The 144179-nt window shown below is 43.9% G+C and overlaps 1 protein-coding gene across 1 annotated transcript; it reads left to right on the top strand.

Moving 5' to 3' along the window:
* The first annotated feature begins 41049 nt into the window (after positions 1 to 41049).
* LOC121464676 (coiled-coil domain-containing protein 91-like) lies at positions 41050 to 115873 on the top strand. The gene is made up of 8 exons (XM_041677698.1): positions 41050 to 41079; positions 44145 to 44223; positions 74317 to 74477; positions 75203 to 75406; positions 77081 to 77185; positions 104049 to 104125; positions 115509 to 115617; positions 115820 to 115873. Exons 1-8 carry the CDS (start codon positions 41050 to 41052, stop codon positions 115871 to 115873), a joined length of 819 nt encoding a protein of 272 aa, XP_041533632.1.
* Positions 115874 to 144179: the final 28306 nt, after the last annotated feature.

Below are 144179 nucleotides of genomic sequence, written 5' to 3'. Positions count from 1 at the left end.
ACCACCAGAAGCCAGTGACCCCACAACAGGAGGACATGAACACCTTAATCAAGAAGAAGTAGAAAAAACTGACTTCATGAAAGTGATTGACACCCTTAAACAGCATATAAAAAACGCCCTTATGGAAATGGATGAGAAGTATAATAGAAAGTTCGAGGAATTGAGGAAATCAGTGAATGATACCCTAGGAAACCAAGGAAAAACAATCAAGCAGATAAAGGAAACAGTTCATGACTTGAAAACTGAAATGGAGGCAAAGAAGAAAACACAAACAGAGGGCTGGCTGGACATGGAAAATCTAGGTAAACGAATAGAGACTACAGAATCAAGTATAACCAGCAGAATACAAGAGATAGAAGAAAGAATCTCAGATTCTGAGGATAACATAGAGAAAATAAACACTCTGATCAAAGAAAACAGCAAGTCCAACTCTCATCACAAAACATTCAGGAAATATGGGACACAATAAAAAGACCAAACCTAAGAATAATTGGAGTATAAGAAGGAGAAGAAGTGCAGCTCAACGGTACAGAAAATATACTTAATAAAATTATAGAAGAAAACTTTCCCAACCTGAAGACAGATGTACCTATGAAGGTTCAAGAAGCATACACAACAGCAAATAGGCTGGATCAAAAGAAAACATTCCCTTGCCATATAATAATCAAAACACAAAATATACAGAATAAAGAAAGAATATTAAGAGCCGCAAAGGAAAAAGGCCAAGTTACTTATAAAGGTAAACCTATCAGACTTACACCTGACTTCTCTATGGAAACCATGAAAGCCAGAAGGTCCTGGATAGATGTTATCCAAAAACTAAGAAACTACGGATGCAAGCCCAGACTACTATATCCAGCCAAGCTTTCATTCACTATAAATGGAGAAAACAAAATTTTCCAGGATAAAAACAAATTTAAACAATACGTAGCCACAAATCCAGCCTTACAGAAAATAATAGAAGGAAAATCACTAACTAAGGAGTCCAACAATGACCACAATAACTCAGACATCTAGAGACTCATCACCAGCACAAATCAAAGAAGGAAAACACACAAACCCTACTACTAAAAAAGTGACCGGAGTTAACAACCACTGGTCATTAATATCACTTAATATCAATGGGCTCAACTCACCTATAAAAAGGCACAGGCTAAGAGATTGGATAAGAAAACAGGATCCAACATTCTGCTGTCTACAAGAAACACACCTCAACCACAAAGACAGGCACCTACTCAGAGTAAAGGGCTGGGAAAAGGCTTATCAAGCAAATGGACATAAGAAACAAGCAGGTGTGGCCATACTAATTTCTAACAAAGTTGACTTCAAACTTAAATCAATCAGAAGAGATGGAGAGGGACATTTTATACTCATAACAGGAACAATTCATCAGGAAGAAGTCTCAATCCTGAATATCTATGCCCCTAATATAAAAGCACCCACGTACGTAAAAGAAACATTACTAAAACTCAAGGCAGACATCAAACCGCACACACTAATAGTAGGAGACTTCAACACTCCTCTCTCACCAATGGACAGGTCAATCAGACAGAAACCTAACAGAGAAATTAGAGAATTAATGGAGGTAATGAAGCAAATGGACTTAACAGACATCTATAGATTATTCCACCCAAAGAGGAAAGAATATACCTTCTTCTCTGCAGCTCATGGAACCTTCTCGAAAATTGACCATATACTTGGTAACAAAGCTAACTTATACAGTTACAAAAAAATATTAGTAACCACCTGTGTCTTATCAGATCACCATGGATTAAAGTTAGAGTTCAACAACAATGCTACCCCCAGAAAGCCTACAAACTCATGGAAACTGAACAGTCAACTACTGAACCATACCTGGATTAAGGAAGAAATAAAGAAAGAAATAAAAGTCTTCCTTGAATTCAATGAAAATAAAGAAACAACATACTCGAACTTATGGGACACTATGAAAGCAGTCCTGAGAGGAAAGTTCATAGCACTAAGTGCCCACCTAAAGAAAACAGAGAAAGCACATACTGGAGACTTAACAGCCCACTTGAAAGCTCTAGAAAAAAAAGAAGCAGACTCACCTAGGAGGAGTAGAAGACTGGAAATAATCAAATTGAGGGCTGAAATCAACAAAATAGAAACACAGAAAACAATCCAAAGAATCAATGAAACAAAAAGCTGGTTCCTGGAGAAAATCAACAAGATTGATAAACCCCTATCCAAACTAATCAAACGACATAGAGAGAATTTGCAAATTAATAAGATCAGAAATGAAAAGGCGGACATAACCACAGACACAGAGGAAATTCAGAGAGTCATTAGATCTTACTACAAAAGCCTGTATGCCACAAAACTGGAAAATGAAAATAAATGGACGCTTTTTTAGATAAATACCATCTACCAAAACGAAACCAGGACCAGGTGAACAATCTAAACAGACCTGTAAGTCGCGAAGAATTAGAAGCTGTTATCAAAAACCTCCCTACCAAAAAAAGCCCAGGACCAGATGGTTTCAATGCAGAATTCTACCAGAACTTCCAAGAAGACCTAATACCTATACTCCTTAATGTATTCCACAATATAGAAACAGAAGGGTCATTACCAAATTCCTTTTATGAAGCCACAATTACTCTGATACCAAAACCACTCAAAGACTCAACCAGGAAAGAGAACTACAGGCCAATCTCACTCATGAATATCGACGCAAAAATCCTCAACAAAATACTGGCAAATCGAATCCAAGAACACATCCGAAAAATTATCCATTATGTTCAAGTAGGTTTCATTCCTCAGATGCAGGGCTGGTTCAACATACGAAAATCTATCAATGTAATCCAGCATATAAATAAACTGAAAGAAAAAAAAACATATGATCATTTCATTAGATGCTGAAAAAGCATTTGACAAAATTCAACATCCATTTATGTTAAAAGTCTTGGAGAGTTTAGGGATACAAAGGTCATACCTAAATATAATAAAAGCTATATACAGCAAGCCGACAGCTAACATCAAATTAAACGGAGAGAAACTCAAAGCCATCCCACTTAACTCAGGAACACGGCAAGGCTGTCCACTCTCGCCATACCTCTTCAATATAGTGCTTGAAGTTCTAGCAATAGCAATAAGACAACATAATGGGATCAACGGGATTCTAATTGGAAAGGAAGAAGTGAAACTTTCGTTATTTGCAGATGATATGATAGTGTACATAAGCGACCCCCAAAACTCCACCAAAGAACTTTTACAGCTGATAAACAGCTTTGGTAATGTGGCAGGATACAAGATCAACTCCAAAAAATCAGTCGCCCTCTTATACACAAAGGATATGGAAGCAGAGAGGGAAATCAGAGAAGCTTCACCATTCACGATAGCCACAAACAGCATAAAATATCTTGGGGTAAATCTAACCAAGGAAGTGAAAGATTTATTTGACAAGAACTTTAAGGCATTGAAGAAAGAAATTGAAGAGGATACCAAAAAATGGATGGACCTCCCTTGCTCTTGGATTGGGAGAATCAACATAGTAAAAATGGCAATTCTACCTAAGGCAATTTATAGATTCAATGCAATCCCCATCAAGATCCCATCAAAATTCTTCACAGATCTGGAGAAGATAATAATCAACTTTATATGGAAAAACAAAAAACCCAGGATAGCCAAAACAATCCTATACAATAAAGGATCTTCTGGAGGCATTACCATCCCTGACTTCAAACTCTATTACAGAGCTACAGTAATGAAAACAGTGTGGTACTGGCATAAAAACAGAGAAGTCGACCAATGGAATCGTATAGAAGACCCGGATTTTATCCCACAAACCTATGAACACCTCATTTTCGATAAAGGAGCCAAAAGTATACAATGGAAGAAAGAAAGCATCTTCAACAAATGGTGCTGGCACAACTGGATGTCAACCTGTAGAAGAATGAAAATAAACCCATATCTCTCACCGTGCACAAAACTCAAGTCCAAATGGAATAAGACCTCAATATCAGCCCGAACACACTGAACCTGATAGAAGAGAAAGTGGGAAATACCCTACAACAGATGGGCACAGGAGATCGCTTCCTATGTATAACCCCAGAAGCACAGACATTAAGGGCAACATTGAATAAATGGGACCTACTTAAACTGAGAAGCTTCTGTAAAGCAAAGGACATGGTCACTAAGACACAAAGGCAACCTACTGACTGGGAGAACATTTTCACCAACCCCACAACAGACAAAGGTCTGATCTCCAAAATATATAGAGAACTCAAGAAACTAGACTTTAAAATGCTAATTAACCCAATTAAAAAATGGGGCACTGAACTGAACAGAGAATTCTCAACAGAAGAAGTTCAAATGGCCAAAAGACACTTAAGGTCGTGTTCAACTTCCTTAGCAATCAGGGAAATGCAAATCAAAACAACTTTGAGATATCATCTTACACCTGTCAGAATGGCTAAAGTCAAAAACACCAAGGATAACCTTTGCTGGAGAGGCTGTGGAGGAACGGGTACCCTCATCCATTGCTGTTGGGAATGCAATCTTGTGCAACCACTGTAGAAGTCAGTGTTTCGGTTTCTCAGGAAATTCGGGATCAACTGGACCCAGCAATACCACTCTTGGGAATATACCCAAGAGATGCCTTATCAAATGACAAAAGCATTTGTTCAACTATGTTCATAGCAGTATTATTTGTAATAGCCAGAACCTGGAAAAAACCTAGATGCCCTTCAATGGAAGAATGGATGAAGAAAATATGGAATATATACACGCTAGAGTACTACGCTGCGGTAAAAAACAATGACTTCTCGAATTTTGCATGCAAATGGATGGATAGAAAACACTATCCTGAGTGAGGTGTCCCAGACCGAAAAAGATGAATATGGGATGTACTCACTCATAATCGGTTTCTAGCCATAAATAAGGACCACGGAGTCTTCAAGAGGTGAACCTAAAGAAGGTTAGTAAGAAGGTGAACCCAAGGAAAAACATATAGTTGTCCTCTTGGCTAAGGGAAGTAGACCAAATTTCCGGGGAGAAAATGGGATCTTGGGGATGGGGTGGGATGGGGGTAAAGGGAGATGGGGAGAGAAAAGGTAGAAGGGAAGGAGGGGGGACCTGGGAAACAGGAGAATTGGGATAAAGGAAAGGTGGATAGGGGAGCACGGAACCACAATTCTTAGTTAAGGGAGCCAGTTTAGGGTGGGCAAGAGACTTGACCCTAGAGGGGCTCCCTAGTGCCCAAGATGAGGTTCCCAGTTAGTTCCTTGGGCAGCTGAGGATTGGGAACCTGAAATGACCCTATCCTAGAGCAATACTGACGAATATCTTGCATATCATCATAGAATCTTCATCTGGTGATGGATAGAGATAGAGACAGAGACCCACACAGGAGCACTGGACTGAGCTCCCAAGGTCCCAAGGAGGAGCAGAAGGAGGGAGAACATGAGCAAAGAAGTCGGGACCACGAGGCGTGCATCCACCCACTGAGACAGTGGAGCTGATCTACGGGGAGCTCACCAAGGCCAGCTGGACTGTGACCGAAAAAGCATGGGATAAAACCGGACTCTCTGAACATGGCGAACAATGAGGGCTGATGAGACACCAAGGACAATGGCAGGGGGTTTTGATCCTACTTAATGTGCTGGCTTTGTGGGAGCCTAGCCAGTTTGGATGTTCACCTTCCTGGATATGGACGGAGGGGGGAGGACCTAGGACTTACCACAGGGCAGGGAACCCGGACTGCTCTGTGGACTGGAGAGGGAGGGGGGGAGATGAGTGGGGGGAGGGGGAGTAGGGTGGGAGGAGGGGGAGAAGGGTGGGAGGAGGGGAAGGGAAATGGGAGGCTGGGAGGAGGTGGAAACTTGTTTTTTTGTTTATGAAATTAAAAAATATTAAAAAAAATCAAAAAAATAAATGAAAAAAAATAAGTCAATATACTATTTTTAAAAAATGATTAAGATGGCACATTTTATGTAAAGGGCCTTTAAGTATAAGTAGGAAAAAGCATAAGAAGTCTGCTGCTAAAGTTAGCAAATATTCACAAAGCAGAACTCATATATGGTAAATGAATAAAGAAATGTTTGACATTAACAGTTAGCATTAGATGAATGTACAGCCAAAGTACATGCTCAGATAACCATCACATAGTCACAAAGAGTGATTATGGGAAAATAACCAAAAATAGTTTTGATTAATATGGTGACGTTTTTTTTCAAGTGAGCATAAGGAATAGATTGAAAACTTTGTGGTCCATGAGATACTTGGTATAGTTGTCCTCAAGTTGATAAAGGAACACAGTGTGTGTGTCATAGTAACAAAACTCCAGAGCTAGGCAACATGATATAGGAGCAGATAGTCATGATAATAGACCATTATGAGACAGAAGCAAAACTTCAGTGTCCATTAGTGGGCAGCCATGGTCAATTTTTTTCACTAGAATAGAGAGCCAAGATAAACATAAAAAGTAGCTGGATAAACAAATGGTGTTCTTAGGGTAATAATGACTATGGTGAATAATTTCCTGTAATGTATGAACATATAATTACTATGTAAGAACTCCACTGTTATTATATTCTAAATGAAAAATATCCAGAATAAAACCAGTAGTCATCACCTCCTCCAAAAAAAAAAAAAAAAAAAAAAAAAAAAAAAAAAAAAAGATCTGTCTCCCACAGGAGCCAGACAGAGATCACAATGGAGGCACAGCCCCAGGAAGTCGCGCTATAAAATGACACAGCGCTTTTTTCTGCTACTGTTGCTGAATCAGGAAATCTCTCTACAGCACGCCACCAACAAACAGCAAAAATCTGTGTTAAACTCTCGCTCCCTTATTTTTAAGCATTCTCAGGTTTTTTAAGTGGGTTTAGTCCGTCACGTGGGGCGCCAACTGTAGTAATAAGGGGCAGCGGGCCTTCTTCCCCAGCACCCCAGCCGCCTGCTCGGCTAGCTTATGCCCCGAAATAATTACACGGACACTGTATTCTTTTAAACACTGCTTGGCCTTTTAGCTCTAGCACTTACAGGCTAATTCTCACATCCCAATCAACCCATCTCTAATAATCTGTGAGCATCGGTCTTACCGGGAAGATTCTAGCCTATGTCCATCCTGGGTCAGAGTGTCTGCCCCGGAGCGGGGCATGGCGTCTCTTCTGAGGCTTCTACTCCCAAGAGGAGAGCTGTGGAATCTGAGCTCACTTCCTCTTCCTCCCAGCGTCCTGTTCTGCCTACTCCTCCCACCTATCTTTCAACCAATAAAATGGGCCAGGGCAGTTCCTTTTATTAGCCAATGACCTTCCTCCATCAGAGAGGAGTGGGAGGCTGGGAGGAGGCAGAATTTTTTTTTCAATAAAAAAAAAGTAAAAAAAAAGAGTTGGTTCTTCGAGAAAAATAAACAAAACAGACAAACCTTTATTAAAACTAACCACAAGCCAGAGAGAAAATATCCAAATTATCAAAATCAGAAATGAAAGGAGGGACATAACAACAGACATGGAGGAAATCCAGAGAATCATTAGGTCATATTTCAAAAACCTGTACTCCACAAAACTAGAAAACTTAAAGGAAATGGACAACTTACTGGATAAATAATCATTTACCAAAATTAAACCGAGACCAGATAAGCAAATTAAACAGACCTATAACTGCTAAAGAAATTTAAAAACAGTCATCAAAAGTCTCCCAACCAAAAAAGGTCCAGGACCAGATGGTTTCAGCTCAGAATTCTACAAGATTTTCACTTAAACCTTTAAGGATCAGTGAAAAAGATACAGCTAGTACTGAGGATGTGAAGGAAGAGAGGGACCTGTATAAAGCAAGAGTTCTGTTGTCTTCACACTCTAGTACTGCAGACATGGGTTCACAGATGCACCTTTATACACAAATGAAATATACTACTTTTTAATACACTTTAGTCTAGAGCAGGAGAAAAACATCAACCAACATACTTAACTTAGTGTTGATTACAATAAACATAATTTAGTTGTTATATCCTCCAGCAAATTATTACATGACTTTTAACACCACAAAAAGTGCCATGTGTAAAAGGTATTACTTTTCCTTACCTAAAAGTGTTGCATTCCCAACAGTATATTTGAGACCTTTCTCTGTTTATCAGTAAATAGCTAGTAGGCAAGTCTAAGTTATTGAGAATCCAAATCACTAAGCATCATCAAAAACAAAACTAAATTCTCAATTTTACTTTATATTATATTCTGCTTAGTTTATAGCTAGATTGTATAATGTATGGTGCACATTAACTAATAATTAATTATAAAACTTAGAAATGAATCTGCTTCCTCTAAGAGGAAAAGCAAACAATAGTAAATGTTTGGGGAAATGATTGTGACAAAAGGTCATAGAGAGCTACTACACAGAAAGCTGTGAGACAATTAGATAACCATGGTGACAGAAATGAAAAGAAAAAAAAACCTATGGTAAAGTTAAGTGTAGGAGCAAATCACTCATAAAATGTTAAAGATGGAAGAGAAACAAATAAGACCAGCCTGCTTAGGGACACCAGCTGGCAGGAAAACAAAGTCCAAACTGTACTTCAGATTATACAGTATGAGAGGGTGCTGTATACAAGGGGACTGACTACCTGCACTAAGTACCTCTCTAACATGGTCTAACGTCCACATGAGATAATGAACAACGTATCTGATTACCTTTACCAGACTCCCTCCATACAATAAAATAAGTAAAATCAAAAAAAAAGTAAAATGTTACTGTGAGAATACAAACATTATTAAATGAGCCTGTTTTCTACAGAAGGAGACACGTGGTAAAAACAGAATTTGGTGACTGGTGGGGCTTTGTAAGTGTATTGGATTCCACCTCTCCCCTATGTCATTATTTCAGGACATTTTACCAGCTCCTATTTACTAGAATAGAGGAAACAGCAGACAGAGCAATGGTACGTCAAGATCCAGGGAATGCTGAAATATATTTTCAGATTATAATATGAAATTTAGGCAAAAAGAGACCTCAGAAGAAACAGAAACATGGAGAACTATAGACGAAGTAGCCTGAGAATAAAGCATATAGATAGAAGAAGATAAATATCAGAACATAATGAATCCCAGCCTGCTGCTACAGAGAGAGGACCAAGAAGTGAGTGACCAGCCAGCTGGCAGGACATCCTCTCTCCAGGCCCTCCATACTGGGACAAAACCCTGGGCCCCTCCCACACCTGCCTTTGCTTCATTAGCCAGTAGACAGGAGAGGTTCCTGCAAGTAGGCTTCTCCATGATCCCCACCCTGACCATCAGATCCTGTAAGCTACAAAACCCACCCTGCCCCCAAACTGCCATATCCCCCATGCAACCTCAGTGGAAAGGTGAAACACAGCCTGCTACTATAGAGAAGCAATCAGGTGAGTGACAGCCACCCAGAAGGACACCAAACTATCTAGGCTCTCCAAACCAGGGCAAATCCCTGGAAGCCTCTGCCACCTACCTCACTTTTTCTTGCCAGCCAGCAGGACAGTTTTCTACAGGTAGGCTTCACAAATACCCCTGCAACACAGACAGTGACAGTACAGAACAAACAAAGAACAGTTTCCAAGACACAAACAGCCACTGTAAGAATTAGACCAATATGTAAAGTCAATAACGGCATCAATTGAAGGAAGAGATGGGTAGGTGCCAATGCAAGAATTCATCCAACATCCTAGAAATCAACATGGTAACACCAGAACCCAGTAGCCATATATCAGGAAGACTAAGATCAACCTACCCCTGAAGAAGCAAAATAAAATGATTTTAAACATATCTAAACACAATAAAAGCAATAGACAACAAGCAGATAGTCAACATCAAATTAATGGAGAGAAACTCAAAGCGATTCCACTAAAATCAGAAACAAGACATGGCTGTCAACTCTCTTCATAACTATTCAACATAGTTCTTGAAGTTCTGGCTAGAGCAATTCATCATCAACAACAACAAAAAGAACAAGGGGATTCAAATTGGAAAGAAAGAAGTCAAACTTTTGCTATTTGCAGGTGATATGATAGTTTACATAAGTGACCCCAAAACTTTACTAGGGGACTTCTACAGCTGATAAATACCTTCAGTAATGTGGGGGGATCCAAGATCAACTCAGAAAAATCAGTAGCCCTCCTATATACAAATGATAAAGAAGCTGAGAAAGAAACCAGAGAAACATCACCCTTCATAATAGCCACAAATAACATAAAATATCTTGGGGGTATCCCTAAACAAAGAAGTGAAAGACATATTTGAGAAAGCCTTTGAAGAAATTGAAAAAGATACCAGAAAATGAGAAGAATTCCCATGCTCTTGGATAGTTACGATCAGCATAATAAAAATGGCAATCCTACCAAACGCCATCTAGAGATTCAATGCAATCCCCATCAAAATCCCAACACAGTTCAAGTGCTCTGCAATTCAGTTTCCCTGCTACAGTAACCAGTGAGATGACATTTCAGATACAGAGATGACTTCTAGCTCTAATAATACTCAAGGTTTTACATTTTGTATATTACCTACTGGAAAAGACAGAAAATGTGTTGTGGGATTCTGTGTAAGGGCCAAATTGGGGAAGTCTGCAATGTTACATATGTCTTCAAGTCTTGCTGCTGCAGTAGAAAGCAGCTCATGAGAAGCCTCTCGCATCTCCACTCAGGAGTGGTGACTGAGCATCATGTAGAAGGGCACAAAGAACAATTTAAACCTTGAAAAGACTACAAAATAACACCCTGACCTTTCTATTTTTAACTTGGATCCCTACCATCCTGCCAAAAGACAGTTTCTAATGCAGTTTTAAATTGGATACCCATCCGCCCACCCACCAAACTCTAAGCCAGTGCTTTGTTTACTGCAAGAAAAAAGTGTACAGAATATTTAGGATGCTGAGTATTTCATAGGAGAGCTGGAAAGTGCTGTAAAGAGTCTTTTTAATTGTTTAACACCACCAAATAAATGAAATTAGGAGGATTTCCGGGGACAGAGTTGGGACTGTTGTATGATAAACCACATGTCATCTAATCTTTCTGTGGAGAGGCAGTGGTTACGCATTTTAAAATGTCTGGGTACACTATTACTTCTCATGACAATTTGTCGTAATTCAGTAGCATGACCTTCCCCTAGAAATAGTGAAATATTTTGAAATGCTACAGCATTACCGAAGTTCTGATGACTCAGATCTGTCCTACTCTTTATTGTAATTCGCACTGAAAATTAGGATTGAAACTACTCTACAAATTAACATTAAATAAAAAGAGGAAGCATTTACGATAACTGTACCTTTTTTTCTTTTTTATTGTTTTTTTTGAGCTATACATTTTTCTCCATTCCTCTCCCTTTTCTTGTACTTTTTTAATACTTTTTATACTGTTGTATATTTATAATCAAGCTTTTACTCTAGGGTCTTATTAGAAAAAATGAAATCAGCAACCTTGGTAGTTGATGCAAATGTAGTATGCTAAATTCTGAGATAGCCTGAGAAAAAGCTGGAGATATTATTTAATAGTAAAAGTAGATGAGGTTTCTCATCCGCATTGTAGCATTAAGTTAGTTTGTACCACTCACATTTATTTTTACATGTATGCCTGTGTGTGAATGTTTTCATTGCATGTATATGCTCTACATGCATGCTCGGTGCTGAGGTCAGAAGGTATTGGGTCCCCTGGAATTTTAGATTCAAAAGGATGTGAGCCCCCTTATGAAGCTGGGAACCAACCCAAGTGTCCTTAACTACTGAACAATCTCTCTAAACTCTAAACTCACACTTCTTAAATTTAGCAGATGAAATGATGTTTTGAGTAACCTATATGAAACAGCCTTATGGAATTTTATCAACTGTTTTGTGACATAAACCAATGGGTGGGACCATTTCAGAGCTTTGAATGAATCCTTCTGACTCTGTTCCCAATATTCCTACTGTAAGTAGATGACAGTGTTGGAGCAGGCCCTTACTCTACAGCTTCCCTGTGTGACATACATGGTTTAGGAGCGAGAGGTTGGGAGGCATCTCCAGAATCCAAACTTGCAGCTCAGCAGTTCCCCTCTGCTGTGGACACCCTTTGCTCATGCATTTCAAAGGCAACTTTCAGTGGTTTGCTATCCCAGGATCACAATGTGCAATTGTGATTGGACACTAGGATAGAACTAATGTAGTGCAGAACGAGGAGTTCCTTTATTTCCAGATCCCTTCTTCATGACATTCTCTTAAATCTGACTGTCACAGAAAGTCTTGGTAGTAAAGACAGGAGTAGGTCAGGCCATCCACATCCAGGTACTACCCTCCTGTGTAGACCTGTGTAGACCTGCCTGGATGCGAAACGGCTGTGTAACCAAGGCTCCTGGAACGTGCAGAAATCCATCTCTGCCCATGAGTTCTGTAGTCACAGAAGAGCAACCCCACATCTGACTCAAGAAAGGCTGTAAAACTGAGGAGTCGAAAATTGATTTTATTCATAAAAATACTCATTATACTCAATAGGAACTTTAGAAAGGCTAGTCAGTACATACAGGGTAGAGCCTTAGCCAACTATTAAAACAACAAGAATAAATTATTTAAAAACCAACAACAAAATTTAAACCAAAGCAAAGAAAAAATATCCAAACAAATGAAAACCAAACCCAAACCAGAACCCTTGCTCCAATTTAGCTAAAAATAGTCTCTAGCTCTAGATCCAAAAAATCAATCGGGAGCATCTGGCTCCCTAAAGACACCAAAGGTGACCAAACCTCCTCTATAGACCCTTTCTCAGGACTGACATACCAGTCCAGGATGTGAAACTGGAGAATCCCCTGACATTTCCTTTATGGATGATCAATGATTAACACAGGTGAGGGATGCTGTAGTTTCTGTACTGCGTTATCTTCACCAACACTTTCCTGTGACATGGAGTCTCCCTCAGCACTCACAGGAGAGGGAATCCTGTTCTTTTCCCTGTGGTGTGTACAGACTACAGCATGGCATCAGTACAGTCTTTCTCGTGAGAGTCCTCACCACATATGGAGGGCTCAGCCGGCTTACTAAAGACATGGAGAGTAAACTGACAGAGGAAGCCTTGCTCAGCAGCCTATCCTCTCCATGCTGCTGTGTGCCACTCAGGGTCCACCTGCTGACCGATGTCGGGATTTGGAGTCATTCTTGGTGGGTCCTCTGAATGTCAGGCTTCGTTCTCATGATTTCCTTTCTCCAGGAATAGTGGGCCAACAGAACATGAATCAGATTGGCAATGGATCCGCTGCAGGAGGTGGAGATTTTTCTTACTCGTTTGTTCACAGCTACAAGGAGGGGTCTGCTTCTCAGTAGGTGTTGCTGCTCAAGTGGAGAATGTGTGAAGCTTCCTTCAGCCTCCTCAGTTCTCCAAAGCGGAGCTGTCAGAGAAGGAAAGGCAATCAGATGCATAGGAAGCCTCATTGGACCACAGCCTAGACAAAACCAGGACCTGTCCACACATGGGAAACAAACATCAAGGAAGAAAACCCACCCCATGTATGCCAAGGTTGCAGGGGACAGGAGTCAATGGTGGCTCATTGGCCTGGCACACACACGGCTCCTGCTGCAGCAGGTCTGTCTGCAGGAGGCTCTCATCCTGGACTGTGGCCAGATCATGCTGGAGGTTTTCATATTAGGGGAGGAAAACAGCTGGGACACAGGTCTGTTAAGGACCTCCCCTGTCAGCTTTTGAGCTCTCATCAGCTCTACTCAACTGGGAAATCCAGCATTACATTTGAGCTGGGCTCATTCACTCCTTGCTTCTTCAAGGATAAGACAGCACCTGAGTTTCTTTTTTTCTCCACCTTTAAAACTGCTAGAAAGTGAGCTGAGAAATACACACTGTGGTGAACTAGAAAAACAGCCCATTACTCCAATAGCTTAGATACATTCTTTTGAAAAAAAAAAAAAACAGCAGTATAGCAATGTCTGGGTCACAGGCCTTGACCAGATGCCAGGAAACTGTGAGCAACCTGGGAAATTAACTGTATGAGGCCCTGAAGAGGAGCAAACACAAAACTGCAGTGAAGGCTGGGCTTATTCCTTCAGCACAGAAACTTCCTTGGATTCAACATGTCAAACTCTAAATGTGATTTTAATTCCAGAGAAACCTTCTTACAGGAAACAGATGCAAACTGCAGAGAACTCATAATCAATAAGAAGGTGCTGTCTGCTAATCTGCCCAAGTGAAGGAATTTGTCTCTAAAGGTGATACTCCTGGAGGAAAATAAAGTGGCAGGAGGAGACACCGTCTTCCACAATTAACACTGCCTCTATTAGGTCTGGGACTACCATAGGAAGGATCAATGCACTCAGAACACACGAGAGCACTCAGAATTGAAGACGTGCACACAATTGAGAAAGATTAAGGATAACACATATTGCTTCCTGTGCAGACATTTCTGTTGACTGAGCCAGCCCAGTATTCTCAGATGTTCTTTCCCTGGCTGTGACTGAAAGTCATGCAAATGTCCAGGAACCCAAATAGGACAGAGATTCAGGTACTGGGGAACTACTTGATATAACTCCCTCTGCGTGGCCTGGGATCCTACCTCATCTGGGAGACAGCGAAGGGATTCTGCAGCTTTTCTGCGAATTCTATATATTTGGTGACCAGATCCCTCAGCTTCAGCAGGGATTGTCGTCTTTCCACCAATATATCCTGTTTCTGTTCATTAGAAGATTATGTTCTTAGTGGAGGGTTGAACACTCAAATGCACACACACACACACACACACACACACACACACACACACACTCCTCAATGCACACTTCTGGATATACATGTACAAGAACATACACATTCAGCAAAATAACAAGAATTAATCATTTGCTATTTCTCTGTATCAATGGTTTCATTTCCTTAATAAAAATACACAGAATGACAGAATGGATGCACAAACAGGATCCATTTTTCTTCTGCATACAAGAAACAAACTTCAACATCAATTATAGACATTACCTCTGGGTAAAGAATTGGAAAAAAATCTTCCAAGCAAATGTACTTAAAGACAAGCTGGTGTAGCTATTTTAATACCTAACAAAATCGACCTCAAACCAAAATTAATCAAAAGACATGGGGAAGGACACACCACAAAGATAACATTTTAATTTTTTTAAAAATTTTTTCGAGACATGGTTTTTCCATAACTTTGGAGTTTATCCTGGAACTAGCTCTTGTAGACTAGGCCTGCCTTGAGTACAAGGAGATCTGCTTCCCTCTGTTTTTCAAGAGCTGGGATTAAAAGTCTGCACCACCACCACCTGGCCCTCATTTCAGTTCTTAACATCTATGCCCTAAGTAAATTTTTAAGATAAACATTACTATAGCTTAAAACACATATTGATTTCCACATGCTAATATGGAAATTATTACCAATAATAACCTCAGTCTCACCAATGTGCATGTCATCAGTGTGCAGGTCATGCAGACAAAATTAATAAACTCTGCATTAACTGAAGTTTTAAACCAAATAAACCTAACAGATATTTATCAGACAATTAGAGAATACAACTGTATATCAACAACTAAAAAAAGGAAAGCATATATAAGTTTATGGAAATTGAAGATCTCTATATTGAATGAAAAGTGGACCAAAAAATAAAGAAAGAAAGAAATTAAAGACTTTCTAGAATTCAATGAAAATGAATACATAACCTACGCAAACTTATGGGACACAATGAAAGTAGTGCTAAGAGCACTGAGTGCCTACATTAAAAAATGGGAAGATATCATACTTAATAGTAACACCTCAAAGCTATTGAACAAAAGGAAATATGTCCAAGAGGATTAGACCAGAAGAAATAATCAAACTGACAGCTAAACCAATAAAATAAAAATAAAGATAATTGTACAAAAATCAGTGAAAGAAAGAATTGGTTCTTTGAGAAAATCAACAAGATAGATAAACCCTCATCCAAGCTAAATAAAGATGGGCAAAGAATATCCCAATTAATAAAATCAGAAACTGTATGGGGACATAACAACGGATACTGAGGAAATCCAGAGAATCACAAGGACATACTTTAAATCAAGTACTTCATCAAACTGGATTATCTATAAGAAATGAATAATTTTCTCAATAGGAATCATTTATCAAAGTTAAATTAAAATCAGATAAGTAAATACACCTACATTCCCCAGTGAAATAGAAGCTTTGTTAAAAGCCTCCCTCCACCCCATAAAAAAAAAAAACCCCAGGGTCAAATGGCTATCGCACAGAATTCTACCCAACTTTAAAAGAATAGTTAATGGCAATACTCCTCAAATTAGTTTGCAAAATAAACACAGAAGAAACAGTGCCCAAATCATTTTATGAGGTCGCAGTTACCTTGATACCCAAACCACAGAAAGACTCAACGAAGATACTTACAGACCAATTTCCTTATGGACATAGATGAAAAAGTACTCAATAAAATACTTGCAAATAAATCCAAGAATATTTCAAAAAGATCATCTATTATGATCAAGCAGTCTTTAACCTAGAGATGTAGGGATAGTTCAGCATATGAAAATTAGTCAATGTAATCTACCATATAAAATGAAGAAAAAACATATGGTGATCATCTTACTAGATACCAAAAAATCTTTGACCCTTTCATGAAGAAAGACCTCAACACAAAAACAGACAGGAGAGAATATAAGGAATAGCTGGAACATGCCAGCAAAGGAGATGATTTCTGAAGAGAACACTGGCACTAAGATCAACAATTAATAAAGGACCTCAGGGAACTTAAAGGCAAGGAACACCATGAGTAGGAGAAAATAGAGGTTTAAAGAATGGGAAATGATTTTCATCAACTTGCATCAGACAGAGGGCTAATATCCAAAATATACAAAGCATTCAATAGACTAGACATCAACCATTCAAATCGTTCAATTATGAAACGTGGTACAGATAGAAACAGAAAAAAAAAGAAGAATCACAAATAGCTGAGAAACATTTAAAGAAGTGTTCATCATTCCTACCCTTCAGGGGAATTTGAACCAAAAACTCCTTTGAGATTCCACCTTACACCTGTCAGAATGGCTAAGATCAATGGCACGAATGACAGCTTATGGTGGTGTGGATTTGTAGCAAAGGAAACACTCCTCCATTTCTAGTGGGAGTCCAGAATTGTGCAGCCTCTATGGCATCAACATGGCAATTCCTCAGAAAATTGGGAACTGATTTACCTCAAAATCTAGGTACACCGTTCTTGGACATATATCTAAAGGATGCTCTATCCTATCACAAGAACACTTGCTCAAATACCTTCACTCTGGCTTTATTGATAATAACCAGAAACTGGAAACAACCTTGATGTCCCTCAATGAAAGAATGGATAAAGAACGGGCAGTACGTTTACAGAAGAGGATATTACTTGGCTGTGTGAAAAGTGATATCCAATTGCTATTATAAGCAAATGGGTGGAGCTAGAAAAAAATCATGCTGACAGAGATATCCGAGATCCTGAAAAACACATATTATATGTATTTACTTATTAGTGGGCATCAGTTGTTAAGTAACTGATAATCAAGCCACTTTCTTCAACCCAGAAAAGTTAGGTAAAGAGAAGGTCACTAGAGGAAACAGAAGAATTTCCCTGGGAAAAGAAAATCGATTAGATTTTGCCAGTAAACTTTGGTTGGGTGGGGAGGGAATTGAAAGGGATCCTGTAGGGGGGAGGGATGGAGGGAGAGAGTGTGGAGAGAGAGTGTTGGAGTTGGGAGGCTCCCTGAGGCTGCTTCCAGTGCTGAGACTGGATTGCATTCAGTTGAATATTTGGCTGGAGGGGATTCTGTGGAGATCCCTATACAGCTCCGGCTCATGCTAGGACAGTGTGTTGCTCTCTGAAAACTAGCAGTGCGGTGGTATTCTTGTGGACAACATCTACACATGATTGAACCTAGAGAGAGCAAGCAGTTGCCTGCGTGGAGCCTTCACCCATATGCTCTAGTCTCTTTGGCATGGGATGATACTCTGCAGGTTACAGAAAGAGAGACATGACATCAAGTCAGCCACAAAAACCTTGACTTACAGTCTGTCCTCCCTGCAAGTTGTGCTGGGGCACTGTTGGTGCAGAACTTGAGAGAGTGGCCATACAATGTCTGGCTTAACTTGAGGCTCATGCAAGGTGAGGCAGTCCATGCCCTATAATCCCTGGATGGCTAAAATCTGGAGACCAAATAGCCCAGAGACATAGCACAGAAGCAAACATAACTAAAAAGAATCAATGAACTGATTTCTAATATTCCTATCAATGTTCTGCTATACTCATAGATTGGTGCCTTGCTGGTCCTCATCAGAGAGTATTTCTCTAGCAGTAGTTGTGTGGAAGTGAGTATATGAATTCGAACTTTCTATCAGTCCTACCCATTGGAGCTCAGGAAAACTTTCAGAAGAAATGGGGGTGGGGGATTTTAGGAGTAAGCGGGAATGATGGGCTGGAGGGCACTAGGAGAACATGGCCCACAGAATCAAGTAAACAGGGCTCACATAGGCTCACAGAGTTATGTATGGGGCCTGCATGGGTCTGCACCATGTTCTCTGCATATATGTTGGTGTTTTGGTGGGACTCTTAATAGTGGGAGTGGGTGTGGTGTGTCTCTGACTCTTTTGTCTGCTATTGGGAAGCGTTGTCCAGCCTCTGTATGAAGGCCTTTTTCTTGTTTTGTCATGCTTGCCTGTTCTTTTCTGGAAAGAAAACAAAGGGTAGCAGATCTGGAAAAAGAGAGGTTTCTAGGAGCTGAGAGAAGTGGCGGTAGAGAAAACTATGGTATGTGAGAATAATTTATTGTCAATAAAAGGAAATGTTCACTCAATAAAAAAATGTGAATCGTTGAAGAGTTACAACACTTTAAAACAGAGTTATTAACTGTGTAATCTCTACCCAAAAGGAGAGCTTAAAATTTTCTTCCTCTAAAATATTAACAAGGAGCAGGAATCCCTATGATTCGATGGCATATAATATTTGTCACTTATAGCTGGGATTCATAGGCCATGGCTAGTGGGAAGGAGGTAAAATTGCCTTTTCTGTGAACAGTAAAATTAATGGACAGATCCTTAGTAAGGGTTAGATTCTGCCTCCTGCAGGAAAATCCTCTGCTCCTGGAGGTCTCAAACGCAATGAGAGCTGGAGGGTTGCACCAAGCAGACACCAGCTATAATGTAAGAGACGAATTAAAGGTAATAACTTCATCAGTTCCTTCAGGACAGACATCTTATCTGTTTGCTGCAGGTAAAGCTTACTTCCTGGCATTTATGGGACTCCCAACATAGACTCTTGAATGGTTAAATGAATGAAAGCTACCTTTATGTTATTCGTCTTAAAGCTACCTGTCTACTAATGATAAAGCATCTTAAATTGTATTTACACAGATGCTTTTGAGATGACTATAATTTAGCATCTATGTCTTAAAAACACAAATGTAAGCCCGGCGGTGGTGGCACAAGCCATTAATCCCAGCACTCGGGAGGCAGAGGCAGGCGGATCTCTGTGAGTTCGAGACCAGCCTAATCTACAAGAGCTAGTTCCAGGACAGGCTCCAAAACCACAGAGAAACCCTGTCTCGAGAAAACCAAAAAAACAAAAAAAAAACAAAAAACAAAAAACAAACAAACAAAAAAAAAAAGCACAAACGTATAATCTACTGACCTTGGACATTTGGTTTAACCATCAATTTAAATTTAAGTATTTAGACTAAGTTTGAGCTTGTGATGCAAACCCTTAATCCTAGCTACTCAGAGACTGAGACAGAAGGACTGAACATTAAAGTCTGGACTGAACTCCACTGTGAGTTCAAAGCTAATCTTTGGAATGTAGTGTGATCATATCTCAAAACTTTAAAAGGATTTGGTGATATATCTCATTGTTAGAATGTGTAACAAACATGAGCAAAGCCCAGGTTTAATGTTATTTTAATAATTAGATCAAATAACCATGGGAGAACTGCTATTTTCTGAAGGGAAATTAAGGAGGAGTGGACCCGGGGTCCGGGGAGCAGGGGGTGAATGACTGGGAGGAGGGAAGGAGGTTGAACTGATGAAACATGAGAGAAGATAAAAAATGTAGACAAGAACCACCCCTTTGACATTTGCACGGGGATTTCCTCCTTCAAAGCTGTTTCCAGCCATTGATCTCACAAGATGCTAAATCCTTAGAAAGTCTTGGAATAATCACAGAAATCAACAATTGGACAGGATGTTAGTGAGCTACTGGAAAAGTGTGTGGATGATCACATGTGTGTGTGTGTGTGTGTGTGTGTGTGTGTGTGTGTATTACTACTGATGGTGGACAGCCTGCCCACTTTGCTGCAGCCTACCTTATCCCCCTCGTCACACAGCTCACAGAACTTCTCATCGGTCTTTTCATAGAGATTCTTCACCTTCTCACAGGCCACTTGCAGTGAAATCTGCTCCCTCCGTAGCTTTTGGTTCTCCTCTCTCAACATACTCACTTTTTTCTTCAGCTGAGTTCGCTCACTCAGGAGCTGGTTGTGGAGGATGCTGAACCATCACAAAAACACCATGAGACCTACCTAGCCACCATCTCCCACATCACCCATGCAAACTCCCATGTCCCCAGACAGTCCTAGACCGGAGCCCACAGTCACCATGCCAGGATACCCTAGTGGCTGTCAAATGTCAGAGAATGGCCAAATTACAGAAAGACTCAGACTGCTTTTGAAAACTGTTACAATAAAAGAAATGCATGTACTTCTGAGAGCAGGGTTTGCCTCCTACCACATGTACTTAACTGTCCATGGTACTGGGAAAGCATCAGCAGGTCGAGAGGTAGAAGACAAACATTCTGTAAGGGAGGACAGCAGACCCAATTGAAATATATTCTATCTATGGGTAGAATGGGATCACCTCTGTAAACCCCTACCAGAGCCCCCAAGACCCACAAATGTCTGACACCTTTATCATGGTACAAATAGATTTTCTATCTAGAGGCTCCTGGGGCTGGCAGGACAATGTTGTGATGGGCTCACAGATACTTCAGTCTTAGCAAAACTAGTCCAGTAGCTCCAAGTCAAGAGCATAAGACAGACTGCTTTTTATAGGGAGACAGGCCAAAAGGAAAGTCCTCACTTTGGTTCAAAGACAAAAACATGGCAAAAGCAGTCACTGCCAAGGAATAGAGTCCCAGTGAAGGCAGTCACTCACCTGTAAGAGACAGCTTCCTCAGTCAGCTCCTTGCACTTGTACAAGGCCTCTCTCATCTCCATGGGGAATTTCTGTAGATCCAACATCACTTTCTTATGCTCCATATTCAGCATCTCCAACTCAAAATTTAGCCTGTATTAGGGCATAGCCCCAGAGCAAAGAACCGCGTGAATTGTGGCCTTAATGATCCTATGATTTCAGGCTGTGCCCTGAACACCCAGCACAGTCAATGTCGCCTTCTGATAGCTATGAACCAGGACAACCTGGTGCTGTTTAAACTTGCTGACCTGGCCCCAGACCAGCAGTCAGGGGTGCAAAGGGAGTGATTCAGAGCTGCATGAGTTCCAATAATGGCCCTGGAGGAATAGAATAGTTAAGTCCTGGGGAGCCTGTGTCACAAGTCTGATCCCACCAGAAATCTATGATAATGTTGTTCCCGTCTTCAGAACGGGGATTTTTGATCCCAGGATCCTATTGCTACATGGATGTCTAAAGCACAAAATCAGTGTTTCCAGCGAGCAGACCTGACTTAAGGATAGATATATAAGTCTCCAGTGGATTCCAATGGGCTGCCAAGGTGAGCACACGGGCCAGGAGCACCATCACTGGTCATAGTGGAGTTCCCTGACCCTAAGGGAACTTAGTGGGATCACCTGGAAACTGTGGCACAGAAAGAACCACATGCCACAGACCCCCAACTGCTAGGACACACACACACACACACACACACACACACACACACACACACACGCACACACACGGAGGATGCCAAATAAATGTAGGCAGGCAGAATTGTCTCATAATATAAGAAACCAGACTAGAGAGGAGCAGTGAGGAAGTTCAGACCTCAAGTCACACACTGAGATGCACCAAGACGACTAGGCCCCTGCAGCTGCTCCCAGGAGCAGCCAGTACTCAAGCACCTGCTGGTTAAGCACAAAGACTCACCATAACTCACAGCACCTAGCATCGTCCACAAGCCAACACCTGTCAAGGCCTCATGAAATGTATGCTGAGAGCTCACAAACTATTGCCCCATCCCCAGACTGATCCAGGCCACAGGCACTGCTTTTCATTTAGAGGAATCACACAGCCTGTGTCCTGATATCACTCCTTCCCAGATTTCAGCTATGCCTCTCAGATGCCCTCAGGATATTTAGTTTAGGTAGAACACTCTGGAGGTGCAGCCTCCAGTGACCTGAGGAATGCTGGGGTTGACTCGGTAGGGTCAAGACAGTTACCCAGGAACTAGACAAAATGGCTACCTGTTGTTCAAATCCTTGTTGGTATAATTAGCCAGAATTCCACGAAGTTCATTCCTTTCTTGGGTTATCATCTGAAGCTGCAGGGTCAGTGTAGCCACCTTGTTCATCTGCTGCTCCTGCCCAGTAACAGAGTTTGGGGTTGATGTTTTTCCAGTACTCCCTGCAGGTAGATAAATATTAGTGAATTTATGCAGTAGTATGGCACAGGACCAGGAGAGATCATGTTGAGTTCGAAGAAGAGGCCAAGGAAGAGTGAATGCATGGAACACAGTGAAGGATCAGGACAACTCCTCAAACTGGGAGCCCATAAGCTATGCCTCTGTCTCCACTCACTGTGGCTAGCTATGTGTATCAGCCCCTACTGCTGCCCCACTGGCCCTGAAAGGCATATGTCACCCAGCTATGCTGCTTTGGAAATATCAACTCATTTCTGATGTGATACAGAAAATTCCTGGAGTCTCCAGTGCTTAGAGACTCGCAGTCTCTTAGTGTGGCCTGGAAGAGAAATAACTGAATGTCTGAGACCCTGGTGCATAGATGGGGAATTTCCCATAAGATACTCACAGAACCTAAAGAAATCACTGATGATGAGTTGTAGCAACAACTTACTCTCACACCCCATTAGTCTGTGCCTCCTGCTGGTCTTTGCCACTCAATATATAATTAAGGAACTCACAGAACAGAAGCTGTAAACTTGACAACTCCTGGATCTCTGCCAAACTAACTAGCAGCAATCCTTGACTATGGGTCTGCACTTTAGTAACCCAGAGAAGCAATATAGAACCATCTCTTCCAAGATCCCAGCTACTAAACCCCATTTTTGTAAGGTCCAACTCAACCCCCAACCTCCTCCTTCGAAAGTCAGATCTCTCTGCCAACCAGTGTGCTCAATCTTGCCATTGTGTCTTCTGGTGAACCCTATATGCACATAATTGATGTGGGAGTAATTTGTTATTAATAAAGAAACTGCCTAGACCCATTTGATAGACCAACCCTTAGGTAGGCAGAGAAAACAGAACAGAATGCTGGGAGAAAGAAGCTGAATCAGGAGTCACCATGATTCTCCCACTCCAGGAAGATGCAGGTTAAGATCATTCCTGGTAAGCGAGCTTGTGGGCTGCACAGATTAATAGAAATGGGTTAGATCTATATGTAAGAGCTAGCCAATAAGAAACTGAAACTAAAGGGTCAGGCAGTGTTTAAAAGAATACATTTTCCGTGTAATTATTTCGGGTAAAGCTAGCCGTGCGGGCGGCCGGGTTCCAGGGACTCAGCCCCGCCGCTCCTATTTCAACACATAATGAGTGCCCCAAGAACACAACACTGTTAATTTCAAAAATAGATGCCAATGACTCTTTAGGATACAGCAGAATGTCCAGAGAATGGACTGTTACTGTCACTGCCAACTGCCATCACTTATCTCATAACTGTCTCTTCCCCAGTTCACCAAAAGCCAAGCTGGCTTTTTCAGGTGCCTTCCCTGAGACACAGGGGAAGCTCGTCAGCAGCTCTCTGATAGTTACACTCTAATTAATTATAATTTAATGCTTCATCATTTATGGAGGTCAAGACTCATTTTCTAAACATTCCCAAGGAATGGCTCTTCACCTCCTAATCAAAAAGATGGGAAGTGAAGGATACTAAGAAATTAGCTCATGTTGATGTGGAATGAAGTTCCGTTTCATGAAGTGAATGAGTACCTCAGGAAATATCCACAGCGCTGTTACAATGTGTGGGGGTGATGGAGATTGTGGGTGACCCGTCAAGACCAAAGATGAGTCACATGGGTAATGATGAAAATTTCCCCCAAACTTCAGCAGAATACATTCCATCCATAATGATGTTAGCAAAAGTGAGATCACCTAGTGACAGGACAGGCTGGAGACACCGAAGGGCATCCATAGGTGAGCCCCCACTCACCAAGAACAGACACTTGCAGGGAGAGTGATGGCTCATTCCTGCACTCAAGTTAAAGATAAAGTCAAGTTAAAGATGACTGGCTATTGAGATTCAGGAACTCAGAAACCTTAGGGGTCACTGACATGCAGCAATACCCAATGGATCCTACCCTGCAAGTGGATGTGAGGTAAAATTTGAGATCCTCCAGCTTTGGCCAGAGGATTTTACTCTCCCTGTTATTAGTGACCCACAACCAAAAGAAATCCAGTGTGGGTGAAGCTCAGTGCTGTAACTGAAACCTCATTCATCCCTCTCTCCTTCCTTCCCACTCAGAGTCAAAGCAGAGGGCCCTAGCACAGCAGCTGCAGGGTTGACCATTACTGGCTCTCTGCCAATCTAAGCATCAGAAACCCTAAACTCCAGGTCTACTCTTTAGTAACAGAGAGAAGCAGGATAGATTCATTACCTCCACAAAGCTCTAAGATCCTGTGACTCACTATGAAAAACCAAGCTGAAACCTTCCACCATCAAGAAACTCCCCACTCCCTCCCCAGGACTCACTGCGTTTTCCCCAGAACCATTTATGTCTTGATGTGCGACACTGAGGTTGAAGGCCAGCTTCCTTCTGCCTCCCTCTAGTCTCGTTTTGCTCTCCTTTCTGTCTCCCAAGGAGCCTGCTCAGTCTTGCCAACATGGCTACGTCCAAAACCCGTAGGCAATGAACAGATGCCCCACAGGCAGTTGGTGTTGCCACAACACTGATGACATCACAGAGAATCAGGGCTCTCCAGGATACAATAGAATGTCCAGGGAGGGGTCTGCTGCTGTCCATGGTACAGCCATTACCTCTGACTCATTTTCTCACTCCAAAATGACCTTAAACCAAGCAGCCATATCAGGAGCCTCTCTGGGGTCAAAAAGGGAAAAGGAAGCTCTTATACAGGTAGTAATAAAAAATTTCCCCTGGAGAATCAGCAGAGCACACTCAGGCTATAAGGTTGTGAGTGAAGATGTGATTCACTCTTGACGTGTCTGGTTGGAGTCACATGAGGCCAGATGAGCCCTCAGATATTTAGAAAAAACAGTCCTAGAAGCAATATGATGGTCCAAACCTTGAATCAATATACTGAGGCAAGAGCAGTGACAAGTCAGAGGTCTGTCGGGGCTGTGTAGAGGCACCCTAAGTTGGAAACACACATGCACACACATACAGATAGAAGAGGCACACAATCATGGGATCGAATATGATGTACATCACTGCTATGGTCCTTCTATCAGCAAACAAAAGCCAAATTCCTTGGCCTAGAGCCAGGTGTTATGATATATGTGCTTGTTAATGGTTTTTTACCCATTAGGAGATCATGAAAAGGACAGGCATTTTGAAAGGCTTGGGGTTATTAAATCAAAGAGTTTTGTTATAGCCTAACCTCAATTTTCTATTTCTGACAGTTCTTGTAAAGAGGATCCAGCCCATTGTTAGGCTGGAATGCATTTTCTCCAGCTCTCTGGACTTTCTCAACAGAAGCATGTTCCTTAGAACTTAGGCCTGATGAGGTCTGTCAGGTGATCTGTGCCATTTCAGATATGGAAGCCCTAAGCAGGTAAATGTGATTAGCAACTTTTTTTTTCTAAATAGGGTCTTGTAGAGACCAACAAGTTGAGAACCAAACATTTTCTTTATCCATTCTTAGGTTTAGAGACATCTAAGTTATTTTGAGTTTCTAGCTATTACAAATAAAGATTCTATGAACACAGTTGAGTATTATTGAACTTCCTTTGTGTAAATGCTCTAGAGTCGTATGGCTAGTCTTGAGGTAGATTGATGACAAATTTTCTGAGAAATGGCCATACCTTTTCCCAATGGGGTGTATAAAATTTGTCTTCCCTTCAGCATATGAGAATTATTCCCCTTGTTCCACTTCCTTACCAGAATAAGCTGTCATTAATATTTTTGATCTTATCCATTCTCATTGGTTTAAGATGGAACCAAGAGTTATTGTGATTCTCATTTCTCTTATGGCTAAGAATGTTGAACAGTTCTCTAAGTGTATCTTGGCCATTTAATATTCTTCTGTTGAGAATTCTCTCTTCGATCTTTACCCCATTTCTAATTGAATAATTTGTTGGTCTATTTTGATGCCTAGTTTCTACATTTATTTATATATTTTGGAGATCAGCCCTCTGTCAGATGTGGATTTAGTAAAGATATTTTATATTTTCTAGGCTCTCTTTTTTTTCTTATTGACAGTGCCCTTTGCCTTACAGAATATTTTCAGTTTAATAGGGTCCCATTTATTAATTGTTGATCTCACTGTAAATGCTTTTGGTGATCTATTCAGAACGTTGTCTCTTGTACCAATGTGTTCTTGGCTAATGGAATTGATGTTGAGGGTCTTTGGTACACTCGGATTTGAATTTTGTTCAAGGTGATAGATTTGTTTGAGTTCTTCTACATGCTGACTCTAGTATTGCCAGTAACATTTGTTGATGATACTCTCTTCTATTGCATTGTATATTTTTGATTTATTGTCAAAAATCAGGTGTTCATAGATGTGTGGGCTTATATAAGGGACTTTGATTTCATCATCAAACCTGTCTGTTTTAAGCCACTATCATGCTGTATGTATTATTGTGGCTCTGTAGTAGAGCTTGAAAACTGGAAGTTCATTTACTCTACAGGATTGTTTTAGATATCTGGGTTTTTACATTTATCCATATGAAGTTGAGTAGTTTTTCTTCGTGTCAATAAAGAATTTTCTTGGAATTTCATTAAGATGAGTTGATTTGAATCTGTAGATTGCTTTTGGTAAGATGGCCATTATTACTCTATACATTTCTCTATATCTTACCACCTTCTGATATCCTCTCCATTTGTTACACAGCAGAGTGAAAATAATTCAGCAGTCTATATTTTATAAGTAAAATATGTGAGAAATCAGGCTGCATATGTACTCACCACAAGGATGTTATTTAGGTTTAAAGGGCTAGTTGGAATATTCACCCATGTTTGATCACTATGTGAAGACAATGTGCAAGTGTAAGTCAAGACATCACAGCCTTTCTAATAAATATTCATATTTTGTATGAATTCAAAATTGAAAACATTATGGAATTTTTCTGTATATTGCAATCCTACTTCTCTGTATTCATGGGATACAGCCTTTATAATATGAGATTCTTAACAGAATTCAAAAAAGAAATAAAACACAGAAATGGGCAGATCGTTACTTCAAAATATTAAGGGGATTTTGAATTATTCTTACCCTATCCCAGTAGAAAACAAAGACAAGTGTAATAAAAAAAGCTGACCCTTCAGTGGCAGATGGTGACATATGAGAGGAATGAACTGCCTGTAATCATGGTTCATTATGCCAACAATGATGTTTATAACAGGTTCTAATGCCAACTTCTGTAACTACAGCCTTGACCCCATTGTGTCAACCCCAGTATTTCACAGGTTCCCAAATTTTGTTCATACCTGACTGTGAGCCAAGGGTATTCTGACAAAGGACAGGCCACATTTACGGTTTCTGACAGCACAGTTATGCTCCACTAAAGTCAAATATAGAAGGGTAGTGCTTGTCTAGGCATTGTCTATTTCAGTACAAATACCTTAAAAGGAAATAAAATCGAAACTTCTCATAACCTAGCAAAATATTTATCTTATATTTTAAAATGTACTCGAACTGATATTGCAGGTAAAATTGATATAAGATTAGCATCGTAATGCTTTTATTTCCCACACACTAGCATTACAACTGGGGCCACCAAAGCCAGTGTGGACAAATCTAATGATTAATTCTGGATTTTCTGCATGCTGTGCAATCAGTCTGCCATCTGAGCTATGTCCACAACTGTTATATTTTGGGGGGACATGTTTAACAGCTAGGAACATGTTTTCTCTAAGTGTACCTCCTAATCCAAATCCCACATTGTAACCAGCCCTGCAGGATCTTCATACTGTCTGTACTTGAGGCAGGTGAGCTTTTTTGTTCCACATTAATATGATTTAAGTTCTCTGTAGTATTTTCTTTCTCCTCATGATGAATAGGGGATTCTGAGGAAGGAATAAGACATCACTGAGGAGTGATTCAAAAGCAACCACTCAGTTCCCCACATGGAAATAATAAAGGGTCCAATCAAGTAGAAATTTGTCTCTGGCTTTGGGAGGAGGGTGTGCTGAAAGGCCTCCCTTGTATCCCAGGAATGACTCCTGGAGAGAGAAGGATGATTTCTGGTGGGTTGTGAAGATAACTAGTTAGCAGAGAGACAATTTTATTTCCCCATGAAGTCAGCCTTCCATCCCCTGGACACTCTATTGTATCCTGGATAGCCCAGACGTCATCTGTGAAGACACATGTGGTGTACCAAACCAACTGCTATTGGGGTGTTCATTCAGGGCCATTACAGTTCCCCTAATGGAAGACATATTGACAAGACTGAGCAGGCTACTTGGGAGAGAGAATGGGGGAGCCTAGTGGTGCAAGAATGAGACAAAATTAAACTGACCTTCAGTCTCAGTGTGAAACAGTGAGATGTAAATGGTTCTGAGATGTAATGAGTGCTTATCAGGGGATGAGGGGCTTCCTACGGGAGCTGGGCTTAGCTAGTCCTTCCACTTATGGGGAACATAAGCTGGAGTGCCTGGGAATCGTCTGGACTTGTCTGATTGTCCTGGTTCCTGAATATCAAGGAATTCAGGACATCAGTTTTTCTGTCAGAGAAGGAAGTTGCTGATCAGGTAAAGGCTGTCATTCTTGGAACTTTTGAGTTTCACTTTAGTGCAGGTCTGGAGCTTTGAGGTGGGACAAATTGAGACCAGTAGGCATCATGGCCTCACTTCCCTTTGTCCACAGAGGATTCCTTTAGATACAGTGGCTCCCTGCCACTATTAACAGGGAAACCAAAGCATTTCTTGCCAAGAACTCATGTCCTCAGGATTTGCCAATGAATTTACTCTGACCTCCACTCCCTTGCAATGCCTGTGAATGTTCTGATTTAGCAGGTGTGGGTGCCAGACTGTTCTTTATTGAATCCAAAGAACTATCAAAAGAAATGAACCAGAACATACACCAACTCATCCTTCTTGCTTCAGGGGTTCTAGAATGTCATTGAGTTTGATTAGCTTAGTCTGTTGACCATGTTCAGAAGCTGCATGATTTCTCCATTTTTACCATGTACTTCAAGTGACCTGGCAGGAAATAAGAGCATCTCCATACCACTTGAGTAGTATGGACTATGCTATTTTTCTCTTGGCTTCTCAAGCCAAAGGCTTATGGGTTCTGCAACCATGTTGGATTATGTGCAGCTGTGACTATGCCTGAGGTGGCTGACTCCTTGGCCATGAGAAGCTTGTGGTGAGGGAGGCAGAGAAAACCAGCTTGGCATGGCAACAACCTTCCTTTAGGGAAAAGGGAGACCTGAGACCCATAGACAAGTCATCTTGGCCTAGGATAAAGTCCTTTAGGATGTCACTGGGTCACAAGCATGCATGGTTTCTCAGAGATTTGTTTATGACTCAGGATGTTCTCTGCATGCTCTGTGCCTTGGCGCTGGGCCAGTTCATCTGTGTTTGTTTTCCAACAGGGACTTCTGAGGAAACAACATCCATCCCAATCAACTTCAGCAAGAAGCAGGTTAAGAAGTTGTAGAGGTTGAACACTCAACTTCAAGTGATGACTAGTGAGAAAAATGAGCTGTGAGACCACCTGATCTTCATCAGTAAAAGAGGAGCCTTGGAAAGTATTTATTTTTCAACCTCATTGGTGACAGTCTTAGGTCCACAATTCTGCCCTAAGCTTCATTCCACTATGACAACGGGTTCTAAGAGACTGAAGCTACAGGATGTTCTTATTTTCAACCTTATATCTCTCAGTGAGTAAGCAAAACCTAATGCCTGGACAGGAGTGAGATAAGGAATCATACTATTCTACTTTCTACATTTGAAATCCTGAGCCTGTGGCCATATTCACACAACTCAGTGATTTAGGGAGTAGTATGTGAGCTCTCAGCAAATATTTTTATGAACCCTGACAAGTGTCGATTTATGTGAGATTTTTAACTGCTGTGGATTGGTTGTGATACCTTACAATTTGCTGGTGAATCATTGTAAAATCTCCTGGTAGCACATGGTTTACCCTGGGCACAATTGGAACACCTGAGTTCCTGGCTGCAAAGCCTGGGACTCATCAGTGCTCTTTGTGGTTCTGTCTGGGATAATAACACTCTTTGCATTTCTTCATTATCCCTTTGTTCTCACTTTTCTTGCCTCTCTGTATTCAGTGAATCTATATGCCATATTTGAAGGACAAAGAGGAATCTTTCATGATATGTGCAGCCTAACATAAATTATTTCCAACTAAATATAAAGATATTACATGAAAATATCTCTGGCTAATCTGAGGAATGAGCCTATTGAAAGGACTGTAGAGAGAAAAACAATGCTATACTTACTCACTTAAAAATACCATTGAGAACACATACAACACAAAAAGCAACAAAATAACCATTGCAATTGGCACACTTATTGATTCCTTTCTGTTTTCTTTTTATTTACTTTTCTATCATGCAGCATATCCTGACCACAGTCTTTCATCCCACTACTCCTAGTCCTTTTCCATCTCCCTTATCCCCAGTACGCTGATTCTCCATTTATCTTTAGGGAGGGACAGCCCTCCACACCCCTAGAACAGGAACCAAACATAGCATAATAAGATGCAATGAGATAAGGTACAAACTCTCATAATAAGGATGGATGAGACAACCCAGCAGAGCAAAAGAGTCCTAAAAACAGGCAGAAAAGCCAGTGATACAATCACTGCCACTATTAAGGGTAAGTGTGGGGTATATATAAGGCTGAGCTTCTGTTGTCTAGATCCTCTCTGCAGCCCAGCAGACAAAGCCTCACAGATGTTCTCCATATCCCTACACATATGAAATACATTGCTTTTAAACTTAGGAGGAAATATCCTTAGCTCTTTTCTTCCTTTTGGGATATGAGGTGCTACCTTCTTCAAATGAGTATCATATTTATATTTTTACAGTATTTCAGAAATGCTTCCTTTAAATCTTCTTTGATGAGTTCCTTTAGAGGCATTCAGTGGGAATCACTCTGCCCATTCATAATTTCCTCATCACTTTGCACCTACGGCTTTCTTGAAGGTGGATAGGCACTGACCCTGTCACTTGCATATTTTACTTTTTTTTCATGCCAGAGATGTTCTCCCTAGGAGAGAGCATCGAGTCTTAATTTGGTTGGTTTCCTCACAGAAGTTCCCCTTTATGTGCTTGTTTTCAAAGTTAGTTTATCTTTACAAGTCAAAGGGCATAGAAAGAAAGTAATACATTCTTAATATTTCACAGTTAAACATCTTCAGTTACGTTCAGTCTGTCTCAAATCCCTAGGCTGTCTTTAAGAACTGAATAATTTACATTCTCCAAAAGTGAACTAAAAATCAGGAGTCCATGTCCTTAATTGTGTCAGTGTTGTTTGTAATAAACTTATGTTATGGTGTGTCATGTATCCAAAAACATGAATTAGATGAGATTTAACATTTAAAGGCAATTCTCAAGTCTAAGGATTTGATCTATGTGTTTCCTTGGAGAACTTATAATATTGTTCCCTGGAAGTGTTTATTAAACAATGATGTTTTCCACAAATCAATTATTATTATATCTCAAATTGAAGACTATCTTTACTACACATGAAGTGGAAAGAAATGCCTTTTTAAGTATCATGTATAATTTTTATTCCATTTTAATGAATTTAACTTAACTATTTTTTTAAATTTTAGCATGCTTATAGGACTTTTTTTCTCACGAATAACCTTTTAAGTGTGAAGGTTACACGTTACTTTTAATAGTATATGTTAGATTGACTTGAGATCACAGACAGTGAAGAGAGATATAGTGTCAAACATCTAGACCCACATGTTTATACAGATTCGGCTTCTTCTAAGAAACAGAAGAAGCAGTTGATAATAAAGCTTTGGTGACAATAATGGATGAATAAATCCATGTACAACTATTACCCAGGAAGACATAACTAAATTAACCAACAGTAGAAAGAGAAACTGTCAAATTGTCAGAAAGATCAAATGTGTTTTAGTAAAAATAGTTCAGTATCAGTGTAGAGCATTTTCAAATGGTCAGGGAGGAGAGGCAAACAAATAAAAACTCTCTCCAAAGGAGAGAAAGCATCAGGCAAAATGAGCAGAATTTTATTTCAAACTACATGCTGTGGTAGCGCTGTGCATGTACATGGTCTATCTGTGATACAGAAAGTTCCAATTGAGTATATTGTCTTCTCGGGACAGTGAAATAAGTAAATAGAGTGAAACCCTTACTTCAAAGTTTCCATTCTTCTTTATTTGGGCTCCTTCTTTATCTGTCCCACATCTTTCATACATAGCTCTTTGTCATTTACGTTTAGGTAAAAAGATGGTTTCTAACAATAAAATCATCATGGGAATTAAGCTCCGTATTTTCTTTTCATACATATCAAAATACATAAGTACATAGACTGTATCATGACATACATATAATATGCTACAGGCTTAATGAACAATATCTAGTATTGAAGTATTTTGAACACAACTGCTTCCATTAAAAGAACCCAAAAATAGCTGTCTCAAAATTTCTAAGTCATGAATAACTGCATGCTGACATGAAACTGCTTCCACTTCTTTCCATGGCGTCCACTCCTTAATCTAAATAGCAAATGCAACACCTTTGTGAATCTTGCCAGTAAAAACAAGGTGGAGGGCATGATTAGCTTTATAGGGTTTTCACCCCCGTTTGAGTTCAACTTTCCTTTCCCCATTTCTACTTTGCCGTGGTTGAGTACAACAGGCCATCACAGTTCAAGATCTCACTGAATAGGTAACCTGCTGAGCAGGCCACTTGAACTCAGCAACGGAGAAACTCAGCTTTTTAATTTCTCCTGTTTTCATGAGTATCTATGTAACCAAGCCAGGAATGAATACTCTCCTGATTTCTGAGGCTCTGCAGATGGTGAGTGTGCTTGTAGCAGGTGAATGGTGTTTCATGATACTTTTTAAGCAAATACTCAAGAAAAAAATCAGGAGCTACACGGACGTAACTTTCTCCCTGAGACTGAAGCTCAGATGAGACGGATGGTTCTCCAGTAAGTTTCTTCCTAATAGCTACGTTCAATTTCTTCTACAAAAGTTATATATTTATGTTGCACGTCTTTATTTCTGTGCTTCTCATAATCTTGTCTACAGAGTTTATTTCAACTGCTACTTGCTTGTTGGTACATCTTATGAGAGTTATTATTGAGTCTTTAAATGCATATTGCTAGCACAGTGTGTGCTTCCTTCTATTTTGGTCTTGCCCACTCGTTTTTTCAGAACACTTCAGTGTCCATGCTTTTCCTTGGACAATTGCTATCACAGCAATAATGATGTTACAATGTGTGAAAAAACTGTCATCAGTTTATCTTAATGTACTGATGTTGACTTTATTCACCTCTGTATAATTCTCTGTGACATTCTTTACCACTTCAGAAACTGTATGGTTTTTCTTTTTTCTCCTTCCCATTGAATTTTCTTTTTTTTTTTCTATTGATTTTTATTGAGCTCTACATTTTTCTCTGCTCCCCTCTCTGCCTCTCTTCTCACCACTTCAACTGTCTTCCAAGGTCCCCATGCTCCCAATTTACTCAAAAGATCTTGTTTTTCTCTACTTCCCATGTAGATTAGATCTATGTAAGTCTCTCTTGGTGTCCTCATTGTTGTTTAAGTTCTCTGGGACTGTAGTTTGTAGTCTGTTTTTTTTTTTTTTGCTTTATGTTGAGAAACCACATATGAGTGAGTACATATGATAATTGTCTTTCGGTGTCTGGGTTACATCACTCAAAATGTTTTCTAGCTCCATCCATTTTCCTGCAAAATTCAAGATGTCATTATTTTTTTCAGCTGTGTAGTACTCCATTGTGTAAATGTACCACATTATCCTTATCCATTCTTTGGTCAAGGGGCATTTAGGTTGTTTTCCTCTTTTTTTCATTCCTGATTTTATATACAGTGTTTGATTCTGTAGACAGGATATGTTGGATTCATGTTATCAGCAATAATTATTGTGAAACATTGCCAATTGATAAACATAAACTTGCACAAATTATGCAGAAACTGAACATTTCCCTAATTATTTTTTTTATTGAGAAAAAAAATTTCCGACTCCTCCCAGCCTCCCACTCCTATCCCCCTCTCCCAACTCCTCTCCCCCTCCCTCTCAAGTCTGAAGAGCAGTCAGGGTTCCTTGCCCTGTGGAAAGTCCAAAGTCCCCCCCCCATCCTGGTCTAGGAAGGTGAACATCCAAACTGGCTAGGCTCCCACACAGCCAGAACATGAAGTAGGATCAAAACCCAGTGCCATTTTCCTTGGTTTCTCAGCAGCCCTCATTGTCCGCCATATTCAGAGAGTCCAGTTTTATGCCCTGCTTTTTCAGTCACAGTCCAGCTGGCCTTGGTGAGCTCCCAATAGATCAGCCCCACTGTCTCCGTGGGTGGGTGCACCCCTCTTGGTCCTGACTTCCTTGCTCGTCTTCTCCCTCCTTCTGTTCCTCATTGGGACTTTGGGAGCTCAGTTCAGTACTCCAGTGTGGGTCTCTGTCTCTATCTCCATCCATCGCCAGATGAAGGTTCTATGGTGGTATGCAAAATATTCATCAGTATGGCTATAGGATAGGATTATTTCAGGTTCCCTATCTTCAGCTGCCCCAGGAACTAACTGGGGACCTCGCCTTGGGCACCTGGAAGCCCCTCTAGGCCCAAGTCTCTTCCCAACCCTAAGATGGCTCCCTTAATTAAGATATGTGCTCCCCTGCTCCCTTATCCAACCTTCCTTTATCCCAATCATCCCGTTGCCCCAAGTTCTCCCTGTCCTACCCTTCTCACTTTCTCTCCCCATCTCCCCTGACCCCCCTCCCCCGCCACCCTTAAGATCCCAATTTTTACCTGGCAATCTTGTCTACTTCCCCTACCCATGAGGATAGCTATATGTTTTTCTTTGGGTTCACTTTCTTATTTAGCTTCTTTAGGATATCCAATTATAGACTCACTGACCTTTATTTAAGGCTAGAAACCAATTATGAGTGAGTACATCCCATGTTCATCTTTTTGGGTCTGGGTTACCTCACTCAGGATAGTATTTTCTATTTCCATCCATTTGCATGCAAAATTTGAGAAGTCATTGTTTTTTACCGCTGAGTAGTACTCTAATGTGTATATATTCCATACTTTCTTCATCCATTCTTCCATTGAAGGACATCTAGGTTGTTTCCAGGTTCTGGCTATTACAAATAATGCTGCTATGAACATAGTTAAACAAATGCCCTTGTCATATGATCGGGCATCTCTTGGGTATATTCCCAGGAGTGGTATTGCTGGGTCCAGGGGTAGGTTGATCCTGAATTTCCTGAGAAACCGAAACACTGCTTTCCAAAGTGGTTGCACAAGTTTGCATTCCCACCAGCAATGGATGAGGGAACCCCTTCCTCCACAACCTCTCCAGCAGAGGCTATCATTGGTGTTTTTGATTTTAGCCAATCTGACAGGTGTAAGATGATATCTCAAAGTTGTTTTGATTTGCATTTCCCTGATTGCTAAGGAGGTTGAGCATGACCTTAAGTGTCTTTTGGCCATTTGAACTTCTTCTGTTGAGAATTCTCTGTTCAGATCAGTGCCCCATTTTTTAATTGGGTTAATTAGCATTTTAAAGTCTAGTTTCTTGAGTTCTTTATATATTTTGGGAATCAGACCTTTGTCTGTTGCAGGGTTGGTGAAGATCTTCTCCCAGTCAGTGGGTTGCCTTTTTGTCCTAGTGACAGTGTCCTTTGCTTTACAGAAGCTTCTCAGTTTAAGTAGGTCCCATTTATTCAATGTTGCCCTTAATGTCTGTGCTTCTGGGGTTATACCTAGGAAGTGATCTCCTGTGCCCATCTGTTGTAGGGTAGCTCCCTGATGGAGGAAGGTCATTGGCTAATAAAGAAACTGCCCTGGCCCATTTTATTGGTTAGGACATAGGTAGGTGGAGTAAACAGAACAGAACACTGGGAGGAAGAGGAAGTGAGGTCAGAGACTCCACAGCTCTCTCGGGAGCAGACGCCTCAGAGAGAGACGCCATGCTCCTGGCTCCTGGGCAGACGCACGCTATGAAGCTCCGACCCAGGATGGACTAGGCTAGAATCTTCCCAGTAAGACCGGTTCTCAGAGATTATTAGAGATGGGTTGATCGGGATAACAGGATTAGCCAGTAAGGGCTAGGGCTAAAGGGCCAAGCAGTGATTAAAAGAATACAGTGTCTGTGTAATTATTTTGGGCATAAGCTAGCCGGGCAGGCGGCCAGGGGTGCTGAGAACGCAGCCCTGCCGCCCCTATTACTACAGCTCCCAATTTCTCTTCTATCAGGTTCAGTGTTCTTGGACTGATATTGAGGTCTTTGATCCATTTGGACTTGAGTTTTGTGCATAGAGATAGATATGGGTCAATTTTCATTCTTCTACAGGTTGACATCCAGTTGTGCCAGCACCATTTGTTGAAGATGCTTTCTTTCTTCCATTGTATACTTTTAGCTCCTTTATCAAAAATGAGGTGTTCATAGGTTTGTGGGTTAAAATCTGGGTCTTCTATACGATTCCATTAGTCGACTTCTCTGTTTTTATACCAATACCAAGCTGTTTTCAATATTGTAGCTCTGTAATAGAGTTTGAAGTCAGGGATGGTAATGCCTCCAGAAGTTCCTCTATTATATAAGACTGTTTTGGCTATCCTGGGTTTTTTGTTTTTCCATATAAAGTTGATTATTGTCCCCTCAAGATCTGTGAAGAATTTTGATGGGACCTTGATGGGGATTCCATTGAATCTATAAATTGCCTTTGGTAGAATTGCCATTTTTACTATGTTGATCCTCCCAATCCAAGAGCAAGGGAGATCTTTCCACTTTCTGGTATCCTCTTCAATTTCTTTCTTCAATGCCTTAAAGTTCTTGTCAAATAGATCTTTCACTTCCTTGGTTAGAGTTACCCCAAGATATTTTATGCTATTTGTGGCTATCGTGAAAGGTGATGCTTCTCTGATTTCCCTCTCTGTTTCCATATCCTTTGTGTACAGAAGGGCGACTGATTTTTTGGAGTTGATCTTGTATCCTGCCATATTACTAAAGCTGTTTATCAGCTTTAGGAGTTCTTTGGTGGAGTTTTTGGGGTCGCTTATGTACACTATCATATCATCTGCAAATAATGAAAGTTTAACCTCTTCCTTCCCAATTCGAATCCCCTTGATTCCCCTGATGTTGTCTTATTGCAATTGCTAAAACTTCAAGCACTATGTTGAAGAGGTATGGAGAGAGTGGACAGCCTTGCCGTGTTCCTGATTTTAGTGGGATGGCTTTGAGTTTCTCTCCATTTAGTTTGATGTTAGCTGTCAGTTTGCTGTAAATAGCTTTTATCATATTTAGGTATGACCCTCGTATCCCTAATCTCTCCAAGACTTTTATCATAAAGGGATGTTGAATTTTGTCAAAAGCTTTTTCAGCATCTAATGAAATGATCATATGATTTTTTTCTTATGTAGCAATTTTTTTTGTCATTTTTAAAGAAGATTTTTCAGTGGAAACTTGGATAAAATGTAGTTTTTAAATGTTCTATTTAAAATCTCTGTCCAGTCCCTTCTGTCTTAGAGGTCCCCTGATATATTCTCAGCTAGATAGATCCCCTCTGAAGTCATCTCCCCAACCCTGGGCCGTTTTCTCTCTTGTTTATGGTGCCTTTCATTGGACCTGTGCCTTCTTCCACACCACACCAGCTTCTCAGGGACCTCGGCTGACATCTGTGGGGCGGCTCCAGAGGGTGTTATGCCGCCCGTGTACAAGTTTTACTTTCTGGTCTGTTTTCCTCACGCCATTCTTTAAAAGTACCATCAGTCTATTAAATACTGAGGATGGCAGAATGGGGGATTAAATAAAGCAACAGGCAAGGTTAATTTGCATATATTTGCATATAGTGAGTTCTGAGATTGTTGAACCTAGATATTATAAAGACCTTTAGTCTTGGTCCCTGAACTAACTGTCGTAGCTTTGACTTAGAGTCTCCTCACTCAGTGATGTAGGTGTCCCGGGGCTCCCTGCTGTTCTGATGGCGACAACCCGAAATCTCCAAAGTGCTTTACAAAGCCTTCTCACTGTATGCGTAGCTAAAACCAAGGCTCGTGACAGAATCCACAAAGAGCCTCTACTATTTCCTCCCATTTCCTCCCTAGAAATTATTTCTTAAGCCGGGCAGTGGTGGCACATGCCTGTAATCCCAGCACTCTGGAGGCAGAGGCAGGCGGATCTCTTTGAGTTCGAGACCAGCCTGGTCTATAAGAGCTAGTTCTAGGACAGGCTCCAAAGCTACAGAGAAACCCTGTCTCAAAAAACCAAAAAAAAAAAAAAACAAAAAAACTTTTTAATCACTAATTTTTGAGGCAGGCTCTCTTGCAGAAGCCAGAGCTGGACAATTCAGGCTATTCTAGTGGCCACCTCGCTCCAGGGTTCCCTGTCTGTGCCTCCCAAGTGCTGAGAACAGGACTTTCACATCTGTTTTGTTTTTCTGTGAATTCTAGGAACCTAAACCATGGTGCATATACTTGTGTGGCAAATACCTTACCTATTTAGCTGTTTCTCCGACCCCTGTAAAAGTGAGTTTTTAAAGCCAGTGCTGTTGAGGCCAGGCATGGTGGCTCACACCTTTAATCCCAGCACTCAGGAGGCAGAGGCAGGCAGAGCTCTGAATCTGAAGACAGCCTGGTCTGCAAAGCAAGTTCCAGGCCAGTTAGGGCTACATAGTGAGACCCTGTTTCTAAAACACACACACACACACACACACACACACACACAATCAGCAGCAAAGAGCATCTGTTGTCTTCCTTCTCTTACATATTCAAAAGGAAACTGTCGTAGGGTTTGAATCCAAATTATTTGGAGAAAGGCTATGACTTTAAAATAGCGTCTTTGTAGCGCCGTACCTTAAGCTGTCTAGAACACATTTATTTACTGATAAATAAAATACGTGACTACTTGTTTGACAGTATAGAAGAGGAACCCTGTCTTGTCTCATCCGGTGTGTAGGAGTTGCTGGAACCCAGAGCGTAAGTGGTCACCATTCTGCTGTGTTGCGCAGCTCAATCAGAATTTAGGAATCTGCCCCCTTCACAGGCGAACACTCTCAATGCTTGTGTTGTCGGCTCCCTGGCACCCTTCCCGTCACATCCTGTGTCAGGATGTGCCAACACAGGAGTATTAACTCCGAGTATGCCAGTCTTTAGAATGAGCACCCGAGCTCAGTGTTCACAGATGCTAATTTGTAATTGGCTCTGGAGGTTGGTGCTCACATGAAGGGGCGGCTGTGGTGTTTGTAGTTTAACTGTTGGTTATTAGGGTGCCTGTTGTTTCCTCCTGTAGTTTCTCCTGCTCAGCTGAGACATGATTAATATGACGTCATTTCAGACTGACTGCCATCGACAGTTCTTAGAAGTCTGGTCTGTATCTTTTAGGTGCTGCCTATAGATGGCTGGCGTAGCTTTAGTTTCTGAGTTTATAAAAGCACATCTTTTGGGAAATGTCGCTGCACTGTGAGGCCTCGAGCCAACGGTGCCAGCATTGCTGTCCCCACTGTGTTAGCAGTTCCAGGAACTCAGTGCCATTTATAAAACTATCTTATTTCCGTCCACGAACATTCTTTATGTTTTCTACTCTTTGTGAAATGAATTTGCTTGACTTAGTGAAAACAATCTGTGATTAGCATATTTCTTTGTTGTGACTTTTTGAAGTGGGTAGAGTTTTCTTGATGGAGTAGTTGGTAAGCATTTCTCAAGAAGCCCAGCATGGCTGCTGGCCCCCTGGATGGAGCCAAAGCCCTGTCTGCCTTCCTGTTCTCAGTTGTAGGGAGAGAGCATTTAACTAGGTAGGATTCAGGCTTTCTTCTTCCTGCTGTGAGCCAGAGCCTAGGTGCTAGGCCTGGACCCTTGACCCTTCTGTAATGTTCTTAGGAAGAAGCACAGTACAGACTTTGCTGCAGTTTCTCTTCCCTGCCTCCCGAGTGAAGGTGTGAAGGATCCAGGGTATTCTCCTGTTTTCTGCCTTGTCTCGTGAACACACGACTTGATTTACCTTGACCAGCCAGTAACTTGCTCCACATTTTTCCAGAAGTGCAAAGCAGTTTCAGCTAAAAATACACATATCAAATGCTCCAGAAGTTGTGGTCACAGCTCAAAAATGCTGATCAATTTTGAAAATCTAACTCAGCCCGGCCATGAAACCGAGGGAAGAACCTTTGTGGTGGGGACAGATTTCCAAAAATTCACCACAGTCCTGCTCTTAACTGGAGTTTGTGCTGATGCTGCCAGACAGCTGAGGAGTAGATTTGGAAAGCAGGAAGCATTACCGAGGGGGCCTAGTGCCACTTTGGGAAAAGCAAATTAAAATGTAAAAGAATATTTTTCCACTCCTGGAGTCTCAACAGAAAATGGCAAAATGCATGGTTACTGAAAAGGTTCCAGAAATTGCTAATTTTGCCAGAAAGTAAAAGCCAATTGCCAGTTTTTTTTTTTGTTTTTTTGTTTTTTTTTTTTTTTTTTTTTACGTGATTAAGAAACACACCCATAGAGTTTAGGAAAGCCTTTCATGATCCACACGACACAGCTCAGGAGTGTGTGTTCCTGTAGGTCCCAGGTGTGCTCCACGCTGTGCTCATCTCCGTTGCTGTGTTCAGGTGCCGCGGGAAGCATGGACGATGACGACTTCGGCGGCTTTGAGGTGTGTATAACACGTCTGTTTGGCTCCAGGTGACGTAACCCGCCACAGAAACGTGTTTGTGCCCATTGTTTCCTGGTCTGTTCTCTGTGTGTGTGGCTGCTGCGTGGGCCACGCGAGTGCCTGCAGCCCAGAGCACGACCACGTGGGTCTCCTCTTTGGTCCTGTCCACTATATATTTTAAAGACAGGGTCTTTCACTGGCCTGGAACTTGTCCAGTAGGCTATGCTGGCTGGCTAGCCTCAGGGTCGACTTTCCTAGCACTTGGGATTACAGATGCATGGCACCATGCCCAGTGGTCCTGTAAGGCAGACAGTTGGTAAACTGAGCTATTGTCCCTACCTTCATGATCTACTCCTACTCACTCTGAAACAGAGGTTGGAGTCAAGGAAAATGAAGAGGAGTCAGCCCCCAGACACTGAGATGGGTTCTTCCTGAAGCAGTAATCTTGCCGTGGTGTAAATCGGGGTAATTAATGTGGCTAGGGAGGCATCAGGAAGTGCCCAGGCCTCCAGCAGAGGATGGGGACACAGCTGTCAGTCCAGTGAGAGCCCGACTACTATAGCCCTGCTCCCCGTCTGCAGTGATGGAGCGAGGATGCCCTGTGTGAGACACACGGACCTCCAGGGTTGCTGGTCGGTGCTGTGCCTCAAGGTTGCTCTCTCAGGTTTTGGGGACGTTTATTAAGTTGGCGCTGTCAGCTGAAAATGTAGTGTCTTTTTCTTGGTCCTTTTCAGTGTGTGTTCATTTTATTGGAATAGTTTATAACCCAGTTATTTTTACAGAGCCAGTATAGTCTTGTAGGAAAATCTCTGGATTAAGAGTCAGATGCCAGAGGCAGAGGGAGGCAGATCTCTGTGAGTTCAAGGCCAGCCTGGTCTACAAAGGGAGTTCCAGGACAGGCTCCAAAGCTACAGAGAAACCCTGTCTTGGAAAAAAAAAAAAAGAGTCAAATGCCAGGGCTCAAGTCTTAGAACCTCCCACAGGAGGACTCTCTATTCCTCTTTTTTAAAGTCGCTCACCTAGTTTGGACATGGTAAAAAGAGAACTGTACGAGTTAGGGAGTGTGATTAATGTGAATGGGAGAAGCGCGGGTTACTTGGGAGGAATAACGCGGTTCTTTTCAGCAGGAAGTTGTTTTCCTTCTGCCTTTTAGAGCTGCCATTGTGCAGGCAGGCAGTGTAGACACACGTGTTCTCCATGTGCTACTACTACAGACACACATGTTCTCCATGTGCAGACAACTACTACAGACACACATGTTCTCCATGTGCAGACAGCTGCTGTGGACACACATGTTCTCCATGTGCAGACAGCTGCTGTAGACACACATGTTCTCCATGTGCAGACAACTACTACAGACACACATGTTCTCCATGTGCAGACAGCTGCTGTAGACACACATGTTCTCCATGTGCAGACAACTACTACAGACACACATGTTCTCCATGTGCAGACAGCTGCTGTAGACACACATGTTCTCCATGTGCAGACAGCTGCTGTAGACACACATGTTCTCCATGTGCAGACAGCTGCTGTGGACACACATGTTCTCCATGTGCAGACAGCTGCTGTAGACACACATGTTCTCCATGTGCAGACAACTACTACAGACACACATGTTCTCCATGTGCAGACAGCTGCTGTAGACACACATGTTCTCCATGTGCAGACAACTACTACAGACACACATGTTCTCCATGTGCAGACAGCTGCTGTAGACACACATGTTCTCCATGTGCAGACAGCTGCTGTAGACACACATGTTCTCCATGTGCAGACAGCTGCTGTAGACACACATGTTCTCCATGTGCAGACAGCTGCTGTAGACACACATGTTCTCCATGTGCAGACAGCTGCTGTAGACACACATGTTCTCCATGTGCAGACAGCTGCTGTAGACACACATGTTCTCCCTATCTAGGCAGCCCGTGTAGAAATGTGTTTTGTATGTGCAGGCAGTGTAGACATACATTCATTCCATGTTTCATCCCAAACTGGTTTTTAAAAATATCACCTGAATGTGTCATGCTCTTGTTTTAATAGTTTGTGTGTTGACTCTAATTTATGTTAAATGGAACGTTTACAATTTGTTAGTTTTCCATTGATAGAGGACAAGGTGTGTTTCATGCTATTGCATGGCTGCCGTGGTGCTTGGAAGCTATATTTAAGGGTCCCATCCGACCATATCCATGTGTCTAAACCATAAGAGATCCATAGAAAAGCCAAAGTTGGTTGTTTCTTTCGCAAGTGACAATTGAACTCATTGTCCCTTTGGTTTGTCAGTCTTGTGGACACGAGACCCGTCGTTAACGGGCAGTTTCATGTGTTCACCAGACATGCTCACTCTGCAGTTCCGCTGTGGAAGAGAGGAAGGTCTTCTCATTTTCACAGCTAGTGGACAGCACAGCTATATCCTCTATCCCCCGCAGCCTGTGTCCTTTGACTTCTGATTTGCCTGGCACTCAGTGCAGAATGGGAATTAAAATGATGAAATCGTGACTCTGATTTCAGTAATAATCTTGCTTAATAGTTACCTGAGAGAAGGAAACCTTGGTGCTCTCGCTGTGAGCCTTGTGAGCCATTCATTGAAGATGCTGGCTTTTGTCTTTCCCTAGTGTTTAATGCCTGAGAGACCCGAGTAGATTGTTCAAGAAGACAGGCTCACTGCTCTTTCAGGTTGGCCTCTAAGTTGTATGCTAATTATAAAGATCATTTTACATCAAAGATTTGCTCAGTCTGTTTTTGAGGAAATTTTTACGTGGATGGATAAATGTGGTGAGTTAAATCAGAATAGGTGATGGAAGGATCACAGTGAAGACATCATGAAAGATACATGAAATGAACATGACATTGACAGGAGGTTGTTGGGATAAGGGGGCCATTTACCTGGGACCTGTCAGTGGGGATAGTGCAGGGGAAGAGTAGGGAGGTTGTGGCAGTGGGTGTTCAGAGAGAGTGTGAGTGAGTGGCCTGTGGCAGAAGCATGCCTGTGGGGCGGGTGTGTGACTGCTGATAGAAAGTACAGCCCTTTAGGTCTTTTCAGGTGGTCTGGTCTTGTCTTGCAGGCTGCAGAAACCTTTGATGGTGAACACAGTGGAAACCAAGCAATGTCCCCTGCTGTCCCCTGGGCCACCTTTCCTGCAGGTACTACTACCTCCTGGTCACTGGATTCTTTTTTTCCTCTATTTAAAGTGATTTTTGCTGTTTTTAAAACCCATTTCTCAAGGGTTTCTTTTGTTTTTGTTTTTGTTTTTTTGATCTGAAAAATACAGTGTCCTAGACTTACTCTGAATCCAAATTTTCTTTTTCTCAAAGTCTGAATTGCATTGTACAGTATGTGCTACCTGGAGGCTGGCTGTAAAAGGGGATGAGGAGCACTGAATCTTACAACACACATCGCTCAATTTTACCTTGGTATAGGAAGGTGTCAAGATGCTCCCTGGGCCATCTGTGCATGACAGGCCCCATTTTGGTCTCACTTCGTGATGCCCATTGCTGATCATATACAACAGTTTCTTTATAGTGAAGCATTCACGAGTACTACAAGTTAAAAATAACAGTCGACCAACAAATATTTTCAAAAAATGTTCGCTATCCTACCCATCTTGAGATGCACATCAAATTTACTCTGGGACCCCATCTTACACTGTCAGAATGAATGCTCATCCTCAGAAAACGATGATGGAGATGCTGGAGGGGCACGAGGGAGGAGGAATACTGTCAGCGTGTTTATGGTCTAGAAAACAGTGGTGGGATGTTGCGATGTTTGTTCGTTATCTAACCAAGCTTGCCTGAAGATCAGAGTGCAGCCCACAGCATTGCTGTCGTTCCAGGGAGAGCTGGCCAAGGGGGAAATGCTACCTTCCTTGGGACCATTTTCTAGTTCTGTTTTGATACCTGAAGCACCGTCATAATGCCATTTTGTTCCTCCTGCTCTGTGCTTGGTGTATCCTAATTCATATTTGAAAATGGTGATTCAGTTTGCCATCTTGTTCCTCCTGCTTGGTGCTTGGTGCATTCTAATTCGTATTTGAAAGTGGTGATGAAGCTTGCTATCTTTCTTATCCTAATGAATAGGTTAGTACTGTGTCTTGTACAGCTGACACCGGTGACCTTCCCTCTCCCTTCCCCTTCATTCCTGAAAACCACTGCCGTGCATGGTCTCTCCCTGTGAAGCCTGTAGGTGTGTTCGTGGGCAATCACTCAGGCTGATTGCTGTGCCTGGCTTATCCCAATCAGTACAGTGCCCTCAAGTTTCATTCTTGTTCACCATCTGCCCCAGTTTCCTTTTCTTTAATCCTAATATCCCAGTTTTTATTTATTTTTATGGACACTTGGGTTCCTTTTGCCTTTGGCTATTTTGAATGGTGATACCGTGAGGATAGTTGTTAGGTGATTTTAAACTGTGATCTCATGTGTGACATCTTTACATGCCTATTATAGTCTTTTTAGGGCAGGAAATAGGTTTGAATCTTTTGGAATTCGAACCACTAAGGTAGTGATACCTTGAGCCAATGCTCTGTGATTCTTGATGACTGCTGAGTAGATTTACTGCAGTTCTCTCTTCTTGGTTATTTTCAGTCCAAGGTGAATAATTAAGTAGTCTTAATGATAAGATATAAGAGCAGAAAACTCAACTTTGCTTCAAAAATATATCAGCCTTGGAAACCTTCAGTAATTGCTAAGAGCTGGATGTGTGTGTTTCTGAGGTAAGTGTTCTGAGGACGTTCAGTTCAGATGCATGACCTGGAAGTGGTGATTGATAGGAGTAGTCACGGGGCTGTGACCCGGATCAACGAGTAAAACACCCATTCCCTGACAGCTGAGTTCCACCTCCGGAGCCCTGGTAAAAACAGGACCAGTGCGTGCAGTGTCCCGACTCCCGTGAGTGCCATGGCAGACACGCCGTCCGCATGCACACATTCACGATGAGTGGCCACGGATGCTCAGAAGCACCGAGCTTCTCTCATGTCTCCCTGGTTTCTCTGTATGACAGAGATGGATTTCCTGCACGTTAGAGCACAGTGTAGTTCAGTGCAGGTTCAGGAGCAATGGTGGCTGCATCTGGGTCCTGGGCTTCTGGAAAACCGTTCAGGACTCACGTGCTGGATATTATAACAACATTCAAAGTGGCCATGAGTTTTAGATAAGTAAATTTTTTTTGCTAAGAAATCTTGTTTTATGAAATTAAAAAATAATTATTTTTTTATAATGTCTATGAAAGGAATGCTGTTCTCCTTTTATTTCCCTGAAATTAATGTTTGTCTGCTGATAGACATGTGCAGGTGAACACACACATGTGAGTGTGAAAGCTTGTATATATGTGGATACCCTGGGATTGGAGTCTCCCTCGACTGCTCCCTGTGGTGATGTCTTCCCTGTGGAGACCCTGGGATTGGAGTCTCCCTCAACTGCCCCCTGTGGTGATGTCTTCCCTGCACCTGCTTTACCCCTGTGCCACTTATGCTTGCCCCTCCCTTCCCTTCTGCCCTTCCCTTCCCTTCTGCCTCTCCCCTGTGCTCTTGAGACAGAAAGAAGGGCTCATCTGTTCATCTGTACTTGACTTTGTCAGTTCTTAATACTTCGTTAGGCATCTGTATGCCTGCCTTCCTTCCTTCCTTCCTTCCTTCCTTCCTTCCTTTCTCTTTGATTGTTTTTTTTTTTAAATTGTGCCTCTCCTGGTAGCAGAGCCAGAGTTTTAGAATTCATGGAATTTATTGAGGTTATTTCCGTGTTCACTGTGGACTCACTCCTCTGCCGTAGATGCAGAAGGCGCTTGCAGCGCCGGGCACCCAGGTCTGTGAGTTGCGGACTGGAAGTTGTTGCTAGGAGGATGGAGCTTTCCCCAGATGCTTTTTTTTGGGGGGGGGGGGGGTTGGCAGACCTTCTGCCCCCAATGTGAGCTTCAAGTCCTTGTTAGTAGCTGCCTACAGTGAGTGCTGGGTCAGGACGTGTTACAAAGCCATTTTGTACAATGTGGGTGGCACAGTTTTAAAAGGCAAAGAAAAAAAAAGAGACTGTTCACTTTTTGCCTTTGACCGTACAAATGTAAGTTGTGTAGAAGGCGAGGTGGGAGGCACAAACCTTGAGCACTGTCCTCCCCAATAATGCCTCCGAGTTCCTTGCCGCTCTCACAGACCACATTAGAATTCAGTGACCATCAAAGGGAAAACAAGTGGTCCAGATAGATACTTTAATCCAAATTAGCTCCTTCAAAACAGCTTATAAAGAGGGCAGACTAAACTGTCTGTCACAAGCCGGCCCTGCAGAAGTAATGATGGGAATTGGACCAGCAGATGCTGAGGGAGCAACTTAGATGCGGTTCCTCTGCATCTGGAGCTATTTGCATACAAAGCCAACAGGAAAGCTCAAACATTCCTCCCAAGACCTTGGCAGAGGGGAACCTGGAAGACAGATGCTTTTTTGATTTCATGGTTCAGTCTTTCCATTCTCCATTCTCCTGGCCAGGAAAGCCTAGGACAGCAAATTGGTCATCCTATTAATCCCCTTCCTCTCTCCACTAGCCCTGCTCTCCCAGGGGGATCTGTGTTAGGCCTCTCGAGGGCTCAAGACCCGAGCATACACATTTCTTTGTGTATTTTCTTGAGTGCGGTTTGCACGTTTTTCACGTGGCGGTAAAAAGCACAAGATTCGCTGGTCGGATCTGCGTCTGTGGTAGAACTGGAAAGTGACTCCTTGCTCGCTCAGTGCCTGTGTCTTACAGGCAGTGTAGCCTGCCTGGCAGGTGACATTTTCAAGAGACTCTCATGTCTTAGTCTGACTGAGACTGGTGAAGTAATGGGCCCCGAAGAAATGAGATTTTCCCTGAAAGTTCATGCTGAGAGGAGGAAAAATGAGCTACTTGTGCTCTAGAAACAGATTTCATAGTTCTGACAACTCCTCAGACCACCTGACGGACAGACTGGAGCCCAGGGGTGAGCGGTGGGCGGAGCCACACCTTGACCAGCACTGCCGAGCTGTCCTTTCCTGGGCCCTCTGTTTAGTCTTTGCCCCTCTTCCCAGTGTGGCCCCGTTGAATAATGTTCTCTTTTCTGTGTTCTACTTTTAACTTGACTCCGAGTTGCCTTCCTTAGTGAGGATGTGTGGCTGGCCTGACTTCAGGAATGGTTTTGACCCCCACACTGGATGACAGTAGTGTGGAAAACATTTAAAACTTTCTCTGCTTCCTGCTTCCTACCCATTTAGAGATTCTTGTTAGATCAGGCTCTGAGCTTTCTTTTCTTTTTCATTTATTTTGTATATGTATGGGTTTATTGCCTACATATATGTCCGTGTTCCGTCTGAGTTCACGGTGCCTGTGTAGGTACGGCGGGGCATCAGGTCTCTTGGGACTGGAAAGTCGTCAACTGCCATGAGGTTCTGGGAATCGTCCTCTGGAAGAGCAGTCAGTGCCCTTAACTGTTGACCACGGCAGACCGTGGATTGTGGTTGTATTGTAATTTCGCTATCTGAGGGAAGGTTGCGATATGGTTTCCTTTTGCTACGTAATGCATTTTCTTCTCAGGCCAAGGCTATTCATGTCCCTTTCTGCTTGTGATGTCAGGGCCAGTCTCTTTAAATCGCACTGAGGAAGACAGCTCTGTAGAGCTGTGAGCTGCTCCTGCAGTAGCATGCTTGGTCTTGTGTGTGGCTCACGCCTTGGTTAATGTGTGTACACCAGGAGATGGACTGGTGGTGTTGCTCTGACTTTGCCCATGTGCTCTGCCGTGCGGCTGTGACTACCCTAGTTGAGTTTGTTTCCTGTTGCCGTGGTAAACATCATGACCAAGAGCATCTTGTGGAGGAGAGGTTGTTGTCTTAACGGTTGTAGTTCATTGAGAGATGTCAGGGCAGGAATCTGAGGCAGGAGCTGAAGCAGAGACCACGGAGGAAGACTGCTGCGGATCTGCTCCCCTGCCCTGCTCAGCTACCCCTATGCCCTCAGTAGGCTGGGCCCTCGTACGTCAGTTAACAATTAGGAAGATGACCCATAGACATGCTCTGAAAAAAATCCAGCAGGGGATTTCCCAGTCAAGGGTCCCTCTTCCAAGAGTGTCAAGTTGACAACCGAAGCAGACTATGGCAGTGACCCTTGGTCTCAAGCTGTCTGTGGCTGCTCTGAAATTCTGTCACACAGTATGGAAATGGAAATGCCAGGTGACCTTTGAGCTCTCAGCTTATTGTTTTATTCTTTTTCTTGTTATAGCTCTGTAATTTACAAAGCTTATTCTAGATGAGTTGGGGTACCTGGTTTAAACTACATGGGCCAAGTGATAAGACATTAATGTCATGACTGTATTCTTTCCAAATAGATATATACTTGTAATACAAGTGCTACTGCGGAAACTTCTAATACTTAAGAGAAAGTGGTCCTGTTTTATGTATTTTAATTTTCACATCTGGTCCAAAGCTGCTGTTGTGAATTCTAGAGACCATTGCAGCAGACAGAATCATCTCCTTCCTCGCATTCTTTGTTTCCACACTCTTGGCCTCTTACGAGCCTAGCTATAGATAGATAGATAGATAGAAACAGTAAGTTTTCTGTAGTGGGAATTCTTAAGGAGTGAGTGAGAGGAGAGGGAGGTGTGAGGCCATCTGGCAGGGGTGCCCTGCATAGCCGTCAGGGCCTGGCATGGTTACTCTCTGTTGTCAACTTGACTACATCTGGAAGGAGCTACAATCTAGAAATGGTAAGAACACCTCTGGGGTATTTTTTGCCCTGTGTGAAGTGGGTGAATCCGCTTCTAGTCCTGGCCTTTGAGGTAAGAAAACACTCCCCTTTGATCCAGATCTTGGACACATCTTTAGTCAGGGCCACACCCTCTTCTAGAAGCCTATATAAGGACACGCAAGAAGGAAGCTTCTCCTCTTTGCCTGGCCAGCAAGGCCATGTCTTCACTGCTTTAAGCCTGCTTCTTTGGGATTCCAGCTGAGACATTGGTCTTGTAGACTGAACAAGTCCTGGATTCGCAGACTTTCTGTTCACTGTCAGCCATTGTTGGATTAGCTGAACCTCAGCCTGTAAGTCATGGTGATCAATGCCCTAGAAAGAGAGATTCATTCTCTGAGTCCTGCTACTCTGACAGGACCCCAGCTCTCCATTGTTATCCCGTGTGCTCGCTGTCTTTGCTGATGTGGGTTTAAATCAACTCTCACTTTGTGCCACAAGGTTGAGTTTTCAGGTTCCTCTTGCTTCCCCTCAGGTCTCAGAGCTTCCTGTCCACTTCTCCGTGTTCCTGGCCCTTCCACTGGCAAGCTGGCCTTATTTCTCGAGGTTTTGGAATCCTACAAACCATCCCTGTCTCCTCAGTATGTCCCGCATCTCCTGTCCCACATCCTGTCTGCTCTGTGTGACTATCCTGCATCCCATCCATCGGTTGCTGGCCAAATGGGGCAGCCCCTTGGGTTTCTCGACTTCTGCTCACTGCCCCAGCAAAGCCATCAATCATCACGCTGCTGCCAGGTGACCACGACCACTCCTGCCTGCACCCACGCTGGTTTCCCGTGAGGACTCAGTGGGCTGGGACTTACATCTGTGTGTTTGTTGTTTGTGGACCTTTATTTTAAAGTCTTTTTTCCTTTCATTTTTGTGGATTCTAAATACTGAAGTAGAAGACATTTAGCTAATGATTGGTGATTATAATTTGGCCTATTTTTATAATATTTCTCTGAGTGTTTTAGTAACCTGTGCAGTGTATTCAAGGCTTGTACCTATAATTACCATGTTCTTCTGAATAAATCATATAAACTATGCAGTTACAAAATCTCACTTGATTTAAGTATTGCTATTATGCCTAATAGAAGCCTTTTGATCTCACTTTTGACTTCTGTATTAATTTGCTTGATACTCTTGCCTTGCAGCTCATAACTACTAAGTTTTTTTCTTATTAAAGCTTGGCTCATGTGAAGAGGGAATCATTTCACGTAACTTCTGAAGCTGGGCTTGATGGCACAGGCCTAGAATCTCAGCTGCTCCAGAGAGCAACGAAGGAGCATCATGAGTTCAAGGCCAGTCTGGGCAACTTAACGATACCCTGTCTCAAAAAGTGGAAAGAGGGCTCGGCATGTAGCCCAGCAGCTGGGCACTGGCCAGGCATATGTGGGGAGCCCAGTTCACCTCGTTCCTAACCTGAAAGTTCCCTTCTTTAGACTAACATGGAAAATAGGTTGATCTCCCTCCCTCCCTCCTTCCCTCCTTCCCTCCCTCTCTCTGTCCCCCTTCTCTTTCTTTCTGTGAATCTGATGAAGTCTAGTTTTACTGTCAATAACTTCAGATAGATTGTTTTCGCTAACTGGACCATGTAAAGTAATTTTAGGATAAATAACACAGAACTTGCCTAATATACTAAGAAAATAGGCAGGGATATGTGTGTGTAGAGATATGTGTTTGAACTGTGGAGAAATAATGAAAATTTTACCCAGGCTTCATTCTACAGAAGTGTTTACTGTGGACAGTTTGAAGTTTCAGCCATTATGTGCCTAAACAGTGGTAAGATATTATTCTGGAGTTGGCGTGAATGCTATAGTGCTCACACACATCACACACACACACACACGACAGTGTCACACCCACACCACACAGAACACACACACGTCAGTGTCACACCCACACATCACACACACACACGTCATGTTCACACCCACACCACACACACACACGTCAGTGTCACACACACACCACACACCCACACACGTCAGTGTCACAGACACACACACACGTCAGTGTCACACACACACACACGTCAGTGTCACACACACACACGCCAGTGTCACACCACACACACACACACGTCAGTGTCACACCACACACACACACGTCAGTGTCACACACACAACACACACACACGTCAGTGTCACACACACATCACACACACACGCGTCAGTGTCACACCCACACCACACACACACACACGTCAATGTCACACACCACACCCACAAACACGACAGTGTCACACCCACACCACACACACACACACGTCAGTGTCACACACACACATCACACACACACGTCAGTGTCACACACACACCACACACACACACACGTCAGGGTCACACACACACCACACACACACACGTCAGTGTCACACACACTTCAGTGTCACACCACACACACACGTCAGTGTCACACACACACACACGTCAGTGTCACACCACACACACACATGTCAGTGTCACACACACACACGTCAGTGTCATACCACACACACACACACGTCAGTGTCACACCACACACACACACACACGTCAGTGTCACACCACACACACACACGTCAGTGTCACACACACCACACACACACGTCAGTGTCACACCACACACACACACACGTCAGTGTCACACACACACACACGACAGTGTCACACCCACACTACACACACACGTCAGTGTCACACACACACCACACACACGTCAGTGTCACACACAAACATCACACACACGTCAGTGTCACAACCACACACACACGTCAGTGTCACACACACATCACACACACACGTCAGTGTCACACACACACGTCAGTGTCACACCCACACCACACACACACACGTCAGTGTCACACCCACACCACACACACACACACACGTCAGTGTCACTCTACACACACGTCAGTGTCACACACACACACGTCAGTGTCACACACACACACACATACACACGTCAGTGTCACACACACACCACACACACACACGTCAGTGTCACACACACACACCACACACACACGTCAGTGTCACACCACACACACACACGTCAGTGTCACACACACACACGACAGTGTCACACCCACACTACACACACACATGTCAGTGTCACACACACCACACACACACACGTCAGTGTCACACAAAAACATCACGCACACGTCACTACCACAACCACACACACACATCAGTGTCACACCACACACACACACGTCAGTGTCACACACACACACGACAGTGTCACACCCACACTACACACACACACGTCAGTGTCACACCCACACATTACACACACACACGTCAGTGTCACACCCCCCCACACACACGTCAGTGTCACACCACACCCACACCCACACACACGTCAGTGTCACACCACACCCACACACACACACACGTCAGTGTCACACACACCACACACACACACGTCAGTGTCACACCCACACTACACACACACACACGTCAGTGTCACACCACACACACACACGTCAGTGTCACACCACACACACACATGTCAGTGTCACACCCACACTACACACACACACACGTCAGTGTCACACACACACCACACACACACACGTCAGTGTCACACACACACATACACACGTCAGTGTCACACACACACCACACACACACATCAGTGTCACACACACACACCACACACACACGTCAGTGTCACACACACACCACACACACACGTCAGTGTCACACCCACACATTACACACACACACACGTCAGTGTCACACACACACACACGTCAGTGTCACACCACACCCACACCCACGTCAGTGTCACACCACACCCACACACACACACACGTCAGTGTCACACCCACACTACACACACACGTCAGTGTCACACCCACACTACACACACACGTCAGTGTCACACACCCCCACACACACACGTCAGTGTCACACCACACCCACACCCACACACACGTCAGTGTCACACCACACCCACACACACACACACGTCAGTGTCACACCCACACACACACACACGTCAGTGTCACACCCACACTACACACACACACACGTCAGTGTCACACCACACACACACACGTCAGTGTCACACCACACACACACATGTCAGTGTCACACCCACACTACACACACACACACGTCAGTGTCACACACACACCACACACACACACGTCAGTGTCACACACACACATACACACGTCAGTGTCACACACACACCACACACACACATCAGTGTCACACACACACACCACACACACACGTCAGTGTCACACACACACCACACACACACGTCAGTGTCACACCCACACATTACACACACACACACGTCAGTGTCACACACACACACACGTCAGTGTCACACCACACCCACACCCACACCCACGTCAGTGTCACACCACACCCACACACACACACACGTCAGTGTCACACCCACACTACACACACACACACGTCAGTGTCACACCCACACTACACACACACGTCAGTGTCACACACCCCCACACACACACGTCAGTGTCACACCCACACTACACACACACACGTCAGTGTCACACCACACACACACACGTCAGTGTCACACCACACACACACACGTCAGTGTCACACCCACACTACACACACACGTCAGTGTCACACACACATCACACACACACATGTCAGTGTCACACCCACACATCACACACACACACGTCAGTGTCACACCACACACACACGTCAGTGTCACACCCACACATCACACACACACACGTCAGTGTCACACCACACACACATACACGTCAGTGTCACACCCACACACGTCAGTGTCACACCCACACCACACACACATACACACACACGTCAGTGTCACACCCACACCACACACACATGTCAGTGTCACACCACACGCGTCAGTGTCACACCCACACCACACACACATACACACACACGTCAGTGTCACACCCACACCACACACACACACGTCAGTGTCACACCCACACACGTCAGTGTCACACCACACACACACACACGTCAGTGTCACACCCACACCTGCATCGCACCACACACACACACACACACACACACACGTTGCTTACGTTTTTGTGAGAGGTTCTGTCAGATTGGACAACACACTTGAGCTGTAACAGCACAGGCTGGAGAGAGCACTGTGGTCAGGGTCAGCGGGCATTGTCCAGCCGTGTTTATTAGCAAGGACCCCAGCAGACACAAAGGCTGCTGCTTCTACCATTCTCTCAAAACTCAGCACAGAATGCCATTTGTTTTCAGAGGAAGTTCGTCTGTTCCCTTATTGAGTAAGCCTTCAGTGACTTCACCAGGTACTCCTTCTGATGTAAACAGTGTTTGCTTTCCTGGGGTGTGTTGATGGTGCTTACAGGTTTTACTCTGGCCTTTCTAGATTCTTGCTGGTTCTTTGCCAGTTTGAAGCAAGGGTCCCCACGTTTGATCCTAGGTTGTGTTCGGCACAGGTGGACAGTGAGGAACTGAGAAGAGACCTTCTGTCTGCTTTATGGAGCGTGTGCTAGTAAAACAGGCTCAGATTAAATAAATGTTCACAAAGTGCTGCTGGGTTATAGAACTAGTGCAGCTTCAAGGCAGGAACAAGAATCGGGGAAGCCCATCAGGATGGAGAAGAAGGGTGTGGGGCTGCACTAGATGAGGACTATTTCTCTTCAGATGCAGAGCCCATCAGTTCAGGGTGAGCAGGGTAAGGCTCCATTGCTGAGAGAGGCAGCCTGGTTGCTTTCATTTATCATGTGCCCTTCATATATAATCTGATATAAAACTTGTCCTTTGAGTTATTTATATTTTGCTTTCTCTTTTCATCTTTCACCAACCCCAACCCCCTCCTGTCCTCTGCTCCTCCCCCTCCTGTCCTCTGGTCCCCCCCTTCTGTCCTCTCCTCTTTCCCCCCTGCTTTCCTCCCCCTCCTGTGCTCTCCTCCCCCTCCTGTGCTCTCCTCCCCCTCCCTCCTGTGCTCTCCTCCCCCTCCCTCCTGTGCTCTCCTCCCCCTCCCTCCTGTGCTCTCCTCCCCCTCCCTCCTGTGCTCTCCTCCCCCTCCTGTCCTCTGCTCCTCCCCCTCCTGTCCTCTGCTCCTCCCCCTCCTGTCCTCTGCTCCTCCCCCTCCTGTCCTCTGCTCCTCCCCCCTCCTGTCTTTTGCTCCTCCCACCTCCTGTCCTCTGCTCCCCCCTTCCTGTCCTCTGCTCCTCCCCCTCCTGTCCTCTGCTCCTCCCCCTCCTGTCCTCTGCTCCTCCCCCCTCCTGTCTTTTGCTCCTTCCACCTCCTGTCCTCTGCTCCTCCCCCCTCCTGTCCTCTGCTCCTCCTAACTCCTGTGCTCTCCTCCCCCTCCTGTCCTCTCCTCTTCCCCATCCCCTCCTCTGTTTTCGTGTCCCACTTTTCCACTTTGAGGATGAAGAGTCTGATGCTTCCTTCTCCAGTTGCTTCTCTTCCTCTTTTCCTTCTTTTCTCCCCCCTTTCCTGACCGTGACTGCTGTTTGCAAGACAGGTTCTCATCTCCTTGCTTTCAGGTCATATTCACCTTGAGCTCCAAGTGGGTGAAGGAAGTATGTGGCTAATTCCTACTTGTTTCCTTTGTGTACAACTAGGGCCTGAAAATCAAATTGAGGTTTACAGAAATTGACAAAATTTGTTCATCTCTCTTTGTTTATTCCTTTGCTTAGTTTTTTTGCTTGAATATTTATTTTCATCTATGAACAATTTTGTCGACAAAAATGCTTTCTTTTTTGCTGGGTACCAGCTTTCTGTTTACTGGAAAGAAAAACAAGAGAGCCCTCTACCAGTCTGCTGCTGCCTGACCTGTGTTGATTTTGCTGGAAGGGAAGAGGTGCTGCTGTGGAAACAAAGAGAGTTTCTCTGCTCAGCCCAGGCGTGAGTCTCAGCCACGCCATTGTGTGTTTGCTGGCAGCTCACAGCTGGGGACTGTCCCCTTAGCGAATGAGTTCTAGAACTCTGTGTCTGCAGACCTTGTGGATTTTAAGTTCACATCTCTTGGTTGTGTTTAAGAACTTTCCGTCTTCCTGAAACGAATTAACATCAGTCCTCTGCTTAAAGGGGTTGTATTGTACATGTTTATCCTTCTGTTCTGAAGAAGAGGCTTTCCTGTTCTAGGAGGACACCATGGTGTGAATGGCTTGTGGTGAGCACAGCTCCTGGCTTCTGTAGTGAGGGGATTCTGTGGTGTGAATCTTTTGTGGTGAGCACAGCTCCTGGCTTCTGTAGTGAGGGCCTTCTGTGCAGGTTGAAATTTATACGGGAATTTATATTTTAGAGGACCACGTACATCTCTTATGGATGTCATTTAGAGAAATTTCAGCTTTTTGTTTTAGAATTGTAATTTTGTAATTGTTTCACTTAGCTGCTAGATTTACTGGAATTTTGCGTTCAGAGCTGCATCTCAGTTTCCCTTATAATTAAAGCTTCATTTCAAGCCTGTGTCTCGCAGCGATGGCCGCTCCTAATTTTAAGTAATATTAACATTTCTGTGCAAGTTCATGCAGACTCTAGATATTACAATTATTAATATTTTCAACCCAAAAAAGCCAGCATCGAAATACATTTTTACCTGACTGAGCCAAACACTTCTTTTCTCTGTAGTAATCGAGCCCTCTCAAGTTCTGTATGACACGTGGACTTTCTGTGGGCAGCACAGCCCTTGGGGTGGTGTCATAGCCTGACTCCTGGTTAGCTCGGTTGTTTCCGTGCAGCAGACACGGACTGTAGCCTGGTGGTAGTGAAGGCTGCTTTTCTGTTTCTCGTCTCAGCACCTTGTTTCCATCTCTGCTACGTCCCCATGCACAGAGCATCTCATCTACAGTCGCTGACTCCTGCACCGCAGCTTTTTGTCTTCAGGCTTCCTATGGGGTTCAGTATACGTCTGTGTTCTGTGTGGCGGCACCATGTGCCTGAGTGTACTCACTGTCACGCTTGCTGTTCTGATGGCTCAGAATTGCACAGTCAGGCCCATAGCACAGTCCTGGCGTCTTCCTGCATCTGGATTCTGTTCTGGCTCTCTCGCCTTCTAGAATGTTCTGCATCTCTGCAGTGCACCTCACACCTTCCTTAGTTGAAACCTAGTCAGTGTCCTTTGTGAACTGAAACTCCCCCATGCCCATGCCCCGCCTTCCTGTGCATGGGTCAGCCAGGGGAAGGCCCTCCCTGTGTTCCTCCCTGATTTTCCTGTTGTATTTTGTGCTGTCAACTGAGTTACAGTTAACATGCCACACCCTGCTTCCCTCTGCCTCCCCGGCTCCCCCACCCCATAATTCCCTTTATCTTAATCTTGAAGAATTGTCTTTTAGCATTTTTCCTCGACCCTTCTACTTTTTACATTTATTTATTTATTATTTTTTTGTCTTTTTATTTATTTATTTATTGAGAAAAGGAGAAAAAAAAGAAGAAAAAAACAAGTTTCCACCTCCTCCCAGCCTCCCATTTCCCTCCCCCTCCTCCCACCCTTCTACCCCTCCTCCCACCCTTCTCCCCCTCCCCCCACTCCTCTCCCCCTCCCTCTCCAGTCCAAAGAACAGTCCGGGTTCCCTGCCCTGTGGTAAGTCCTACGTCCTCCCCCCTCCGTCCATATCTAGGAAGGTGAACATCCAAACTGGCTAGGCTCCCACAAAGCCAGCATATGAAGTAGGATCAAAACCCCGAGCCATTGTCCTTGGCGTCTCATCAGCCCTCATTGTTCGCCATGTTCAGAGAGTCCGGTTTTATCCCATGCTTTTTCAGTCACAGTCCAGCTGGCCTTAGTGAGCTCCCAGTAGATCAGCTTCACTGTCAGTGGGTGGGTGCACCCCTCGTGGTCCCGACTTCTTTGCTCATGTTCTCCCTCCTTCTGCTCCTCATTGGGACCTTGGGAGCTCAGTCCAGTGCTCCAGTGTGGGTCTCTGTCTCTATCTCCATCCATCACCAGATAAAGGTTCTATGATGATATGCAAGATATTCGTCAGTATTGCTCTAGGATAGGGTCATTTCAGGTTCCCTATCCTCAGCTGCCCAAGGAACTAAATGGGAACCTCAGCTTGGGCACCTGGGAGCCCCTCTAGAGTCAAATCTCTTGCCCACCCTAAAGTAGCTCCCTTAATTAAGAATTGTGGTTCCATGCTCCCCTATCCACCCTTCCTTTATCCCAATCCTCCTGTTTCCCCAAGGCCCCCCTCCTTCCCTTCTACCTTTTCTCTCCCCATCTCCCCTTACCCCATCCCACCCCACCTCCAAGATCCCAATTTTCTCCCCGGCAATTTTGTCTACTTCCCTTAGCCAAGAGGATAACTATATGTTTTTCCTTGGGTTCACCTTCTTACTTAGCTTCTTTAGGTTCACCTATTGTAGACTCCGTGACCCTTATTTATGGCTAGAAACCAATTATGAGTGAGTACATCCCATGTTCATCTTTTTGGGTCTGGGACACCTCACTCAGGATAGTGTTTTCTTATTTTTTTTTATTGAGAAAAGGAGAAAACGAAACAAAAAAAACAAGTTTCCACCTCCTCCCAGCATCCCATTTCCCTCCACCTCCTCCCACCCTTCTACCCCTCCTCCCACCCTTCTCCCCCCGCCACTCCTTTCCCCCTCCCTCTCCAGTCCAAAGAGCAGTCAGGGTTCCCTGCCCTGTGGTAAGTCCTAGGTCCTCCCCCCTCTGTCCATATCTAGGAAGGTGAACATCCAAACTGGCTAGGCTCCCACCAAGCCAGAACATTAAGCAGGATCAAAACCCCATGCCATTGTCCTCTGCATCTCATCAGCCCTCATTTTTCGCCATGTTCAGAGAGTCCGGTTTTATCCCATGCTTTTTCAGTCACAGTCCAGCTGGCCTTGGTGAGCTCCCAATATATCAGCTCCACTGTCTCAGTGGGTGGGTGCACCCCTCGTGGTCCCGACTTCTTTGCTCATGTTCTCCCTCCTTCTGCTCCTCATTGGGACCTTGGGAGCTCAGTCCAGTGCTCCAGTGTGGGTCTCTATCTCTATCTCCATCCATCACCAGATGAAGGTTCTATGATGATATGCAAGATATTCATCATTATTGCTCTAGGATAGGGTCATTTCAGGTTCCCTATCCTCAGCTGCCCCAGGAACTAACTGGGAACCTCAGCTTGGGCACCTGGGTGCCCCTCTAGGGTCAGGTCTCTTGCCAACCCTAAAGTGGCTCCCTTAACTAAGAATTGTGGTTCCATGCTCCCCTGTCCAACCTTCCTTTATCCCAATCCTCCTGTTTCCCCAAGGCCCCCCTCCTTCCCTTCGAACTTTTCTCTCCCCATCTCCCCTTACCCCATCCCACCCCACCCCCAAGATCCCAATTTTCTCCCCAGCAATTTTGTCTACTTCCCTTAGCAAAGAAGATAACTATATGTTTTTCCTTGGGTTCACCTTCTTACTTAGCTTCTTTAGATTCACCTATTGTAGACTCCGTGACCCTTATTTATGGCTAGAAACCAATTATAAGTGAGTACATCCCATGTTCATCTTTTTGGGTCTGGGATACCTCACTCAGGATAGTGTTTTCTATTTCCATCCATTTGCATGCAAAATTCGAGAAGTCATTGTTTTTTGCCGCAGCTTAGTATTCTAGTGTGTATATACTCCATACTTTCTTCATCCATTCTTCCATTGAAGGGCATCTAGGTTGTTTCCAGGTTCTGCCTATTACAAATAATACTGCTATGAAAATAGTTGAACAAATGCTTTTGTCAAATGATAGAGCATCTCTTGGGTATATTCCCAGGAGTGGTATTGCTGGGTTCAGGGGTAGGTTGATCCCGAATATCCTGGGAAACCGAAACACTGACTTCCACAGTGGTTGCACACGATTGCATTCCCACCAGCAATGGATGAGGGTACCCCTTCCTCCACTGCCTCTCCAGCAAAGGCTATCATTGGAGTTTTTTATTTTAGCCATTCTGACAGGTGTAAGATGCTACCTCAAAGTTGTTTTGATTTGCATTTCCCTGATTGCTAAGGAAGTTGAGCACGACCTTAAGTGTCTTTTGGCCATTTGAACTTCTTTTGTTGAGAATTCTCTGTTCAGTTCAGTGCCCCATTTTTTAATTGGGTTAATTAGCATTTTAAAGTCTAGTTTCTTGAGTTCTCTATATATTTAGGAGATCAGACCTTTGTCTGTTGTGGGGTTGGTGAAGATATTCTCCCAGTCAGTAGGTTGCCTTTTTGTCTTAGTGACAGTGTCCTTTGCTTTACAGAAGCTTCTCAGTTTAAGTAGGTCCCATTTATTCAATGTTGCCCTTAATGTCTGTGCTTCTGGGGTTATACATAGGAAGCGATCTCCTGTGCCCATCTGTTGTAGGGTATTTCCCACTTTCTCTTCTATCAGGTTCAGTGTGTTCTAGCTGATATTGAGGTCTTTAATCCATTTGGACTTGAGTTTTGTGCACGGTGATTGATATGGGTCTATTTTCATTCTTCTACAGGTTGACATCCAGTTGTGCCAGCACCATTTGTTGAAGATACTTTCTTTCTTCCATTGTATACTTTTAGCTCCTTTATTGAAAATCAGGTGTTCATAGGTTTGTGAGTTAAAATCCGGGTCTTCTATACGATTCCATTGGTCGACTTCTCTGTTTTTATGCCAGTACAACACTGTTTTCATTACTGTAGCTCTGTAATAGAGTTTGAAGTCAGGGATAGTAATACCTCCAGAAGATCCTTTATTGTATAGGATTGTTTTGGCTATCCTGGGTTTTTTGTTTTTCCATATAAAGTTGATTATTGTCCTCTCCAGATCTGTGAAGAATTTTGATGGGATCTTGATGGGGATTGCATTGAATCTATAAATTGTTTTTGGTAGAATTGCCATTTTTACTATGTTGATCCTCCCAATCCAAGAGCAAGGGAGGTCCATCCATTTTTTTGTATCCTCTTCAATTTCTTTCTTCAATGCCTTAAAGTTCTTGTCAAATAGATCTTTCACTTCCTTGGTTAGAGTTACCCCAAGATATTTTATGCTGTTTGTGGCTATCGTGAATGGTGAAGCTTCTCTGATTTCCCTCTCTGCTTCCATATCCTTTGTGTATAAGAGGGCGACTGATTTTTTGGAGTTGATCTTGTATCCTGCCACATTACCAAAGCTGTTTATCAGCTGTAAAAGTTCTTTGGTGGAGTTTTGGGGGTCGCTTATGTACACTATCATACCATCTGCAAATAACGAAAGTTTAACTTCTTCCTTTCCAATTAGAATCCCCTTGATCCCATTATCTTGTCTTATTGCTATTGCTAGAACTGAAGAGTTTCTAGAATTGAAGAGGTATGGCGAGAGTGGACAGCCTTGTCGTGTTCCTGAATTAAGCGGGATGGCTTTGAGTTTCTCTCCGTTTAATTTGATGTTAGCTGTCGGCTTGCTGTAAATAGCTTTTATTATATTTAGGTATGACCCTTGTATCCCTAATCTCTCCAAGACTTTTAACATAAATGGATGTTGAATTTTGTCAATTGCTTTTTCAGCATCTAATGAAATGATCATATGTCTTTTTTCTTTCAGTTTATTTATATGCTGGATTACATTGATAGATTTTCGTATGTTGAACCAGCCCTGCATCTCAGGAATGAAGCCTACTTGATCATAATGGATAATTTTTTGGATGTGTTCTTGGATTCTGTTGCCAGTATTTTGTTGAGGATTTTTGCGTCGATATTCATGAGTGAGACTTGCCTGTAATTCTCTTTCCTGGTTGAGTCTTTGTGTGGTTTTGGTATCACGGTAACTGTAGCTTCATTAAAGGAATTTGGTAATGACCCTTCTGATTCTATATTGTGGAATACATTAAGGAGTATAGGTATTAGCTCTTCTTGGAAATTCTGGTAGAATTCCGCATTGAAACCATCTGGTCCTGGGCTTTTTTTGGTAGGGAGGTTTTTGATAACAGCTTCTAATTCTTCGCGACTGACAGGTCTGTTTAGATTGTTCACCTGGTCCTATTTTAATTTTGGTAAATGGTATTTATCTAAAAAGTGTCCATTTCTTTTACATTTTCCAGTTTTGTGGCATACAGGCTTTTGTAGTAAGATCTAATGATTCTCTGAATTTCCTCTGTGTCTGTGGTTATGTCCCCCTTTTCATTTCTGATCTTATTAATTTGCGTGTTCTCTCTCTGTCGTTTGATTAGATTGGATAGGAGTTTATCAATCTTGTCGATTTTCTCCAGGAACCAGCTTTTTGTTTCATTGATTCTTTGGATTGTTTTCTGTGTTTCTATTTTGTTGATTTCAGCCCACAGTTTGATTATTTCCAGTCTTCTACTCCTCCTAGGTGAGTCTGCTTCTTTTTTTTTCTAGAGCTTTCAGGTGGGCTGTTAAGTCTCCAATATGGGCTTTCTCTGTTTTCTTTAGGTGGGCACTTAGTGCTGTGAACTTTCCTCTTAGGACTGCTTTCATAGTGTCCCATAAGTTCGAGTATGTTGTTTCTTTATTTTCATTGAATTCAAGGAAGACTTTAATTTCTTTCTTTATTTCTTCCTTAATCCAGGTATGGTTCAGTAGTTGACTGTTCAGTTTCCATGAGTTTGTAGGCTTTCTGGGGGTAGCATTGTTGTTGAATTCTAACTTTAATCCATGGTGATCTGATAAGACACAGGTGGTTACTAATATTTTTTTGTAACTCTGTAAGTTAGCTTTGTTACCGAGTATGTGGTCAATTTTTGAGAAGGTTCCATGAGCTGCAGAGAAGAAGGTATATTCTTTCCTCTTTGGGTGGAATAATCTATAGATGTCTGTTAAGTCCATTTGCTTCATTACTTCCATTAATTCTCTAATTTCTCTGTTAGGTTTCTGTCTGATTGACCTGTCCATTGCTGAGAGAGGAGTGTTGAAGTCTCCTACTATTAGTGTGTGAGGTTTGATGGCAGCCTTGAGTTTTAGTAATGTTTCTTTTACGTACGTGGGTGCTTTTATATTAGGGGCATAGATATTCAGGATTGAGACTTCTTCCTGATGAATTGTTCCTGTTATGAGTATAAAATGTCCCTCTCCATCTCTTCTGATTGATTTAAGTTTGAAGTCAACTTTGTTAGAAATTAGTATGGCCACACTTGCTTGTTTCTTAGGTCCATTTGCTTGATAAGCCTTTTCCCAGCACTTTACTCTGAGTAGGTGCCTGTCTTTGTGGTTGAGGTGTGTTTCTTGTAGACAGCAGAATGTTGGATCCTGTTTTCGTATCCAATCTCTTAGCCTGTGCCTTTTTATAGGTGAGTTGAGCCCATTGATATTAAGTGATATTCATGACCAGTGGTTGTTAACTCCGGTCACTTTTTTAGTAGTAGGGTTTGTGTGTTTCCCTTCTTTGAGTTGTGCTGGTGAAGGGTCTCTAGATGTCTGAGTTATTGTGGTCATTGTTGGACTCCTTGGTTAGTGATTTTCCTTCTACTATTTTCTGTAAGGCTGGATTTGTGGCTACGTATTGTTTAAGTTTATTTTTATCCTGGAAAATTTTGTTTTCTCCATTTATTGTGAACGAAAGCTTGGCTGGATATAGTAGTCTGGGCTTGCATCCATGGTCTCTTAGTCTTTGGAGTACATCTATGGAGGACCTTCTGGCTTTCATGGTTTCCAACGAGAAGTCAGGTGTAAGTCTGATAGGTTTACCTTTATAAGTAACTTGGCCTTTTTCCTTTGCGGCTCTTAATATTCTTTCTTTATTCTGTATATTTTGTGTTTTGATTATTATTTGGCGAGGGAATGTTTTTTTTTTTTTTGATCCAGCCTATTTGCTGTTCTGTATGCTTCTTGAACCTTCATAGGTACATCTTTCTTCAGGTTGGGAAAGTTTTCTTCTATAATTTTATTAAGTATATTTTCTGTACCGTTGAGCTGCACTTCTTCTCCTTCTTCTACTCCAATTATTCTTAGGTTTGGTCTTTTTATTGTGTCCCTAATTTCCTGAATGTTTTGTGATGAGAGTTTGTTGGACTTGCTGTTTTCTTTGATCAGTGCGTTTATTTTCTCTATGTTATCCTCAGAATCTGAGATTCTTTCTTCTATCTCTTGTATTCTGCTGGTTATGCTTGCTTCTGTAGTCTTTATTCGTTTACCTAGATTTTCCATGTCCAGCCGGCCCTCTGTTTGTGTTTTCTTCTTTGCCTCCATTTCAGTTTTCAAGTCATGAACTGTTTCCATTATCTGCTTGATTGTTTTTCCTTGGTTTCCTAGGGTATCATTCACTGATTTACTCAATTCCTCGAACTTTCTGTTATACTTCTCATCCATTTCTATAAGGGCATTTTTTATATGCTGTTTAAGGGTGTCAATCACTTTTATGAAGTCAGTTTTTTCTACTTCTTCTTGATTAAGGTGTTCATGTCCTCCTGTTGTGAGGTCGCTGGCTTCTGGTGGTTTCATGTTGTTTTTCAGATTGTTGGGTGAATTCTTGCATTGGCATCTGCCCATCTCTTCCTCCCAATACTCCGCTATGGATCTTCTTTTACAGGATCAGGTCTTCTTGCCCACTGATGTACCTTCCCAGTGATGTCACTCCCCAGTGATGTTTCTCCTGGTGTCCAGATTGGATCTCCTTGCTGCTTGGTTAGCTCGCAAACAAAGGGCCCACCCTGCTTGCTGCAGGCAGGCTATGGGGACAAAGGAGCTACCACCCTCCCGTTTGCCCTCCTGATTCGGGTTCGGTCACAGCGCCCCAGCAGGCTGAGCAGGGAGGCACTATGCCTCCAAAGAAGGGAGGGAGGGAGGGAGACAGGGGGTGGGGGTATCTGGATGAAGGCTGGATGGGATAGGAAGAGAGAGGAGGTATCGGGCCGTATAGCCCCTGTAGGATGGCCAGGAAGTGTGGGCGGGCTGAGGTATGTTCCCGGCTGCTGCAGCACTCACTCACCACAATGATGTTTCACTCGGTGCCCAGATCGAAACTCCGTGCTGCTTCGTTAGCTTGCGAACAAAGGGCCCACCCTGCTTACTGCAGGCAGGCTATGGGGACCTATTTATTTATTATTATATGTGCTTGTTTCTGTGCGTACATAGCACAGGGCCTGTGAAGGTCAGAGGACACCTTGTGAGACTTGGTTCTCTCCTCGTACCATAGAACTTGCCAGGCTCGGAGGTGGCTCCTCTACATGCTGAGGCTTCTTGGCATGCTACCAACTCCTGTTTCTATCTTCTTCAATAAGTTGTTGCTTATGCCATCTTGAGAGCTCGTGGGCTTGCGAGTAAGGTAGCTGATTCTGGGCGTTGGTGGCGCACGCCTTTAATCCCAGCACTTGGGATGCAGAGGCAGGAGGATCTCTGTGAGTTCGAGACCAGCCTGGTCTACAGAGCTAGTTCCAGGACAGGCTCCAAAGCCACAGAGAAACCCTGTCTCAAGAAACCAAAGAGAGAGAGAGAGAGAGAAGCTTGGCTACTTGTAGACTCACAGAGGAATTCGTGAAGTGTCTCTGGCCCGGCAGAGAACACACACTGGATACGAATCGGCTGACTTCACCTGTGTGTTTCCCTGCCCCTGGTGATGGTCAGATCTCATGAAGTGTCTCAGGTCTGGTACAGGACACACACTGGATACAAATCGGCTGACATCACCCGTGTGTTACCCAGCCCTGGGTGACATCGGATCCGTGGTTCCTTCACAGCTACAGGAGAGAAATGCAAAGCTGCCACTGCTGTGCAGCGTCCGCCTCCCTTGTGACTCTTGGAATGATGGCACAAGGAGGAGTCTCTGTGCAGCAGACCTCTCTCTAGGAACCTGTAGAATGGTCTCAGTTGCCTGGTTCCCTTCCAGCCTTGGGCAGGTCTTGGGTGGACCGATAGTTTTGCTTTATGAAAAGCTGTAAGAGCTTCTGTTCTTTTTCTCTATGAACCTTTGCGGTGCTGGATGGAAAAGCTCTTGCCCTGTGCTGTCTGGCTGTCCACACATATGTGTACCGGGCTTTCTGTTGGGCCACCAACCAGCTCTTAGTTGTGAATGCTTTCCCTTAGGCTCATTTCTGGCCAGCTTTCTTTAAATTAAATCTACGTTTTGTCTGTACGTCCGACTCTGTCTGCTGACTGGTGGCTGCCTAGGCTGACTGGCCCTGGGCTCTTTCTCCCTCACTCTCTTCTCCTTTTTGTTTTTCTGATCTTAGATTTCTCCTCCTATTCATTCTCTCTGCCCACCAGCCCCACCTACCCCTCTCCTGCCGTGCTATTGACCAGTCAGCTCTTTATTAGACCAATCAGGTGCCTTAGGCAGGCAAGGAGAAACAGCAATACATCTTTTCATAATTAAACAAATGTAGTGTAAATAAATGCAGTACACTTTTACACAGTTACAGTAATATTCCATAGCATATATGTACTTATACTTTTATATCACATACGCAGATACACAGATGTGTTTGTATATTCAGTTCTACACTTTCATCTACACCAATTGTTTTCAACATTCCTAATGCTCTGACCCCTTAATTAAGTTCTGCATGTTGTGATGCCTTCCAACCATAAAATTATTTTCATTGCTCCTTCATAACTAATTTTGCTGCTGTTATGAATCCTTATGGACATCCCTCTGTTTTCTGATAGTCTTAGGCAGCCACTGAGGAAGGCTGAGAACCTCTGATCTGCACATTTAAGGCTTGACCTAAAACACTGCGCGCCTCTGCCCTTTTCAGCATTTTACTTACCACCTTTATTTGGGTTGTTGTTAGGAATATGGAGAAGGGTGTATGGGTGTACGTCCTTGGGAATGGTACATCTCCAAATGAGTTTCTTTAGGAATATGGAGAAGGGTGATGGGTGTACATCCTCGGAGATGGTACATCTCCAAATGCATTTCTTTCATAGCTCTGTCTCAGGAAACACTGACACTCTCAGGCTGCCATTATTTCAGCAGTCTGAATGTGGACCAGAACACAGTGTGTATTTGTCCTTCTCAGGTCTGCCTTCTGCCTGATCCCCCACATGGAGAGAGAGCCGCAAGAAAGGAGTGAGAAATCCACACTTACGCCGTATCCTTCTCCCATGGTTGCCATCAGTTTGGTTTTCCATTGTTCCTTGTCCTCTTTTCTTCCCTCATCCTCCTCCTTTTCTCTCAGTATTTATTTACTGTGACTTTCTTGCACCGAAGGCGTATAGTGACAGCCTGTGTCCCAAAGTAAAGTGTGTTGGTGCCTCCCCTTACAATAGGATTGGGGTTTGTCCTAGCTAGCTTCAGTTGAGAAATTCTCTCCATCAGATTGGCTGGCGGGGCTGTCTGGAGTTTTTCTTGGTTAGTGATTGATGTTGTAGGAGGGCCCAGCCCACTGTGTGTTGCACCATTTCTGGGCACATGGGCCCAGGTTGAGTAAGTCAGAGGAGTCAGTAAGCAGCCTTCCTCCCTGTGTTCGGCCTTGGTCCCTGCCTGAGGTGCTTGTCTTTGAGATCCTGGCTTGGCGTCTGTGTAAGCCAGCAAATCCTTTCCTCCCCAGATTGCTTTTAGTTATGTGTTGCTGTTAGCTTTTTACTCTTTTACTTTTTGGGCTCTTTACTCTTTTGGCTTTTTGGGGATCCCGCCATCCAGCTCCCAAATTAATCACACACGGAGTCTTACTCTTACTTATGAATGCCCAGCCTTAGCTTGGCTTGTTTCTTTCCAGCTTTCCTTAAATTATCCTGACTACCTTTTGCCTCTGGGCTTTTTCCTTTTCTTATGCCTGTATATCTTACATCAACTTTTACTCTATGGCTGGCTGTGGTGCTTGGTGTCCTCCTCTCCCTGTTCTCATGGTACTACTTCTCCATTCAGATTGCTCCTTCTATTTGCCCTCTCTGCCTACTAGCCCCACCTAGCCTTTCTCCTGCCTCACTACTGGCCGTACAGCTCTTTATCAGGTGTTTTAGACAGGAACAGAATCACAGCTTCACAGAGTTAAACAAATACCGCATAAACAAAAGCAACACACCTTTATATCGTTAAACAAATGTTCCAGAGCATAAACAAATATAACACACCTTAGAATAACATTCTGCAGCAGTTACAGATTTACCGCCATGGCAGAGAAGGGGACGAGGACAGCCATTTGCAGGATGGTTAGCTCACAGTCTATCTTAGGGTTCAGTCCCCTGTTTCTGGCAAATTATAATTGTGTGTGTGTGACATGGTAACAAGGTTCCAAAGACCCTAAAGCTGACATTGAGAGAGACTCATGCCTTCACCTTCTCTTGTTGCTACGGCGTTCCCACAAGCTGTCTGCGATCAGGCCCAGTAGCTTCTGTTTCTTCCTCCTACTGGAGTCTTTGCCACGTAAGCCACTCTAAAGTCTCTGTTGTTTTTTTTTTCATCTTATTTGCTTAGTCTTTCAAATTTTTTGCTCAGTTTTAAGTTCTTTACATATTAGGAATTAGGCTTTATTTGTGATACATTTGTATATGTCTACATTTTAGTCTAACTTTTATAAGATCTTATATTTAAAATACTTAAACCTTTGATCTTTTAAAGATTTTATTTAGGTTTTTACTTTGTGTTTGTGTGTGCATGGCACACACGTGTGCAAGTACCTCTGTATGCCAGAAGAGGGCACTGCATTCTCTCTCTGGAGCTGGAGGTTGGGTGTTGGGAATTGAAGTTGGGTTCTCTGGAAGAACAGCAAGTGCTTTTAATTACCGAGACATCTTTCACCCCTTAAATCTTTGATTTTATTTTGTGTCTTACCTCTTCCCAAAAGGCCAAAAAAAAATGTTTATGATCTCAGTGACTTAATACACCTTGCCTTTTCTGTACGTATTTCCCATTGATGAGTCTCTCTCAGGCTGTTCTGATCTGCTTTGCTGCCTCTTCATTGGCTGAAGTTTTGCTGTCGTTCATTGTAACTTCACGCAGGAGTTTTCTGTGGCTACCTCTTTCTGTGGTCCATAGTGTCCATTTCTTTTGCCCCATTGAAAAGCCTGTTAGTCTGTATGGGAATCACACGAAGCCTGTGCCTTAACCAAGGAAGGAAGGACCACTGGATGGCGTTGAGGTCTTTACAATTGCAGGGCTGTCTTTGTCTTGGCCTGAGCTGATGTGGGAGTGTCATCTATCAATCTGTTGATTTCATTGGTTAAGCAATAAAGAAACCGCTTGGCCCTCATAGGTTAAAACATAGGTGGGTGGAGTAAACAGAACAGAATGCTGGGAGAAAGAAGCTGAGTCAGGGAGTCGCCATGATTCTCCCACTCCAGGCAGACGCAGGTTAAGATCATTCCTGGTAAACCAGCTCGTGGGCTACACAGATTATAAGAAATGGGCTAGTCCAGGTGTGAGAGTTAGCGGAGAAAAGGCTAGATATAATGGGCCAAGCGGTGTTTAAAAGAATACAGTTTCCGTGTAATTATTTCGGGGCATAATCTAGAGCTAGCCATGTGGGTGGCTGGGTGCTGGGGACGCAGTCCTGCCGCTCCATGTTTCAACACTGAGCTTCCCTTTGTGTCCTTTGTCACGGTTTTTCTCACATTGTTTGCTGAACTTACGAAGTGTTCTCTCTTGTTTAACCAAACTCAGCATGTCTTTCGTCATTGTTCTCATGAGGCATCCAACCGTTTGACATTGGAACAGGACGATTTGTTCATATTGAGGTTTCCTTTAATTTTTATTTCAGAGTGTTGGGATTATATAGGTTCGGCCCTTGGTAAGAAAAAAAAAAAAGGCCTTGTGATGTCTTTGGAGCTTCATGCTTGTCTATAGGGTTGTTGTCTATGGCTTAATTTCCCCCAAAGAAAAGGTATATTCCTCAAGAGACCTGTTCTAAAAACTAACCAAGTCAGCTTCACAAATTGTATTTCTTTAAGCATTTGCCATTTTAATGAAAATTTTAAATTAATTATTTAGAAATTTGAACACTTAAAATAAAGAAAATTTCCCAATTTAAAGCTCTGATTGTTGCCATTCAATTGTTTATGTTCACATGTTGCCCGTTTTAGCGGATTAGCTACTGTTATTCTTAGCTCTGCTTTGAACCCAGAATTTTAAAGATTAGACCAATTATTTTACAAATCTTTTTTAATACCCATATTATCCCACTCTAATTTCTCTTTTTCATTTCTTTAGTTTGATTGGGAAAGTAATTAGTTTTTTATAAAAGTTTCTAGATTGTATATGTATGTCTGTACATCTGCATTCCTAATTACTGCTTTACATATAGTGCAGATTCAGGTAAGTAATGTTTTATGGTCATTTGTTTCTTAGATAATATTCTCACCTGAAAGCAGATAATAGATTTACATTGCGAGTGAGCAGATAATGGGGCAGGTGGAATGATGCAGAGAAGCTGCTCTTCAGTGTTGTGGAAAAGAACACAGCGCTCTGACTCTGTCCACAGCTGTGTGTGCTCACACACCCTGCACCTCCACAGAGAACACAGCGCTCTGACTCTGTCCACTTCTGTGTGCTCACACTCCCTGCACCTCCGCGGAGAACACAGCGCTCTGACTCTGTTCACTGCTGTGTTTGCTCACACACCCTGCACCTGCGCAGAGAAGTGCTGTTTTCTTTCAGCTCGGTCAGGCCTTTGATTGTGAGCTCAAGTTGCCTGTTTATTTCCCACCTTTGAAAGAGGAAGTCGTGACTCTGAAGAGTCCGTGTAACTTGTCTAAAGCTGACCAACAAGGAATTGTCCGTTGTTCACACTGGAGCCGAGTCCGACTCTTGGGTTGGCTTGTGTTTGGAGTGGCCCTGTGATGTCATAAAGGCCCTGGGCCGTGTGACAGAACTGTAGATGCCAGCAGCAGTGTGACTGCATGAGGTGGCGCTGGCCTGGCAGATCCAGTGTTGAGTTCATGGAGAGTGAGCCATGAGGCTGATCTGGGAGGTGTGAACTGGTAGCATGCCCGCGGGACATCTAGATGGATCCTTGTGGTAATCAGGTAGGCACATGGCCGAGAGGGCCAGGGAGTGCTCAGTTTCCATTGCTCTGCGGGTCATAAGAGATCCAATAATGGGCCTGGGAGTGACTGAAGGAAGGGGCAGGCCGCCTGTATGCATTAAAGGGGTCCAGAGAGCAGAGCGAGTGTTCGAAGGGCCAGTAGGGCCTTAGGTAACAGCTGCAGGGGACTGACCTGAATGGGAATGAGGAAGGTAGAGATGGGCTACTCTCTGCCCAGGAAGTGCGGTTATGAAGGGGAAGGTGCTTGTGTGTGGGGGTGGTGCCTGTCTGAGAGCCAGGCCCTCCTCTCTCCTCCTCCTTTTCCTTCTGTAACCTCTTCTCTCCTCATGCTCTCTCTTTTTACTTCCTTTTCCCATTCTTCAGCTTTTCTGCCTACTGTCCTCTCTCCTTCCTTCCTTCTCCCCCCTCCTTCCTACCCTTCCTGTCTCTTCTTTCCATCCCCTTCCCCTCTCTTTCTTTTTTCATGTGATGAACTTGGGTATTCAGTGTTTGAAGAATTTCCCCCAGGATTACATGGCCTCCTGTTCTAAATCATGACCGTAGATTTGATTGCCAAAGATCGTGAAATACCCAGGCATTAGGGCTGTCTTAGGGGTTTCTACTGCTGTGATAAAACACCATGACCAAAAGAAATCTGGGAGGAAAGGGCTTAATTTCAGCTTACAGCCCCTTACCACAGTCCACCAGTGAGAGTCAGCGCTGGAATCTGGAGGCAGGAGATGATAGAGAGGCCATGAGAGTGAAAAAAAATAAATAAATAAAAAAAAGACTGAAAAAAAAAAAGATTTATCAAACAAAGAAAATGATAAAATGCTAACAAGAAATTCCAAATTTTACTAAACTATATCTTTCAAAATGTTAGTTATTTAACAAGTTGTAAAAGAACAATTTGGATTTGATTGGAAAAGTGGGTTTCTTTTTTGGTGTTAAACATCTATGTATTTTAATCTTTTATCATGAGCATGGCAATTCAACTTAAATTTTAAGTTTTAATTTAAAAATAAACCGTAGAAAGATTAAAAAGGGAAAAAAAAAAGGAATGTGTTTGCTGGGTTGTTCTCCACGGCTCACTCTGCCTGCTTCCTTATGCCATAGAGGATCGCAAATGCGGAAATGCACCACAGGCTTGCCCACAGCCACTCTGCTGGGGGATTTTCTCAGTTGAGCTTCTGTCTTTCCAGATGACTCCAGCTTGTGTCAGGTTGACAGAAAGCACAGGGTGGTACTTCTGGGTTTGTTCCTGACCACATTTTGTCCAGGACATTTAATATCTGTGACAACCACAGTGTGCTAAACGCTTTCAAACCTTCCGAAGACACGGAAGGACAGAAGGACAGGCTGCTCTCCGCTGTTCTGCGCTTGGTGTGACATTGTGGTGCCAGGCAGTACTTTGTTCATGGCTCTCAGAGTTCATCATACGGATGTTTTAATCTTTTTAGACAACTCACTGTAACCAAATGTAGGGAGGATTTGGGAAAATACTGAAAAATATATATCAAGTTCAAACTTGAATTAAAGTTCTACCTTTTTGTGCTTGAGTTGAAAAATTTGAAGTACCCCTTTGTGCAGCTAGACACACAGAAACACGCATGCACGTAGGCATACACACACAGACACACATGTGCATACTGATTTAAGTTCAGAAAGAAGCTGACTCTGCAGCTAAATGATTTCCTTTTTTAAAATTAATTTTCTTTTAAGATTTTTGTACATGGTTATTATATTTGTTATTAAATTATATTTATCTCCACCCTCTTATTCAGTGTACACAACATTGTTAGAGACAATAAGCTTTTACATAACTAAGCAATTCCTTAAAATAACAATCAGAAATCTGTGCATTTAGCTCATTAGAATTTACTGCCTTCTGTGTCTTTCTTCAGGGGAACACGCAATCTCCATTGTGAGCCACCTTCAGAGTTTGTGATAGGACCCGAGGACAGAGCTACTGATGCCAATGTGGAATAAAGGTCATTGCAGTTAGGCCGCTGGGTGTGAGAATGAGGTGACTGCCAAAGATAGCTCCTTACATTCCAAAGCAGATTAGATTCAGTTGACTCTTTGGGAGCATTTAAAATAAAGTAATATAAATATCTGTTTTTTCCTCATTTGCATTTTTGTCTTTTTTTGTACTTGTCAGTCAGCTGCTTCCTTACCCTTCTAATAAGAGCCTTAATTACACTGTAACAGTGGTTTGTTATGGATCTGAGAGTGAAACTGTCCTTCAGCATTACTCTTGTGGAAACAGTCCAGTAAGTGAAGATTGACTTTAACATGAAAACTTAAAAATAAATTTATTACGTAAGAGGAACCTCCAGGTTTTACAGCAGCCCTCCTCCGTCTTTGCGTTGCCGCAGTGAATGTTTAGCTGTTGAGCCCCGCTAGGTTGGGGCCAGGGTCACCCGTGTGTGACAGTGTCTCTCCATACCTCCTGCCTTTACCTTCAGCCACACCAGCACTGTGTACTGTGTCATCGGCTGGACATTCCCTCTGCTGGGAAATGGACATCTCCAGTGCTAGGCTAGTGTGTGTGCTAACGACTTTAAAACATGTTGTGTGTGACCCGTGGAAACATCACCGGTAATTCAGAAACACTCCTTTGGATTTTAGACGTTAGCCACACAGTGTTGGTTTTCCACCTCTACTGCTCTACCCCACACCTTCCTAGCCACCTTCCCTGTCTCTGTGTTGTCTTCTAACACGGTTCTTGTGCTTCTGTCTTCAGTATCCGGAGTGCGTCTCTCATCAGCTTCTCCGGAGCTCATTCTGGACCATGACCACTCGTCTCCGTCCTCTGGCCGCCTCCCTTCCGATGCTATCATCTCCTCACCAGATGACACGCGTGCAGACAGCAGCCTCGTGAGTCAGATCATCCCCAAGGCTCAGGTGAGGGCTGGACTCTCGAAAGGAAGCCTGCGTGTAGAAATGTAGAAACTGCTTCCTACCTTAATTCTGTGCTCAGGTGCTAGCGTTTCTGTTACAAAGGTTGATGCTTTACTCTGACAGACAGCTGTGTGTGGCCATTACAATGGACTTAGTTTTGCATATGGTATCTTGGACTTAAAAGGAGAATAATAGTAAATAAAAAAAGAGTGATTGTTTTTGCATTTCAAACTTAAAGTTAAACTTCAAAAAGGGATATATTTGTTAAAAAAATATTTTTTCTCTCCTGGGAGTATTAACATGTTCTTAGGGTCAAGAGCATCTATTTCAGTTTGAGGGTAAAGCCACGGAGGACAGCATCAGCACAGTGTGTTCATTCAGGTATCTGTAGGCATCGTGCTGGGCCTTGGAGACAGGGTTCCAAAACTCGGTTCTTAGTCGCCTGTCAATTTTGCTAGAAGTTGATAAGTTAGCATCATGAATACATGTGAGATTCTGAGTTGCAGTTTAACTACAAATCAGTCCTAGGTCAGTGTCTGCATTTCAGACTGGGCACTTCTAGATGTATCGATTGAAAGATCAGGCTGTTGTAAGAGTGTGAAGTCTTCTGTTGGTTCACTTAGGGGGGATGATCTCATTGTTTGCACCCCAGCTTGTTTCTAACTGTGGTTTATGATGAACATCTCCTTGACGGAATGGTCTAACCCTTCTCTGTTAACATGGTCTAGATCCAGCAGTCAGCGCACACACATCGGACTATCCCGCTTTTCCGGCTTGGCTTGATGGATGAGACGAGCCATGGAGCGATTTCACTGGAGGACGACCCTGAGGGTCCCGGAGCCAACGTGTCCAGCTCACAGCTCCAGCAAAAAATATCAAGTCTGGAGACCAAACTCAAAGCCTCTGAAGAAGAAAAACAGAGAATTAAAAAGGTGTGCGCACACATTCGCCTGGGAATGTAGAATCGTATTTGCTAACAATTTGATATCCAGTTCAACACAAAGTGGATTGAAAATTCACCAAAGAATGTATTGTGTTCCCTGGGGTGGGGTTCAGGTCCGTCACATCGGACACTCAGTGGAGGCACCTTACGAGAAGCAGCCAGTCAGGGACTAGAGAGATGGGTGGCCCAGTGGTCAAGAGCACTTGCTGTCCTTGCAAATGGATCCAAGTTTGGTTCCCAGTACCCACATGACAGCTCACAACTGTCTATAACTCCGGCTCCATGCCCTCTTCTGGCCTCCAAGGGTCCTGTATGCATATCGTGCACATAGATACATACATGCAGGCAAACACACATAAATAACAAAAACTAAATAAACTTGGAACAGGTCCCTAGTCAGTAGTTAGCACAGCCATGCATCCAGCATCCGATCCCACCAGCCAGACATGGAGACTCTCAGGGACACCCTTCTCTCCGCTGGAGGTGCTTGTTTACAGTCCTGCATTTCCTGCTGCCATAACAGCACAGTGGGTTTATAATTCCGTTGTGCATACTTCAAGTAGCTGAAGATCATTTAGTGTTTATGGTATGATAAGTATAGGTTATAAGAAAATATCATGTTGTTTTTTATAAAGAACTTGAGCATCCTGAGACTTTAGTGTCAGCATGGACCCATATGAACTCGAAAGTTGAATGCAGTTCTAAGGCATGCTCAGATTTTTCTGGGGCGTTTTGTTGTTATTTCTTGCTCCTCTAAGGCTTCTGTTTCTGTCGGCAGTGTTTTACTTCATGTGTGGATTTCAGGTTTGATGAAATGGATGGAAACCTTCTACCTGTGGGAGGTCAGGTACCCCTGGGTGTTTGAACACAGCTGTTAAGGGAAGGAACTGACATATGCTCTTGGCTCCCTTCTGTCCTTCCATCTGTCTGTCTGTCTATCCATCTACCTATCTTCTATTATTTGTCATCTGTTATCTTTTCTCTACATTCTTCAGTCTGTTTCCATCCATTTGTCCACCCATATGCATGTCTGTTTATCTTAGCCAGTTCATCGAAAGCACTTACAGAGATTGGGTTCTGTTCATAATACTCTTGAGACACTCTTGTTCTTATTTATTTCTTGTTTTGTGTTTGTGCTGTGTACCTATGTACATGGTTGCATGCATGTAGCAGGACATGCCCATATGTTCTCTGGAGGTCAGAGGTCAGTTCGGGAAGTCTTCATCTATTGCTCTCCCCCTGACCTAGAGAGCTCACATTCCACTGAGGTGGTTGGCCTGGGGGACTCTGTGGATACCCTAGTCTCTGTCTCTCTGTCCTGGAGTTGCAGATGCCTGTGGACACCGTTGGCTTTATGTGTGTGTGTGTGGGTGGGTGTGTGTCGGTGTGTGGGTGTGTGTGTATGTGTGTGGGGGGGGGTATGTGTGGACAGTCTACCCTCAGGTCCTTCATGCTTAGATAGCGAGCACTCTACCCCCTGAGCTGCCTCCCCAGCCTCAGTCTTGCATATTTATTAGTTTTACGTCAATGTTCGATATTGGCTTAGAAATTAGTTAACTTGGGCAAATTCATACTTGTATAATTCTTAGACTTTCAGCTATTTTTCCTGATGTTTACTTTATGCTATGGGACGTAGCAGAGCTTGTGTTTGGCTTCCTCGTAGGATGTGGACTCACTGATGGAGAAGCACAGCGTCCTGGAGAAGGACTTCCTGAAGGAGAAGGAGCAGGATGCCCTGTCCTTTCAAGCCAGATACCGCGAGCTTCAGGTGAGCAGGAAACACGCTCTCGTTTCCAGACATGCGTGGTGAGTGTGCCACACGGCGCAGAGAGTGGTCCCATACTTTAGTCTGGGATGAACTGGACACAGCATTCTCCGTTGTCATGACTTTTTGTGATGCTGATATCAGATCACTGATTCCATGGTAAATCTACGGAAGGTGCTCGCAGATAGAGATCTGGAGAATCTGGGAAATGGAGTTCATTGGTTTTGTTAGGACAATGCTTTATGTGTAGTCATTGGAGGTAGGAGGATGTCAAACTCTGGGGCATTCGGACCAGGAAACACCTGCTGTCCCTGTACCTGCTGCTGACTTACTGATCTTAGTCCTGGGTTGTCCTGTGCCGGGTGCCCACATTTCCTGTAGAGTAGGGTGAGGGACCCACATTTCCTGTAGAGTAGGGTGAGGGACCCACATTTCCCGTAGAGTAGGGTGAGGGAACCCCATTTCCCGTAGAGCAGGGTGGGCAGCCCATGCTTTTTTATACTTAGCTATCTAACATGTGTGTCGTCTGAATATGTTGCGAGATAAGACATAGGAGCAGCGTCTCTTGTTAAGATGAGAAGGGTGTGGAGTGGTGGCTGGGCCTTTGCAGTGTCCTCAGCACAAAGCACACTGTGGCCAGGATTCCTGGATGTGCCAACAGTAGGGTATGTGAGTGGATCGAAGCCCTTCTCCAGAAGAAATGCCAGGGTGTATAGTTCTAAAATAATATGCTTATTCTGGAAAAAACGGGCAGTACAGAGCAAGAAAACTCAAATTCTTATTTATCACAAGGAAAATTAAAAATCTTTTCCCATGTTTTCAAACATTCAGCTTTTAATTGTCAGGTCTGAGAGGAAACCTGTCATTCAAAGTTCAGCATGGGGCTCACGCTGGCAGGGGTTTTCACTGCCCAAGAAAATGATTAACAAATGGAATGTGCATAAAACTTCAGCTGACTTTTTAAAATATAAAGCATTGCAGAGAGTTCTGTTATTTTTTGCGATGGGCACATGGAAATTTAAGACCTTGTAAGAGCCAGGGCACAATAGGGACACCTTCCTCTCCTCCCTCTCTGCTCCTAAGGTGGGTAGGCCAAGTGGAGGGAGCCAGTGAGTCAGCTGACCTTGCTAGAACTGAGTGAAGCATGCTTACCTCTCCCCAGCGTGGTCCCATGGTGGCTCCAGGTGAATTTGCTGCCTTCTCAGAAAGCAGTCACACGGCTGTGTTAAAAACAATAACAAACCCAAACCCAGCCGGTTCCTAAGGCTTCGTTTCTAGTAGCTGTCAGCTTGGGGAGCCATGGCCAGCTCTGCGCTCTCAGTGGAAGGCTTGAAAGACCAAGCTTGCTTGCTGCCTTTATTCTGTGGTGACCAGTTTCACGTGAGCGCATTGACGACCTTTCTTATGATCCTGTCGCATCATCAGCCTTCATTCTGATCCTTCCCCATTCATGCTCTACAGAAGTGCCCCGTGGTTACAGGAGATGGAATATTTTCTGCTTAAGAATTAAAAAACAATAAATAGAAAACACACCGAGGCTGTTAGGGGAAAGTGAATTGGATTTTGTAGCATTAGGTCGCCACCTGTGTTCTCTTCCTGACTTCACAGACCATGCTAAACTTCTAGGAGTGGGGATAATTGTCACTATTATCATGCTTTAATATCAAGTGTTGAATTCTCGGGCTCTTGGCCTAACTCTTCTGTGGTCACAGCATCTTGAGGTGCACAGGAACCTGAAAAAGCACATTTGCTGGGTGAAGAACACTGAAGTCGCCCTGCAGTGGATCAGCTGACACCTGCTGTGCTTGGGTAGTTTTTGTGTCATTTCAGAAGAGGGAACTTAACTGCGGAAATGCCCCCACCAAACTGTACCCTGGGCAAGCCTGTGGTGCATTTTCTTGATTGATGTCTGACACAGTTGGGTCCATTGCAGTGGGGCTAGCCCCTGAACCGGTGGTTCTGGGTGATGTAAGAAAGCAGGCTGGGTGAGCCATGAGGAGCTGGCCAGTAAGTAGCACTCACTGTGTAGTCTGCTTCAGCTCCTGCCTTGAGTCCTTGTTGTGGTTTCCTTCAGTGATAGACTGTGATCCGGATGTATAGTCAGAATAAACCCTTTCATCCCCAAGTTTCCCCATGGTGTTTTATCATAGCAGGTAGAAACCCCAATTAAGACAAATTGGTACCAGAGAATGTTGCTGTGCCATGTGACTGTACTTGTGTGAGGATTCTGGAAGAACTTTGGTCTGGAGAAGCCATTAAACATTCAGAGCCCAGTGAACTATTGTGAGAAGGTAGAAGACAATGCTGAGAGCAGTGCAGGCAGTGAAGCCCCTTTAAAATTCTGCTGGGGCACCCTATGTTTGAATTGGGAATCACTGAAGTGAGACTTGGGCTTTTCTGGGACAATCACTACTAGTCAGCTAAGAGCGCAGAATCAGCCGTGTTTAAGAAGAGACCAGCGCTGTTGAGGTCAGTTCTTCGGGGAATTGATGCCTCGGCAGGATCAGCCCACGGAATCTGACCCTGACTGGGCTGTACTTTGTGCTGGCACATGAACTTGGTCATGCGTTTCGAGGCATAAAGGGGGTCGGAGTCTCTGGAAAGAGCCCCAGAGGGGCTGTTGGTGAGGGTGAAGCACAGCAGCCAGCGCTGGCCCCTACATAGTTCCACAGTTGAAGTGTGTCAACTGTGGTAAAAAGGAAGCGTTCTGTAAGATGAAAATGAGCGCCCAGTCTGAGTCTCTAAGTTCACATGTGATTCTGTATGAAGTCTCTGGAAACGTAGATTCTGGCTGTATATTCATGTAGTCTACAGTTCTCAGTGATTTAGGTCACAGGTCACTCAGGGCTGGCTACAGAAGCTTCCTGGTCCTATAACCCAGGACCTCTTGGGATTGATATTCCTGTAAAGATCCGTGCACAAACAGGGAAAACGACAGAGTTGTAGTCATTGATGCGGGTTGGAGCTTTGCTCTATAAGATGGCATAACTTTTCAAGTTGACCTGATAATGTATGATTTGGTAAAATGTGGTTTTAATGTTGATAACCACTGTGCCTGCTCCAAGGATGTCTGTGTGCCCCGTTGTCACCTTTCCTCTGTTGTGCTGTGTGTCATGGCGAAGCCTCGGGTGTGCAGGGTTTTGCTGTCAGTCAATGTTGGGAAGTGTTGGTAATAGGTTGTTTCTTGTTGTTTAACAACATCACCGCAAGAGGAAAACACGGACTTGTAATGGATAAGCCTTGTTCTCTCCCGGTGGCAAAGGAACCTGTTATTTTTGAAAACGCCAGTTCGCAGTCTCTAGGGAGCTCCTGCTCTCTCTCTCTACTTCTCTGAGATCAGCCTCCGACCTCAGCCATTCTAGAACAAAGCTACAGATCTCAGCAGCCAATGTGAGATGAGTGTGGGGCTCATTAAATTCATATAATTTACCTAGCGGCTACACCGCAGACTTCTCCTCAGTTAGAGTTTTTTCATATAGAACATAGAAGAAAAGATGAGTCTGTGTGCACTGTCAGAAGAACACGCTAAGACGTCGCTCCCAGGCTTACGTACCTGAGATAATGTTGGAAAGGGCCAGCTGTTTCCCAGTGCTGTGTTTGTGTTATGACCATTTGAAGGATTCTCAATTTCTGACCTTTCTCAGTTGTAGACATGTAATGGGGAAATAGTTCAAGGATATTTGCTGTGCTTGGTTTGAGGTCCTCTGCCCTCTAAATGTTTGCTGTCGAGGAGGTATTATGCCTTAGCATGTCTGGGAGAACAAGGGCATTATGGGAATGATGAACCACCATTAGAGGGTCATTATTTAGGTCATAGTAGTCTTGCAGTTACTTCATGAGACAATATTTTTCCAACTTCTGACTAAGGCTGGTCGTCTTTTTCCTGCCCTATTTCTGCTACTTTCTTGAAAACTTAATAGAATCTTGTTGATACATTCACTATTTGACTACTTCCTTTCCTGTAGAGAGTGGAGGAAGCCCTGAGCAAATGAAGTCTTCTTGACAGTGTTTTGTTGGCATGAGCTGGCTATGCCAAGGACCCTGAAGCAGGAGCATAGAAGCCTTTCGTTGGTGTGGGAGTTGGAGTCTGTGGAAGACAGGTGCAAATGGAGTCTGGAGAGTGGGGCCCTTGTGATGAGCCTGGAGAAGCCCTCAGCAGAGACCACCATGCTGCCCCTTTGCTCTTGTGCTTCCAGCATCTAGAATTGTGAGCTGTTAATGTTGGGTATTTAAGCTGTCCAGTCTTTGGTGCTCCATTAGATTGTACAATCAGTCTAAGAAACGGGTTGAGAGGTTGGTTTTTAAATTTCAGATTATGCTATAGTTGTCCATTTAATATACCCTGTTTGTCTGTGCTGGGCTTGGGTGACGTCAGTTTTGGAGTAGTTCACAGTGTAAGCCAACCGAGGGAAGTTACAACTCATGTAATTTTTCTTTAATTATTTACTTTTATGGGTATTATGGGACTTTGTCTGCATAGGCCAGAAGAGGACATTGGATCCCCTGGGTTGGAGTTGCACACAATTATGAGCTGCCATGTGGATTCTGGGAATTGAATCCAGGTCCTCTGGAAGAGCATCCAGTGCTATTAACTGCTAAACTATCTCCTCAACACCAATTTGTGATATAAGCATTACTAAAGTTTATTTCATTTCAAGCCAGTATATGCTATTATATAACATCTTCCATGAAAGTAGTATTTGCCAAAAACTGTGGATGCAGTGCAGTGTGGAGTAAAAGCGGATCAGAGTACAGCAGGTCTGAATGCTCACTGGATACCGGCTGGCCGCACCGATGCCATCCACAGCAGCGTGCAGTGTCCAGAGCGGCCCCCAGATGAGAGCAGGCCTCGGTCCTCATGCACACACTCTCCACTACATAGGAACTGCTGAACAGGGCTCCACCGTCTGACTGGTCAGTCTTCACCCCGGATATCACCCACTTTCCCCTCTCTTTTCGGTTCATGGACCTCTACTCTTTCACTGCAGACTTGCAGTGGCAGAACCCCCGCTAGTGGGAGAACCTCTCTTGTTTAACTGGTCTGTAGCATCCAGCTTCTGTACTGGTTTTGGTGTATGTTCTTTCTATGTGCCCCTGGCACCCACTCTGACTTCATGACTTTTTTATTCCACATTATATATGTTTGGCACACTTTCCTAAAACTATTTTTCTAGCAACATAGTCTATAAAACTGTAGGTTAGAATATGAAAGATACTGTGGTCTCACACCGTGTGAGTGGCCCTCTTGCAGGCAGAGACTGTTCATTACTCCCAGCACTTCATCTGAGGTTCACCCAGCCAGCACCTGCAGGGGGACCTGCCTTCCTTGTGCTTGTCACACCAAACATGTGTGACTTTTTTTCTTATAGTCACTGACTGTTTACATTTTCTGCATTTCCCTTGTCTCTTCTTTCGTTGTCTTCTTATTTCTATCTTAATTGATATTGTTTACAAAGACCTTCGTGTGTCAGGGTTCTCTGTGGTTCTCAGTGCAGTACAGACACTTTTAGGTGTTCATACACCATTGTGTTAGTGCTCTTTCTTCCTATACTGGATGCAGGCATCTGTTGTTGTCTGGTGAGTTGCTCATTTTCTACAGGTTCTGACTCACCTGCATTTCCTGCAGGCTGCATAAGACAGTCCCAGCTGCTCTTCTGTCTGAGTTCTGACGGCAGCTCTTAGACTGTTTGCACACACACACACACCCCAGCTCCCTACCCCCATGCCCCGATTTGGGTTCACCCGTCCAGCACCCTACTATGCTGAGCTCTGGCATCCTCTCTCATTTCCTCGTGTTCACCGGGCAAGGCGTCTGCGTTGCTTCAGTGACTGGCGTATTTAGTTATTTTGTGTTTTATATGTCACTTTCCTGGCTACTTTTGCAACATTGATTTTGTTTGGATTTTGGTGAGAATTGTGGCAGTGGAGGTCAGTGGCTGCTAGGATAGGACTTGCTCTGAGCCCTCCAACCTGGGGCTGTTGACTTTCAGAGTTTGAGTCTTAGCATTCTGATCTTTTGTCATCTTTTGTCATGTTCCCATGCGTTCTAAAGACTCACTTCCAGTAATGCCAACAAATTTAGAAATTAGATTTCCTGTTATCATCCTGAAAGGCTGAAGTCTGCTAGCACCTCAGATTGCCGTGAGTTCCCGTATCCTCCCACAGGCGGTGGCAGCATGTAAATCCACTCATGTTCGAGTCCGTGTGCACGAGGGTGCCCTGCTGTTTGTGAAGGCTTCCGACGCAGACTGGGAGAAGCCATCAGTGGAGCTCCTGGGCCTTCTGGACCATCCGGAGCTGACTGACCGGCAGTGGCGTGAATGGCACCCACAGTTGCAACGCACAGTTGAGTAGTGAGGGTGTCTTGTCAAGTCCGTATGGGATCTGATAGGGTGGGAACTGGTTAGGGACCAAATCAGAAGAAGTTGTTAGAGCCTGTCAAAGATGAGCTTCTCTTGCTCTTTGAGAAGACGTTTGTTTGGGTGAGTCTGAGGGAAGGCCACAGTCAAAGATAAGTTTTAGAGATTGGGAGACTACTCCGGGATTGTCGCCAGGTGTAAAGAATGGGAAATAAATGAAAGTTGAGATGATGTAATGACAGAATTTTAGGCAGAAATGAATTGAGCAACTGTCAGAGAAGGAAGGAAAACACCCAGAATGGCTTTGCCTTTCTGTTTATGGTATTTTCCAGGCCTTTCCCTGTTAATCATTTCTGTTGACTATACATTTCATAACAATAGTGATAGATTTCCTTTGGTATATAGCATATTGCCAGTGGAACTGCAGGGTGGAGGGCAGTCAGACAACACTACCTGCCTCAGGTTGCCCCACCCTGCATATGTGCTCCCTGGAATCCCAGCCTCTCCCTCTGAAGAGCCGTCCTAGGTGGGTGACAGTCACCTCTCCAGGTGCCCAGACTGAAGGCACCATGGCTCTCTGATCACTTCTCCTCTGTTGTGAATCTCTCCCTCGGTTCTCTCGCTCTCAGCCTGCCTCCAGTCTCTCCCTTGACACTTTGCTCAAACAGGAATAGCAGACTTAGCGATGCTCCTTCTCTTTAGCTGTTGTGGTTACACAAGCTCCTGGTCCCATGACTTTAAAGTAATGCGGGTGGACTTCAGTCCTTACACATCCTCTGCCCCGTTATTTCCCTGCTTTTTAGTATCTAACTCCCCTTCCAGACTGTAGGAACACTAGGATTTGAAATGGTGAGTGCTTTTTGGTTTTGTTTTCAGGACTTAGCACCAAGTATAATGTATGAAATGCCTCATACATTGTAGTCTGTGATCGGATATCATCTGGGAACTCTAAGGAATCATTTGGTAGCTGAAGCAAAGGCTGGATCACACTGGAATATACTAAAAGTATCACACATTGTTAGGCGAAGGGTGGCTGCGATTTGTGCCTCCATTGTAGGATGGGGCCATAGGAGTATTTCCTGTGTTCGATTGTAGTAGGGAGGCCACTTGTTGGTTCCCAGCTGCTTAGCCCCAAAATAATCACACAGAAATTCTATTAAATCATTGCTTGCTTCTTATTGGCTAACTCTTGCATATTAATTTAATCAATTTCTATTAATCTGTGTATTGCCACGTGGCTGTGTCTTAGCAGCTAAAGTTCTGGCATCTGTCTCCAACAGGGCTCCATGGCTTCTCTCTGACTCTGCCTTCTTTCTCCCAGCATTCAGTTTAGTTTTCCCCACCTTGCTCTGTTCCCCTATAGCTCTGCTATAGGCCCAAAGCAGTTCCTTTATTAACCAACAATATCACAGCATACAGAGGGGAATCCCACATCTGATGGAGGAAGGTCATTGGCTAATAAAGGAACTGCCTTGGCACATTTTATTGGTTAGAGGATAGGTGGGAGGAGTAAACAGAACAGAACTCTAGGAGGAAGAGGAAGTGAGGTCAGAGTCTCGACAGCTCTCCTCTAGGGAGCAGATGCCTCAGAGAGACGCCATGCCCCGCTCCCAGGATAAAGCTTCGACCCAGGATGGACATAGGCTAGAATCTTCCTGGTAAGCGCACCTTGGGGTACCATACACAGATGATTAGAAATGGGCTAAATTAATATGTGAGAATTAGCCTAGAAGAAAAGGGCCAAGCAGTGATTAAATGAATACAGTTTGTGTGTTGTTATTTCGGGGCATAAGCTAGCCGTTCAGGCGGCTGGGGTGCTGGGGATGCAGCCCCGCTGCCCATATTACTACACACATCTTTCCAAGGGAGGTGTCGGGTGGAAAGTGGAATGGCCGCTGCTGCACATGAGCAGAGTGGAGGGCAGATTCCAGGTGTCTGCCCAGGAAGCCCAGAGCTTAGGGTCTGTTGGTAAGTGAGACACAGGCGTACCTTCTTCTTCTATAGGTGTGAGGTCAGTTGTAGCATAACCCATAAGCAGCTTTTGAGCAAATTAGGGTTGTGTGTGGGAGTATTTGGAGCATTCCCTGTCTATCCTTGCAGCATTATGTAGGTTAAATATTCCAAGTGTCTTTCTGTGTATTCCTGAATGTGTCAGGAACACTCGTCCAGTCTGGGCTGTGCTCCTTGTCTGTGTGGTTTGAAGCCTGACCATTTGGAGTTGGAAAACCAATTGGTGTGCCCTTCTTGGGGAAGACTGTTTCTCTGGCTGTCAGCACTCCTACTGCCTGTGGTGGGCTGAGGTGATGGAGGAAGGTCATTGGTTAAGTAATAAAGAAACTGCTTGGCCTCATAGGTTAAAACATAGGTGGGAGGAGTAAACAGAACAGAATGCTGGGAGGAAGAGGAAGTGAGCTCAGACTCGACAGCTCTGCTCTCTGGAGAGAGAGACGCCATGCTCCCGTCTCCCGGACAGATGCGATAGCTCTGCTCTCTGAGACAAACGCGATGAAGCTCCGACCCAGGATGGACGTAGGCTAGAATCTTCCCCGTAAGCGCACATTAATAAAGTGCTACACATTATTAGAAATGGGCTAGTTTAGGTGCGAGAGTTAGCCGAGAAGAGGCTAGATATAATGGGCCAAACAGTGTTTAAAAGAATACAGTGTCCGTGTAATTATTTCGGGGCATAAGCTAGCAGGCGGCCGGGGTGCTGGGGACACAGCCCCGCCGCTCCTATTACAACACTGAGGCCCCGCCAGCTTTCCGCCACCCACCTTAGGCTGTTTAATGGTGTTGTCCTTGTCTGTTTATGTTATGTTGGTGAGACTTCATGGCTGTAGCTTCTGAAATTAGATGGAGACGATTACAGAAAGCCGCAGACAATCAAAATGCAGAGTTGTGGAGCGCAGTCCCAACTGATCCATCTGCAGTATAACTCCTGTATGGAAAGCTCAGGAAACTTTGCAGGGGATCAGGGTGGAAAGTGTCTAAGAGCCAGAGGACCAGGAAGTTTACTGTGGGGAATTACTGTATTTTGTAAACGCGTTAAGAGATAAAATTAGCATATTAAAAACCCTTTTATTTATGTTTATAAATTAAAAATAAATACCTTCTTAGCTGTCTTTGAAAAATTCCTCAGTAATGGACTATTTAGCTGAAAATCAATATTTAAAATAAAAATCCCTAGTGCAGTTGGAGTTCTTGAATAACCCTCAGATAGTTGAAATGATGGTGTTTAGGAAACACTGCAACCCATTTACTTCCCACTAACCCTGTAAAGTGTGACTTTTGGAGGATAAACATGTATTTTTTTCCTACCTGGACCGTGCAGTGTCTTTGAATGGGGAATAAAGGTGCCTGCCTGCAGTCTTACTGCAGAAGCTGCCGTGGGAAACAGCTGCCCGTTGTTCAAAAGATGCTTGTGTTGCGTGGTGCTTCCAGGACCAAGAAGTTTTGTGGAAGCAAGGTGTTTGGATTGGACTTCACAGCCTTTGTCCCTTGGTTGACTCTCCTTCCTTCTGTTCATCCCAAAGTGATTTATAGTGCTGCGGAGTGAATTTCATTTCCACTGAATCCTTCCTTCTCCGCCACACCCTGCAGATGCTCCATCGGGCAGAGCCCTCATCTACTATCTTTGCAGATAGGAGCTCTGACTGCATCGCTCTCTGTGGGCAAAACCCTCACCGCATACTTCAGTGTACAGTGCTTAATTTTCTTCTTCTTTTTGATACAGGGTCTTACTGTGTATCCCTGGCAGACCTGGAACTCTCAAGAGATCCACCTACCTCTACCTTCTAGGTGTTGGGATTAAAGGCATGCACCACCATGCCAGGCTTTCTGTTTGGCGCATTTTGTGTTTTGATAAGAGGAGATTTATATATGATTAGTGCTCATAGGACTGTCAGAGCTGATGTGTGTGGATAGTGTAAGTTTGCAGAGATGTTCCAGAGTACAGTGATTGGAACAGGGCTGGATAACGCTCACAGGTTGTTGCTCTCTTGGGACTTACTTCTTCCCTGTGGGAGATGGGTGCCCCGACCTTGTGGCAGAGTAATGCCCACAGCCCATTTTCAGCCTTTACACAAAGAGAAGAAAATGAATCTGGTTGTTGTGCAGGAAGCCTTCTGAGAAGGTAATCTCTATTTCTTGAGTGAGCAAGCCTGCTGCTCTTCTGGATTTCTCTCCAATAAAAAAAATTCTTGCTCTCAGATCAGAAATTGTTTTCAATTAGACTTCTGCTTCTGCGTTAAATGCAGCTTTTGGGATTGTAATCTAGATTCTTTGACATCTGTTTGAAAGATCAAGGAGTAGTCTTGAGACAAAGACGGTTAAACATGGATCTTTTCCTTAACTTTTATTTCACTTCCACAACATAAAAAGTGATGAGCTACACAGGCCAAACTGCATCCTGACTCCAGAGTCCTATCTCCACTCCAGGCTTGTGGTTTCTGGTTGTCTGTGGTCTCAGTCTGAATATCCAGCGCCGAGTGTTTGCAGCCAGCACAGCTGTCCTGACAGAGGTTCACACAAGGAAACGAGTCCAGCTGGGCTAACGTTAGAGGGGCAGGAGAGGCTGGAGCGCAGTGCTCTAGGGAGGTGGTGATGATGCTGTAGTTTGTGCTGCGAGATTTTTAAACATTGTGGAAAAGCCACAGGCCTTAGAAATAATGAAGCCTCTTCCCTCTCTTCTGAAGCCCAGGACATTATGGCAATGACAGTTATAACAAATTAGTCATTTTTTGGAATGATTACTCTGTAGTGTTCTTCACAGAGCTAGGAGACAGTTCATGGCTTGTCTGCAGTAATGTTAGCCCTCCAATCAGGAGGATTCGTGGCAGCCATGTGCGCATTTTAGGAGAGGACCTGTACAGAGTGTATGGCTAACCCGTTGTCGATTCTGTCAGCACACTTGTGACAGAAGTCTTGGTAAGCCAGATGCAGGGCTTCCCGCTTCAGTAATGAGCCCTCAAATGAGCAGAAATCAGCTTGGTAACAGGATAGCACGTTAGCTTGTCAAGAAAGACACAGTCAGCATCTTGAGCGAGGGAAGGATTGCTTCCATGTTTACTTCATGCAACTTGTGTTTGAAAGAAGGTTCTGAGAAGCACGCAGAGGGTCGTGACCCAGCTGCCAAGAGGATGAAGGGAAGGCATGGCCTGCAAGTTTCAGGAACTTGAGCTTGACATTTGAAAGTATTTGTTAAAATGGCAGTGGAAAGTCCTTTTCTACCTCTTTATTATATTTCTTATAAAGCAATGAGAGGAAGCCCCTGTTCAGAGTACCTGTCTTCATTTTTATTTAGAAAGTTCATCAATATTTTGTTAACTTGAATGAATCCTGGGAATGTTAGTGGCTGGTCACTCACAAAATATTCCCGGAGCTAGGGAGATGAGCGGTCTCTGCACCGTGTGGAAGGACCATGAGGAATATCTCAGTTGGGAGCGGCAGCATGTGTCTGTAGTCTCAACACCACGAAGGCAGAGGCAGGAGAGACCTGTCAATCAGTGGGCCAACCAGTTAAGCTGAATTGGTGAGCTCCAGGTTCAGGGAAGAACTCTTCCTCGGAAAACAAGGTGGCGAGAGACCGAAGAAGATCCTTGTTTTATGTGCCCTCCTGTTAAGGCCATCTTGCTTACGGTATACTGTTGATGTATTAGCCCTGGCCCAGCTGGCAGCAGTGTCTGAAGAAACCTGGCATCAGTATTTTGTGCTTTACTTTGCTGGCACTAATGAACACAAGACAGCCCTAGGGGCCTTAAGGGCCACCGTAAGCAGTGACATCATCAGTAACAGTGCTGAATGCTGAAAATACCGTGGAAGTGTCAGTTGTTCACAATGCTACCATGGAAATAAGATTGTCATTTTGTCCTAAATGTTAGGCCACGCCCCATTTTCTTTTTGTTACATATTGGCTTTTAAAATAGTTGTGTGCTTTCTCTGTGTGATGTGTGCACATGTGCCCACAGAGGCCAGGATCAAGTGTCATCCCCTGGTGTTAGGAGGTTGTGAGCCAACTGACATAGTAAGTACATGCTGGTTACTGCTGAGCCATCTCTCCAGCCCACTGAAGTTGGAGGTTTCTCTCCCATCTACCAGTTCCCAAATAGCTACTCTGAAGCTTAATATTAATTACAAACTGTTAGGCCTATTAGCTCAAGCTTATTAACTAGCTCTTACAACTTAAATTAACTCATTTCTATTAGTCTACATTTTACCACAGGCTCATGGCTTGTCACCTTACATCTTGCTTTTGGCAACTGCTGGCATCTCCCTGACTCCGCCTTCTTTCCTTCCCCCCCTGTATTCAGTTTGTCTTTCCCACCTAGCTATATTCTGCTCTACCATAGGCCAAAGCAGCTTCTTCATTAACCAGTGGTTTTTATCAGTTTGTTTTGGGTGATTATAGAAGCTCCTTGTGTGTTGACTTGGAGTTACAGATGATTCCTGATAAGCAGTCATATAAGACTCTGTGGTCTGAGAGGACTCTGGGGTTGGCTGGTGCTTGGCTTTTGTCCTCACTTTACAAACTTGTGTTGGTGGAAGTACCCTTCAAGGGTCTTCTGCTTCCTTATCCTCTCACACTTTAAAACCTGTTCTTTACTGCAGCTGTTAACCCTGACAGCATTAGCCTTCCCTTACCTCAGTTTATACACAGTCCCTGTACAGTTTCATGAAGCCTAATCCAAAGGCATATTACAGGTTTATCAGAATATTTCTCTGTCTTATGGATATATTACTGTGAGGCCTGTTCTGTACTCAGCCAGATCTTAATATTCACATTGTTAATTATGACTGTTGTGAAACCATATTGAAGGGTTGGGAAGGTGCTGCACGGTGGTAGAGCATTTACCTAACACATGCACCTGCAGGCCTGAGATTGATTCCCAACCTTGATAAAACTGGCACTAAAGCGTATACCCAATGGTTTGTAATGGTTTGCTTTCACATGTTTAATTTTTATGTTTGAGAACTGATTTCACTTTGTAGCATAAACTGGCCTGGCACTGACTCCATAGCCTGGATTGGCCTTGGATTTGCTGTGCCACCTGTCCCCACACTGTCCCCAATTGTGTTTTTAAAGGCAGACGTCAGTGATCATGGTTTAGAGTTCAGTGATGTCTGGGGGTGGTGTTTGTGTGTGTGTGTATCAACATCTTAGTAGGGGTGGAGCTTGAGAATATCGGTCAACAAGGTCTGTGTAGAACGCTTAGTGGGCAGATCTTTTGCTAGAAGAGCTGCCTTTCCACATTTAGAGTGGGGTGTATTTATTTTTTTAATCTAACTTGCTGGCCCAGCACAGTTTGAAGGAGCAGTTTTAAGAGGGAAAATGGGTTTATTTAAAGCAGGTATTTCCCGGCGCTCAGTGATAGGCATTTTTTCTTGGATTTACAGATAAATCCTTCCTTTTGTCCAGGGGTTCTTAGTCCTTCCCCTCTTTTCCTAGTGTTTGGGCTCTGAGCAAGCCGGTCAGCTCCCTCTGTTAGGGTAGTCCTCTGTTAGGGTGGTCCATAGGACTGTAGGTGGTCATTCTGTTCGCACACACAGGACTGTAGGTGGACATTCTGTCCACACACACAGGACTGTAGGTGGGCATTCTGTCTGCACACACAGGACTGTAGGTGCACATTCTGTCTGCACACACATTCTGGAGAACTTTTTTTTTGTTTTTGACACGTGTTTGGTTCTTAAGATTTTTTTTTTAAACCAAAGAAATAGTTTTCTGAGTTACTAGTCTTTGGGTTTGCCTAATGATGTAAGAAACCGGATCCAGTTCAGTTCAGTGGTATCCGGGAAGTGGCTCCCTTGGCTTTAGCGTGATGGGCGGGAAGAGGCAAGAAGTCGGGTCTCCCTGTGAGCAGGCAGGGCTGTGGTGGCACAGCAGAGCTCATCGTGACAGCAGTTAGTGCAAAGGGGGTCTCACCACTGTCACTTGCTTAGACAAAATGACACACACTAACTTTCCCTTTATTATTTCGTTTAAAGTCCATTTTGTATTTTATTTACGTTTTTTAGTTTGGACAGAACTCCAGTGTAAGACAGCCCTTCGTTTGTCTTTGTTGGTTTGAAAATGGATCAGCCACGCCTGCCTGTGTTGGGAGCTGCAGCTCCATGTCCACCTGCTCTTGCTGCTGTGGCAACGCTGCTTCCTACAGAAGACCCAGAAGAATACCCATGTGCGCACGTCTTGTCTGTAGCAGAGATGTCTGTCAGTTATCTTTGCTTTCCTATTGATAATTGGCTTATTGTTAGAGAACAAACGAATTACTTTGAGGGGTGGATTATAAGAACAAAAATAATTCCTTCTCTTGCATTTTTCTCTCTCCATATTCCTTTCCAGGGAAATAAAAATAGATTCTTTAATCTGATTTCTTATCAATAAATGGGGAAAATAAGCAGACAACTCCCAGTCACTCAGTCGCTAATTCAAAAGAACAGACAGTTCCAGAATGAGGTCCAGCCTGGTGTGCTGTGAGCGGAGTGTGATGGGCTGATTGCCAGGTGCTCGCAGGTGCTGTGAGCAGAGTGTGCTCACCTGATTGACAGGTGCTTGCAGGTGCTGTGTGCAGAGTGTGCTTGCCTGATTGACAGGTTTTCGCAGGTGCTGTGAGTGGAGTGTGATGGGCTGATTGACAGTGCTCAGATGCTGTGCAGGTGCTCAGGTGCTGTGAGCAAAGTGTGATGGGCTGATTGACAGGTGCTTGCAGGTGCAGAGTTTAGAAACCCTGCTTCCTGGGAGATGCTTCAGAGACAGTTTTCCTTCAGCTCCGCTGGGTAAACAAATTTCCATGGTGAGTTTTGGAGATTTTAGCAATGGTTATATTGTGATGACTTGTTTAATTGTGGTTGCATTATCTCTAAAAGGGAACTTAGAAAGGCTTACCAAGTCAGTGCGAGCGTTTGATTCAGGCCGGCATTTGGCTGGGGTAGCATAGGCACCGTTTTCTAAAGTTTGTCCAGAGTCTCTATGCTGCTTCTGGGGTGCACAGCAGCTTCATTCCCAGAGGCAGGGAGGGTTTGCAGAATGACCACGTGCAAGGACAGAGAAGGAACGCTGCTGGTCTTGTTCTGTGGAGTCCTGTGACCCCTCCTGCTGACCCTGGAGTCGCCCTGCTCCTGTGGGTATAAAGGGAGATGCCTTGCCTCAGTGGTCTGTGGGAAAATCTTTTCTTTCTCTCCTTAAACGACAACCTGACATCTGTCCTGTCTTTGAGCGTGCACAGGGGTTTCAGTCTGGTTTCTGCTAATAAAGGTATTTCCCATTTGTTAGTCTGTTTACAACTTGTGCTCTCTCTGTAAGAAGGGCCGGGTTTTGGCTGTGGTGTGCTCTATTCAAGTGCTTGTAACATAGCTTTCCAGCTTACCGTTGATTGCAGCTCAGACTCGGTTGAAGCTGTTCCAGGCCAGTTGTCCTCAATTTGCAGTGGTGACTTACACTATTTTTTTCAGGTTATGGCATAATTTCTCCCAGGTTGGCCCTGGGAGATTTGTCCTTAATGCCAAGGGTCGGTGTTATCCCTCATGTTTCCCTAGACACCAGCTCCGCACCTGGTTCCTTGTCCTTAACGAATATTTTCACTGCGGTCTGATCCAGGCCTTCCTATCTGCTGTTCATCTAGCATAGCAAGCATTCCTGTTTCCTTGTGATACAGCCATCACTTCGGCGGGATTCTGTCGTGGGAACTAGCCCTTTCACATCTGGTTTGTTTTGTTTTCTGCTTTAAAACCATGCTCCTGCATTGCTGGTTTCTTTTGCAGGTGATGGTGGTTGGGGTGTGTGGGGGGGTGTTAAACCTGGCACTTTCTGTGTGCTCCACAGATACTGTGCCCCCAAGCCGCACCCTGAGCCTGTCCATGCTGTTTGTCAGAAAAGCCCAGGTGGGAAGATGGGGAGGTGGTCTCGTGGTTGAGAGCAGTTGTTCTTAGAGAGGATTGGAGTTTGGTTCCCAGCATCCCCTTGGTGCCTCACAACTGGCTGTCACTCCAGATCCACAGGGATCTCAGCCCCTCTTCTGGCCTTTGGGGGCGCCTGGCACACACACAGTGCACATACATATGTTAGGCATGAAAGAAGGTAAACCTAAAAAACTTTAAGAAGGAAAAAAAAATCACATTTTGACTTACAGTAGATTTGGTGTAAATTATTAGAAGAATTATTGTCGGGCCAGGGGCTGGATGTGTAGATACAGTTCCGTATAGGCTTCATGGACGGGTGGGCCAGGGGCTGGATGTGTAGATACAGTTCCATACAGGCTTCATGGACGGCTGGGTCAGGGGCTGGATGTGTAGATACAGTTCCGTATAGGCTTCATGGACGGCTGGGCCAGGGGCTGGATGTGTAGATACAGGACCGTATAGGCTTCATGGACGGCTGGGCCAGGGGCTGGATGTGTAGATACAGGACCGTATAGGCTTCATGGACAGCTGGGCCAGGGGCTGGATAGGCTTCATGGACGGCTGGGCCAGGGGCTGGATAGGCTTCATGGATGGCTGGGCCAGGGGCTGGATGTGTAGATACAGTTCTGTATAGGCTTCAAGGACAGCTGGGTCAGGGGCTGGGCATGTAGATACAGTTCCGTATAGGCTTCATGGACGGCTGGGTCAGGGGCTGGGTGTGTAGCTACAGGACCATATAGGCTTCATGGACGGCTGGGCCAGGGGCTGGGCATGTAGATACAGGACCGTATAGGCTTCATGGACGGCTGGGCCAGGGGCTGGATGTGTAGATACAGTTCCATATAGGCTTCATGGACGGCTGGGTCAGGGGCTGGGCGTGTAGCTACAGGACTGTATAGGCTTCACAGATGGCTCTATGGGGTGACTTTGTCACTGCCTGCTCCCTGTTCTCACCATTAGCTAATGTAAACTGCACTTTAAATGACTCATCTGGAACTTAGAAGACAGTGTTATTAGCTTAGAATTTGTGAGCACAGGAGTGCTGCATGTGTGCGTGCATGTGTGCGTTGTATGCATAGGGTGTTATCAATCAATGGCAGGTGTGCATGCGTGTGTGTTGTATGTTCGGATGTTATCGATCAATGGCAGGTGTGTGTGCATCCGTGTGTGTTGTATGTTCGGATGTTATCGATCAATGGCAGGTGTGTGTGCGTGTGTGTGTGTTGTATGCCTAGGATGTTATCTATCATTGGCAGCTGTCATCCTCTATCACCCTCCACCTACTTTCTATGACAAGGTCCGTCACTATACTGGGAGCTCATCTATTTCTCTGGCTGCTGCCTGTCTCCACCTCTCAGCACTGAGTTACAAATGCTCATACGTGTATGCTGTGGTCATTTTTCCAAGTAGCTGTCTTCCCAGTCTCTGCATTGGAGGGCAGTTTTGTTTTTGAAACAGGTTTGTAGTTTTCAACTGTTCGTCGTGCAGTAAAGGGAGCCAAGGACAAATAGACCCTTGACATCGCTATGCTGTAGATGGCAGTGAGAATTCTAGTGGTGGGGATTGAGCACAGAGCTTGTGACATGAGGGTTTGAATCCCATGAGAGGTCCCAGGTTGCATTACAGGGAGTAGGGAGAGGAAGCTGTGAAGACCCCGAGGTAACTCCATTGGTGATACCATCAGACCCAGGACTTCTGGGAAATTACACTGCGTCCATGAGAGAAGAGGGCAGTACCATCTCGCTGGCTGTATGAGTATTGTCCTGGCTTTAGAAGCTCACGAAGGGTCTAGGGATGTGGTAGATTTCTGTTGCTACTGGAACAGCTGACCCGCCAACTGAGACTGTGGGAGCCAGCTGGGTAGGGAGGCTCCACGCCATGCACATTTAACCCCTCTACACAACCAAAGGTCCTGCAAGCTCTCTCCTCTGCAGAGGGTGCCGAGAGAAAACAGGAACTTAGAGGAAAGGGCTCCTCATATTTCTGCCTTTTACCTGTAGACTTATCTTTTATAAAGTACTATAGAGGAAAGAATTTGGTTTTTGTCTTTGGTCTTCCTGGTTCCATAGTTTCGATATTCCACTGGTTTGTTAGCAGATTTTGCAGATGGTACAAAGTTATAGAATCATTGTTTTGTTTTATCAAACCGCTCTCTTGGCAGAATTGCTACCTGACCCTTTTGGTGCATCAAGGACTCCTGGTCCTTTCGAGGTGGATGCCCCCTGTTTCTGCTCAACGCTTTCTGTGTTCCTCTGATGTTAACCTGAGAAAATTGACCCGCATTTTCTGAGAGCTAATGCCTGTGTTGATTTGTCAATTAACAGTTGTGAGAGGGAGAACATTGCATTTGCGAGATAGAACATATGCTTTATGTCACAAGTAGTTCCTTCTGGTAATTAATTTCATATCGGAAAGTTATTTTATTTGGAATAAATAGATATTTTCCAAAAAAAGGAAAAAAGTAAATTTGATATTCTAGGGGCTGTAATGTAGGGAATCTTCAGTTACACTAAAAACGCAATATTTGAATAAAATTGAGTTTAACAAGTTGCAAATATTACAGAAAAATATGTAGTTTGGAATTTAAAAGCAATTTATTAATCTTTTCTTGACTATTTTAAAAAATAGGAAATTTTCTGGCTGGAGAGATGGCTCAGTGGTTAAGAGCACTGCCTTGTCTTCCAAAGGTCCTGAGTTCAATTCCCAGCAACCACATGGTGGCTCACAACCATCTGTAATGAGGTCTGGTGCCCTCTTCTGGCCTGCAGGCATACACACAGAATATTGTATACATAATAAATAAATATTTTTTTAAAAAAGGGGGGGGTGGAGAGATGGCTCAGTGGTTAAGAGAATTGCCTGCTCTTCCAAAGGTCCTGAGTTCAATTCCCAGCAACCACATGGTGGCTCACAACCATCTGTAAAGACATCTGGCTCCCTCATCTGGCCTTCAGGCATACAGACAGAATATTGTATACATAATAAATAAATAAATATTTAAAAAAATAGGAAATTTGATATCTTACGGAAACAGACAAACTTGACCCTTTAGTTTCCTTTAGTATGATTAAACTCTAGTAAATACTTCTTAGTCGAGATCCATCTCCTGTCACAGACAGAGGAGAAGATAAATTTTCTTGATAGCATAGACTCTCCCCATTTTGATGAGTTATTTTCTTCCTGCATTTGAAAGCCCAGATTCTTTAGCATATGTAACATCCTTACTCAGTGTCAAACTGTATTAGAATTTCTGGTCTTTGCTTTGAGAGAGCTTAATGAAATCTTTTTGATTTATGAATTTCTAATTTTCTTTAGAAACAAAAGGAAGATAGATGATAAGGCAGACTGGTGTGAACTTGCCTGGACCTGTGTGCGGCTCTGTGGGTGGTGTGGTGGCTCTGTGGTGTGCGCACGTGCTGCCTTCACAGACAGTGATGCTGTCTCAGATGTAGACCCACAAGTTGCCCACTCTTTTTTTACTCAGTGCCTTTGCCACCACGGCCTTTCCTACTTCAGCCCTTTCTTGTCACTGTATGGAATGTGTCACAGCATTCTTGAGAGTAGTGCCGGCTTCTTTCTCCACATCCCGTGTTCTCCCAACCTCACCCATGCAGACATTCTACAGCCATCTCTGCAGGGCCAGGTCTTGTTGAAGGCTCCCTTGGAAGGGTAGTGCTCCGTGTTGTCTGGCTACGGTGTGACTGTCTCCACTTGGTCTTCCCGTGGAAGGGTGGTGCTCCGTGTTGTCTGCCTACGGTGTGACTGTCTCCACTTGGTCTTCCCGTGGAAGGGTGGTGCTCCGTGTTGTCTGCCTACGGTGTGACTGTCTCCACTTGGTCTTCCCGTGGAAGGGTGGTGCTCCGTGTTGTCTGCCTACGGTGTGACTGTCTCCACTTGGTCTTCCCGTGGAAGGGTGGTGCTCCGTGTTGTCTGCCTACGGTGTGACTGTCTCCACTTGGTCTCCATTGCCTCTCAGAGGCTCCACCTCATGTTCGTTCCCTTTCCCTAGCAAGGATCTCAGCAGTTGCATTAGGGTTCACACTGACTCCAGGATGGTCAGATCTTATCTCATCCAGTCATATTGGAAACAAGAATGATGACTCAAACCATGTCTTTGGGGGTGGGGTCACTGCCAGTCACTGCAAGTCTCAAAGCTGGGATTTTAGAATGTTGAAATACATGAAGTGTGATGATATTTTCTTTGTGATCTAACAAATAAAGCTTGCCTGAAGATCAGTGTGTGGAGCTAGCCTCTAGTTAGCCTTAGAGGCCAGGCAGTGGTGACACACACTTTTAATCTCAGCATTTAGGAGGGAGAGGCAGATGGGTCTCTGTTGAGTTAAGGCCACTCTGGGCTACATGAGATTGATCTAGTCTAAAAGAGAAACAGAGGCAGGGGTAGCTCACACCTTTAATCCCAGCACTAGGGAGGTAGAGACAGGAAGGAATGTTGTTGGGGGGAGAGAGGTATATAAGAGAGAGGACATGTAGAGACAGGATACCCTATGTGGTCTGAGGACTTAGTAGAGGTAAAAACTAGTGCCTGGCTGCTCTGCTTCTCTGATCTTGCAGCTTTTACCCCCTAATATCTGACTCCGGGTTTTATTATTAAGACCAATTAGAATCACACTACAGTGAAGCCGAATGATAATATTGTGGGTAGAAACACCCAACACAGACCAGTAGCCAAAGCATGAAGAGGTGGCTTTTCTTGCTCGGCTACTTTATAACGACCACAGGTTAACTATCTGGAGAAACTTCCTAGGCGCTCCTGCCATTGAGGCTAAACTACAGGAAATGTGCACCCCTGGAGAAGCTGTGCAGCAACAGCATTTACAGTGAAGTTTGTATCCATAATGGTTAGAGTGACGTTTTTAGGTGTGTTGTGTGCACAGGTATTTGTGTGTGTGTGTGTGTATGTCTTTATGTATGTGTGCACATGTGTGTTCATGTGTGTATAGAGCAGAGGCCGATGTCTGATGTCTTCCTAAATCACACACAGTGATTTTGAGACGATTGTCTAGCAAGCCCCAGCTCTGGGATTGTGGGAACACTCCAATACAACCAGGCTGTAATGGACGCTGGGGCTTGAACTTAGGTCTCAGGCTTGTCCAGCAGAGGCTTCACCAGTGAGCCACCCCTTGCCTGGGGACTGTGCTCCCATGTTAATTGACTGAATGCCACCCTCTGATCCCCCAGCAGGGATGGAGATGCAGCTTTCCTGAGATCATGGTGACTGCTGCTCTGTGTCCCCTTCTTTCTCACCTTCCCTTCCCCTCTCCCCCCCTTTCTTCCATCATCATCCCTTACCCATTTGCCTCCTACATCTTAATGTTCGTTCTTTTCTCACGTCCATTTCCATCCCCTCTTTGCTTTGCTTGGCATAAATTAGCTTTAAGCTGTCTTCTCAAGGACCCGCCTTTGAAGCATTTAGTACCCTAATTGGTGCTAATGTGATGCCCAGTGGCTTCCCTGGAAGCTGTGTTCTTCATTGGCTCCTCGTGGGGGAGGAGCCAATGAAGAGCCCGAAAGCCTGCCATTGGACAGACGAGCCTCTGTGCTTAAGGAGGGAGACAGGGGCATCACCCTGATGGTTTCATCTTCGTTCCTCATTTGCTAACTTATGAATTGCTTAGTTTTGGTTTAGATATGGATATGAGGTTGTCAACCTTTGTAAATTAGCATGTAGGAAAATGAGCTACTTTTCTCTGTGCCTCTGCAAGGAGATTTGGAGTTCTCTATACAACCGTGTCTTCTATTTGTCAGTTAGTTTTGGAGGAATTTGTTCTAGTCTCTTCTTTTTGGTGAGCAGGACTCAGCAAGGCCCTTCTAAGCTTGCAGATGGAATGTCTGCAGTGTGTGGAGGCAGCCCTTAGTGGTCAAGGCTGTTCGGTCAAAGGAATCCTGGGGATTTGTGTTACCATAAGCTGAGGGGACAGGCTTACTGAGGTCACAACATAGATGCTGTCACAGCTTTGCCAAGGAAGTTTGCTTCTGTTTGTGTTTCTGCCTGATACTTTCAGACTGGTCCTTAGATCTGTTATTTCTGTCCACTTAATATTTGTCTGAAAATGAGATTTTGCGACCCATGGGAAGGTTTCTGCGCTATAACTTGTTACCAGGTGTATAAAGAAACCCAAGTGCCAGATGTCTCTCAGCCTATGCCTACACTCTGTGCAGGGGGTAGGGAGTCCTTCGGTGACTCTCAGCCTATGCCTACACTCTCTGCAGGGGGTAAGGAGTCCTTCGGTGACTCTCAGCCTATGCCTACACTCTCTGCAAGGGGTAGGGAGTCCTTCGGGCTCAGCCAGACCTGATGCCGTTGTCAGAAGGAAGCTGAATATGGTGTTCAATCCTGAATCCAGCACTGGATAGGCAGAAGGAGGAATGATGTCAGTTGGAAATCAGCCTGGGAGACTGTGTAGTGAGTCCTAGGTTATCTAGGCTATCGAGGGAGACCCTGAAGGAATGTCTTGTGTCACTGAGAAGCATGCAGGTGGCGTTGCATTATATCTCTTTGTTTGGACATGTGTATGATGGCCTTGATGTGAGAGCCCCCTCTATATGCTATGAATATATTTTATCACCATTGGTTAATAAAGAACCTGCTTTGGCCATTGGCAGGGCAGAATATAGCAGGGTGGGAAATCCAAGCAGAGATAGAGAAGGAAAGAAGACGAGTCAGAGACGCCATGTAATCACCCAAGAAGCAAGAGGTAACAAACCACAAATCTCGTGGTAAAATATAAAATAATAGAAATGGGTTAATATAAGATATAAGAGTTAGTTAATAAGAAGCCTGGGCTAACAGGTCAAACAGTGTTATAATTAATGTAGCTTCGGTGTGATTATTTGGGTTCTGGCAGCTGGGATACGAGAGTACAGTCTCCATTTACATGGCCTGAGCTTTCCCTGCTCTGGTTTCCAGTAGGCCAACCTGGGTGATCCCCAGACCACAGCAGGACCTGAGTGGATCCCCAGAGCATAGCAGGACCTGGGTGGATCCCCAGAGCACAGCAGGACCTGGGTGATCCCCGAAGCACAGCAGGACCTGGGTGATCCCCGGAGCACAGCAGGACCTGGGTGGATCCCCAGACCACAGCAGGACCTGGGTGATCCCCGGAGCACAGAAGGACCAGGGTGATCCCCGGAGCACAGCAGGACCTGGGTGGATCCCCGGAGGACAGCAGGACCTGGGTGGATCCCCGGAGCACAGCAGGACTTGGGTGGATCCCCAGAGCACAGCAGGACCTGGGTGGATCCCCGGAGCACAGCAGGACCTGGGTGGATCCCCGGAGCACAGCAGGACCTGGGTGGATCCCCGGAGCACAGCAGGACCTGGGTGATCCCCGGAGCACAGCAGGACCTGGGTGGATCTCGGAGCACAGCAGGACCTGGGTGATCCCCGGAGCACAGCAGGACCTGGGTGATCCCCGGAGCACAGCAGGACCTGGGTGATCCCCGGAGCACAGCAGGACCTGGGTGATCCCCGAGGACAGCAGGACCTGGGTGATCCCCGAGGACAGCAGGACCTGGGTGATCCCCAGAGCATAGCAGGGCCTGGGTGATCCCCAGAGCATAGCAGGACCTGGGTGATCCCCAGAGCATAGCAGGACCTGGGTGATCCCCGGAGCATAGCAGGACCTGGGTGATCCCCGAGGACAGCAGGACCTGGGTGATCCCCGGAGCATAGCAGGACCTGGGTGATCCCCGGAGCATAGCAGGACCTGGGTGATCCCTGAGGACAGCAGGACCTGGGTGATCCCCGGAGCACAACAGGACCTGGGTGATCCCCGGAGCATAGCAGGACCTGGGTGATCCCCGAGGACAGCAGGACCTGGGTGATCCCCGGAGCATAGCAGGACCTGGGTGATCCCCGGAGCACAGCAGGACCTGGGTGATCCCCGAGGACAGCAGGACCTGGGTGATCCCCAGAGCACAGCAGGACCTGGGTGATCCCCGAGGACAGCAGGACCTGGGTGATCCCCGGAGCACAGCAGGACCTGGGTGATCCCCGGAGCACAGCAGGACCTGGGTGATCCCCGAGGACAGCAGGACCTGGGTGATCCCCGAGGACAGCAGGACCTGGGTGATCCCCGAGGACAGCAGGACCTGGGTGGATCCCCGGAGCACAGCAGGACCTGGGTGATCCCCGGAGCACAGCAGGACCTGGGTGATCCCCGGAGCACAGCAGGACCTGGGTGATCCCCGGAGCACAGCAGGACCTGGGTGATCCCCGGAGCACAGCAGGACCTGGGTGATCCCCGGAGCACAGCAGGACCTGGGTGGATCCCCGGAGCACAGCAGGACCTGGGTGATCCCCGGAGCACAGCAGGACCTGGGTGATCCCCAGAGCACAGCAGGACCTGGGTGATCCCCGAGGACAGCAGGACCTGGGTGATCCCCGAGGACAGCAGGACCTGAGTGATCCCCGAGGACAGCAGGACCTGGGTGATCCCCGAGGACAGCAGGACCTGGGTGATCCCCGGAGCACAGCAGGACCTGGGTGATCCCCGGAGCACAGCAGGACCTGGGTGATCCCCGGAGCACAGCAGGACCTGGGTGATCCCCGAGGACAGCAGGACCTGGGTGATCCCCGAGGACAGCAGGACCTGGGTGATCCCCGAGGACAGCAGGACCTGGGTGATCCCCGAGGACAGCAGGACCTGGGTGATCCCCGAGGACAGCAGGACCTGGGTGATCCCCGAGGACAGCAGGACCTGGGTGATCCCCGAGGACAGCAGGACCTGGGTGATCCCCGGAGCACAGCAGGACCTGGGTGATCCCCGGAGCACAGCAGGACCTGGGTGATCCCCGGAGCACAGCAGGACCTGGGTGATCCCCGGAGCACAGCAGGACCTGGGTGATCCCCGGAGCACAGCAGGACCTGGGTGATCCCCGGAGCACAGCAGGACCTGGGTGATCCCCGGAGCACAGCAGGACCTGGGTGATCCCCGGAGCACAGCAGGACTTGGGTGATCCCCAGAGCACAGCAGGACCTGGGTGATCCCCGGAGCACAGCAGGACCTGGGTGATCCCCGGAGCACAGCAGGACCTGGGTGATCCCCGAGGACAGCAGGACAGCCTCCTCCGAGCCCTGGGCTCTCCCCTGCTGTCCCATGTGTGGATCTCCTGCTGCACCCATCTCCTTCCGTGTGGTCTGAAGTTGCATGTGCCGCCTTCTCCAGGGGAGTTGGTTGGTTATGACCCGTGGCTTCAGAGAAAGTGCTGGTCAAGCCTGCACTGGAAAAGTCTCTCAGTCAGATGGCATCATCAGTTTCAGTTCCAGTGGGCTCTTTCTAGACTGAATCCTCTAAAGAATCTGGGAGGCAAGATCAGTTACCCTAGCTTAGGTGGAGAGTTTCTTTGTTTTCCTATTCCTTACCAGCCTGTCAGTCAAAGGATGGCTGTGCACCATCTGTGTGGGAAAAAGTTGGTGCGGGAGGTCCTTCTGTATATGTGCTGCTTTTATTGGTTAATGAATAAAGAAGCTGATTTGGGCCTGCGCAGGGCAGAACAGAGCTAGGTGGGGGGAAATAAACTGAATGCTGGGAGAAAGAAGGTGGAGTCAAGAGAAGCCATGTAGCCTCCATAGAGGACAGACACGCTAGAAACTTGCCAATAGGCCACAACCATGTGGTGATACATAGATTAATAGAAATGGGTTAACCAAAGATATAAGAGCTAGCTAAAAATATGCTTAAGCTATTGGTCAAGCAGTGATTCAAATGGCATAGTTTCTGAGTGATTATTTCGGAAGTCTGGGCCAGGAACGACCGAGCAGCCTCCAACTACAAAAGGTGGTCTTTCTCTGCTTGGATTCATTTGTTAGAAGAGATGCATATGAGTTTTAGTAGGCTTGGCAGTGTCAAAGCATAAAAGAGATATGGATTGAGAAATAATTTATAGCTTGGATATTAGAGAATGAACCTTAGGTGAATCACACTATGGTAGTTATGCAAATGTTGCTGCTGATTGTGCAGTTCCCCATTTATGTATGCATCTATTCAGTAGCTATTCTTTGAATCCCCCAGTACATCTGCCTCTGACGCATAGGGGAGCCAGGTGACCTGGGAAGTGGGAGCCCAGACTGCAGCACTCCTGTGAGGACCTTTCTGGACATAAGGAACTAAAGAATGAGTATTGCAGGATTGCTAAGTGTGATCAAGGTGTCTTATTTTCGTCGGAAGGAATAATGGAAGACATAAAAGCCTGCATGTTACTGAATTTTATGAAGAAAACAAACCTGATTTTGGAGAAAGTACTCAAATACGTCATATATATATATATATATATATATATATATAATATATATAAACAGAATGTCACTATTTGGCCCTTAGTTGCTTGTCTTTCACTATGTAGTCCTGATTGGCTTCAAAATCACAGAGAGCCTCTGCCTTTGCCTCACAAATGCCTCCTTCCCTCTCTGCTTGCCTTTAGATGAACTTTTATCCAAAAAATCAAGCCAGCTAATCCGATTCTCCTCGATGTCACCTGCAAACTCTGTGCTGCAAGCCACGAGGTATAAAAGGAAAGGTGGTCACTTTATTACTACTGTGGCACAAACCTGAAGAACAAATTATACATTCAGTTTCCTTTTTCCTTTTCAGGAAAAGCATAAGCAAGAACTGGAAGACATGAGGAAGGCTGGGCACGAGGCACTGAGCATTATTGTGGATGAGTATAAGGTAGGTGCAGGAGGTTGTGCTGCCTCTGCAAAGCCAGGGAAAGCTTTATTCTTGTGCATAGAGAGCCACAACGGGTCATAGAGAGCCAGACACGGGTCATAGAGAGCTACACACGGGTCATAGAGAGCCACACATGGGTCATAGAGAGCCACACACACACAGGTCATATGGAACCACACACAGGTCATCCACAGGTCATATAGAGCCACACACAGGTCAAGAGAGCCACACACGGGTCATAGAGAGCCACACACGGGTCATATAGAACCACACACAGCTCATATAGAACCACACACAGGTCATATAGAACCACACACAGGTCATCCACAGGTCATATAGAGCCACACACAGGTCATATAGAACTAGACACAGGTCATATAGAACCAGACACAGGTCATATGGAACCACACACAGGTCAGAGACCTCTCATATAGCTTTCCGTGTTTGTCAGTCCTCTTCACCGTCGTACGCTGGCTCTACACAGCCTCTGGGAGGAAGGGTTGATTTTTGGCTCATGGTTTTGGAGGTTTCCTTTCACAGTCTGTTGACTCCTTGCTTTGTGTCCATAATAAAGCTGAGTGTCATAATGAGTGTGAGTGGCAGATGTTCACTTGATGGCAGCCCAGGAGCTGAGGCAAGGGAGGAGTCTTAGAAGGACATGTCCCCAGAGACCTACTTCCTCCAACTGCCTCCCTGAGGTTAGGTCCACCATGATCAGTTATTTCCAGAAAATCTCATCATCTGTCACCAAGGTTTCACATAGGAGCCTTTGCGGAACAGTTCAGACCCCACCACACCTTATTTGGTGACCAATCCACTAAGTGTATTGGCCATTGAAAGTGTACTCACTGATGACAGAGTTACATTTGTGAGCCTCAAAACATTTGAGACTATCGGCAGGTGTAGTGTAATGCAAAACACTATGTAACGAGTTAATTGCCTAGTGTCTCTACCTCTGATGTGGCTTTACCTGTTATAGGAAAAATGTTATAATATTTAAATGAAATTGAAAAACATATGCTTTTTAAAAATTAGCTAAAAGATTTGTGTATAATTAAGTAATAACAGATTATGGTATGTCATATCAGTGATAGATAGTTAAGCTGGTATGAAATTTACCAAAAGACAGCCACATATCTCCTAAAACTGGAGCTGCAGGTGGCTGTGAGCAGCCATGAGGGAGCTGGGAACTGAGCCCTGGGCCTCTGCAAGAGCAGCCAGGGCCGCCTCTAACTGCAGAGCCACCTCTCCAGCTCCACAATATTCCTTCTTCAACAAGCGTGTTTGTATCATTCTCAACACTGGTAACTAATGAGATAATAAATCATATACCTTTTCATAGTACTCTTTGCCAATGCCATTTCTGAAGAAGGGTGGCTGAGACCTGCTCGTTGTATCTGCTTATCTACCATAGTCACGTCTTGCCCTTCGAGTAGGACTGAAAAGTTTCAGCCTGCTCCATCGTGATTTAATGAAGAGTTGGGAATTAATCAAATGGCCTACAGAGTGTCCCTGACCCCGAACTGCCCCCTCTTTCCAGTCACCCCCTTTCAGTACTACTCCCTCCATCCACCCCTACCCCATCCCTCTTGTTTCCATCCCTGCCTGCCCACAGTCATCCCGGGAGATCCACATGTCCCGCCCTGGGCCATCCTTGTTATCTAGCTTCTCTGGGTCTATGGATTGTAGCATGATTATCCTTTATTTCACAGCTTCTGTTCACTTATGAGTAAGTACGTGCCATGTTTGTCTTTCTAGGTCTGGGTTATCTCACTCAGGTTGATTGTTTTTTCTAGTTCCATCCATTTGTCTTCAGAGTTCCTGATGGCATTAGTTTTAACAGTTGGGTAATGCTCCATTGCTAAAATCCATTATTTGTTGAGGGTCATCTTTTGTTTCCAGGCCCTGGCTATTATGAATTATGCACTGACTTTGAACATCTTTCCTCTTAGGATCTAGCACAGTGGAGCGAATGTAAGTCCTGAAAGGCCCTAGAGTCTAGTAACTGAGCACAAGCAGCAGAAAAGCTTCTCAATTATTTGCTCATTCGGTAGTCATGGAATTCTGTTGTCTTGATGGAGTGCTGCCTCCGGACCAGCGGTTCTGAGAAGCACAGAACCTCTGCCAGGGACACTGATACCGTGTCTGCCTTTCCTAACTCAAGTGGCCATGCCACCCTGTGCTTTTGTTTGAAGGTGACCTAAGCAGTTGTCTATGAATCAGAGCGCTGTGACACTGGTTCTCAGATTTTATAGGGCATGATAAATACCTTGTGTTGCTTGTCAAAGGCACATATTCTGGGGTGGGTATCTTCTTGGGAAACTAAGGTGTAGCCAGGGCCTGTGTCTGTCTTTCAAAGTTACTTCCCCGAAGGACCTGTGTGCTGTGACTGTCTCCACTGGTGTTTCCTTGTCTGTGACTGGGTTTGGCTTCAGCTTTCTGTTGTTATTTTCTGTGTTTTTATCCCGTTGACTAAACCGTAAAGGTATGCATCCACTTGTATGTACACATGTGTGCGTATACATATGTGATTTTACAACAGGATAAATTCAGAGAAAGTGAGTATAGGAAGAACTAATCCTTGTTCTTGAGAGTTAAGGGGAAAAGAAACATTTGAGTTTTAGTTGTAGTTCAGCGAGCAGGATTTGATTTACACAAAGATGGTTTCTAACGAACTCCAGCCTTGTGCTTTTGGAGTCAGAGCTCTTTGTGGAGGAGGGCCAGTGTACCAGGAGAGAACAAAGGAAAGTCATGCATGGAAAAAGGACGGCATTTACTGACACAGAGGGACTGTGTGGTGTCTGTCTTGACTTGTCTGTAGAGAGAGCACCTTCTGCACAGAGCTCCTGCTTTCTGTTGCTCTCTTCCCAGTTTCTCACACCTTAGTCTAGCACAGGCCCACCAGTACTGGAGGTAAGGTAATTTTCAGTGCTAACCGCACCTCAGAAACGGTTTTTCTTTTTTCCCTAAGTAACTCTCGGGAAGAATTTTCCAAGGAAGTACTTAGTTGACTCAGTGTGCTGAAATCCAGTCTCTAGCTTGTTCTAATAGCGCTGGGAAGCTCTCGAGCCACTCAAGTCCAGCATGCTGCTTTTATTTATCTCAAGTTGCTCAAGTCCAGCGTGCTGCTTTTATTTATCTCACTTGAGCTCGGCTCATTAAAAAATTCCAGCTTGACACAAGTAAGATCTGAACATGTTCTTTTGCTTAAAATTTTTGTTTTGCTACTATATAGAGGATATTTTTTTCAATTGCAGCCCCACCCTTTCCCACATTATTTTTTTTGTTTTTAACTTAAACTTAGCATAGGATTTACTTAAAGAGCAGTCATTTTGTAAAAGACTTTATTTTGCTATTCTTAAATGCAGATTTAGAATTTCATTCTGTAGAGGTTTATAAGTTGTTTTCTTGTCTAGCTCGCCTTGTTTAATTTTGGAATTAAAGTACACTCTTTTGCTATTGTTTAAATTAAAAGATTTAGAGGACAGTGTGCTATCTCAGCGGTTTGCATCCTACCCAAAAACATTTAATATCTTTTAACTAAAAGGTTTAGTCATATTTCAGATCACATTCGACAGAAGTGTTAAAAACTTGACTTTTTACCTGCTTCATATGTGAAAATACAGAGTTTGGTTTTTGTATTTCTTCAGAGAGGATGCCTAAAAAGTTATAACTGTAAAAGTGTGTTGTATTTTTTGGCTTATTTGTGAGTGGCTCAACATTTTCTGTATCATTTTTTATTTTTGTGACATGAAAATGAGATGCTGGCCAAACATCAGGGACAATTTTTATGCCTCCAGTACTGGTACCTTTTCCCTCCCCAGTTTGTTGTTGGCTTACACTTGGCCAAGAAGCGGTCATTTAAGAAACTCATTTTCTTGCTGGGTGTAGGAACACTCAGGATTCCGAGGTAGGACAGTTGTTGAGTTTCAGGCCAGACTGAGCTGTGTAGTGAATTCAGAGCCAACTTGAACTACTTACTACAATATTGTATCAGAACAAATGTCCAAATCAACAAGCCAGCCAACCAGCCAGTCAACCAACCCATCAATTGACCAACTAACCAACCAACCAACCCACCCACCAGTTGACCAACCAGCCAGCCAGCCAGCCAACCAACCAACCAATCAACCAACCAACTAATCATCCAACCAGCCAGCTAGTCAGCCAGCCAACTAACCGATCAACCAAGCAGCCACCAACCAACCAGACAGTTCACCTACCTTATGGTATCTACACACTTGAAGATGCCTTCCCCATGGGCACACAGTGCCACTATTTTTTCCCACCATTTATTTTTGAAGCTCAACTCCATGTCCACCTTTAGTTCTGTCTGTAATACAGAAGCCAAGCTTCACTCATTACTGAGTACATGAACTGTAAACACTGGCTACTTAATGAGAAACAGGACATGGGCAGAAATCTTTTTCTTGCGATGCAAATATTCTGATGCCCCCCACTCCCTTCATTTTTCAGGCACTCAGTGGATGCACTGAAGTTTAGGCACAGGCCTTTCTGCTGCTTAACAACAGAAAAGTGGTGTGAGGTTGCTTGAAGCACAAATAGTAAAACCCAGAAACAAAAATTGGTGTTCAACCTGAAGGTCAGAAAAGCAAAGCAGCCAATCATTGGCTCTTACCTCAACCTCTGTCCAAAATGGTGATGCTACCTCCAGGAATCGCAGAATGGGACTGAGCCTGAGAGCTGTCTCCTCCCGTTTTATAACCCTCTCTAGTTCTGGGATTAAGGGCATGCACCGCTACCGCCTGGTTTCTATAGCAAGTTTATGTGGCTACTGGGATTAAAGGTGTGTGTTATTGCTGTGTGGTCTGTAAGGCTGGCCAGTGCGACTGTTTTATTGTGATCTTCAGGCAAGCCTTGTTTATTAAAATACAAATGATATGATATGCCACTACAGTTGCTACATAAAGTTATTCTGGGATAATCTCGACTCAGTCTTGGCATTCCAGTTACCCATAGTAACTAAACCATGTTGTGTGAGAGCATTGGTCTTTTGCTATTTTTTTTTTAGTTTGAATATGCCTTAAATTCCTGTTGGTAAGCATCACATTGAATTCTATCCAGCCAGTGCTAGTTGTGTGCCAGCCTAGAGAATCACATGATTGCTACATCCATTTTTCCAGATCTCTGCTAGCTGGTGCTTTATTTGAGCTCTTGAGATGACTGTACCATTAGTAAGGGGGGGGGGGATATTGCATTTAGGAGACTTTTTCCCAGGGTGTACAGTTACTTCATATTATATAAAGCTCTTTTCTAACTGGAGAAACAACTTTGTTTTCTCTTTGTTGGGTAATTTCCATTGATTAGATGTTTCTGGGTCTTCATCCAAAGATGGGAAAAATAAAATTTAGGATACTTTTATTTGAATCTCACCATTCTCTTATTCCAAAGGTATGAAATAAATTTATAGCTTTTAGCTATTTGATTGAGCAGGGACTCTCATAAATTCCAAGTTTTATCATGTGATCAGGTTTTTCCTGAACACTAACATTGTTTGCTGTTGCCAGCCAAGTCTGGCCCAACAGCCTGCTGCTAGATACAAGTGACTGGACGGGACTTGGGCCTTGGCCTGTCTTCCCTCGTCCCTCCCACCAAGCTCAGCCTCACTGGAAGTCTGAAGGAGGTTGAGTGCTCGAGAATGGTTCTCCTGTGCCTCTGAGTTTGCAGGACTGAGCCAGAACTCCACATGCCAGGCTACTCCCGTGGTTTTCTAGCCAGGCCAAAACCGAAGGACACTGGGAACGTTGGAAGAAACCTTGTTCTTTTATAGATCAAGGCTATACACCAACCTTCTCACTCTCTTCTTCCTCCCCTAACTGCTCTCCCCCCCTTTTCCATTTCTTTCTCCTCCCTCTCTCGCCTCCTTCACCGATCTTCTCCAGGAAGAACCCCAGTATAATAAATTTGAGAATGACCCACATTTATCTGCTTCTTGTTCCCTGAGTCCACAGCACCTGTTTTCCCCACACTGAGTCTTCACTGTACAAATCAAAGTGTTCAGTGCTGTTCAGTGTTGAGCATCTGATCTGGTCGCTGTCCATCTTACCCTACCAGATAGGCTAGGATGCCTGTTTCTGCTTATTTCCCTGCAAATGCTCTTAGAGACTTAGCAGGGCAGTGAATCCACCGGTCCTGCTCTCCCTTTCCTCAGTCTCATGGTTGAGACCTGGCATGTTCTGGTGGAGTGGACTGCCTGAAACCCGAGCTGGTCCAGCAGTGTCCATCTCAGCTCATGCTTGAGAAGAAGCAACTGCTCAGTGACATCCGCCAAAACATGTTTCCCGGCAACCCCATCAGTGCCCCGTGTCATTCCTGCAATCTTGGCTCTCACTCGTGTGGGTCTGTGGATCAGGGCCTTCAGAAAAGTGCCTGAGAAGCAGTGAGTGGACAAAGAATGGAGATGCTTGTAACACAGGTGCATTCACTCGTTTGACAACAACATCCCATTCAGTGTGATGGAACAGGTGCCATGGCTGCCGCCAGGAGAGAAAGGGACACAGGAGTTTGACATCTCACTCTAAATTGAGTTCCTGAGTGCGGAGGGTGTGTTCATAGACAGCTCTGCAAAGGCGACCATATTCAAGAATGTATTTTTCTTTTAAATTTTTCTCCTGTTTGATCAATATAGAGAGAAGTGGTTAAATTTGTTCTTTATATGTGTAATAGATTCTGAGTCTGGACAGGCAGAGATCTAATGATCCAAGAAACCCTTAACTGTCTGTCTTGTTTCTAACTAGTGTAGCTTACGGTCATGATCAGAAAGGCTGAGTTGTGTTTGTTCTTACTTTCTAGCTAGTTTTCTGTGTATTCCCAGTGTGAGAATATGAAATTATATGTATTTTTATATATACACGCACAATTTTATATATATATACACACACACACACAGAGTGTATATAATTATATATTACCAAAGGGTTTGTCTTTGGATATATTCACATATACAGTGAATAATTTTGAAAATTTGAAAACAGGTGACTACCTTTTTAGAACTTAAAGTCCATCTGATTTGTGAAGAGTTGTCAGCTTGCTGTGTAGCAGAGGGATTTCAGTGGAAAAGTCAACCATGGTTCCTCTCTACTTGCCATTATCAGCACACTTTGGTTTCGTGACTTTTGTGGGAGACCCATGTGTCCCTCCCCCCTTTGGGGAGTGTTGGCAAAGACCAGCATGTGTCGATGGCAGGGCTGCCAGGCCACCTCACACTGTTTAACAGTGAGATTCACCCCGTGCTAGCTAGTCACAGTCTGGTTTAGGCACGGAATGACGAGTGTCACTGTCGTGTCTGTGTGGCTTGCTCCGTACCCTGGGCAAGCCTGAGTTCTGGGGAGTAACTCTTGACTTCTAAGAAGCCAGCAGGTCTTAAGGATTTCAGATCCTGCCCCTCATGCAGTCGCTTCTGTCATCTGTTGTCACCTCGGGACTGCAAACCACCTGTGGAGGTGTCTTGTGACCTTGCTCCTCATGAACAGGACGTCAAGGCAGGTGTGTCTCTGTGCCGCTCTAGTGAGTTGATTTGAGTCCAGTCTCTCAGCTCTCAGCGCTGGTAGAGGTTGCATGGGAGGCCCCCTTTCTTCTCTCCCGAGAGACCTGCACTTCATGAGTAGATCCCGCCAAGTTGGAAAGAAAAATAGTAATGATTTTAAATCTAGTGGCTACTAAAAGTAATGTTAACTCCAGTTTTTTTCCCCAAGAGTCTACTTTATGTATACACAGTGAGGACTTTAAAACACAAAACAAAAACACAAAACAATCAGGAAATTGTTAGACTAATCCCATTTTAGAATGTCATCAATAAGAGCAAAGCCACCGCCATTATAAAAGAGAACATCATCACCAAGGGGGAAGGGTCTGCACCTCTTCCCAGTTACCACTGCTGATACTGGGGCACAGGGGCCCTATGTTGATAAATGCAGGTAAACAAACAGGTGGAGGAGGAGTAAGAGCCAGGCCCTCCTGTCCTGATGTTCTGAGCTGTCCTAGCTGACCCCCAGTTTTCGGCTTCTTGCACCAGTCACCGAGTGCTCCATCTCACTCTCCGGGGACTCACGAGGAGGCAGGAATCGCTCTCCTTTCCTCTCTTTGTTCTTTGAGCTGAAGCCATAGCTGTGATCAAGTCGCAAGGACCAGGCTGTGGCATCAGAGAGAGAGGCTGGCCCATGCGGCAGCTTTTAAAAAGGTTGAAGTATCTGGAAGGCAGACATACACAGCCTCTGTGGTGCACTTAATTTTAGAAACTTCTTAATTTTAATGTGTTGTCCGTGGCACAAAAGACATTTTCTCTGGGAGACGTGTGTGGTGTTTGAGGTAGCAGCTCTTACGTTACTAGAATCCTGCAGCGGCAAGGCCAGCAGGAAACTCTCCCTCTGTCCTGGAGGTTTGCTTTGGCCTTCGCAGCCCCCAAAGCACTTTATAACATGGCTAGACTGTATTGAGTTCCACTGAGATTGACGCCCATCAGCTGAGATTTCTCCTTTGAATTGTGTATTAATGCGGCACTGGTCCTCAGTCTACAGAAAAGCCTGAATGCCAGCCCTCTCCTCACACCCCAGATACAGGCATCGCCTGCAGCCTCTGTGTGACCTTGTCGGCACTCTTTTTTAAAACAAGGAAAAAAATGAGAAACCTTTGATGTCTCAATTGAGTTGTTAAAACACTTAAGACAATAGGGTTTTTTTTTCTTTTTTTGTAAAATGAAATAGAATCTCCCCAGACCCATGGTGTTCACTCCTGAGGTGGGGCTATCATCTTCTCCCCAGAGGTGAGCATATGGGGTCAGAATGGCCTTTTCCTGACAGGGTCATAGGGACTGCACATTTGAACTTGAATCAGGAGCCAAAATGAATTGGAAATCTTAAATTCAGACTGAAGCCTTTGTCCCATGCAGTTATCTATAAATACAATTACAGAAGACAGTTAGGAATGTTGATATTAATGTACCTTTTTTGACTTAAAATCCATGCGTGTTTCACATGGCAAGATGATTATTGTTTTATATTATTGCACAGGAAGCCAGAAAATGACTGGCTGCTATGAGCATGTTTTTGTGTGTCCACAGTATGTAAAACTGAGATGGGAGGGTAGCTTTGGGGAGTTTCCTGGACTGAGGCACTAACCATCCCAGCATTGAGTAAACTGAGGACTGTAAACTGTCAGGGCTTGCGGTGGCTCCCAGGTCTCCTGCCTGCATGGCCCCACCTCCACTTCCCTGCCTTTGCCTCTACTCTGGCCTGGCTTCCTCATACCAGCTGCTGTGCCCAGCCCACAGGCAGGCCTTGCCCCCCCCCCCCCCACACACACACACGCACATCAGAGAGTGCTTGCTTTCTGTCTTTCGACATTCTGGGGTCTTTAAAATGGAATGTGCACTGTCTTCCTCGCTTGCAGATAGGAGGTTGTGTGCATGCTTGGGATGCTGGCCTTTTCTTCTTCTCTCTGAACACCTCTTGAGGGACCCATCCTCCAACGACTAGTGTTCAAAGGACTAGGGCTGCTGTGACCCCGGAGGCTGTTCAGGTGACGTCTCCATAGTGGGAACATATGGACTAAGAACATAACTGACTAGAAATCAAGAGCCATTTGCATTTGGGATAGCTTGGGACCACAGCAAGTAGGGAGGTGAAAGCAACTCCTTGAATTAAACAGTTCTGTTACACTCTACTTCCAGAAGAGAATGACAGTTTCACCAGGCATGGGGATATATACTGTCTTCCCAGGACTTGGGGGGTAGGGACAGGAGTATAACCTAGCTACATAGCAAGTTTGAGGGCAGCCTAAGCCACTTGACAACCCATCTCAAAACCAGAAGGCATTCCTTATGAAGGTCCTTCAATTATTCAAGAAAATGGTCTGTGTCATTCTTTAACTAGAAATGTTTATGCCAAGTGTGCCCAGCAATTGAAACACAAAGGTAGGTGGATCTTTGTGAGTTCAAAGCCATCCTGGTCTATAGAGTGAGTTCTGGGCCAACTAAGGCTAAATAATGAGATTCTGCCTCAAACTAACCACCAAAAACAATTTTTTAAGCTAACAAAAAAGTACTAAATTTTGCCATAGGAAAATTAGATGTTTCTAGTCCCACTCAGAGGCTTAATTTTGCTTTCTCTGTGCACCACTCCTTACACTTCTCTAGGTTCTCAGCCTAGGACTGAGATGGCTTCAGGAGCAGTCTCACCGTGGGTGAGAACTGGTCTCTCTCTGCTCCGCCAGGACCTGATGTGCGGCTGGGACAGCACCTTCGCAACCTCCATTGCGAAAGAGCCAGTTCTCTGAGCATCTGAGACTTATCCAGAGGTTTAAAAAATATTTTTAGTTTTCTTAAAAAAAAAGCCTGCCTGTTTATTTAGGATTTTGATGCCTGTTGTTTCCAGCTGAATAAGTCTATTTTCAAAACAAAGATGAGGAGATTTGGCTCGCTTTTCTTTCACTGGCAAATATGCCAAAGGTCTTTTTCCCATAAGATGTGTCTGCCTTGAGTTGCTGTTCCGCCTGTGAGTAGTTTATTATACCATAGGCTTAACAGTGGAGCGTGTGCTGGGGGCCCTGTGCACGTTTGGGATGTTAGAGTCTATAAACAGATATCACAGGAATATGGTAGACTCACACAGAACTGAGAACAGAAAGGGGAAAAGCTGGCAGTCCTGTGAGCATGTCCAGGAAGGGCTACATTGGCACCAGCACTGGCTGACTGGACTTTCTGGGAGCGGTAATGTCATATGTCCCCTTCCGGGCTTCCGGAGTCCACGCTATGCAGTGTCCTCTCACAAGCCCTGCTACCTTTTATGAATACCGCTTTATGGCTGACTTACACATACCTAACCTCCACCCTTTCATCTTAGGGGCATGAGCATCCTGGGGTGCAGGCTTTAGTGTCTCGGTTGCTCAGAGCCGCCATCTGCTTCCACTTGCCTTGTGGTCTCGAAGATCATGCTTGGCCCATGGGTACTACAGTGTGTCCAGAGGATGTGGAGTTTTGTCAGCCAGTGAAATATGTCTGGCTTTTTTTCTTCCCCCCCACCCCCCCCATCAGCTTTCATTTGCTCTTCATCCTGTATGGTCTCTCCTGAACGGAATTTCTATTTAGCAGAGATATTTACCCTCTTTTTCATTTTCTATGGCTTGACTCTTTTTTTTTTAAAGAAGGTGTGTAGAATTTGAGCCAAAAAAGTGTACTATTGGCAGCAGTAAAACCTAAAGATAGATGCTTAATGTGCCGTGTCAGTGCGCCCCACTGTCGTGCGTGTGGGTTCCCGAGTGCAGCTCACCCTGCTTGGGATGCTGAGCTGTCAGACACTGGCATGCCAGGAGCCAGCTCCAGGAACTGTCGGAGCCAAATAATTTCTTTTTTTTTGCTTGTTTGTCGGCACTTCTACAGTCTTCAGTTAAGCAGCAGCTAGATGCCATCAAGAAACAGTACGTGTCTGCAATCGAGAAACAGGCTCACAGGTGTGAGGAGCTGCTCCACGCTCAGGTACGGGCTGACCATGCACCCTGCACATGCCAGCGTTCCCTCTGCCTCCCTCTCCCCATCAGCTGCCTGCTTGGAGGAACAGTCCACTGGAGTAAACAGAGCTTGATAACTTTATGACACTCAGGATAGGGCACAGGCCCACACTGCGTGGGTTTCCCCTAATCTGTGATTCCTCATGTTTCCATTTCCATGTTAAATTAAGCTTCACAAGGTCGCAGAAGCAAAGAGATTGCCGAGTGCTTCAGAGTCTGAGTGACTGTTGTGACAGCTGTTGTCAGTGATGTTCAGGTTGTAAAATTGGAAAGTAAACAGAGAAAAACAGAATATATCTACACTAACAGGGAGGTAGTCTGTGCATTCTGGAGTTTTTGGTTATTTTGTACAAGTACTAATTTTTTAAAAATATTTATTGTGCATACAATATTCTGTCTGTGTGTATTTCTGCTGGCCAGAAGAGGGTACTAGACCTCATTACAGATGGTTGTGAGCCACCATGTGGTTGCTGGGAATTGAACTCAGGACCTTTGGAAGAGCAGGCAATGCTCTTAACCACTGAGCCATCTCTCCAGCCCACAAGTACTAATTTCTGTTTGAACTTTGTCTTACAAGCCAAACTGATACGCTGCATTAACTAAGCCATCATTGAAGAACATGTACAATAGTCAGTAATATATGTAAAACATTTCCTATAATGCTTTATAACATAAAACTTGTAAAATGAAAATGGAAGCAGCTTTTTGAAAGGCTTATTAAATAGAATAGGAAGAAAATTGACTGCAATTTAGGAAATAAAGTATAGAATTTGGTGGAGATTTGTGGATAAGCTAGACTCAAATAGGAATCTGTTCTGTTAAAAAAAAAATTCTGCCTCTGCCCTCCAAATGGTGCAAATTTGTAATCACTTGTAATATCAGCCCCAGGGAATCCAATAGCTCTGGCCTTTGCAAGCACCTGTACACACACACACACACACACACACACACACACACACACACACAATTAAAAACAATAAAAGAAAAAAGAGAAAATCAGGGCCAGAGGATCATTTCGGGTAGCATATAGTATCTTTGGCCTCTCACTATTTTAGTATAGTTTGCTCTGCTTACTAAAGGGAAAGCCAAATGACAGCTGTCTGTATTCCTGTACACTGTATTAGAATTCTCATGAAGGAATTATCCATGTTAGGATGGGCTGAGGGTGCCTGAAACAAACCCCATCAGCCATGGGTCGGAGCATAGAGGACTTCCCACATGGTCTGACACCTGCCAGAGGTGACCTGTGTTCATGTTTGTCTTGATTTCTATATAAATATCTTTTACCTAATTCAGTCCCCCAAATATTTTCTTTTAGATGTTCTGTAATTTGGGAGTATATAAGTATATTGAAATCTAACAGTTTAAACTGATTTATGTATGTGTTGTTTGAAGTCAAACTTTTTTTTAATATATATATATATATATATATATATATATATATATATCTTAGTTAGGGTTTTATTGCTGTGATGAGACCATGGTATGACCACAGTGATGCTTATGAAGGAAAATATTTAACTGGCAGTGGCTTATAGTTCAGAGGTTTAGTCCATCGTCTTCCTGGCAGGAAACATGGTGGCGTGCAGGCAGACATGGTGCTGGAGAAGTAGCTGAGAGTTCTCTGTCTGGATCCTCAGGCAGCAGGAAGGACAAGCGAGTCACTGGGTCTGGCTTGAGCTTCTGAACCCTCAAAGTCCACCTCTTGTGATGCACTTTCTCCAACAAAGCCATGTCTGGTAGGCCTCCAATAACGCTACTCCTTATGGGCCTGTGGGGGGCATTTCACTCAAACCACCCCAATACACAACTTGTCCAGTATCTTTTGCTGAAAAATGATAATCTTCCATATCTGAATCTCCTGTACGTGTTTGTCAGAAAACAGTTACCATATGTCTGTGGACTCAACTGCCCTCTGTCTGTCTGGTTTCCCAACCTGGGCAGATGCTGTGTTTTCTTTATACGGGTGTCTTACTGGCCTTGAACCAGGAAGTGCAAAGCCCTCCACATTGTAGCCAACCAAGTGGCTACTTGATATCTGATGTCGTAGGTTTCTGAGTAACATTGTTAAGCCCTGTGAGTTTTTTTTTTTTTTTTTTTTTTTTGAGACAAGGTTTCTCTATAGCTTTGAAGCCTGTCCTGGAACTAGCTCTTGTAGACCAGGCTGGCCTCGAACTCACAGAGATCCGCCTGCCTCTGCCTCCCGAGTGCTGGGATTAAAGGCGTGCGCCACCACCGCCCGGCGCCCTGTGAGTTTTTATAACAAAGCAGGCTGGCATGTTGATGAGGACTGAGTTAGGCTTGGGGTGTGATGTCTTGGCTGCAGTGTGTGTGCCCAGCGTGAGCAGGACTGGATGTGCCCTGTGTGAGCAGGACTGGGCGTGCCCGTGTGTGAGCAGGACTGGGTGTGCCCGTGTGTGAGCAGGACTGGGCGTGCCCTGTGTGAGCAGGACTGGGTGTGCCCTGTGTGAGCAGGACTGGGCGTGCCCTGTGTAAGCAGGACTGGGTGTGCCCTGTGTGAGCAGGACTGATGTGCCCTGTGTGAGCAGGACTGGGCGTGCCCGTGTGTGAGCAGGACTGGGCGTGCCTGTGTATGAACAGGTCTGAGCATGCTCATATGTGAACATGAGGAGAGCACATCACTGCCTGTTCAGGGCATTAGGTTGTTGCCCCACTTCTTCAGTAGTACTAGCACACTGGTTTCAGTTCAGGCTTTTCATTATTGGTAAGCTGGGTCACCATCCCCTCCCCCGTTTTCAGTTTTCCAACCTGTAATGAGCAAATATTGCTTCTCAGTTTTAGTAGGTTTTCTGGAAAGAACCCTGGAATTTCTGAGTATAAGTTAGACACTTTTGCATCCTTCCTTTTGTCCTTGACGCGGTCATGGCTGCTGTCCCGTCACTGTGAGGGACCACATCAAGGGCGACGTATGGGAGGAAGAGATCATTCGGGCTTCGGGTTCTAGAGGGTGAGAGCCTGTGATGGAGGACAGCTTAGCAGCTGCGGTGGGAAACTCACCAAACTCTCAAACCCTAAACACAAAGCAGAGCCGACTGGGAATGGCGAACTCTTACACTCTCAAAGCCTGTCCCTCTCCTGACACACTTCCTGCAGTAAAGATGTACCACCTAAACCTCCCCAGACAGTTCACCACCCAGGGACTGCTGGCGTTCAGACCATGTCAGTGCTTCCTCTCCTCAGCTTGCCAGCTGGAGGTCTGTGGTGTAAAGTAGATGGGGAAGGTACTGCGTGGCCTCTGAGTGTGCTGCCCCAGGAAAGTACTGTTGTTCTGACCTTTGGGTGTAAGTCTGGGTGTGGCTGCCCTTGGCAGCACTCTCTACAAACCTGAGCTGCTTTCTAGTAGGCGCTTGTATTCTAGAAATAGATGTTGGATTTTATTAATCAATTGACTACAATATTTCCTTTGGATAAGTATATTTGTGTTTAAGCTTTACATAACATTCCCTTGTTGTCCTTTTAGTGATGTGAACATTTGGTTATGTCTCTTGTGTTCAGATATTGGTAATTTGTGTCATGCTTTATTTTCTTTGTTGATCTGCTAGAGATTGATCAATATTTTAGAACTTCCCAAAGAATCAACCAATGAAACTTGGCTTTATTGACTTCCATTTTTTAATTTTATTACTTTTTATTTTTTATTTCTGTGTAGCTAATTTTTACTCTAAATTTTACTATTTAACTTTTCAGGTTTAGTTGGATGCCAGTTTGCATTCACTTAGGTATTCCAGGTAGGGCTCTCACTTGGAGGTCACCATTAGTGCGTCCTTGTTAACAACTGCTTTGTGGACCTGCTCCCGGGGCAGGGGGTTTATTTTCAGCATCATGCTCTCACTTTCAATTAGAATGGCTTTAATTTGTCTTGTAGTTGGGTCTAGAAGCATTTTGTTTCTTTCCTAGATATTTTTGATGTTTTGCAGATATATTTATTTCATTGGTTTTATTCTGGTGTAGTGAGAGAACATACTTCATGTGGTTTTGATATATTTTCAAGGTCTTTTTGATGGCCCAGAATGTGTAGACTTTTTTTTTTTATTTTGATGTCCTCATTTAAATAAGTCTTTTGGTTGTCCTGTTCAGGACTTGAGTATTATAATTTCCTGTCTGCCTGCCTTGGCAATTGTTAAGAGGAAGATACTGAAAACATTTGTCTGGGCTTATAGATTTGCCTAGTTTTCTGTGCTTGTCTGTCAAGTTTTAACCTTTTCTAGGACTTTTGGCATACAAACAGCTGAGGCACACACATGAGAATTCTTACATTCTCTCCATGTAGTTGGCCTTTTATGATATGGCATGTACAGCTCCTATTCTGGTAATACTGCCTGTAATGAGATATGTGAATAACCCACTTTTATTTTGGTTGTTGTTAGTTGGGTATGTTTTCCTCTATGTCTTTACTCTAGATGAATTTTCCTCTAATTATTTCAGATGGGTTTCTTGTAGGAAGCATATAGTTGCATCTTATTATTGAACCTATAATACATTCTGGCTTCTACTTGTATTTGAAGATTCTTAAATTATTTTTTCCCAGCCAATGTTAACCCTCATTTCTTAGGCTCTCTCTAGGAATAAGCTTAAAATATTATTTGTTTGTAAAGTGAATTTTGAAATGAGTGTTTTAAAGCATGTTATTGTTAGTAAGTGCCTAGCCATGAAATAACTTTAAATATATTGGTAATATTATGTAAAATACTATTTGTGACATGGTTTCTCATATGATCTTTGCACACATAAACGTGTACATATGTAAATATTATCTTTGCACATGTAAATTGTGTTAAGTAAGCTGATTGTATACTAAAATTACATTTTTAACAGATAAAATTTGAGTTGAAGATCACTCACTACCCAAAATATCTGCTCTGAAACATCTGTTTTTATATGCAGTAATTCTGATCAATATGTGAGGTGTGTTTTCTTTTTCAATAAATTTAGCATACTTTAACTTTTGACATGTTTTATGGTCAATAAATGGCAAGTCTGATTCCAAGCATTACACACCAAAAAACCTATTTTGATGAAATACTCAATATATTTTATATAATTAACCTCAAACAACTTCTTCCTGTTTCCTCTTGTGAAGGTGTGATGTAATTTGTCTGGAAGCACTAGCAGTTCTTGTAAATCATCCTTACCTAGAAACTCAGCTTCATGTGTCTTTACTTCTCTCCTTCCTGTGCTACTGTTTGCTGGATTCTAGGACCTGGACCATGTAGTTATGCCGTAACCATGATAACATTGCAGCACAAAGCATCACTCATGAAGTTGGTGGTAATGGTGGTTGGTGATGTGAACAATATCTATGGTTGTGCCCAATGTGTAATATTGTTTGTTAGCTGCTGGGCACTAATTAATGTGTCTGTTTTGCTCTGTCATTAAAGAGTGCCCCGTCTTCTCATCAAATCCTGCACCATCGCCCGGAATATTGCACCATCACAGCAGGAGCTGCCCCCATCCTGTGTTTACTTCATCTTGATGACCAAGACTTACTGTGAGGTAGTTGATTATGTACATTGTGCCTGTGCTAATACCACAATGACAGAATCACACAACAGTATTTTTTTCTCAGAATAATAGCCCTCTTGTGTGAGCGTATAAATTTGGGAATTAGCTTGTTTATTGGAAAATTGCAGTTTGAATTATGTAGAATCAATGAAACTAAAGATGGGTTAACTTCTCCAGTCGTTGAATGACACTTTCTGCCTCCTGTGTGTCTGCTTTGAGATCTTCTGTCAGTGGATAGTGTGTTTTCTGTTGCTGGTCATGAGTGCAAAAACTAGAAGTGTGTAAATGAGGACAGGTTCGTTGTCTCCAACTCGGGAGCTATAAACATCAGGGGATGGTGTTCTTGCTGGCAGAGTCCTAAAGCTGTTGATAGGACCCTTGATCGGAGAACATGTGTGCATGTGTGTCTGGTCTCTCTCTAGTCTTGTAAAGCCAACAGCATTCAACCTTCCTGCCTTACCCAGTCCCCGTCAGCCCCCACGTGTACTTCCTCTGGATACCACAGTGATCAACGTCTTGTCCTCTTAAGGCCTTATTGCATAGGATCAAACACCAAAGTGAGTCTCGGAGGGGACAGGGCATATGCACAGATTTGACCACATTTGATATTTCTATGGTTACTTTATGCTTTAGTGTGAGTTTAGTGGTATTTCTATTAATTTCCAATTGTCAGCTTCTAGGAAACGTACTTGTTTTTGTTGTTGTTGTTAATACAGACCTTGTATCCTATGGCACACTTTTATCAGTGAAGAAAGAAATGAACTGTCTTTGGAGATTGTGAGTGGTTTTCACCGTAGGAAGCCATGCCATTTTGAAGTCAAGTGGCTTCTTTCTGCTGCACGTGCTGTCCTCCCCTAGCCTGGTTTGCACTGCGGAGGAGTGTCTGTCCACACGTTTCTCCCCTTGTGAGCCTGTCACCTAGTGTCAACTCTCGACACTGGCAGCGGCCTTAGTGCCTTTCTCCCTCTGGTTTCTCGTTTGCCTTTGGGTGCCTTTTCCTTCTCTATTTTGAATTTTGGATTATTAGGTGCTGACTGGCTAGTCTTTTTCTCCCATGGTCACTTTGGCCACCAGTGAGATACTGTCCTCCCCCTCCACTAAATACAGTCCTTCAAAGGTTAGTTAAGTTTCTGGGTTCTTTGAAAAGTAAGTAGGTGGGCAAACAAGGCATCATTTTTTGTTAATACAATGTTGGATAGTTGGTTGTTAACTGCAGTTGATGTAAATACATGTGTGTGGCATGCATGTAAGTTTGCACCTGTGTGCATAGTTGTGTGTTCCTGTGTGCAGAGGCCCAAGGCCTATGTTGGGAATCTTCCTCTCTTGTTTTCCACCTTTTTCATTTTTTGAGCATGGGGTATTCTTTTGAGGAGGTCTCACCATTAGCCCTGGGTGTCCTAGAAAGCTTTCTGTAGACCAGGCTGGCCTTGATCTCACAGAGATCCACCTGCCTCTGCCTCCCGAGTGCTGGGATTAACAGCATGAACCACTACATACCTGGCAGATGTCATTGTTTTTGACTCTCCTTTTACACACTCCCAGTTGGCCACAGTGTAGGCATTGGTTTCTCAACAGGTAAGAACTTGAGGAAATAAATATTGATAAACAAGACTGAAGGAATATAAGTAAAAACGAAGAAAAAAGTAGACTTGTGACAGCTTCTTTCCTGAAGTAGATTAATTTCGTGAAGTACACATTGAGGAAGCTTGTGTCCCCTGACAGCTGTGACCTCAGTAGATCAGACTGGCATCAAAGCAGATCAAAGGATATTTCATTACTCGTTTCCTCAGACAGAATGTGTTTAGGAACTTGTGACAAGTGGGATTAATACCATAGAAAAATAAATACCATTATATGGTAGCTTTTAAGTGTAGCTGTGCTGCAGAGGAAGTTCGTGAAAAATCAGAGGAAACATGGAAGGTTCAGCAGCTCCTGAGCTGTGACTTAAGCAGTATGCTGTCAGAGCTCTCCTGCAGCCTCCTGGTCCAGAAAGGCATTCGCAAGCAGGCTGTACACAGCAGCAACAGGAGACCTGGGGAGCTATGGTGTGGGAGAGGAGGGTGAGGTTAAAGCGAGGGTGGACATGTGTAGAGGTGCTGAAAGAGGTGAAGGAAAACAATCGGAAAGCTAACACGACGTCACATCCTCTCTAAAACTGCTTGCAGTGTAGAGGACCTGTTTGAGTTCCTAGTCCGCTAGCAGGCCCTGATAATAATAAAGTCCTTTGGTGAACACCTTCCTTAGAGATGTAGCCCACAAGGCTCTGCTCATCTGCCTGTGGTTGAGATGACTGTCTAAGAATGCTTCACCACATCCGGGGCTTCTCTGTCTGCACACGTCTGTGCTCCTGTCTGCAGAGTCCATAAAGGTGGCGGAGCTTCTGTTCAAGCCTGTCACCATCTTACCCTAGCATTGTCTAATGCCCAGCGTCTGTCCTGTGGTCTGCTTGTTTATTTTTCTAAGTAGAGGATTGACTTCCAGTGCAGGCTGCTGGACTCACACGGGAGGTGGAAGTCTAGCTCCCATTCCGACTGCTTTATCTAACTCAGGACCTCACTTGTGGTTGCTTTTGTGTACTGATACTTACGTGGGCAAAATGGGGTGAAACTGTTGGTGTCAGAATTCTAACTTTTAGGTTATTTAAAACAAAAACAGGCATGGGGTTAGGAATGTTGGAATTAAGAGAATGCATCAGGAACCATTGAAAAGGAATAAAGGCAAATATGAACAAAGTCACTGTGTGCGTGGATAAAATTCTCAAAGAATTTCAAAACTGTCTATGTAAAAGGTCACAGCTCAATAACATTAAAATCCAATGTAAAGTTTTATCTTTTGAAAGAAAATTATGAGAAAGTCACTGTCGGTGCAATTTAGATTTTTGATATTGGACTAGAAGCATTTTTTTTTTGCAGACCCAGATAAGGGGCCTGGCCCAGTTGATTCACTTGTGCTTTTAATTGTCTTCTTTTTTCCTTTGTTAGGAAGAATTACATAATGCCTCGATTCTTTTTTAGCATTTCCACAAATGTTTTCATTATCTACAGGGAAAGGTCATCTTAAGTGGCATTTCATTTTCTATCATCCGGTGAATAAATATTTGACTGTGAAAGTACCCTCGAACCTGACTGAAACACGAACAACTGGGAAGCCATGTGACTCAGTTACTTAATTTTATTTTGGTTTTTCGAGACAGGTTTTCTTTGTATAGCTTTGGAGCCTATCCTGGAACTCACTCTGTAGAAAAGGCTGGCTTCAAATCAGTTACTGTAATTATATTAGATACCTTCTGTACTAGGTTTTTTTATTGCTGTGAAGACACACCATAACCATAGCAACTCTAATGAAGGAAAACCTTTAATAGGGCATGGATTACAAGTTCAGAGGTTTATAGTTCATTATCATCACTATAATGCATGCAGGTAGACATGGTTCTTTAGAAGGCTCTGAAAATGGAGAAGGAGCAACAACTTGACCCCACAGGAAAGAAAATGTGCTCTGAAACACTAGGCATGGCTTGAGTATACAACACCTCAAAGATCTCCCACATCATGACATACATCCCCCAACAAGGACACACTTGCTCCAACAAGGGCACACCCCTAGTAGTATAAGATCCATATGAGCTTATAGGGCCAAGTGCATCCAATTAACACACCTCGAAGATACCCTTAGAAGAGAGATAAGCAGCTTTATAATGTCTCTAATAGAAGAGGTTTCTGAATAGGAAAGCACTTTTTTTTTTACAGAAAAGCATAATCATTTGACCTACAAGAGTTTTAGAAGAAACATAGTGAATGCAGAGGCAAAAACTACTTTTCCTTCTACACATCTTAGGTCCCTGTTGGGGACTCCACGACATAACAGAACTTAAGAAGAGAAAAGCATGAAGACTTACCTAGCACAAGCTTTCACAACTCCAGAGCCTTTCTGAGCAAGGGAAGCCTTCAACAGTGCTTAGACCTGAGATTTTCTACCAGAGTTGATGGAAAGTGGAACATTATAGAGCATGGGACAAAATAAAACCAGTATGAGTCAAGCAGGTGGATGCAAATAGAGAGGGCTTTGGGCTCATGTCCTCTCTGTGTGCCTTCATCAGTCTTCAGATATGAAGGTGCTCTTTCCTCCATGGAGGGACAGGTGGTGCTTCTGACCTGCTTCAGAAAATTGTCAGAAAGCCCTTACTTTTTAAAATTATATTTTCTTTTCCTTTCTGTTCTTTATTTTAAAAGAAAACAATCATTTTTCATTTTACATACCAATCCCAGTTCCCATTCCTACTCTTCCTCCATTCTATCTACCTTACCCATTCTAGCCCACCGCCATCCACTCCTCAGGCACATTATTTTGGGGAAGGACCAAGGCCCTCCCTACTATATCTAGGCTGAGCAAACTATTTATCCAAAGAGAATATCCATCCAAAGAGAAAAAGTTCCAAAAAAGATAGTAGAAGCAGTAGGGACACATCCTGGTGCCACTGCCAGTGGGCCTGCAGTCTTCCCCAGCCATGAAATTGTTAAACACATTCAGAGGGAAAAGTTTGGACCTATGCTAGTTCCTTCCCTGTCCTGCCAGCATTGTTCAGCTCTAATTAGCTCATGTAAACTGTTTCTGTGGGTGTCCCCATAATGGTCTTGACCTCTTTGCTCATATTCTCACTCCTCCCATGCTTCAACTGGACTTTGGGAGCTCAGTCCAGTGCTCCAATGTGGGTCTTTGCCTCCATATCCATCAGTTACTGATTAAGGTTCGTTCAATGGTGATATTTAAATATTCTCGGTCTGACTGCAGGGCAAGGCTAGTTCAGGCCCCTTCTCCTCTATTGCTTAAGGTCTTAACTAGGGTCATCCTTTTGGATTCCTGAAAATTTCTCTAGAGCCAGTTTTCTTGCTAGCCCAATAATGGCGCCCGCAATCAAAGTATCTCTTTCCTTGCTCTCATCTCTGTTCTTCCTCCATCTCAACTATCCTGTTCCCTCAAGTTTTCTTTCTCCCTCTGCTTCTCCATTCCTCTCCTCCTCTAAACCTTCCACCCTCCCTGCTTCCCCCATACCCATGCTCCAAATTTTATCAGGTAATCTTGTCTTTTACCCCTTTCCAGGTGGATCTTTGTATTTCTTAGGGTTCACCTTGATACTTAGCTTCTCTAGGATCATGGACTGTAGGCACAATATCGTCTGCTTTACAACTAGTATCCACTCATGAGTGACTAATATCATGTTCAACTTTCTGAGTCTAGGTTGCTTCACTCAGGATGGTTTTCTCTAGTTCCATTCATTTGCTTGCAAATTTCACGATGTCATTGTTTTTTACAAATGAGTACTACTCTAATGTGTAAATGTGGCACATTTTCTTTATCCATTCTTCAGTTGAGGGACATTTAGATTGTTTCCAGGATCTGGCTTTTATGCTGCTATGAACATAGTTGAACAAATGTCCTTGTAGTATGATTGAGTTGAAGAGCCAATACATATATGACAAGTTTAAAGAGGCTTTTGATTATACTACAGACGTCTTAATTGTCTAGCATGACCAGAATCAAGAAAAGTATTATGAAACAATCAAAATAAAGAGAGACAAAGCATGTATAAGGAATGTAGAAAGTGCTTTAAAAGATGTACATGCCTCATTAGGAATATGAGATTTAATCCCAAAGAGAAGGCATACAATTGCAAAGATTGTGGCAAGTCATTTACCCATCATCCAAATCTTAAAGCTCTCCAGAGAATCCATACTGGTAGAAACCTTACAGATGTCAAGAATGTGGCAAGACCTTTACCCAGTTCTCTAATATTCAAAGACATCACAGAATCCATACTGGTGAGAAACCTTAAAATGTAGATAATGTTGCAAATTTATTTCTATCACAAAAATCTTCAACAGCTCTTCAATCAAAAATTCTTACACCTAGGGAGAGCTTTAATTAAGAGCACGAGTCATTTGAAGTGAATGTCTGAATAATCACTCACTTCCTAAGTGCTTGAGGCTCTGCCATTTCAGTATTAGAGAAACTTCAGGTTCCTAGCAGCACCGTGCTCAAAGAGTCCACACAGAAGTGTCTCTGTGAGAAACAGAACCTCCTCCTAGCCAGAACTAATTCTTGAGTGTACTGAACAGACTGCCTAATAGTCCTGAACACAATCATCCGAAGAATATAAAATATATTTCTCTTCTGCCTAGTAGGATAGAAAACCTTATCCAAACTTAGGTTAATCTACAGGAATCCCTGGGATATTTATGGAAAGAAGTATTACTTCCCTGTAACTCTGAGAATCTGAATTGGGAAATGGAATCCATATCATAGCATATATGAAAATAAAAGGATTAGCTAGCTTAAGTTCATAGTACTGAAATTCTTTCCGATGAATATAACTTATCCTCCTGGTGTGGGAAGTCCTTCTGTCTGTGTGATGCTTTTATTGGTTAATGAATAAAGAAACCGTTTTGGCCTGTGATAAGACAGAATAAAGGTAAGCAGGCAGAACTAAACTGAATGCTGGTGGAAAGAAGGCTGAGTCAGGAAGAAGCCATGTAGTCCAACTGGAGACAGACACCAGACAGGACCATACTGGTAAGCCACCATCATGGGGCCATATACAGATTAATGGAGATGGGTTAATTTAAGATATAAGAATAAGCCAGAAATACACTTAAGCTATTGGCCAAACAGTATTACAAATAATATAGTTTCTGAGTGATTATTTTATAGTCTGGGCAGCCAGGACTGAACAAGCAGCTACCAACAACATCCTCCATCTATTAAAAACACATGGAAAGTCATGTCATGCATAATGATTCATGCCTTAAATTCCAGAACTCGGTAGGTATAGACATGTAGATCTCTGAGAGTTCAAATTCAACCTAGTCAACATAGTGAAATTTAGGCTAGTTTGGCTATCAAGTGAGATTCTGTCTCATTGACAAAACAAAAACAATAAAATGAAGTTACCAAAAAAGGTGGAGCATGAATGGTGATTCACACTTGTAATCCCAACATGAGGGATGCAGAAGCATTTGGATATTTTTAGGCCAGCACAGGCTACATGGTGAGTTCCAGGACAGCCAGGAATGCATATGGAGAGCCTGTCTTACACATCATCAAGAGCAAACATGTTACCAGAAAATGCATAACACATGGACCTACACATTAGAATAGTACATGAGTGTGTCAGGAAGGTTATAATATCCAGGTCAATTAAAAACTCTCTTCACTTTCATTTTACATGTGTGGGTATTGGTGTTTTGCCTGAATGTATGTCTCTGGTGCACATGTTTCCACTGCCCAAAGAGGTCACAAGAGGGCATAATATCTTCTGCGACTGGAGTCACAGATGGCTGTGAGCCCCCATTTGCCTGAGTGTACTGCAACCTGGGTACTCTCCAAGAGCAATCATACAGTAAAAATTTTACTAAAATATCTGAGTAATGTGTCCCAGTGATGCATCATTTGTACTTTGAATTATGCCTTGCAGAATATTCCATGGTCAGTGGTTGCTCTGTACTGTCAGCAGAGGTTATCATTTCTAATGGGAGCAGCATTCATTAACCACCTGATAAATGAACATTTATACTTTTGTACACGCACTCCAGGTATTTCTGGTTCCTAACTATGTGGAAAGATGCTCATATATATGTACATGTTACATTATTTATACAAGGTTCACATTTTTATTTGAAATATTGTAGTAATTTAGTTTTATATGCATAGTTTTGTTTTAAATTCTTCTCTGAGATAATTGTATTCCTGGACGTATGTCTTAAGTTCAGCCCAAGTTGAGGGCTGCAAGCATCAAGAATGAAGCATTTGCTGACTTAATGGTAAATATGCATATAACCCTTAAGGACCCTTTTGACTGATAGAGGAGTGGGCAGGTAATTCTGTTAGTGAGATCTCTGAAAGCTTTTTAGAAAATAGAGGTGCAGGAAACATAAAGACTTGTTGTTTTTAGGGCACATCCCTCAATAATTTTAAAGTAAAGTGAATGGATGATGAATGCTGTATTAGTCAATTCTTGATGATTTAGCCAAACTCTCAATGGTGTGTACTATGGGAAAAAAAGGAAGCTTTAAGCAATAGAGGACACAAGTTGCATTTACTAAGGAATGCAGAATTAGAACAAGACTCTGGTGGAACCAGAGATAGCAGAGGTTATGTTTTGGGTACATGAGTTTTCCTTGATAGGCAAATGTCCATGCAGAGATAATACGTGAACTTACCTCACAATATTATGGGCCTTATGAGGCCATGGAAAAGAAGAAAGCTTGGCTCCTTCCAGCCAGATTTGTGTGTCCTGGGATGATATCAGAGAAGATAACATGCTTAGTCTGGGGAACACATTCTGGCCCTGCAAGGTGCTAGAGTGAACAATAGATAACCACGGCATCTCCAACCATATGAGTATTTGTGAAATCTGTCAATTTTCTTTTGACTTCTTGAGGTGAGACTTGAGGGTTATGAAGCCAAGCTGTACCATGTGCTGCTGTGAATAGGCTTGAGGAGGCTGTCCCCTCTATTTCTGAAGAATGTAAATGGAAGTAGAAAAACTAGCTGACAGCAAGACTCCCTTTCCTGCAGAGGGATGGTTTAGGGTTATCATCCAGAGATTGAGAATCTCAAGGCTACATTTTGAGTATCAGGTAGGCAAAGTCTTATCTCTCAGTTCATTTCATGAGCACCTTCCAGATTCCATGGGTGGGTCGAGAGAAAACACTGTGGGTCATACGGGCAGTCACCTGTCAACTGAATCTCAGGTCATTTGGAAGAGAGTGAAGCCTATTTGTGTGGGAGACTGGTGAGATTAAAGGCAGGCACATGCAGAATGGTTTTGTGCATATTTGGCTGGGGTGGATAAGTATATCTCCTGAGTTGGAGAAGTGTGTTCATGGAAGTGTGATATCTCACAATTAATTATTGAAAAGGCCAAGCTGTGTGGCGTAATAACCAGGCTAGCTTAATATGAAATAGTAAACTTTAACGAGGGAATAGCTTACAACACTAGGGATCCAATGAACAGGAAGTACAAAAAGGGACCAGCGGGGCTCACACCCGCCAGATTTATACCTAAACATTAGCCCAAGGCTAACACACACCTTGGGCTGGGTTTCCCCTACACAGGCCTCTTTCTTAGTTGCTGGAATTTGCTGGTAATCCATTAAACCTTGTTTTCTAGATCTTGTCACATCTCAGATTGATTTGCAAACCATATTCTCTCTCTCTCTCTCTCTCTCTCTCTCTCTCTCTCTATCTCACTTCTCACTTCTGCTTCTTTACCACAGCACCACTCTGTATGTTCATAAAACTTTTTCATACCAGTTTTGCCAGATATTTGGTTCTCAACTTGTCTCTATTTGACCCTATTTAGAAAAAAAGTTGCTAATCACATTCACCTGCTTAGGGCTTCCATATCTGAAATGGCACAGATCACCTGACAGACCTCATCAGCCCTAAGTTCTAAGGAACATGCTTCTGTTGAGAAAGTCCAGAGATCTGGAGAAAATGAATTTCAGCCTAACGATGGGCTGGATCCTCTTTACAAGAACTGTCAGAAATAGAAAATTGAGGTTAGGCTATCACCAAACTCTTTGATTTAATAACCCCAAGCCTCTCCAAATGCCTGTCCTTCTCATGATCTCCTAATGGGTATTGTACCCAAAGCCATTAACAAGCACATATATCATTACACCTGGCTCTAGGCCAAGGAATTTGGCTTTTGTTTGCTGATAGAAGGACCATAGGAGTGATGTACATCATATTCTATCCCATGCTTGTGTGCCTCTTCTATCTGTATGCGTGTGCATGTGCATGTGTGTTTCCAACTTAGGGTGCCTCTCTCTACACAGCCCCGACAGACCTCTGACTTGTCACTGCTCTTGCCTCAGTATATTGATTCAAGGTTTGGACCATCATATTGTTTCTAGGACTGTTTTTTCTAAATATCTGAGGGATCATCTGGCCTCATGTGACTCCACACACGTCAATAGTGAATTACATCTTCACTCACAACCGTATAGCCTGAGTGAGCTCTGCTGATTCTGCAGGGGAAATTTTTTATTACTACCTGTATAAGAGCTTCCTTTTCCCTTTTTGACCCCAGAGAGGCTCCTGATATGGCTGTTTGGTTTAAGGTCATTTTCGAGTGAGAATACGAGTCAGAGGTAATGGCTGTACCATGGGCAGCAGCAGACCCCTCCCTGGACATTCTATTGTATCCTGGAGAGCCCTGATTCTCTGTGATGTCATCAGTGTTGTGGCAACACCAACGGCCTGTGGGGCATCTGTTCATTGCCTAAGGGTTTTGGACGTAGCCATGTTGGCAAGACTGAGCAGGCTCCTTGGGAGACAGAAAGGAGAGCATAACGAGACTAGAGAGAGGCAGAAGGAAGCTGGACTTCAACCTCAGTGTCGCACATCAAGACATAAATGGTTCTGGGGAAAACTCAGTGAGTCCTGGGGAGGGAATGGGGAGTTTCTTGATGGTGGAAGGCTTCAGCTTGGTTTTTCATAGTGAGTCACAGGATCTTAGAGCTTCGTGGAGGTAATGAATCTATCCTGCTTCTCTCTGTTACTAAAGAGTAGACCTGGAGTTTAGGGTTTCTGATGCTTAGATTGGCAGAGAGCCAGTAATGGTCAACCCTGCAGCTGCTGTGCTACGGCCCTCTGCTTTGACTCTGAGTGGGAAGGAAGGAGAGAGGGATGAATGAGGTTTCAGTTACAGCACTGAGCGTCACCCACACTGGATTTCTTTTGGTTGTGGGTAACTAATAACAGGGAGAGTAAAATCCTCTGGCCAAAGCTGGAGGATCTCAAATTTTACCTCATCTTTTGTATGACGGGTTACAAACAATCCCCATCACCCCCACACATTGTAACAGCCTTGCGGATATTTCCTGAGGTACTAATTCACTTCATGAAACTGAACTTCATTCCACATCAACATGAGCTAATTTCTTAGTATCCTTCACTTCCCATCTTTTTGAATAGGAGGGGAAGGACATTCCTTGGGAATGTTTAGAAAATGAGTCTTGACCTTCATACATGATAAAGTATTAAATTATAATTAATTAGAGTCTAACTATCAGAGAGCTGCTGACGAGCTTAACCTGTGTCTCAGGGAAAGCACCTGGAAAAGCCAGCTTGGCTTTTGGTGAACTGGGGAAGAGACGGTTATGAGATAAGTGATGGCAGTTGGCAGTGACCCTAACAGTCCATTCTCTGGACATTCTGCTGTATCCTAAAGAGTCGTTGGCATCTTTTTTTGAACTCAACAGTGTTATGTTCTTGGGGCACTCATTATGTGTTGAAATAGGAGCGGTGGGGCTGCGTCCCTGGCACCCGGCCGCCCGCACGGCTAGCTTTATCCAAAATAATTACACGGAAACTGTATTCTTTTAAACACTGCCTGACCCTTTAGTTTCAGTTTCTTATTGGCTAGCTCTTACATATCGATCTAACCCATTTCTATTAATCTGTATAGCCCACGAGCTGGCTTACCAGGAATGATCTTAACCTGCGTCTGCCTAGAGTGGGAGAATCATGGCGACTCCTGATTCAGCTTCTTTCTCCCAGCATTCTGTTCTGTTTTCTCCGCCCACCTAAGGGTTGGCCTATCAAATCGGTCTAGGCAGTTTCTTCATTAATAAGAAATCACTCCCACATCAATTATGTGCATATAGGGTTCACCAGAAGACACAATGGCAAGATTGAGCACACTGGTTGGCAGAGGGATCTGACTTTCGAAGGAGGAGGTTGGGGGTTGAGTTGGACCTTACAGAAATGGGGTTTAGTAGCTAGGATCTTGGAAGAGATGGTTCTATGTTGCTTCTCTGGGTTACTAAAGTGCAGACCCATAGTCAAGGATTGCTGCTAGTTAGTTTGGCAGAGATCCAGGAGTTGTCAAGGTTACAGCTGCTGTTCTATGAGTTCCTTAATTTTATTTTGAGTGGCAAAGACCAGGAGGAGGCACAGATTAATGGGGTGTGTGAGTAGGTTGTTGCTACAACTCATCATCAGTGATTTCTTTAGGTTCTGTGAGTATCTCATGGGAAATTCCCCATCTATGCACCAGGGTCTCAGACATTCAGTTACTTCTATTCCAGGCCACACTTAGAGACTGAGAGTCTCTAAGCACTGGAGACTCCAGGAATTTTCTGTATCACATCAGAAATGAGTTGATATTTCCAAAGCAGCATAGCTGGGTGACATATGCCTTTCAGGGCCAGTGGGGTAGCAGTAGGGGCTGATACACATAGCTAGCCACAGTGAGTGGAGACAGAGGCATGGCTTATGGGCTCCCAGTTTGAGGACAGTTGTCCTGATTCTTCACTGTGTTCCATGCATTCACTCTTCCTTGGCCTCTTCTTGAACTCAACATGATCTCTCCTGGTCCTGTGCCATACTACTGCATAAATTCACTAATATTTATCTACCTGCAGGGAGTACTGGAAAAACATCAACCCCAAACTCTGTTACTGGGCAGGAGCAGCAGATGAACAAGGTGGCTACACTGACCATGCAGCTTCAGATGATGACCCAAGAAAGGAATGAACTTCGTGGAATTCTGGCTAATTATACCAACAAGGATTTGAACAACAGGTAGCCTTTTTGTCTAGTTCCTGGGTAACTGTCTTGACCCTACCGAGTCAACCCCAGCATTCCTCTGGTCACTGGAGGCTGCACCTCCAGAGTGTTCTGCCTAAACTAAATATCCTGAGGGCATCGGAGAGGCATAGCTGAAATCTGGGAAGGAGTGATATCAGGACACAGGCTGTGTGATTCCTCTAAATGAAAAGCAGAGCCTGTGGCCTGGATCAGTCTGGGGATGGGGCAATAGTTTGTGAGCTCTCAGCATACATTTCATGAGGCCTTGACAGGTGTTGGCTTGTGGACGATGCTAGGTGCTGTGAATTATGGTGAGTCTTTGTGCTTAACCAGCAGGTGCTTGAGTACTGGCTGCTCCTGGAAGCAGCTGCAGGGGCCTAGTCGTCTTGGTGCATCTCAGTGTGTGACTTGAGGTCTGAACTTCCTCACTGCTCCTCTCTAGTCTGGTTTCTTATATTCTGAGACAATTCTGCCTGCCTACATTTATTTGGCATCCTCCGTGTGTGTGTGTGTGTGTGTGTGTGTGTGTCCTAGCAGTTGGGGGTCTGTGGCATGTGGTTCTTTCTGTGCCACAGTTTCCAGGTGATCCCACTAAGTTCCCTTAGGGTCAGGGAACTCCACTATGACCAGTGATGGTGCTCCTGGCCCGTGTGCTCACCTTGGCAGCCCATTGGAATCCACTGGAGACTTATATATCTATCCTTAAGTCAGGTCTGCTCGCTGGAAACACTGGTTTTGTGCTTTAGACATCCATGTAGCAATAGGAACCTGGGATCAAAAATCCCCGTTCTGAAGATGGGAACAACATTATCATAGATTTCTGTTGGGATCAGAATGTGACACAGGCTCCCCAGGACTTAACTATTCTATTCCTACAGGCCCCTTAATGGAACTCATGCAGCTCTGGATCACTCCCTTTGCACCCCTGATTGCTGGTCTGGGGTCACATCAGCAAGTTTAAACAGCACCAGGTTGTCCTGGTTCATAGCTATCAGAATGCGACATTGACTGTGCTGGTGTTCAGGGCACAGCCTGAAATCATAGGATCATTAAGGCCACAATTCACGGGGTTCTTTGCTCTGGGGCTATGCCCTAATACAGGCTAAATTTTGAGTTGGAGATGCTGAATATGGAGCATAAGAAAGTGATGTTGGATCTACAGAAATTCCCCATGGAGATGAGAGAGGCCTTGTACAAGTGCAAGGAGCTGACTGAGGAAGCTGTCTCTTACAGGTGAGTGACTGCCTTCACTGGGACTCTATTCCTTGGCAGTGACTGCTTTTGCCATGTTTTTGTCTTTGACCCAAAGTGAGGACTTTCCTTTTGGCCTGTCTCCCTCTAAAAAGCAGTCTGTCTTATGCTCTTGACTTGGAGCTACTGGACTAGTTTTGCTAAGACTGAAGTATCTGTGAGCCCATCACAACATTGTCCTGCCAGCCCCAAGAGCCTCTAGATAGAAAATCTATTTGTACCATGATAAAGGTGTCAGGCATTTGTGGGTCTTGTGGGCTCTGGTAGGGGTTTACAGAGGTGATCCCATTCTACCCATACATAGAATATATTTCAATTGGGTCTGCTGTCCTCCTTCACAGAATGTCTTCTACTTCTCAACCTGCTGATGCTTTCCCAATACCATGGACAGTTAAGTACATGTGGTAGGAGGCAAACCCTGCTCTCAGAAGTACATGCATTTCTTTTATTGTAACAGTTTTCAAAGCAGTCTGAGTCTTTCTGTAATTTGGCCATTCTCTGACATTTGACAGCCACTAGGTTATCCTGGCATGGTGACTGTGGGCTCTGGTCTAGGGCTGTCTGGGGACATGGGAGTTTGCATGGGTGATGTGGGAGATGGAGGCTAGGTAGGTCTCATGGTGTTTTTGTGATGGTTCAGCATCCTCCACAACCAGCTCCTGAGTGAGCGAACTCAGCTGAAGAAAAAAGTGACCATGTTGAGAAAGGAGAACCAAAAGCTACGGAGGGAGCAGATTTCACTGCAAGTAGCCTGTGAGAAGGTGAAGAATCTCTATGAAAAGACCGATGAGAAGTTCTGTGAGCTATGTGACGAGGGGGATAAGGTAGGCTGCAGCAATGTGGGCAGGCTGTCCACCATCAGTAGTAATACACACACACACACACACACACACACACACACGTGATCATTCACCCACTTTTCCAGTAGCTCACTAACATCCTGTCCAATTGTTGATTTCTGTAATTATTCCAAGACTTTCTAAGGATTTAGCATCTTGTGAGATCAATGGCTGGAAACAGCTTTGAAGGAAAAAAATCCCCGTGCAAATGTCAAAGGGGTGGTTCTTGTCTACATTTTTTATCTTCTCTCATGTTTCATCAACCTCCTTCCCACCTCCCAGTCATTCACCCCCTGCTCCCCGGACCCCAGGTCCACTCCTCCTTAATTTCCCTTCAGAAAATAGCAGTTCTCCCATGGTTATTTGATCTAATTATTAAAATAACATTAAACCTGGGCTTTGCTCATGTTTGTTACACATTCTAACAATGAGATATATCACCAAATCCTTTTAAAGCCTTGAGATATGATCACACTACATTCCAAAGATTAGCTTTGAACTCACAGTGGAGTTCAGTCCAGACTTTAATGTTCAGTCCTTCTGTCTCAGTCTCTGAGTAGCTAGGATTAAGGGTTTGCATCACAAGCTCAAACTTAGTCTAAATACTTAAATTAAAATTGATACTTAAACCAAATATCCAAGGTCAGTAGATTATATGTTTGTGCTTTTTTTGTTTTTTGTTTTTTTTGGTTTTTTCGAGACAGGGTTTCTCTGTGGTTTTGGAGCCTGTCCTGGAACTAGCTCTTGTAGATTAGGCTGGTCTCGAACTCACAGAGATCCGCCTGCCTCTGCCTCCCGAGTGCTGGGATTAATGGCTTGTGCCACCACCGCCGGGCTTACATTTGTGTTTTTAAGACATAGATGTTAAATTATAGTCATCTCAAAAGCACTGGTGAAAATATAATTTAAGATGCTTTATCATTATTAGACAGGTAGCTTTAAGACGAATAACATAAAGGTAGCTTTCAATCATTTAACCATTCAAGAGTCTATGTTGGGAGTCCCATAAATGCCAGGAATTAAGCTATACCTGCAGCAAACAGATAAGATGTCTGTCCTGAAGGAACTGATGAAGTTATTACTTTAATTCATCTCTTACATTATAGCTGGTGTCTGCTCGGTGCAACCCTCCAGCTCTCATTGCGTTTGAGACCTCCAGGAGCAGAGGATTTTCCTGCAGGAGGCAGAATCTAACCCTTTCTAAGGATCTGTCCATAAATTTTACTGTTCACAGAAAAGGCAATTTTACCTCCTTCCCACTAGCCATGGCCTATGAATCCCAGCTATAAGTGAAAAATATTATATGCCATCGAATCATAGGGATTCCTGCTCCTTGTTAATATTTTAGAGGAGAAAATTTTAAGCTCTCCTTTTGGGTAGAGATTACACAGTTAATAACTCTGTTTTAAAGTGTTGTAACTCTTCAACGATGCACATTTTTTTGTTGAGTGAATATTTCCTTTTATTGACAATAAATTATTCTCACATACCATAGTTTTCTCTACCGCCACTTCTCTCAGCTCCTATAAACCTCTCTTTTTCCAGATCTGCTACCCTTGGTTTTCTTTCCAGAAAAGAACAGGCAAGCATGACAAAACAAGAAAAAGGCCTTCATACAGAGGCTGGACAAAGCTTTCCAATAGGAGGAAAGGCATTCCAAGAGTAGACAAAAGAGTCAGAGACACACCACACCCACTCCCACTATTAAGAGTCCCACCAAAACACCAACATACATGCAGAGAACATGGTGCAGACCAATGCAGGCCCCATACATAACTCTGTGAGCCTATGTGAGCCCTGTTTACTTGATTCAGTGGGCCATGTTCTCCTAGTGCCCTCCAGCCCATCATTCCCGCTTATTCCTAAAATCCCCCCACCCCCATTTCTTCTGAAAGTTTTCCTGAGCTCCAATGGGTAGGACTGATAGAAAGTTCGAAATTAGATACTCACTTCCACACAACTACGGCTAGAGAAAAGCTCTCTAATGAGGACCAGCAAGGCACCAATATATGAGTATAGCAGAACATTGATAGGAATCTGCTATATTAGTAATCAGTTCATTGATTCTTTTTAGTTATGTTTGCTTCTGTGCTATGTCTCTGGGCTATTTGGTCTCCAGATTTTAGCCATCCAGGGATTATAGGGCATGGACTGCCTCACCTTGCATGAGCCTCAAGTTAAGCCAGACATTGTATGGCCACTCTCTCAAGTTCTGCACCAACAGTGCCCCAGCATAACTTGCAGGGAGGACAGACTGTAAGTCAAGGTTTTTGTGGCTGAGTTGATGTCATGATTCTCTTTCTGTAACCTGCAGAGTAGCATCCCATGCCAAAGAGACTAGAGCATATTGGTGAAGGCTCCATGCAGGCAACAGCTTGCTCTCTCTAGGTTCAATGATGTGTAGATTTTGTCCACAACAATGGGACCCCACTGTTAGTTTTCAGAGAGCAACACTCTGTCCAAGCATGAGCCAGAGCTGTATAGTGATCTCCACAGAATCCCCTCCAGGCAAATATTCAACTGAATGCAATCCAGTCTCAGCACTGGAAGCCTTTCTTGGCTACAGAAGATGGTCAGTTCAGACTCTGTATGTTCCACTACTAGGATTCCTCACTAGGATCCCCCATATAGATTACAGGAAGTTTTATCTGTACTAGCTTTCCATAGCAGCCTCTGGGAGTCCCCCAACTCCAACACTCTCTCTCCACACTCTCTCCCTCCATCCCTCCCCCCCTACAGGATCCCTTTCAATTCCCTCCCCACCCAATCAAAGTTTACTGGAAAAATATAATCTATTTTCTTTTCCCAGGGAAATTCTTCTGTTTCCTCTAGTGACCTTCTCTTTACCTAACTTTTCTGGGTTGAAGAAAGTGGCTTGATTATCAATTACTTAACAACTGATGCCCACTAATAAGTAAATACATATGATATGTGTTTTTCAGGATCTCAGATATCTCTGTCAGCATGATTTTTTTCTAGCTCCACCCATTTGCTTATAATAGCAATTGGATATCACTTTTCAAACAGCCAAGTAATTTTCTGTTCTGTAAATGTACTGCCCATTCTTTATCCATTCTTCCATTGAGGGACATCAATGTTGTTTCCAGTTTTTGGTTATTATGAATAAAGTCAGAATGAAGATATTTGAGCAAGTGTTCTTGTGATAGGATAGAGCATCCTTTAGCTATATGCCCAAGAACAGTGTACCTAAATTTTGAGGTAAATCAGTTTCCAATTTTCTGAGGAATCACCATGTTGATGCCATAGAGGCTGGACAACTCTGAACTCCCACTAGAAATGGAGGAGTGTTTCCTTTGCTACAAATCCACACCACCATAAGCTGTCATTCGTGCCATTGATCTTAGCCATTCTGACAGGTGTAAGGTGGAATCTCAAAGGAGTTTTTGGTTCAAATTCCCCTGATGGGTAAGAATGTTGATCATTTCTTTAAATGTTACTCAGCTATTTGTGATTCTTCTTTTTATTCTGTTTCTATCTGTACCACGTTTCATAATTGAACGATTTGGATGGTTGATGTCTAGTCTATTGAATGCTTTGTATATTTTGGATATTAGCCCTCTGTCTGATGTGAGTTGATGAAAATCATTTCCCATTCTGTAAACCTCTATTTTCTCCTACTCATGGTGTTCCTTGCCTTTACGTTCCCTGAGGTCCTTTATTAATTGTTGATCTTAGTGCCAGTGTTCTCTTCAGAAATCATCTCCTTTGCTGGCATGTTCCAGCTATTCCTTATATTCTCTCCTGTCTGTTTTTGTGTTGAGGTCTTTCTTCATGAAAGGGTCAAAGATTTTTTGGTATCTAGTAAGATGATCACCATATGTTTTTTCTTAATTTTATATGGTAGATTACATTGACTAATTTTCATATGCTGAACTATCCCTACATCTCTAGGTTAAAGACTGCTTGATCATAATAGATGATCTTTTTGAAATATTCTTGGATTTATTTGCAAGTATTTTATTGAGTACTTTTTCATCTATGTCCATAAGGAAATTGGTCTGTAAGTATCTTCGTTGAGTCTTTCTGTGGTTTGGGTATCAAGGTAACTGCGACCTCATAAAATGATTTGGGCACTGTTTCTTCTGTGTTTATTTTGCAAACTAATTTGAGGAGTATTGCCATTAACTATTCTTTTAAAGTATGGTAGAATTCTGTGCAATAGCCATTTGACCCTGGGTTTCTTTTTTTTATGGGGTGGAGGGAGGCTTTTAACAATGGCTTCTATTTCACTGGGGAATGTAGGTGTATTTACTTATCTGATTTTAATTTAACTTTGATAAATGATTCCTATTGAGAAAATTATTCATTTCTTATAGATAATCCAGTTTGATGAAGTACATGATTTAAAGTATGTCCTTGTGATTCTCTGGATTTTCTCGGTATCCGTTGTTATGTCCCCATACGGTTTCTGATTTTATTAATTTGGATATTCTTTGCCCATCTTTATTTAGCTTGGATGAGGGTTTATCTATCTTGTTGATTTTCTCAATGAATCAATTCTTTCTTTCACTTATTTTTGTACAATTATCTTTATTTCTATTTTATTGGTTTATCTGTCAGTTTGATTATTTCTTCTGGTCTAATCCTCTTAGACAGATTTCCTTTTGTTCAATAGCTTTGAGGCGTTACTATTAAGTATGATATCTTCCCATTTTTTAATGTAGGCACTCAGTGCTCTTAGCACTACTTTCATTGTGTCCCATACGTTTGCATAGGTTATGTATTCATTTTCATTGAATTCTAGAAAGTCTTTAATTTCTTTCTTTATTTATTTTTTGGTCCACTTTTCATTCAATATAGAGATCTTCAATTTCCATGAACTTATATATGCTTTCCTTTCTTTAGTTGTTGATATACAGTTGTATTCTCTAATTGTCTGATAAATATCTGTTAAGTTTATTTGTTTTAAAACTTCAGTTAATCCAGAGTTTATTAATTTTTGTCTGCATGACCTGCACACTGATGACATGCACATTGGTGAGATTGAGATTATTATTGGTAATAATTTCCATATTAGCATGTGGAAATCAATATGTGTTTTAAGCTATTGTAATGTTTATCTTAAAAATTTACTTAGGGCATAGATGTTAAGAATTGAAATGATGGCCAGGTGGTGGTCCTGCAGACTCTTAATCCCAGCTTTTGAAAAACAGAGGGAAGCAGATCTCCTTGTGCTCAAGGCCAGCCTAGTCTACAAGAGCTAGTTCCAGGACAAGCTCCAAAGCTATGGAAAAACCCTGTCTTGAAAAATTTAAAAAAAAAATTAAAATGTTATCTTTGTGGTGTGTCCTTCCACATGTCTTTTGATTAATTTTGGTTTGAGGTCGATTTTGTTAGGTATTAAAATAGCTACACCAGCTTGTCTTTTAGGTACATTTGCTTGGAAAATTTTTTTTCCAATTCTTTACCCAGAGGTAATGTCTATAATTGATGTTGAAGTTTGTTTCTTGTATGCGGAATAAAAATGGATCCTGTTTCTGCAAACATTCTGTCATTCTGTGTATTTTTATTAAGGCAATGAGACCATTGATACAGAGAAATATCAAATGATTAATTCTTGTTATTTTGCTGAATGTGTATGTTCTTGTACATGTATATCCAGAAGTGTGCATTGAGGAGAGAGAGTGTGTGTGTGTGTGTGTGTGTGTGTGTGTGTGTGTGTTTGTGTGTGCATTTGAGTGTTCAACCCTCCACTAAGAACATAATCTTCTAATGAACAGAAACAGGATATATTGGTGGAAAGACGACAATCCCTGCTGAAGCTGAGGGATCTGGTCACCAAATATATGGAACTGGCAGAAAAGCTACACAATCCCTTCACTGTCTCCCAGATGAGGTAGGATCCCAGGCCACGAAGAGGGAGTTATATCAAGTAGTTCCCAGTACCTGAATCTCGGTCCTATTTGGGTTCCTGGACATTTGCATGACTTTTCAGTCAAAGCCAGGAAAAGAACATCTGAGAGTATTGGGCTGGCTCAGTCAACAGAAATGTCTGCACAGAAGCAATATGTGTTATCCTTAATCTTTCTCAATGGTGTGCACTTCTTCAATTCTGAGTGCTCTCGTGGGTTCTGAGTGCATTGATCCTTCCTATGGTAGTCCCAGACCTAATAGAGGCAGTGTTAATTGTGGAAGACGGTGTCTCCTCCTGCCATATTATTTTCCTCCAGGAGTATCACCTTTAGAGATAAAATCCTACACTTGGGCAGATTATCATACAGTACCTTCTTATTGATTATGAGTTCTCTGCAGTTTGCATCTGTTTCCTGTAAGGAGATTTCTCTGGAATTAAACTCACATTTAGAGGAGTTTGACATGTTGAATCCAAGGAAGTTTCTGTGCTGAAGGAATAAGCCCAGCCTTCACTGCAGTGTTGTGTTTGCTCCTCTTCAGGGCCTCATACAGTTAATTTCCCAGGTTGCTCACAGTTTCCTGGCATCTGGTCAAGGCCTGTGACCCAGACATTGCTATACTGCTGTTTTTTTTTTTCAAAAGAATGTATCTAAACTATTGGAGTAATGGGCTGTTTTTCTAGTTCACCACAGTGTGTATTTCTCAGCTCACTTTCTAGCATTTTTAAAGGTGGAGAAAAAAAGAAACTCAGGTGCTGTCTTATCCTTGAAGAAGCAAGGAGTGAATGAGCCCAGCTCAAATGTAATGCTGGATTTCCCAGTTGAGTAGAGCTGGTGGGAGCTCAAAAGCTGACAGGGGAGGTCCTTAACAGACCTGTGTCCCAGCTGTTTTCCTCCCCTAATATGAAAACCTCCAGCATGATCTGGCCACAGTCCAGGATGAGAGCCTCCTGCAGACAGACCTGCTGCCGCAGAAGCCGTGTGTGTGCCAGGACAATGAGTCACCATTGACTCCTGTCCCCTGCAACCTTGGCATTCATGGCGTGGGTTTTCTTCCTTGATGTTTGTTTCCCATGTGTGGACAGGTCCTGGTTTTGTCTAGGCTGTGATCCAATGAGGCTTCCTATGCATCTGATTGCCTTTTCTTCTCTGACAGCTCCGCTTTGGAGATCTGAGGAGGCTGAAGGAAGCTTCACACATTCTCCACTTGAGCAGCAACACCTACTGAGAAGCAGACCCCTCCTTGTAGCTGTGAACAAACGAGTAAGAAAAATCTCCACCTCCTGCAGTGGATCCATCGCCAATCTGATTCATGTTCTGTTGGCCCACTATTCCTGGAGAAAGGAGATCATGAGAAAGAAGCCTGATATTCAGAGGAGCCACCAAGAATGACTCCAAATCCCGACATTGGTCAGCAGGTGGACTCTGGGTGGCACACAGCAGCATGGAGAGGATATGCTGCTGAGCAAGGCTTCCTCTGTCAGTTTACTCTCCATATCTTTAGTAAGCCGGCTGAGCCCTCCATATGTGGTGAGGACTCTCACGAGAAAGACTGTACTGATGCCATGCTGTAGTCTGTACACACCACAGGGAAAAGAACAGGATTCCCTCTCCTGTGAGTGCTGAGGGAGACTCCATGTCACAGGAAAGTGTTGGTGAAGATAACGCAGTACAGAGACTACAGCATCCCTCACCTGTGTTAGTCATTGATCATCCATAATGAAAATGTCAGGGGATTCTCCAGTTTCACATCCTGGACTGGCATGTCATTCCTGAGAAAGGGCCTATAGAGGAGGTTCGGTCACCTTTGGTGTCTTTAGGGAGCCAGATGCTCTCGATTGATTTTTTGGATCTAGAGCTAGAGACTATTTTTAGCTTAATTGGAGCAAGGGTTCGGGTTTGGGTTTGGTTTTCATTTGTTTGGATATTTTTTCTTTGCTTTGGTTTAAATTTTGTTGTTGGTTTTTTAAATAAGTTATTCTTGTTGTTTTAATAGTTGGCTAAGGCTCTACCCTTTATATACTGACTACCATTTCTAAAGTTCCTATTGAGTATAAAGAGTATTTTTATGAATAAAATCAATTTTCGACTTCCTATTGAGTATAAAGAGTATTTTTATGAATAAAATCAATTTTCGACTCCTCAGTTTTACAGCCTTTCTTGAGTCAGATGTGGGGTTGCTCTCCTGTGACTACAGAACTCATGGGCAGAGATGGATTTCTGCATTCTAGAAGCCTTGGTTACACAGCCGTTTCACATCCAGGCAGGTCTACACAGGAGGGTAGTACCTTGGATGTGGATGGCCTGACCTACTCCTGTCTTTACTACCAAGAATTTCTGTTACAGTCAGATTTAAGAGAATGTCACGAAGAAGGGATCTGGAAAGAAAGGAACTCTTCGTTCTGCACTACATTAGTTCTATCCCAGTGTCCAATCACAATTGCACATTG

This window comes from Microtus oregoni, unplaced genomic scaffold, assembly GCF_018167655.1.
Source record: "Microtus oregoni isolate MIOR12 unplaced genomic scaffold, Mior012 000029F_ref0000214, whole genome shotgun sequence".
Taxonomy (NCBI): Eukaryota; Metazoa; Chordata; class Mammalia; order Rodentia; family Cricetidae; genus Microtus; species Microtus oregoni.
The sequence above is the reverse complement of the archived record's forward strand: the minus strand, read 5'-3'. Positions and strand labels throughout refer to the sequence as shown.

Excerpts from the sequence above, each read along its gene's own strand:
- LOC121464676 (XM_041677698.1), top strand. The coding sequence starts at position 41,050 with ATGGACGATGACGACTTCGGCGGCTTTGAG. Across the intron at positions 74,478-75,202 it reads AGATCATCCCCAAGGCTCAG|ATCCAGCAGTCAGCGCACAC; the intron begins GTGAGGGCTGGA and ends AACATGGTCTAG. Across the intron at positions 75,407-77,080 it reads AAAAACAGAGAATTAAAAAG|GATGTGGACTCACTGATGGA; the intron begins GTGTGCGCACAC and ends GCTTCCTCGTAG.